The sequence below is a fragment of the Cibotium barometz genome, chromosome 60 (genome assembly GCF_041138505.1).
Source record: "Cibotium barometz isolate CiBa-2024 chromosome 60, ASM4113850v1, whole genome shotgun sequence".
In the NCBI taxonomy this organism is placed as follows: domain Eukaryota; kingdom Viridiplantae; phylum Streptophyta; class Polypodiopsida; order Cyatheales; family Cibotiaceae; genus Cibotium; species Cibotium barometz.
In genome coordinates this window covers 18,046,330-18,190,508 of record NC_141105.1, presented here as the reverse complement: position 1 = coordinate 18,190,508, position 144,179 = coordinate 18,046,330, and the positions used below count along the sequence as shown (strand labels likewise).

At 42.7% G+C, this 144,179-nt stretch overlaps 2 protein-coding genes and 1 long non-coding RNA gene across 3 annotated transcripts; 1 reads left to right on the top strand and 2 right to left on the bottom strand.

Moving 5' to 3' along the window:
* Positions 1-54,853: 54,853 nt before the first annotated feature.
* LOC147605075 (TORTIFOLIA1-like protein 1) lies at positions 54,854-121,360 on the bottom strand. Its single transcript, XM_086794337.1, has 8 exons — positions 121,160-121,360; positions 120,292-121,043; positions 111,204-111,395; positions 110,996-111,092; positions 110,006-110,769; positions 56,278-56,440; positions 55,487-56,202; positions 54,854-55,319 (listed from the first exon to the last, which is right to left on the bottom strand). Exons 2-8 carry the CDS (start codon positions 121,033-121,035, stop codon positions 55,119-55,121), a joined length of 2,877 nt encoding a protein of 958 aa, XP_086650463.1. The 5' UTR covers positions 121,036-121,043; positions 121,160-121,360; the 3' UTR covers positions 54,854-55,118.
* Positions 76,282-84,260, bottom strand: LOC147605076 (uncharacterized). Its single transcript, XM_086793899.1, has 2 exons — positions 82,102-84,260; positions 76,282-76,470 (listed from the first exon to the last, which is right to left on the bottom strand). Exons 1-2 carry the CDS (start codon positions 84,133-84,135, stop codon positions 76,282-76,284), a joined length of 2,223 nt encoding a protein of 740 aa, XP_086650025.1. The 5' UTR covers positions 84,136-84,260.
* A 20,027-nt stretch (positions 121,361-141,387) lies between the features above and the next one.
* On the top strand, positions 141,388-143,683 carry LOC147605074 (uncharacterized). The gene is made up of 2 exons (XR_015265262.1): positions 141,388-143,321; positions 143,380-143,683. It is a non-coding gene; the product is annotated as an uncharacterized LOC147605074 (long non-coding RNA).
* Positions 143,684-144,179: the final 496 nt, after the last annotated feature.

Below are 144,179 nucleotides of genomic sequence, written 5' to 3'. Positions count from 1 at the left end.
GTACTCAAAATTTATGGAATAGGTTGTTTGAGCATGCTAGTGTAGGTGGAATCGTAAAACCAAGCCATTTGTGAAAATTGACCTTCGATCCTTTAACTTTCTTCTCCTCCGAAGCAACTAAAACTTGATGCAAAACATCAAGTTTTGTGGTAAAGTTGATGTTTTGCATCAACTTTGATGCAAAACATCAAGTTTTGTGAAAAAGTTGATATTTTACATCAGCTTGATGCAAAACATCAACGATGCAAAATATCAAGTTTTGTGGAAAAGTTGATGTTTTGGATAGAAAGTTGATGTTTTGCATCAAGTTAATGCAAAACATCAACTCTTAACCAAAAAGTTGATGTTTTACATCAAGTTGATGTAAAACATCAACTTTTAGCTAAAATGTTGTTACTTTGCATTTAGTTGGCGACAAATTTTATAGCTAAAAGATCATTACCATGTGTACTAACCAATAGGATTCGAACCCAAGCGCGTGCCTAATAATTTACAAAAATGTATTTCGAAAAGTATAAACCTTTTTTTCTTAAAGAATATTCCCTCCTTGCAAACTGGTCCCGACAACGGAACCAATATGTAGCCTTTTTGTGCTCCCAAGTGTTTGCACACCAATGGAACATGTATAGGAGGCTTGAGCCCCAAATGTTTGCCTCTCACACAAGCTCTCATGGATACGAATAAAGAGAGAGTGAGGGTTGGAGATAACCTACACTACCTAACACCCTAATCAAGGAAATGATCTAAAGGATAAGAAACCACAAACAATCTCAATCCAAGCAGTATACACATCCCTTGATGCAACCCTCCCTCCAATACCATGAGCAATCCCAAAGATAAGGTTAAGGCTCACTCACACATAGAGTTCTCTCACCATTCCACATGCAAGAAACCTAAGAAAGGATGGTTACACTCACACCATATTCCTCCAAGCAATATGTAAACCCTCAAGCACATAAACCTCTCTCTTTCAACATAACCTCACACCTTCTCACTAGCTACATGGCAAGATGAAGGGACAAGAGATCTTTCACCCTTACAACACACAAGTGGGCAAGGGGAACAAGACGAGACTTTGCATAAGAGCAAGTTTACAATCTCACTCTCAAGAACAAGACACAAGAGTGGATTCCAACTCTAGGGTAGAAGGGAATGAGCTCTCCCTCACCCATGCCTTCATTATATAGAAAATATAATGCCACCTGTCAAGCAATGAGTGAGATTACAACCAATGAGGTGTGGCTAAACCCAATCACCCTCATGCCTAAGGTATAAACCATATAATATGTGTATTAAATGAATAATACAATGTGAAAAAATCATGTGCACGTGCACTTAGAGTGGTCAATGAAGCTCAAGGTTAGCCTATGTGTTCACCCTAAGGGTTGACAACTTGTAACCAAGCTAGCTACCAAAATGAACAAATTTGAGTCTCTTATTGATGAAATTCTGAAACCAGGAAAACCAAATATCCATGAAGGGATATCTTTAAAATTATTATCTTATTGATGCAATTTTGAAACCCATGACTATCCAAGATCTATTAAGAGGTATCCTTTGAATGATTATCTTGAGAAGTATGGCAAGACTTATACCTCTTCGCCAAAATCTAGACCAAATTGTTTAAAACCCCTCCCCTCTTATTTGGGCTTACAAGTGCAATCACTTCAATTACATTTCTTTGGCCATCCTAAAAAGATAGAATGATCTTATGGCTATGAGTGTTATTCTTTATACCCCAATCACACTCACCTTGAGAGAATTCCTAGCAAGAGACCCCAATCTTTGGCTAGAAAACATAAGAGAATGGATGGATGGCAGATTTATTTCGTATCCTCAAAATGAATTCGAAACAAAATCTAAGGAGAGCAGTAAGACAGAGAACCCTAGGAAGGTCTATAAATATGTGCCTGTAAATAGGCTTGGTAAGTATTTTGAGGGTGAAGAGCTCAATTACAACCATGACATTAAGACTACAATGCTAAACATCCACAGTTATCCTGGATGATAGTGCAGGAGTTAGCATAGATCGCCAACCCTTGCCTACACCTAACCTCAAAATTAATTTGGCATAGAAATCTTGCCTATGGGCATGGATAAGATCAACAAAATAGGCTTATGTTGATCATGTCTTTGCTATCATCATAGACTTCAAAACACCTATGACATATGAGGTGATCCTAGGAAGACTATTTATGAGACAACTTAGAATGATCCATGACTGGGGAATTGACCATGTCTATTTTGTGCAAAAATAAAGTGACCTATGAAGGTCAATCTTAAAAAATAGAGTTATCACCAAGTTACAAAGCATCTTATACAAGATGAAGGCTCCATATCACAACTTATAATAGTGAAGAAGAGGAAGCTATAAGTGTGTGTCTTTTCCAACAATCCTAACTTTTCTAATGATATGTCATCTATGGAACTGAGCTTCAATGCTAAAGATCTTTTAGAGCTTAGAGAGGATGAGAATTATCTCCATGTTCTAGCAACAACAATAGATACCCTACCTAAGACTTGTGGTTTTCATTTTTTCGATGCTGAGGGTAAATAAATAACCCTTGTCATGACCATGGAATCTATCTAGAGTCCCAAAACCCTAGTTATACTTTACAGCTTAAGGAATTGTGAGCTTCATTAGGGCCAAAAACGGCTAGAAAAGGGCTGTTTGTTAATCTAAGGATTAAGAAATTGTCCAATTGTGAATTGACACGTATACAAAAGCATGGCATTCTTGTCTCCTCTAAATGTCTTCTTAACGGTCCTATTTTAGTGGGCGAACAGCTAAAACGGCTTAATTTAGACGTTTACGATGGCTAACATTAAAGTTTGGGTCCAAAATAGTGACATCTTGTTCCATTTTATATTTCAAAAAATCAAGCAGGAAGATACGAAATCTTCTCTTTTCAGGCTCTGAAAACAACGCTATTAATGACAAATCACCAAATTTTTTCAAACGTCTACTTTCCACCTTCCCTCCATTTTGGTATGGCTCATTCCCTTTTCCACCTTCCCTCCATTTTGGCATATGGCTTATTTTATTTTCTTTGCATTTTCAAAAGACTCACTATTTTTCTCTCATCTGTGAGCTTCTATGGCGTCCTCACGTCGTCCTTCTCATAATATAACTTCTTGTGATTTTCATAACACCAGAGAGGATGGTGTTTGGAAACCCATGTCTTTTCGTGTGAATGATTGGGTAACAATGCTTCCCTCTTGTAAAGGTGCCCATAGGGTGAAAAGAACCAAGCGAAATGAAGTGAAATCCCATTGGAAAGGTCGTGTTCTTGCCTTCAAAGTGACCGACAATGGCTGGCTTGCAAAAGTTCAACATGTCTACATGGCCAAAGACATGGTGTTGAACTTGGATGAACATCCAATTCTCCATTCTTACTGTAATTTAACAAAACTTTATCTATTTGATACAACACAATATTTCTCCTTCTGATATATTTGTTGTTTGTTTAATTTCAGTTATCTTTCCATCAACAGCTGTGGAGTGGCAGCCTGTTGAGAGCTTAAGTGGCACATTCAAAGCAATTCACAAGGGGATTGCAGATGTAATGTATGCAGACAAACCACCTTCATTTTACAAATCAGTGGATATATTTGTGTATTTTGCAGAATACAGGGTTCCATCAAGAGAAGGTGTTCATGGAGAATTATATGACATATCTATTCCCACATTAATGTCACTCGAATGGGAAGTTCCTGATCCAAATACCATGACAAGCTTCAAATCCAAAATCAAATATAATATTCTTAAAGCTATGTCTCCTAGAAGGATTTCAAGAAGGATAAAAATTCAATGGTTCTTGCCTATACATGTCTTTGTGGCATGTTTCAATACAATGGAATTGGAGAGGACAAGAACGATGTGGCTTAATAGAAGACTATCTACGACTGATCTGGACACTGTACTTGGAGAAGGATGGAGTACCAAGGAAACTTTTCATATTGGCGACAATATCAGTTGTAGAGTAAGCCCAAATTCTATGTCTATCTCATACCAACTATGTCATCAATCCCTAGTTTTGGGCTATGACTATAGGAGATGGAAAAGCAAGCTTGGTAGTTGGGTCCCTTTGGATTCTGAAGAGAATTGTCCAGAGTTTGAATTTAACATCATAGTCCATCCATTCATAGATTCTAGGAACCTTATAGTAACATCAAACTGGAGACTACAACATGTAAGAGAGTCGCTTGAGTTTCTGGACGAAACATCACCTGAATATAGATTCAAAGTAGATGATATTGTTGTCAGTACAAGGATGGAGAGTGTAACCTCATGCATCACATGTCTTCCCCCAAAAAAAGTTGTATTTGGGCCACTTGCAAGGGCAAGTTTGTTAAGCTGAAAAGGATTTCTCCAATAATGTAATCAATATATTATGCTAAATTTCATCTTGACTTCTTCACAAAAATGGTCAACATATTGTTCGCAACACAAAACAAGGTTTAACAGTTGAATATCAAATTGTTGATACTGAATTTAAGTACAAAATATAATCCCAAAAAGGGTGTGTTCATATGGACAAAATGAACAAAACAGAAGCCAATTTGTGGAATCACTCAACAAAATCAACTTTTCTTTTGGCATGGGATGACCTTGGATCTTTAGAGAATCTTTCTCTCTTCTGTTTGCTTTGATAAAATTTGGCTGATTGAGGTTCAAGTTCCGGTGTTTTGATCTCTTGAGGTGTTGGAAAGGAAGACTTTGTAGTGCATTCCTCAACTGGTGGTAAGTTGGGCTCTTCTCTGAGATCTTTAGGTGTTGGCGAGGGAGATTTGGCAGTGGGGTCTGGTTTTGGAGAAGGTTCTTTGGAGGTTGGCTTTGGAGACTTGGCAGTCTTCTTGAGGACATGAAAAAGATATTGAATGGAGAGCCAACATTTGCCCTCTTACTTTCTTTGTTGGATGAAAGACGCTTTTGAATTTTAAATTTCACTGGTGAGTGAAACGGAAGACCTTTAGTAGCACTCTTCTCTTTGACAGGGGTCTTCTCTTTGATTGGGGTTTTCTCTTTGACAGAGGTCTTCTCTTTGATATGAGTCTTCTCTTGAGCTGGTGAAGAGCTCTTCTCTTTAGCAGGAGGGCTAGGGCTCTTCTCTTTAGTAGGAGGGCTAGGGGTTTTCTCTGTAGCCTGAGGGCTCTTCCCTTTAGAATGGGTCTTCTCTTTAGTAGTGCTCTTTTTCCCCTTGGAAGATCTGCTCTTAGTAGGGCTCTTCTTTCTTTCCTTCTTCTCTTTGACAGAGGTCTTTTTCTTTTTGGATGAGCTATCCTTGACATGGCTTTTCTTCTCCTCCTTTTTTCTTTTCTTTGAAGTTGTACCCTTGGCTCCTTTCTTAGGTGGAAAGGGGGAATCAGGATCAACTGGATTGATAGATCTTTCCAAAACCATAGACACTGCCTTCTCCCTTACCCAACTTACCCAAGAATCTGGATATTCATGCAACTAAGGCAAAAGAAAATGATTAAATTTCTTAATATGAGAAAGTCACTAGATGTATTGACCCAATCAATCAATGCTATCATTACATGAACTTACAGTAAGTGTTGTCATTCTAAATCTTGACTCAAGATATCTCCAAGCATTAGTAAGCACCATCCATCCACAAGATGTTGAGTCTTTCTGCAAAGGAACTTTCTGATTGTAGTACTTAAAATCTTCAAGTTTGTAGTCTTCATAGGTGGAACCTAGGAAACTCAAGATAAGTTTGGCAGCACTGCAAGCATAAAATATTGAGGGTCAACCAAACAATTGAAAACTTACAAAATATTGCTCTAGAACATAAACCATGGTAAAGTTGATTCTTACATTTTACTTCTCCCATGAATGGATGCTAAAGAATTCATAAAGATTACATCTCTATCCAATAGTTTGAAGATAATAAGACTCCAATGGCCTCTGTGATAAGATGAATAATGCAATTAGTTGTGAATATTGTAATGATGGACAAAAGATAATTGAGTGTGAGTCTTACACTTCAACATAAGGGTATACAATGTAATTGCATGTCAGCATATCAAAGTTTTTTAAAAAACTTGCAAGATCCCCTTGCCTATTGAAAAGGCACTGTGTAACAAGGGGATCAAGAATGGTCACTTGCATAGCCATTGAGTCAGGAAGATCCCTCATAAGACATCTGGAGACATAAACAAAACATATCAATAAAATATGGAATCTGAGAAATTCATCAAGAAAGCAAAAGAAAATCCACACAAACCTCAGACAGATAAAGAGGACTATGTCACATATCTCAATATTGTGATTCACAAGCATACTTGTGTCTTCAGGGGCAATGTCACAATAAACCTCATCCTCTCCATGCATGGAGACATCTACTACCATTTGACCTGTTACATTCTGATAAAGTTCTGAATTCAGCATGCTGAGAAAGAATGGCATCCTCTGTAATCTTCTCCTGCTCTCTCTCTTTCTCCACTTCTTCTTTAATATCTTGAGATTTTCTTGTACTATAAGTATGCGAAACATCTTCAATAACAACTGATTGTTTGGGTTGTCTTGCTAGAGGAATATTTAGAATTTCAAAAGCCCTCATATCTTGACTTGGAATGGGTTCCAAAGCTTTGTCAAACTTGTATCTAAGTCTGGACACAAGCACAAAATCTTTGCTCATGAGAGTGATCCTATGAGCAAATGCAGCAGCAATGTATCCATCATTCATAAAGTCGATCAAAAAATCCTCAGCAGCCTCTTGAAGACACATAAGGGCCTGTGACTCCCATCGGACTTTATCAAGATATGTGTTTCTCATTTTGCCAATTAACCTTTCTGATATGTCCCTGACAACCCGCATAAATGGTAGTCGCGGGATGAGAAGATTAGTAGATTTCTGTGCCGCTCTGATCTCTCTTAGTGGCTTCACCTGATAGTTTAATCTCTTTCTTGCTGTTGCCCTAGCACGAGGCTTTGGAGGAGGCTTTTCTTGTTTTTCATCGACAACTGGCTTTTTGGAAGATCCTGGTTTGTCTTGAGCTTTTTCAGTCTCCAAAGGGATGTAGACTTTCCTTGCAGTCTGTTTTGTCCTCGCCATTGAAGTTAAAGAAAAAGAAGAGAACCCGATCGGGGTGATTTGTGAGTTGAGAAGAAAAAACTAACAATGGCCCGAACTAAGCGATGGGACGGATCCAAATTGGTTGGATTAGCTCTGTCGCTTGATTCGGGCTATGACTATAGGAGATAGAACTAAGCGATGAATAGCTTCCAAAAATATTGGAATAGCTCAATCGCTTGATTCCGGATATGTCCGGAACAAAGTGAAAATGGAGATCGGCTCTATTGCTTGATTCGGGATATGGCCAAGTGATAGGGGAGGATCCGGAACCAAGCGATGAAGAAGGTCCGATTTGTTTGGACGAGCGTTATCACTTGAATCCGGGACTAAGCGATGAGAAGGATCCAAGATGTTCGGATGAGATCTATCGCTTGATATGAGTGAGAAGGGTAAAAGAAGATTTCAGGAATTTCGGAGGAGCAATTTTGCTTGATACCATGTCGGTGAAAAATAGAAATGTTTTCATGAAAATTAAATTTTTATACCTCGAATCCATCCGTACATAGGACCGTTGGATACACGTGTCATGCAATCATTTTTGCCACGTGGCACGAACGGTCACTATTTAAGGTATTTTTGCCACGCTCCACGTGCTCCATCGGATATTCTCAAAAACTCTCTCTCGTTTTTTTTTCGAACCTTCAAATTGCCAAGGCCCGCACCAGATGATAGAAACATTCCTTAACTTTTGGACCACTTATTTTCGCTTAGTCGGGCTCTATTTTGCAAGCTCTATTTTACAAAAACTCTCTCTTTTTTTTTCGAACCTTCAAATTGCCAAAGCCCGCACCAAGCGATAGAAGCATTCCAAAACTTTTGGACCACTTATTTTCGCTTAGTTCGGGCTCTGCCATATAAAGACTTCCAAGCCTTCTTCAGAATGAGTAAAAGTGTTGAGGGACGACATGAACTTGTTGAAGAAAGCCCAAGTGAAAGACTCTTGAATGCTATTTTGCAAGATGGTCATGACATGAAGGTATACGCAGATGCAGTGGAGATATTCAATCCAAGGTTTGTTCTTTCAGATGTTTTGATGAAGCGTAAGGACATTCTTGAAGAGGAGTACAAACAATTTGAAATGTCAATTGAAGGTCATTGTTTTCATATCGGAGACAATGATTTTTGTCACCTTACCGATTTCACTCAGCTGTCAGTGGAGAAAGCCAAAGTTACAAAGAGGTTCAGTAGATTTTCAAATAGAATCTCTTTCACATGCCCTTCATCCATTTCTTGTCCAATTCATAAAAAGCTTTGTAACCTTGTCCCCAAAGATGTTTCCTTTCTTTTCTTTCTATTTTTGAGAGCAGAAATACAAGATAAAGAGCAAGAATCAGATATTAATGCAGAGAAGGAGGAAGAAAACTTAAATGTCACCAAAGTCTCAAAGCTAGAGAAAAGTGAGATTTTAGAAGCGGAAGAAATTGATGTTCAAGCTGAGGAGAAAGAAATTGCAAATCTTGATGTTGTTGAATTTAGGGCTTTCACTGTTACTGAAGAGCCCTCAAAGGAAGCAAGCATATCTGAATCCTCTGTTACTGTTCCAAGCCTTCCTTTCTTCTATATCAATGAGAAAGATTTTATTCCTTTGTCCTATCTTCAATGTCTCTTCAATATCAGGGAAGACTACTGTATTGCAGCAATTTCATAAGCTTGTGAGGTGACCAAAGGACTTTATTGATATAGAAGTAGAGTCAAAGGAAGAGTTTTTGGCACTTGATTTGCAAACATCTGACCACTCATTTATCCCTCCTGATGCACTTGCCTTGTGCCTTAAAAGAGTGGATGAGGAGAAACATTCCCTTAGAGATGAGGATTTTGAGAACAGGCTTATTGAGTTAGGTGTAGAGTCTTTTGGCAGAGATTTCAAGCTTCAGGTAGATTCTGATAAAGTGGAAAGGGTTGGCTCATGCAACTTGATGAAAGACAAAGTAGTAAGTGAGGATGAGTTGCAGAAGGTAGTTTCCTTTTAATCTTTTGCAAAATGTTATTGTGATTGTAATTTTTTTTAAGTGAGGTTTTTGTCTTGCAGATTGAATTGCTTGATAAGGATGATTTTCTAGGAAGAGCTAAAGGCAGCAGAGTGAAAGCTACAGAGACTAGGTCAAGAAGGCCTTCATCTGCTCTCATGCACTACTTACCTACATTGGATAAGGCTGTGTTCTGTGCATTCCACATGAACTTCTCTGAAGATGCTGAGTTGCCAATATTTGCCTTGAAGGTGTTGTCAAGGTTCATGGGATACACTACCCTTCAAATAAATGCTAACAAGGTCTTGCTTCTAAAGAGAGCTGCTGCTCTTAGAATCTTTGGATATGCTGCAGGTTTCAATGCCTTAAGAGCAGGATGCTTTCTTTGCTACTCTAGCTATGCAGCTGCAGCAGCTGAGGAGTCAGATATCAATCTTCTTGGAGGTTATAGAAGGAGAAAATTTTTGAGATACAGAGGTGACATGCCAAATAGTCCTAAGAGAATCAAAAACTAATGTACACACAATATTTTGCAAGGACTGATTATAATTCAGCAAATATTTTATAAGAGGTACAAATGTGTTAGTAAATCATTAGTCTCTATCTTGAGGTGTTTGTGTAGTTTCAGATTACGGGTTCTTTGATCTCATCCTTTGTAATTGCCTCCTGTAGAACCAATTGAATAATTCTTTAAGTGCATTGCTTCTTCTTTGACCACCTCCTCTTCTGGTACATCTGAAAAAGGAAGTTCTCGCTTGATAGTGAGACTTTTCCATTCCTTGTGTGTTCCATGTTGCAAGGGGTCCTTCTGTAGCAAAATATGGTCCATGCAAGTAAAGAATATGCTACAAAGACAATTCTTTGTTAGTAAATTTAAGAAATTACACTTTAATTTTAACTGTTTTGATAAGTCTGAACACTCACCAAGTAATAAGTTATGTCTTTTTCTCCCCAGGCATCTATGATAGCTTTTATTAAAAGCTTTATTGCTTTTTTGAAATCATCTGCATAAGTATTTGAACCAACTTGTTGTCTTAGGACTTTGAAAAAATTGTCGAGTTTTTTTCAAACTTCCATACATTTGTTGGCTACATCTGGTCTACTTTTGACATTTGTGGTAATGACACATAGATGTTTCCAGTAGTTCCACATTGCATTGACTTGTTTGGTGTCATGGTTGCTCAAAAATCTTCTTGCTTTTGCTCCTCCCATTGAAACATCTTGCAGAACATCACCTGTACCTCTAGAAAGAACAAGATCTTTTTTAAGATGCACTTCGCCACCATGGAAACCCATTTGAGAGAGCAAGGCTTCGCATTTTTCTATGCACTCATCTGCAAGTTTAGTCGGCTTAATAGAATATGCATAGTCCTGATGAAGTCGGAGCAATTTGTCCAAGATTCTTATCTCTACATGCAATGTACATATATGCACATTTTTTAAATGTATTGGTAGAATTGGATCCCAAATTTTAACAGAAGTTGGATAATCGACAACATTCACATTATTTCTGGATGGTGGTTTTCTAATCTCATTTTCTGTAAGCCATTCTCTTGTCCCTGTGCTTGCCATGCAATAAAGACATGGATATTTGGTATTTGCTCCTCCACATACACCAAACATACACTTCAACGCCTTGAGGTCGGCACTCAAATGCCATTCCACAATGAAATCACCTATGTCGTCTACATGAAGGTGTTCACCTGCATTTTGGCTTTGAATAACTGAAGGAATGTCTGTATGTGAAAAGAGCCACTTTAATGTTTCATGACTCTCTAATGGCACATGAGCTGATCCAATCCACCATAGCTCCATTTCTGATTGAGTTTTGTGGTATGGAGAATCAAGCTTACCTTGACTATAGTCCAATGCTTTATTCATTAGGGATATAGATATTCTTTCCATTTTTTGACATTTTTGGATTTGAGCTTCATCTAATTTTATAACAAATACAAGTTTTCCTTCACAATCTATTTCTCGAATGTTGTAATATCTCACCATAAAAGATTGGACTTTTCTAATGTTCATCCAAATATTATTATAAACGTTGTATTCAAAAGACGATTTTTTTTTGTCTCATATGGCATTGTTCCCTCAATATAGAAATACTCTCCGAAATGTTTGGAAATTTCCTCATTTAACAGAGTTCTATATTTTCCAACATTGTGAGGTCTAGGCAACCCAAAAGCTTTGATTTTGTAATACTTAAGGACCCTGAACCCAGGTTTTAGAGATGGCTCTATATCCCTTTCTACTCACTCCCACTGTGTCACAAACTTCTTGCATTTGGGAAGGCTAGACCAATAAGTCCATATCTTTTAGTAGATGTTGAAAGACTAGTTTTTTTGAGTTTGATTTTCAGGAAGTTTCAAAAGTTTCAAGATATCCGACCTATTCATAAGCTCATTCAAAAATCTTACCCTTTCCTGAGCATTAGACATGTCAAATCCTAGAAGGGTAGTAACATGATCTCTTACAAGTTTTAACCTTTTTTTCCTTTGTCCAGATCTCTCTGTCAAGTTAACTACATCCCGCATTCGTTTTACTCGTGCTCTTAACCCTATTGGAGTTTCTTTTAAGGTTTTCAATTGATCATTTTCTTGTTTCAAAGATACTATTTTATTTTCAAGTTCTATAATTTTTGTTGCATTCAAAGATAAAGTATTTTGAAGATATGTAATATATTCTGCATAATTAATATGTGATTGAGATAGTCTTGAACTATAACCAAGTAAGCCATCCACCCCATCACCAACAAATCTAATCAAATCATGTGGTGTGTGAAAAGAAGGATACCTTCCTGTTCTGGGATCCGGTGGATATAGACTTCCATATATCCATAGGTCAATATGCTTCTTTCCTTCGTTGTTGCGAAGATGTTGAGCTTCATTCGCACATGAAAGGGGTCTTTGGTAGACACTCCGTGTAGTTGCATACTCTTGGTTGAGCTTGATATTCAAATGAAACTTACGATTAGATGTATCACTCATTACTAACAGAGCTAAAAATATTAGCAGAGCTATTAGAAGATGAGAGACGCAGAAGAATGAGAATGAGATGTAGCTTGTGAAATTCTTAGAGAAGCAGAGGAGTGAAACTAAGAATAAGCTTGTGAAATTTTTTGGAGAATGGATGAGAGCGCGTTCGGAGGGAATGGTCATTTGCCGCGAAGTCACTAAAAGAGGACAAATTTCGAGACGAGCCATTAAAGAGTAGCATGAAAACGATATATTTTTTTAGATTTTAAAATATGTACTTAGATACGTGTTCAATCACATAGATACGCTTTAAATATCCAAAACGGCCAAATTTGGAGCCGTTTTGACCGTCAACGTTCTACTAATTAGCAAGTTAGCGAATTCCTTACACAGCCCATTTTGAGACGTTTTTGGCCCTAATGGAAAACTCCGTGTAAGGAAGGAACTAGATAATTTGGTTGAGCTTCAAGCATCCTTGAACCCCCTACAGAATTCAAGCATCATTTAAACAAGTATTATTGAACCAAGAAAAGGCTCAAAAAAGAGGAAAAATCAAACCTATAAAATCCTTGCAAAATAGCCCCCTGTGATTGAAAATGACCATGACTAGCTCTATTATCTTGGAGCTATGGAAATCCACAAAGACTGTTGTTGAAGGTGGGAAGTCAATAGAGAGGGGGAGCACAACTAACACAAATGTGTGCCTTCTTATGCAAGGCTGAAGTCTCTCTCCATCCTACTCAACCCCAACAACCAAAAAACTTAGTCATTCAACTGAAGTCCCTTTCCATCCTACTCAACCCTAAGAACCCAAAAAAACTTAGCCGTTTGACTAAGCAAAAATGGAACAAGAAAACGCAGAGAAGCCAAAGCTAGGATGAAAGCTTTAGCAAAGGAAGAAGAGAAAGGAATTTCACAAACTACAACATAAGGCCTATCCTTGAGCATTTTCATAAACTACAACATAGGAGAGAGAGTCGTTTAAAGTTCCAAGAGGCTAAGCAATCCCTTAGGAGAAATCTAGAAGAAGTTTTTGAAGGACTCGATAACACCAAGGAGGTGGATCTAGCTGACCCTGGAGAGGAACCCTAACCTATGTATCTTACTAAAGACCTCTCACTAGAAGTTTTTGAAGGACTCGATAACACCAAGGAGGTGGATCTAGCTGACCCTGGAGAGGAACCCTAACCTATGTAAACCTATGTATATTACTAAAGACCTCTCACTAGATGAAGAGAAATATCTCATCAATATTGTCAAGAAATATCAAGACCTATTTGCATGGGCATACTCTAACATGAAAGAAGTACCCCCCTTTGTATATGATTCCAATTATGGTTGAGTTAGGACCTATGAAGTAACGACCACACAAGATGAATCCAAAATATGCTTAACTCATCAAAGATGAGATCTTGAAACTCTTGCATGTGAGATTTATGTATGAGATTGAACACATATCATGGTTGTCCCGAGAAATGTCCCCAATTGTGTAGTTATTAAAAAAGAACGGTAAACCAAAGGGTCTGTATTGATCTTAAGAAGGTAAACACTACCCACAATTAAAGATAGCTACCACTTCCTTACACAAAACATGTATTAGAAAGAGTAGTAGGGAAAGAGACCAACAACTTTCTCGACGGTTTCGTAGAGTACAATCAAGTCATGATTAATCCCAGAACCAACATAAGATGGCCTTTGCTTCTCAATGGGGTATCTTTTCTTATAAAATTATGCACTTTGGACTTACAAACTCCCCTACCATGTTCTAAAGACTAATGATCACAGCTTTCAAGGATCTCCTCTAAAATTTCTTAGAAGTATTCATGGAAAATATGTGTGTGATTTTCTCCCAAAAAGAACATATAGATTGCCTAAGGATAGTCTTTGAGCTATGTAGGCTATATCAGATTTCTCTTAATCCCAAAAAGTTTTAACTCATACTGCACCATGGTGTAATTCTTGGACACATTGTCTCCAAAAATGGCATATCTGATGACCCCTGGAGATCGAAGCCATTTTTAGCAATTTTTAGGGTTTAAATAAGGTCAATTGTGGTTATTTTAGGTGCATTTCCATGGTATTTGAAAGCATATGTGTGTGGAATGTCATGGTATTTGCATACATCATGATTGTCGATGTTGTCCATTGGTGTAAGCACATTGCATGGGAATGGTGACAATTAACATTGTTTTGTACATAAAGAGGAGGTTGTATGTAAGAGTGAAGAGAGAAGAGAGAGATCGAGGGGAAGAGAACGAGGGTTAGTATGATGAGTTTTGAGCTCAAGCTTTGAGGATGGTTAGGTGGGAACGCAAGTTTGGAGACCTTAATGTGGTTACAAATGAAAAATTTCAAATTAAAAATGGAAGGGTGGGTAGTTTTAGCACCCGTTGGTACCTTAGCCAACCTCTTGAGAGCACATAAGAGAAAGAGAGAGGGAGCATTTCTTTCTCTGGCTAACGCGAAGGACACGAGGAGGAGGAGGAGGAGGTAAGCCTGTTTGTTTGTTGTTGTTAATGAACTCTGTACATAAAGAGAGAGAGAGAGAGAGAGAGTATGGGTGTGTGCGTGTCTTGTATGGAAGTGGGCCGCCTGCGCATCACAAGGAGGCCCTTGCGCTTGAAGTAGCCGGGCTAGTCGCCTACAGACTGGAGCCCGGTGCGCCTAGCAATGGTGAGGTTGGCACCAAGTGCTTGAGGGCCCTTGGCCGGTGCACTACCGGTGCGCCTATGGTTGGCTGGCGGGCTGGAGTGCTCAAGGCTAAGCGCCTAACGGTTGCAGCCGTGAGCATCGTGGGGAGCTAGTGCGTGCACAAGGAGACCCCTTTCCTCCATGTAACGTGGAGGGGCCTCTATGTGTAGGAGGCCACCATGGTCGAGCACGAGGGGCTGCTCTTGGCTGGACAGGTTGGTGGAAGGAGGCCATGCGCTAGCGTGTACACCTTGGTGGCAGTGCTGGTGCGCTTGGAGCTCTATACAACGGTGCCCAACAGTAAGGGGTTGAGAGTCGTGATGGGCGCGATCCCACGGCATGTGTGCCTTACGGTTGGCCGACAATTGGCTGTGCATGGAAGCAGCCATGTGGGCCTTGAGCGCTAAGGCAAAGAGATGGCTGGCCGCTGCATGGAGTTGGTCGCGAGGCCGTGTTGGTCACGCATGGTGGGGCACGGACCATGGAGCAAGCGCATAGCCTTGACGGAGCTGTGTGCGGAGGTGGTCATGGGGTTGGCCACCACAGTGTGCCATGCGCCGCCTCCCATAGAGGGTGGTCAGCTACGTGCTACCATGTAAGGCCGCCGTGTTAGAATGGTTGGCTGGAGTAGTTCAATGAACACGACCGAGGCCGACGAGTGGTCTTAGAGCCGGATGGCACACACATAGGCAAGGTCCATAGTGGCAGGCCTTGGCTGCACCATTAAGGGTATGATCATGGGGAGATTGGACACACAAATAAGAGGCGTCATAGGTGAGCATATAGACAAGTAGAGGGGCGGCTACGTTCAGAGGCTGCGCTTCAGAGAAAGTGGCTACTTCTCCATCAGAGAAGTACCATTGTTGTGAGCAGAAGACGAAAGGAGATAAGACGAGAGAGGGAGGAGCAGACGTATGCTTGTGGGTAGCCTACACGCTGCCGTGTAGAGGGGAAGGCACTTTTGCGCTAAAAGGAGAAGGTAGAGGGCATGGCTTTGCCCTTATGGCAATCAAAAAGGCGAGGGAAGGGCAGCCTGCCATTTTGGACAGGAGATAGCGTAGGCAACCCAACATATGAGAGAGAGGGGATCGTGACCTTACCCACTAACAAGGAGGGAGTAGAGAGCGTGGTTTTTTGCCCTGATGGCAATCAGTAGGAGAGAGAGAGAGAGAGAGAGGCACCTATGGTAGACTGTGTGAGAGAGAAAGAAACGTGTGTGTGCATGTGGGAGGTTTCCATGCTTTCAAGCTAAAATGACGAGAGAGAAGGTGGGGAACCATAGTAAGTAGAGGAGACATTGTGTGTGGGTAGAAGAAGAAGGAAAGAAGAGAGAGGGCAATATGGTTGCGTTATGTGTGTACATGCAAAATAGGAAAGAGAGAGAAAGAGATTTGATCACTTTGACATGGTGCATACTTAAAAGTAAAAGCATGAGAGTGTGAGAGAATGTATTAGATTGTGTGCATTATTCTTGTGTTTGTGTTTCAGGAGGAGGAAGAGAAAGAAAGAAGAAGAAGAAGAGAGTTCACGAGAATAGTGAGTAGAGAGAGAGAAGAAAGAAAGAAAGAGTTTTGAAGTATGAAAGAGAGAGAGTGAAGAGTGGAGTGAAGTGAAGATTAGCCAAATGTTGAATGCAGTGATGCTGTTTTGCAGATTGACTGAAACGTGGAAGTGTTGGAAATATCGGTTCTTTTTCATTAAATTCTTGGAAACAATTTACACAAAACTATTTTGACATTAAATTTCTTTATTTAGTTTAGAATGGTGAAGTTGTGTCTTGATGATCTGTTGGGTCGTAGTAGTTTGTTCTTTTCCATTTGTGTGTCTGTGTGGGTGTGTGTAAATAAAACATTGTAAATTATTTCATACAAAAAGATGTCTTTTCGGTGTGTGTTTCTAGGATTTAGGCTGTGTGTGGTTGTTATTTAGGACGCATTCACTGTTTTAGTGAGTATTTAGTGCGTTGGACTAGAGAGTAGGAAGGCCAATCATTTTTTGGTGCGTTCGCCACCGGGAGATCACTAGCTAGTTCGGGATATCTCGGCGCATATATTTTGCATGTGAGAACCAGGGTTTAGGAGTTCAAAAAAAAAACGGCACGACTCCTAGGTTCAGAAGGACTTAGGAGTGGCCGCGAGGAGTCAAATGAGAGAGGGGCATTGGTAAACACATGTGATTTTTTGGAGAGTTTTGCTAACTGGGTTCCGTACGAAGAAGAACGACAAGAGTGGGAGGACATATTCATTCAAGAATATTACCCACGGTTTCCCAGTGATGTGATACGTAAGATCAAGGCCACATACTGCAAGGATTATCTTAGATCCATAGAGCCCTTTGGTTTGTTCCATGCACCAATCTGGTGGAAGTGGTTTATCAAGGCAATTTTAAGGTCCATCAAGCTAGATAATCCAGAGAATCACGAAGAACCTCAGGAAGTAAGAAGTGCATGAGTGAGTCTACTCAGGGTCGAGCAATTGACCCAAGACAAGCAAGGGAAGAAAGGAGGAAAAGGAGGGCTGAACGAGCTCAAATCCATCTCACTGCGCAATTAGAGTTCGTGAACCTATTGTTGAGAGAGCAAGAACCGAACGTGACACAAGGAAGATCCTTGGATAGCGGTCAATTTCAGGTTAGCGTTCCTTCTAGTCTAAGCGGGGAAGATCTTTCGTGTGATGACCAAACAATAAGGGATTTAGGAGTCAGCAATCGACCTGTACAAGTTGATAGCCCAACAAGAGAAGAAAGAGAGACTATTGCAGGCACTAGCGGTAGTCTGCCTAGAGGACTTAGAAGCTATCTGCGATTACCTAGGGTAAGACCTAGAGCTTGAAATTTCTGGGACGATCCAACTTTTGAGGTATTACCATTTTTCCAAATGGCTGTTCCAGCACAAAGAGCAACAATCCGGTTAGCCGACTTTGTGCAATTTGCGGGACTTTGGGATGAGGATCCTGATGCGCATTTACAAAAGTTTGAGGTGACATGTGTTGCTAACGAGATAATTGATCAAGATCAAAAGCTGCATATCTTTCCGGCAACTTTTAAAGACGAAGCAGCAAGTTGGTTAGGCAACTTGGATGCAGCCTCCAAGCCACGTACCAAAATTTATCAACATCTTTTTTGGCCAAATTTAGAAGGCAAGGTTTTCAAGATAGATTGGCCCAGCAATTAGACTACTTGTTGCAAGGAGTGAACGAGAGCATTGACCATTACATACAACGCATGGAGACCATTGTGAGAGGAAGATGGGAGTAGCAGCCCCTAATGATGACACACAAAAGCGTCATTTGATTGATGGTCTAAGGGATCCAGAGGCTCAGAAGTATGTTGGGCTTCGTCGGCCTGTTGATTTGAACGCAGCCAAACAAGAGGCTAGAAACTGGGAAGAGGTACAGCTGGGACAGCAACGACGGAGGGAATTACTTTATGGCCCTATGGGGACATCACCTATGGTTAGCTCTATGAGACCCCAGGAGGTCTCAACAATTGCCGGTCCCTCACAACCACAAGTGGTTGTTAATACAAATCCAGCATCATACATGCCTCCAAACCCATATATGACTGCACCGGCATACATGCTTCAGACCGGAACACCACCACCACCTTTAGTGAGAGAGGCAAGTGTGGGGGACATTGTGACAAGTGTGTTGGGAAAATTTAAAGAGGAGATCTTAAGTGCTGTGCGAGCTCCAGTAAGGGACGTTATGGCTATAGAGCCACAGCTGCCTACTATGCAAGCCAGTGTGCAAAGTCCACCCCGATCGAATATATGGTGTGGGAAATGTCATGGCTATGGCCACTTGGCTACAGAGTGTCCTATTGTATCTCCAGTCATACCTGATCAACCACGAATCTTGTTTTGTACTTATTGCTTGAAAAACAATCATACAGAGGAAAATTGCTTCATTAAGCAAGCACATGAGAGAAGGCAAGCGCAGGGGATGAACACTAATTTTAATTGCATGGATAAGAATAATATTACTTATGAAATTGGACCTCCACCTCGACCTTTCATGCAAAGAGGAATCCCAGAGCCCAAAAGCAACAATTGCAACAAGGATTACCCGCACAAGCCCGACCTCCATTTCCACGAGGGTGAGGGCAAGGTGGAATGAGGGGACAAAGGCCAGGGTCACCATATCGGCCATATTTTGGCCGGGGTTATCAAGGATATGGAAGTCCTAATACAATTACCCAAGGAACAGTGATTTGTTGGAACTGCCACCAAGAAGGCCACATTGCTGCATATTGCCCGAATGCAAGGGCACACCAAGATTATGTTCCTTTATGCAAGCAATGCAGTGAGGACGGCCACGAGGAGAAAGATTGCCCTAAAAGTAATGCAAAATTAATAGGGGACAAAGGGAAGCAAATTGTAGATGAGGGTCCAAGTACTTCAGCAAATTCAGTGGAAGTAGTCCCTATAGTAGGTGCTAGGAAAGAATCGGCACCAGACAGAAAATCTAGAAAGGTGACATTTTCTCATAATCATCCAATGGTGGGAGTTGTCACTAGATCCCAGGGGAAAGTGCAAAGGACTGCAGAAAGCTTGCCGAAATCAACCCAATTAGAAGGAGGAAAAGTAAGCATGCTTAAGGAGGCAACTTTAGAGGAAGTTGTAAAGAGTCAAGAGCCAGTGATGACGGATGAGCAATCGTCTGATCAACCTCCCATAGCACGCGTAGGAAAAGGCCCTCACTTCCAACTTGGTGTAACACCTTTCCCTGATAGATTAAAAGTACCACGTGCTAAGAAGGTCGGGATAGGTGCTAAAGTTGATCCAAAACCTCAATTTGATTTATGGGATATATTGGAACGGTGTGAGGTGTCTATTAGTCTACCTACATTAGCGGAGATCTCTCCAATATGTCGAAAGCAGATGTATCAACGACTTGCACGTCGACGTTCGCGGGTGAGAAAAGAAGTGACCCCTAAAGAACCTTTGGAAGCAGGAGTGCAAGTAATTGATATGTTTATGGATTCTAAGGCTCCGACTATTACAGTAGAAATTGGACATCATCAGGTCATGGGGGTACAGCTAGATGGAGGAGCTGTGCGGTGAATCTCATGACTGAACACACGATGGAAGAGTTGGGCCTAAAGGGTTTAGAGCCCACAAATATCATGTTGCAAGTAGCAGATCAACGTCGAGTGAAACCCTTAGGTCTGCTTCAAGGAGTAAAGACTATAATAGCTGGATTGGAGTTTTGCGTTACCTATCTAGTAGTGCGACCGCATTCCTATGGTGCAGCGTTTCCAATCTTGGTAGGACGACCTTGGTTAGTACAAGCTCGATGTGTTCAAAAGTGGCATAAAGGGATAATAACCATAGGTCCACGCACGGATAGAGTTCAATTGAGGGTTGTGTCTAAAGAATTCTTGAGGGAGTTCACTAAACCACCTTCTACAACCGAAGAAATGACGGGATATGGAAGTGATACATCCGTTGGTGAGGAAGTAGTCCAAGAACGCTTTGCATTAAATAAAGATAAGTATGCTCGTTTTCTTCAAAATGGGTATCAAATGCAAATGGTTGATACGGATGAGCCTATAATGCAAAAGAGAGAGTGCTCTAACTTTGGATGCCGGTATGGGAGAATATCGAGTGCATTTTTCTTCGGAGAATGACTCTAACAATGACATTACCAATTGGTTGTCATCACCAGAGGAGTGTGTAGTGGATTGCATGGATACAATCAAGCAGAGGAGAGCAGATGATGGGAATAAAGCAAGGCACCAAGAGCTATATGCCCTTATTGAGAAATTGCAAGAGCAGTTAGAGCTAGAACGAGTTTTTTCTAGTGAGTCGTTGGACGCATTATTAAGGAAGGTGAAGCTGCTAGAGGAAGATAAGGGACGAGCTGAGATAAAAATTAGACATTTGCAAGATTTGACCTTGCAACTTGAAGAGTGCCATCATGAAGAAGAAACTTCTTGGGAAGCCTTACTTCGAGAAAAAGATCGTGAGATTGGTCGACAGGAACTCAAATATAACGCGAGGTATACTCAAAAGTTGCTCAGAGAATGTGAGAGATATAAGCAAAAAGATAACAAGAGTGAGGATGGCTCGTCGTTGCAAAAGATGAGTAGAAGGAAAAATAAGTCATTTTCCAGAGAGTTCTTGAAAGCACAATACAATGAAACAATAGGAGGTGATGGAGGAGAGTTCAATGATTGGACTGATTTCAAGATGATTGAGGTAGTGAGGGATGCTTTTATGGTCCAAATTGAGGAGCCTATCAATGATGAAGAGGAAATAGACCCTTTAATGGTGATACCTTATACCCATGAAAGTCTTGTAAGTGCTCATTCTTCGTACGAAGAGGAGGAGGAGTGTAACACCAAGCAAAAGTTTCTAGAAAATGTTTGTTTCAAAGTGAGAGACCATCCACCTATACAAGCTAGATCTCGTCGACGATCAGCCTTTGTTTCTGATGCATTAGAAATTACTCAGTGCTGGGAAGTTGAAGAGGGAAAATGCTTTACATTGGGGAGTCAATTGCAAGAACGAACCTTAACTAGATTGAGAGAGGTTCTACAAACATATAAACATGTCTTTGCTTGGTCCTATAAAGACTTGCAGGGAGTGAAACCTGAGATATGCCAGCATTACATTGATTTAGAGCCAAACGCTAGGCCGGTATGCCAATGTCAAAGGCGCACAAACCCTGTCTATGTAGAGCTTATGAAAGCAGAAATAACAAAGCTGTTAGATGCAGGTTTCATTTATCCTGTGGCATACAGTGAGTGGGTTTCCCCAATTGTAATTGTTCCAAAGAAAAATCGTAAGATTAGAATTTGTGTGGATTATCGAAAGCTAAATGATAAGACTAAGAAGGATCACTTTCCATTGCCTTTCACTGATCAAGTTCTAGACGAGTAGCAGGGCATAAATTGTATTCCTTCTTAGATGGTTTTAGCGGTTATAATCAAATACAAATCCACCCAGATGATCAACCAAAAACCACTTTTACAAACAGAATGGGGAACTTATGCTTATCGAGTGATGCCATTTGGATTATGTAATGCTCCATCTATACTTTCCAACGCGGGTGATGATGGCTTCATTTCAAGAGTTTTTACAAAAGTGGATGGAAATCTTTTTGGATAATTTTTCAGTTCAAGGGGATGAGGAGGATATGCCTGAGAAGTTGGCTAAGGTCTTTGATCATTGTCAGCAAACCGGTATTTCCTTGAATCCAGAGAAATGTGTTTTTGGCATTAAGAAAGGAATCTTGTTAGGTCACGTGATTTCATCTGAGGGCATTACTATGGATGATAGTAAAATTAATAAGATACGTGATTTGCCTGCTCCTACAACCATGAAGCAATTACGAGGGTTTTTGGGACATGCTAATTATTATCGCCGATTCATATTGAATTTTGCTTCGGTGGTAAACCCTTTAACTACTCTTCTTCAGAAGGATGTACCCTTTGAATGGTCACAAGATTGTCAGGAGGCTTTTGATACGATCAAAGATCGATTGATAAAAGCACTAGTTTTGATACCCCCAGATTGGTCTAAACCTTTTCATATTCATGCAGACGCTTCACACACAGCTATAGGAGCAGTTCTTTGTCAAGAAGACGATAAGAAGGTAGACCATCCGATTTATTATGCGAGTCGCAATTTGACAGAGACAGAGAGAAATTACACTACAACGGAGAAGGAATGTTTATCCATGGTATTTGCCGTGAATAAATATCGACATTATTTATTGGGCAAGTTTTTACAATTTATGTGGATCATCAAGCACTAAGATACCTTTTGAACAAGACAGATCTTGCGGGGCAAGTAATTCGATGGATGTTACTTTTTCAAGAGTTTGATTTTGAGGTGGTTACTCGTCCTGGAAAATCTCATGTATTGGCGGATCATCTTTCTCAACTTTTGACTGAGGATATTGAGGAGGGAGTGGATGATGAATTACCTGATGTGGCATTATTTTTGACCGATTGTACACTTCCTTGGTTTGCGGATATTGCAAATTTCTTGAGCACTGCTCATTATCCAGGAGGCGCCAGCAAGTATGAAAAAAAGAAAATTTTATTGCAATCTCACCACTACACCCTCTTTGGTGGTTATTTGTATCGTTATTTTCCTAGGGAGGGGGTGTATCGTCGTCGTGTGTGCGAGAGGATGAGATACCTTCTATCTTACGTGCACTTCATGATGAGCCATGTGGAGGTCATTTTGCGGGGGAATTAACTGCTCGCAAAGTATTGCTAGCAGGGTATTGGTGGCCAGCTGTTTATAAAGACTCTTTTGAGCATTGTAAACATTGTGATAAGTGTCAATGGGTTGGTCGACCCACACCACAATTTGCGACCCCTTTAAATCCAATCTTGGCTTTAAAACCTTTTGAGAAATGGGGAATTGATTTTGTGGGTCCGATTGATCCACCCACTCGTTATCGATCCAATCGATACATTCTTGTGTGCACGGATTATGTGACCAAGTGGGTTGAAGCTAAACCTTTGAAAACGGATAGGGCATTGGATGTCGCCAAATTTTTATATGAAAATATCATTACTCGTTTTGGTTGTCCGTTGGAGTTGGTGAGTGATCATGGTTCTCATTTTTTAAATGAGACCATTACGGAATTAACGAAACTTTACAAAATCAAGCATCGGAAATCCACTCCGTATTATCCTCGAGCTAATGGTCAAGTGGAGGTGACCAATCAAATACTAGGAACGATTTTAACCAAGATAGTATCGGAAAATCAACGCGATTGGGATGAGCGATTGTTTGAGGCTTTGTGGGCATACCGTACCACATTTAAGGTCACGACTCAAAATACACCTTTCACTCTAGTGTATGGTACAGAAGCAATTTTCCCAATAGAGAAGGAAATACCCACATCACGCGTTGCCTTGGAATCTCGACTAGGTGAGAAGGAATCTTTAGAGGCTCGATTACTGGCCTTGGTGAGGTTGGATGAGATACGTTTAACGGCTCTGCAAAATGTTGAGGCGACATAGACATAGACGAAAGGCTTGGCATGATCATCACATTAAGGTGAGGGAGTTTCAAAAGAATGATCAGGTTTTAGTCTATAACAATCGATATTATAAGTTTCCTGGCAAATTACAAATGAGGTGGTTAGGCCCTTTCAAGGTGTTAGAGGCCTTTAATAATGGTTCTTTGATTGTCCAAGACCCTGATGCTGTAATAGCTCCTTTTCGTGTTAATGGTCTTAGGGTGAAACATTATTTTGTTTAAGTTGGTAATTACATGGGTCAAGTTGGTTCATTGTATATTTTTCACATGAGTTTTGCTCTTTATTATTTTGTGTTGTTTTGATGGAATTGGTGGGTTTATCAGGTTTTGGTGCGATCGATTCGATTTTCTTTCATACAGGTGGTATACAGGTGGTATGGAGTTTTCTCTCAATGCTTTGTTTTATTTTCTTCATCCGTATGTGGTTTGGTTTGGGTGGGATGGTATTTTAGCATTAGTTGTAGACCCTGATTGGGTTGATGAGTTGGAATGGTTGTTTCGGTGGCTGGCTGTCGGGGAATCTCTTCCAATTGCCGAGAGCGACTTTGGTTGCATGGTCCAATCTTTGGCCGTTATTGCGCCAGAGATTTTTGGTTTAGGTGTGGACACCTTAACCGATGCGTCCGATGATTCTTCGGATGATTCTTTTCATCCAGAAGATGTTGTGGTAGACTATCTTGATGATGAGGATAAGAATGAGACTATCTTGATGATGAGGATAAGGATGAGGCTATCTTGATGAGGAGGATAAGGATGAGGGTTTGGGCTTTGGCCTTCCTCATGGCTTGTATCGGATACTTCTACCTAGAGAGAGTAGTTTTGTTTCGAGAGCTGTACTTTTGAACAAGACAGAGGGCCATGGGGTGACACCTCAACTTTTGCCTTTTGGTGTAGTGAATGTGCCTGTGAGTTTTCGCACCGTTTTTTCTGAGTCCTATGATGTCAATTAGTTTTGTTTTTCTTGTTATTTATTTCAAAAAAAAACTTTAAAAAGAAACAATTGTTTTGTTTGTGTGATTTGTTACGTGTTTTTGTTGTTTGTTTTGGTTTGCATGTGGATTAGTTTTTTGTGTTTGTTTGTTTTCAATTTTAGGTACATTATGTTTCTTGGAAGTTGTAAGCCAATTGTCTGAATGGTTAGTATGTGCAGATATGGTATTTTCTTTGTATTTTTGCATTGCTAGGTGCAAGGAGATGGGGGAGTAACTTGGGAACAATGATATCATAGTATTGAAGATTGTTTCTGGACATGCAATTTTTGCTACTCAGAGGATATGCAGTGTTCCACAGGTGTATTTTCTCCAGTATATTTGGTTATTTTTTTGGTATCACTTGCATGGTGTGTGTAATAATGGGGATTGTGAGTTGTGTTAATCCAGTTGCAATTGCTTGGTACTTGACTTATATGATTCTTTCTTTTGGAAAGATTTGGGGCTTATTAGTCAAGGATACTAATTCTATGAGTTTCTTGCTAAGCTCTGTAGTAGAAATTGGTCATTACCACATTCATCTTAACTAGGCATGTGCTGCATTGACTATATTTTTTCTCTTTAATGGTAGGTAACAGCTTGGAAGTGCTTAACTCTAGTGGAAGGAACTTTTCTCCCTTATTCCTGGGTTATAATGACCATAATAGTCTCGATTTTCATGATGAGCCTGGGGAGGTTTTTCAAATCATTGCTTTTGAAAAATGATGAAAAAAAAGAGAAGAAAAAAAAAGGAAGGAAGAAAAATAAAAATTCAAATGTATGTATGTGGTATATGTGGTCTATCGCCTTAATGGTTCTTGGTAGGTGAGGAGAGTCATGCTGGCAGGGTTGTCAGTACTCTAAACCGATGCCTTGGGCTGTTTTGGGATAGCCATCGTCATGTGAGCTTGGTAGGTTCTTGGAGTCAACCTAGCCGGGCAAGGTCTGAGAATCGCAGCCTAGTTTCATATGGGGTGGTTGCCATTGTGGTGTGCATTTGGTATAATAATAAAAAAATCAAGCGAAAAAAAAATGAAACGAGAAAGGCATGGTTCTGATATAAGGGAATTACAATCAGGCAATGACTTCCATGGTTAGTTGTGCTACTATTGTCTTTATGAAATATGGAAGTGAGTGGAAGGTAGTTTTCCTAGAGTTTTGTAGTTATGGATGGGTTGTTTCCTATTTGTTAAAGTGGAAATATTATAGACATAGTGAGGATGTTGTGGTAGTTGCTAATTTTTACTGTTTCTTGGGATTTGATGTTTGCTTAATAAACCTTTTTGGTTTATCTATTAGTTAGTGTTATATAAGTTCTTGTAGTGGTGTTTGCAACTTGGATTTTCATTCACTCATTTATGTGTGCTGATGTGAAGGTGTTGAAAGTTTGTTTTTTGTTTTTGTTTGTTTGTTTGGTACGGTATAATTCTAGTGTATGGTTGGTGATTGTTTCAGAGTGATGAAGTGGAGATGTGATGCTAGGCAGTGATGGTGAAGAAGTTAAGTGTGGGGGAAGCTGAGGCCAATTATAGTGTAGCGTCCTTGCATCCCAGTCGATGTTGCACCAATTGTGTCCCATCCAACCTCTTTTTCGAGAAGAATTGTTTAACCCATGGTTCATGCAGGCATCACATAAAACTTCCCTTCTAAGGGATTATTTCAAATGCGGAACAAGATTGTGATTGTGCCACTATTTTGACCGGGACATGAGTCTCTTTCAATGAGGGTTTTCCAAGGGAAAGCCATGTCTCATAAGACATTAAGTTATAATTAGCTTGTGTATCTACAAGAGCTAATTTTTGAGTGAATCTTGTTGGGGTGTTCATTCCTAACTAACCGAGCAGGTTGTATCTCCCAATATTCTTATTCAAGTTTGGCTTTCCTCTCTTTAGTCTCTTGTTGGGTTGCTTGTTTCATTTCTTCGTGCTCGTTTTTTCTTTGTTTTTTATCATGAATGGCCCTGAGAGTGGTTTTAGTTAGTGGGCCATAGTAGCGTTTTAATTTGCTACCATTGAAATATCCCATCATTTCACATCGATGCGCACTGCACCTTGCGAGGTTATCTTAGTAACTAGGAAAGGTCCTAAGCCTTTGAGATTTAGTTTATTTTTATGGGTTTTTGTGCTGAAAAGGAGGACCATGTCACCCTTGTTTATTTACTTGTCCTTCAGCTCATCGAACCATTGTTTATGCCTCAGTTTGTCTATAATCATGCTATATACAACTAGAAGGCATGTTTCGTGAAGCTTTTCAAGCTCGAACAAGCGATAGCCTAGGACATTCCCCATGAGTTTTTCTTGTACATCAATTTGTAAACTTGGGACCAAGAACTCCATTAGCATAACCGCTTCAGTACCATAGGTCAAACTGAAGGGTGTCACATTGGTAGCAGCCTTGTACGACGTTCGATAGGCCCAAAGTGCTACCAAAAACTTTTGTTCCCAATCATTACGGCTAGCCTCAACCGTTTTGTTGAGAATGGCACATAGAACTTTGTTAGTGATTTCTTCTTGGCCATTAGCTTGGGGATAATATGGGGAGGATTTCCTATGAGTGATAAGGAATTCTTGTAAGAGGAATTGGATTACTTCCTTAATAAAGTGTGTTCCATTGTCGCTCAAAATCTCAAGGGAGCATCCGAGGCATGTGATTTACTGACTCATACAAGAATTTTGCAGTAGAGCATGCATCAGCTTTACAGTTTCTTCTACCCATTTCATGCAATAGTCTGTGGCGACTGTAAGATTTCTCCCCAGCCCCTCAAGATGTCCAATTTCTTCCCCTGTAATCAATCCCCTTTTCATAATAATAAAGATCTTGTTTCTTCCTGTTTTGACCTAGAGAGAGAAAATGTTCTAGAGAGGGGTAATTCAGTTTTTAGATATCTTTGGATGGAAAAATATCCCTTCTTATTAAAATAAATTCCCCCGAAACAGAAGTTTAAAAAAAATTCCTAAGGTGCATTAGAAATAAATTATAATGTGCACAAAAGACCATAGCCTAAGGGCCCCTATTTTCAAAAAAAATTGGATTAAGGTCCAAACAAAGGTTTGACACGCCAATGAGATTAATCCAAATGTAGGGAGGAGATAAATTGAAGAATAAAAGAAAAACCTCCCAAAAATGAGTAAATGCTCACATAAGATGAAGAGTGGACTAAGGACCAATGAAAAGAATTAAAAAACTAAATTTTGACACCTCAGTGGTGTGAGGATATCCCCTCATGAAGTAGGTGCCTTTTTCTCATCATTACCCCCAATTTTTAATCAATAAAATGAGATATTTTCATCTCCCCTCTCTCCTGTTTCAAATCTAGATCCAAAAAGTAAGCTGAACTGACCCAAAAATGGTCAAAATTTGACCAAACTGATCTAGAAAATTCTAGAATCAGTTTGCTTGGTTAGAGGCTCACTCTTTCCTATAAATAGAAGCCTCCCCCTTTGTAAAAGCTTAATGGTGTTTATGCACTGTTACTCTACTTCTGTCCTGAGCCATCTACATTGAATTTTTTAATAATTCAATTATTTTTGGCCTAATCCTCTCCAAAGTGAATTGGTGGCCACTATTGCTTCAAACAAGAGTAGAACCCTCAATCCCTCAAGCCAAAGGAGAGCTTACAAGCTCCATATAAGCTAATTTTCTTACTTTGTTTATGAATTTTAATAAAAAATCTATGGTTTTCTTGATTTTTACGTTTTTCAAATGATTGAATTAAATTCAAATGCTATGCCTTTGATGAAAAGGCCACCCCCTTCTCTTCTTTACATTCCAACCTTTCTTAATCCTAGAAAGATTAACTAAGTGATTAATTAAACTCTTCTTATTGTTTACTCTCTTGAATTTAGAAAATTGTGTAGATTAGAGTTCTATAATTCTAAATTGGGTTAATTCAGTTAAGTGAAGAAAGATAAAAATGCGAAATGGTCAGCCATATAAAGGAGGTTATGGCAAAATTTTCCAAAATTTTGTGAAAAAGAAAGTTTGTTTTTATGTTATTCCAAAAGAGTAATTCCCACCATTTTTGCATCTAAAAGAAATATTCTAATTACTCCATGTACATATTCACCTATGAATATGCATGGATATCACTGATATTAATTATCAAATTTGATTTCTATGCATAGAAAGATGCATAAAGGAATTTTGTTTTATTACAAAAGTGTTATTCTTATTAAATTTAATTTTTATGCATAGAAAGATGCATAAAGGATTTTTTTATTATAAAAGCGTTATTCTTATAAAAATTAATTTTTATGCATAAATAGATGCATAAAGAAATTCTTTTTATTTTAAAAGTGTTATTCCTATTAAATTTGATTTTATGCATAAATAGATGCATAAAAGGATTTTTTTTATAAAAGTGTTATCCCCATTGAAGTTGATTTTTATGCATAAATAGATGCATAAAGAATTTTTATATCAAAATTAGAATTCTCTTAAATTCTATGTTTAAATTCTATGAGTATTTGATAAATGAATAATTAAATACTCTAAGAGAGAAATTTCTATCGTTTTATATTCACACGGATTGTAAAAAGAAAATTCAAGAAATCTATTGAGATCGAAATATTCAGATAAATGATTAAATTATTCCTCATTGGAATTCGTAACTAATTTAGAAATCAGTTAAGTGAATATTTAAAGAAAGAAATTCATTAAAATAGTAACTGAATTATCAAATCTTTTCGAGAAAGATAGTTCAAGAAAAATATTATCCGACTCGAACCTTGAATCAGACTATGACCAAGACCAACAAACTCTTTCATCAGTTTCGAGGAAAGAAGGTGTGACCAGTTTAGAAAAATACGCTCAAAACTCCCGCCAAATATGAAACTAAGTTTGAGACCCTTCGAATTGATCTATGGATCAAGGTTATAGAATTTGAGGAATTCTGGTATGAAATTCAGAATTCTGATCAAGAAGTTTTGGGGACACTGGTTCAAGAAATACTCCTTGTATTCAAAAGAAAATTATACTGAAAACTTGCTTAGAAACCCTGTTTTCTTAAAGGACTATCTTACGCCAGAATGCTGGGGAGGGAGCATTTGGTATATGTTTTTCTAAGGGAAGTTCAGTTACAATAGCTGGCGGGAAGTGTTCAAAGGACGGCTCACACAGCAGCAAAGCCTGTTTGACCAGCCTTGGTAGTATGGTTGAAAAATTGTGCACTTCCGGTACGATGGGTGAGGGCCGACGAAGCGGTCCCTGAGTGAAGTGCCAGGACACCTAAGGAGGATCCTGGAGGGTTCTGACCAGGAGATGCACGGGCTCGCAGTGCCTATGACACCCATGCGTATGTCATGGAAGATATGTATGATGGACGAAATGATTATTGTAATCTGTTTTACTGGATCTCATTGCTATAACCAGTTGGTCTCAAAACGGAGAGTCCAAAGTGATACTATTTTTTGAGAAACAAGAGACTGGATGGAATTTTTGAGTTATGACATCTATAACCAATAATTGTTTGTCAATGGATTATTTTATATGTTAAAGTTTTAAAGAGGAGTATGTACGTATCTGTATTCGAAAAAGCAAAAGTTAAGAAAGGCATTCAATTATGGGTGGGTGAGTAATTGTCTGGTTCTACAGATTTCAGTGGTTGGGTGGTGGGTGGGTGGTGGCTAACCCATGGGCCGGATAGGCTGGAATTAGTGGAGTTTTAATAATTAAATTGAAATAATAGGAATACGCTTAGAATTTGAGTAGTTAAATAAAAACCTCAAGACTCTTTCTCAAATGAGTAGATCAATGGCTGTGCGCCTGACTTCGGTTAGGAAAAAAGCGTTGATTTCCTCAAATGATTAGATCAACGGCTGTGCCTGATTTGGGTTAGGAAAAAAGCGTTGATTTCTTCAAACTAAGTCAGTGATAGTTTTCCTTCTATCTGGTTTAATCAGGTGAAGGATAGTTTAGTCTCTTGAACCCGTTAGAAAATTCGTTAAGAAAATCAAAAAGGTGGAATCGTCCCTATTTTTCAGGCAAGGGAAATTTTCCCGGTTTTGGTTTTGGAATGACCACCAGATTAGTCTCATGTCCGAACATTCGTAAAGGGCGAGGCCCTGAGTGGGAAACCCTGCCCCGCGCACAAGAGGAAGCTACTTCCGTTGCTAGCAACCGAGAATCCGGTGCGCAGAGGGGGCAGAGGGGTCTCATAGCAACAATTATATATCTATCTTTAGTGTACCTAGCTACGGGACTAATGGGTCTAATGAAATCAATGCCCCACTTTTTGAATGGGTGGACACAACAGGGTTTAGGGGCATGTTGTCCTTAAAGTGGGAAATTGTTGCTAGTTGGCATTCATTGCACAACTTGATATATTTCGCTGCATTGGCCATTAAGGTGTGCCACCATAACCCAGCTGTGAGGACTTTGCGTGCAATGGCTGCCGCGAAGTGCCCCCTAGCATAGGCAAAGTGAGCCTCTTCTAAAAGAAAGACATATTCGTCTTCGCGGACATAGCATCTGATTATCTTGTCTTTCCCCTGCCTATAGAGTTGGCCTTGCAATTAGTTAGTAGGGGGGCGTATGTTTAATGAGGCATCATGCACGGTCCTTGTTGTTGAGGAGGGGGTCAACTAGTAAGCCATTGGCTAGAAAGTGTATTATCTCCTCTCCCCATTCCGGAACTAAACATAATTGGAACAGGGCAACATTTGGTAAATCATCATCAACTCCCACCGGTGACTCACCATTAGTGACATATGGTCTACCAAGACATGCTGTGAGCCCTTCCGCACTGTGACAGTGAAGTCTAACTCCAACAAGATCAGTAACCATCTGGTGATTTTTCTTGTTGTACAGGGCTTGTTTACTAGATATAGAAGAGCTTGATGGTCTATGAAGAAGATAAATTTGGTTGCTAGAAGATAATGGCGAAACTTCTTAACCATGTAAACAATAGGCAACCCTTCTCTCTTACTTATGGTATAATGTATTTCTGCCTCGTTTAGTTGGCGGGCTGGCAAAGCTAATGGGAAAATACGTCTTGTGTTCACCGGTTTGGGCCAACATGCATCCAACAGAGCAAAGGTAGAGGCCTCGATGTGGACATGAAAGATAATGTCCCACTTGGGGGACCTCAGAATAGGAGCACAAGGCTTTCTTGAGGGTACTATAACCCTGTTGGCATTCATCTGTTCAAAGAGGATCAAGAGTTCGTAAAGAGGTTGAGCTATATCGGCATACATGAAAATGAAACACCGATAATAGCCAACATGTCTCATGAAGCGCTGGACTCATTTAAAATTGGTTGGTGGGGGCAGCTCAAAGATGAGCCGCACCTTGCTATCGTCAATGGAGATTCCTTGTTGGGAGACAATGTGTCCCAAGATAACTCCATGCTTAACCCAGAACTGGCATTTGAGAGGATTCAATGAAATATGGTACAACTTGCACCTTTCTAACACCTTTCGTAAACATTCAAGGTGTGCTTTCCACGTGGAGTTGACACAGAGGTCATCCATAAAGACCTCAAGGAATTTCTGAAGATATTCCTTGTAGACCGCGCACATTATACACTCGAAGGTGCCTGGGGCATTGGTCAACCCAAAAGGCATGACGTGGTATGCGTAAGTTCCCCATTTAGTGGTTGCAAAGGCCATTTTGTGTTGATCCTTGGGGTCAATCAATACCTAATTATAGCTTGAGAATCCATCTCGGAAGCTATAGGCTTCCTTTCCTGCAACTCGTTTGAGCACATGCTCTATGAAGGATGCTCTGTGAAGGGTAAGGGATAGTGATTCCATATAGTAGCGGAATTGACCTTTTTGAGGTCCACTTATACTCATACCTTTCCATTCTTTTTGTGTACTATCACTATGGGTGATACCCATTCTGTGTGCTTAATTTCGTAGATTAATCCAGCGTCAATGAGTCAATCAATTTCTTCTCAAACCATCTTGGAATACTTTGGATTCATAGGGTAAAAGCCCTTTTCTTGACTGGTCTCACTCCATCGACCAACCATCGAAATCGTGTGTTTGACTACTTCAGGAGGTACACCCTTCATATCTGTGTACTTCTAAGCGAAGCAATCTTGGAATTATGTGAGTAGAGCAATAAGTTCAGTCAAGAGTTCATCCCCAATATATATTGGCCTCGGGACTTTGCCTGAGCCTGCCAAGTTAATTTTCTTCACCTTGACTGGACCATCGTATGAGGTCCCTAGCTGTCCGTTGTGGAACCTTTGGGCCAAGTCATATTGCACAAATCTGTCAGCCATCTAGAAGGTTTTAAAGTGTTTAGAAACTTGTTTAGTCTCTTTTGCCCTAGTGCTTTCTTCTTTTATCAGTTTTTTTGCTAGTGCTAACTTCTTATTGTGTGCTTTGTGCGCAGAGCAGGATAACTTTTGGGGTTCGGGTTGGGGGTCAATGGGTTCCATTGGCTAGGGGGTGGTCATGGTGTGAACTAAGAGGGAGTTATTTATGAAGTCATTTTGCTATATTTGGTTGAAGAGTGTTCATGTGTGCTTCAACTGCCCCTATGTATTTTTGCCAGTGGGTGTTTAAATTGATAGGGAAAACATAACATTCTTGCCCAGGGAATTCATCAAGTTTGTGAGTTCTGTGTGAGCGTGTTCCCCGTGATGGTTCTGTGTTATCGCCCTTTTCAAGTTCATGAGGGCGACATCAGGCAAGTATGCAATGCTAGAGAGATGTGATCTCCTTCTCGTCGGCTGTCACAAACCTGGTTCTCGTGCACCTTGGAAGTATGTCCAAGGTAGCAAGGATATGCATCCAATTCTCAGAGTCTTCTGGCTCTCAAAGAGGTTCACATTCCTCACTATCCTTTTCATCATCTATTGTTTTATGGCACGTTTGACACAAGTGGACTGCAACAGATCGGGTAGTTTTGTTACTACTGAGTCCTCTATGAAGGGTCGGCCGCTCATGGGATATACCTTCCACGTACGTAGGTTGATCTTAACTGTCTGATCATTTATTTGAATGTAGATATGGTCAGTATCCCAGTCATGGATCATTTTAGTTTCTCTTATATGAAGGGTCGTCCAAGGATGCAGTCGTGTGAAACTAACTGTCGGCAAAAGTTCATCACCACAAAGGCGGCAAAAGGTGGTTCCAAGGATCTTTATTTTTAAATCCTTCAATAGACCAATGGGTCTAGTGGTGGTGGCTCCATCAGCGAGTTTTACCAATAATGTCATGTCATCCATGGCATATTCCTCCTATTTTTCCCAACATTTCTTGGTGAAAATGCTCTCCTGCTCCCCCATCTAGATTTCAGTGACCTGGAGGCCATCAAAGGTTATTGGCAATGTAGCATTGAGCTCATCGCCTTTAAAATATTATCCGAGTTTATTGACTCGAACTGTGGGGGTGCCAGTGATCTTGTGGGGTTCAATGAGTTCTTCCTCTATCTCATTAGAGCTGTCTAGCTCCGTGGATTCTTGCATGCCTTCCCCGCCGAGGTGCATCCCTCCATCCAATCTTTCAGATCTTTCCATAATCTTGGGCTACCTTGAAGCAAGGGGCCAATGGGGATCTGGATCTGAGAAGAGACAAAGGAAGAGATACCTTGGCTTGTCTCTAGGAGCAAAGGTTGTTCCTTGAGGAAGGTCACCTTGGCTTGTCCTCAAGCTCTTATTTGTATAAGGTATTTGGATTGGGACCTCTATGTCTTTTCTTTTAAGATGGTCATACCCCAGGTTTTTGAGATATTCAACTCCACGGTTTCCTTGGTGGGGAGTAGCAGTTGCAATGGGTGTTGCTGCTTGCATTGGCCTATGAGGGGGTGTCTGTTCTGGGATCTCTCTATCATATACATGAGCCTCTTCAATAGGTCGCATACTGGAGACCGAGGGGCATGGCTCTAGGTAAGTAGTTGGAGGCTCATCTTCTATCTAAGCTTGGCAATCCCTGACTAATTCTTGGGCTACCAAGAGCCTTTTCTTTTCCTCGATAGGATTGGTTATTTGGCTAGCTTTTTAGGGAGCTAGTTAGGGTCAATCGATTCCCTAGCTCGAGTGGCTGAAGGTAGCAGATGTTCCTCTTTTGACAAAGAGGGTTGATGCATGGGTGGTTGTGCCATCTTTCAAACCATTTTTAATAACTACCTGGCTATCTCCTTTGCCAATTTTTGTGGTTTTCTTTCTCGAGCATCTAGTTACTCGCGCTTGTTCTAGGACATTCTTTGAAGATAAAAGCTTTGCATGTCCCTAGTTTTGCAAGGTTAATGCCTCTGCTACAGCATGAGCTCCGGCCCTCTTTCTATTCTGCAATCTGGTCATGGCACTGAGAGAGACTGTATGGATGAAGTCATCTATTACACTCAGCAAGTTAATGTTGGTGGTGCTGGGACTAGCTTCACAAACTTTTCTTGTTGCCCCTGCCTTTAGTGAACAATCCTTATACATGTGTTGTATCCCACACCCAACGCATAAAGGGGTTAATGCAAAAGTGACTATGGAGGTGCTTGCCATTCTTTTTTTGATTGGACACTCAGCCACTCAGTGAGGTCTTGTGCAATGGTAACATTGCATGGGTGGTCGTTTAGCCATAGTATTCATGCCCCGGCCTCGTGGAATCAGGGTGGCTAAGTATACAGGGAACATCTGGTCACCCTCCATCACGTAATGGCTTAAAATCTGGGAGGGTGGATTGTTTGGCTCCATAGGCTCCTAGGTGGGACCTTCAACAACTTCCTCCTCGTCCCCTTCTTCAAAAATTTCTATCAAGGTTAGACGAACAAGTGTGACTCGTGGAAATGAGAGTTGAGGTGGGAGCACCGAGGGTCGTAAGGGCATTTCTGGTACCCTAAGGATTCCTCTTTGGGCCACTTCTTGGCTTGGTTGAGGTACGTTGTGAAGAGCAGGTGCTGGCAAGGCCAGCAGTTGCCTTGGGTTTGTTTTGGTAAGGCTTGAGGTAGGGCTCAGGCTTGAGCAGCCCTTTGTTGATAGCAGTTTGTGATTTCATGATTGCCCCATCTTTGGCAATATGTGCAATAGAGGGTGGGACAGGGTCGCAAATGTGGACACTCCATGCTAGTATGGTTAGCTTGACAAATCGGGCACCATACTAGCTCCCTCTTAGGGTAGAGATGGGGTTGACTAACCCGGTCCTGGCCTCGGCCACGGTTCTCCAATGTTGGGCCATTTGTTGCATTAATGCAGCGACCAACTGCTTGACCAGTTGTCCAAAAGCAGAATCCTTGCTTTTTCCTTAGATCTGGTGTGTTGGTGGTCTTGAATGAGGCTTCTGATGTACCCTCGTGGAGTTCTCGGGAACACGTTCCCTTATAGTTGTCCTCGAAGTCCATAGCGCTCCTGTAACATTGCTCGAAGGAGGTATGGGCCAAGGCATACAAAGAATTATGTAGGGGTACGTCAACTAGGCCTTACAGAAATCTCCCAATTAGCCTTTCATCAGAGAACTTGTCCGTGGCACTACAATACGAGTGGAGATATCTAACCCTGTTGATGTAATCTTGGATGGTTTCACCATCCTTTTATTTAACATTATGTAGCAGCTCAACAGGACTCCATTGGTTCCTTGATGAAAATATCTAACCTTGAAGGCCTCTTTCAAGGCTTGGAAGGTGGCCTTATCTTTTGTTTTCAAAGACCTAAACCGTTGGCCGGCCTTGCCATCTAAGGTGAGGCCAAAGGCACTCACCTTAACTTGGTCATCCACATGGCCGAAGGCTTTGCAACAAATATGGGTAAACATCTCTAAGTGTGGTATGGAGTCTCTAGTCCCATCAAACTTAGTGATTAGTTTAGAGATGTTTGCAGGTTTCTTCCACTCTTGTATGAGTCCTTGTACTAGTTGAGCCAACGCTGGGGGCGTGATGCCAGCAACCACCCCCTACTTCCATGACTATCCTTAACATTCCACGGGTTATCCTCCTTGCCATGGCTGGAGCGGGTGCTGGTTGGGGAACAATAGGTGGAGGAGCTGGGCCAAGTGGATAGTAGACCATCGGGGGTCCTTTTCTCATTATAGTGCCTCATGTGGCGCCATGTGGTGCCCTGGATATGGTCCCAAGGTGGGTATTGTTGGTATACTGGTGTCCTAGGGAGGCTGATATGACGGGGCCGGGTAGGCCCTCTCTCTCTGATAGGATGTTTTGGGCCCTTATTGAGTGGGTTCTGGCCCTGGGTTTAGTATTGGTCTCTGGGCTGGGTATGAGTCGGCGGCCACCCCTAAGGCAGGCATGTCCCTCCAAAATGGTGGATGAGTCTGGATTTGATGGCTCTCACTTTGCCCTATTTTCACTCTAGGATCTAGAGGCGACATGGGCTCTCTTTCTTGTTAGTTTTCCATACCTCTCTCCCTGGGATGTGGCTCATCTGACTGTGTGTTTCCCAGGATAAAATTATGGAGCCTTGAAGCAAGGCTTCTCTATGAATGGGTAGGGGAGGTTGGTTCTTGCTCAGGACAGGTGGTATGTCCACGCATTGAGCCTCTAGTTCTCTTGTCTCAAGGTCAAGAGTAACTCATCCTGTGCTGGGATGATCTTCACTCTCACTGGTGTTGTCAAAGAATAGCACCGTTTGGCTCCAATTTGTGTTGACCAATGGTTCTGACCTTATGAGCGAGGGAGCATCAGTAGGGTTTATATCGTCAAAAAGAGAGTTGTTTCACACCAATTTTCATGAGCGTAGGTGCATGAATGTGTGAAATTGCAATGCTGGACCCCCTTGTGAAAGTCTTTTTTTGGGGAATGGTATGGCCGTACGCTTTCAAGATGGTACTGGCATACGCTTCAGAAGGAACGGGCGTGATAGAGATGGCAAGGGTGTACGCTTTCCAGAAGACATGGACGTGGCTTCAAAGAAGGAACAGACATGTGCTTGTGAAAGATGAAGGTATGGGCTTATGCTTTGTATTAGAAACTAAGGTGGGAATACAAGTGAGGCATTCATGACAAAAAAGGGATATGATTGCATTTATATAAATGAGCTTGTACTACATAGTGCTTATATAGCCATGAGAGGTACACTCTATGTGACTTGATATATTTCTGGATGACATCATTGATGAGGTAGCATAATCACAAGTTGCTAGCATACATTTTATCCTATATGTGATATAGCTTAGGAAAAATGATTGGATTATTTCTAACACCCCCCTTAAGCCAAACATTTCACTCAATACATGGGCTTATACCTAGTAATCCCCCTTAATACAAGAATGAGATAAGAGTCCCCCCTTAATGACATTGTGTGTGTGTACTCTTCTCCATAATATAATCAAGGTCATGGCTTTTTCTTTACTCTTCTTATTTTTGTCTTTAAAATAACATTTGTGTGGTGGATGGTTGGTTTTACCACAATGCACACAAGGGTTATTAATAAAACAATCCTTTGTGAGATGGTTGGTTCTTCCACAAGTAGCACACTTCTTGTTGTTGTTTTGGTGATAGCATATGCTCCTCCCGAAGTGAGATTATTGTTGAAGTTCACCTTCTTCTCCTCCTCCTATATATTGAATTGATTGTACTCTCCAAGGAAGGAATTGGTTCCTTCTCTTGAGCACAGTGACAATGTTGTTGTATTCGATAGGCATTGCTTTAATAAGCAAGATGGCTATAGCATCCTATTCAGGCACAGAGGCTTTTACATACACAAGTTGGGTGATAATGCTTTTCAACTTGTTAACAAAAGATGCAATAGATTCATTATGCTCTTTAGAAAGTCCATATAATTACATTTTTAGACCTGTTTTAGAGTGCTTTTTCCATGATCCAAAGGTTTTCTCTAGAGTGTCCTAAGCTTTAAATACAGTGTCACAATAATTAATGTAATGAATACAATTATCATCTAGTGCAGTGATAATGATGCCTAGGGCTTGTTCATCCCATGCTTGATTTGCGGCTATGACAACTCTAGTGGACACACTAACTTTCCCTTCTGTTGGTTTAACTAATGCCCAAAGATTTTTCTTCTTGAGATGCCCCTTGACTTTGGTTTATCAAGTGTGAAAACCTTGGCCATTGAATTTGTCAGGGGACTTTGCGGTGTTGGTAGCCATGATTAGGGTAGATGCCGTTTAAGGGTGGTCTTGCCACTGAGATAAGAGGCTCAGGGCAGTGTCTATAAACCCTTTACAAGATATGGCACTCAAGCTTCATACACAGGCAGTGTCTATAAACCTTCTTGTGTGTTTAGTACCCATGTGAACTCATCTTATTAAATATACATATATATTTTTAACACCAAAGCAAATACAGATTCTCAACCTTATATCACTATGTCAAACCTTATCCTAGTGTGTCGAGTTGTCTGTTGCTTACAAGGGACACAAGAGCGCAGGCGAACAGGTAAATTAGGGGTGCCGGTGAACACGGTATAGTCAACTTACTCAAGCGGGGTTGTGAATGGATGTGGAGCTCTGAAAGCGACTAAGTGGATCACCAGCATCAAAAAACAAAAGCACGTTACACCCACAATAGTTCAAACTCTTGTATCTGAATACTACCAGTATTTGCACTAGTAAGAGCAAGAGTCTCTCTAAATGCCTCAGCCACATTGTGTATGAAACCAATATCTGGGATATCTGAATGCAAATACTAAAATGACCAGGGTATAGGTGTTCATCTAGTAGGCTATGTTCACCATGCTACAGGACTACATTTACAGGTCTTGGAAATAGCTCTTGACACGTTGTCACACGACCATGCCTGAAATACTGCAAACGGTTGTGTATGAAGACGAAGTATATGTGTGTGGATCAAGAGGAGCTGGCATGTAGCTAGAGGGGTTGTAGTCCACGCCTTTGTTAGAAAAATCCAAGATAGAAAGCTCCAAAGAAATTGAATGGTAAAGATTTTATTATTTTATTTTTTTTAAGGACCTATGCTCTTGATACCATATTAGAAACTAAGGTGGGAATACAAGTGAGGAATTCATGATAAAAAAGGGATATGATTGCATTTATACAAATGATCTTGTACATAGTTCTTATATAGCCATGAGAGGTACACTCTATGTGACGATACATTTTTGGATGACATCATTGATGGGGTAGCATAATCACAAGTGGCTAGCAAGGAGGTGATTCTAATACATTTTATCCTATGTGATATAACTTAGGAGAAATGATTGGATTATTTCTAACATTCAGTTGGTACGATTGTAGCAAAATTACCACGGATATGGCAGAGCAGATGGTATGGGCGTACGCTTTCTGTGGTGGCAGGGAAGATGGAATGGGCGTAGCAAAATAAAGGAAATGAGCATGGTAAAGTTTCCATGGCGTGGCTACAGAGAAGGAACAAATGTGCGCTTTAGATGGTACAGGCGTACGATCTAAATAGTATGGGCGTTCACTTCCAATTTTTAGAGATTTTAATGGTGCAGGTTCTGATTAGCCACCTACAAATATTCCCTAACAGTGCATTTGTACCCCTTGTTTAATGCAATTTATGCTCCATTAATGTAATTTATTCCCTTTTCAATGCCTTCTGCCAAATTAAAGGCTGGAGGTATCAAAAGATATGCATAGGAGAATGGAACAAGCGTGGCAAACTTACCATGGTTGTGGCACTGAGAATGGAATGGGTGTACACTTCTCAGAAACTCATCCAGAATGCAAATTTTGCCTACTCTCCTCCTTTGATTTTTGCATATTCGGGTGTTTCCCAATTGTTTTTTTTTTTAATTTTTTTTTTAATGAGGAGCTAGAGCTAGTCCCTAGCTACCTATCGATACCTAGAATGCATAAGGGAACCTAATTAATTGAGATTAATTACATGATTAAGCTATTTGTGCAAACTTAGCAAAAGTTGAATAAAAATCAGAAATTGTATGAATCTCAAGAACTAAATCAAACACCTACTTGTGTCTCCGCATTTGATGAAGACTTCGACCCTCTAATGCTCAATTGATCTCCATTGCTTCACTGTGAACAAAATTAACAAACAAGCAACAAGCTCATACAACATGCAACAACCGGTGGATTTGCACTCCAACCGGAAAAAATGAAGACTCTAGCAAATGACATGCGTGGAGGACCCTAAGCTAAGTGCTTATCCCCGGCAGCAGTGCCAAAGATGTTAACCTAAACATACTGCCTTGCACAAGAGAGGGAGAGAAGAAGAGAAAAGAACCATGCAAGGGTAGATTCGAAGAACAGCACTTAGCCAACCCTAATGAGGGTTAACTCCCCTATGTTAGGGGCTCACTCCACCACCACTTTGTCACCCAAGTGGAGATTCACAACAAGCTAGGTGAAGAGAAAAGAAGAAGGGAGCTATGGAAAGCTCTACCTTCACTCAATGCCAAAATTCATGCAAAAGGGATCTTGATAGAGAGACAAGAGAAGGGAGAAGAGAAGAGAAGCTATATTAACACCATCCCTACCATGCATACACAACAATCAAGCAAGCAAGCATATATGACACAAGCAAGAAACTATAAGCGAGAGAGAGAGAGAGAGAGAGAGAGAGAGAGAGAGAGACTCAATTGAGACAAATGAGATTGTCCCTTTTCATATTCTATAAAATGTCTTATATACATGAGCTCACTTTTTACAATGGTTGGCTGCCCATTTACAATTGGAGGCCAAAAACTAGCTTTCTAGCTCTATCTACGTGACCACACCTGAAAAATGATGTTAACTGGAGTTGTTAACATCATCAGTAGAAGCGTAACCATGCTTAAAAAATGATGTTAATAGTAAGTTAAGATGCCAAAATGGGACAAGACGTTCCATCTCTCATAGATGCATCATCGGACATGACAATCGAAAGTGTGCTAATGCAGCAAACAGATGAAGGATGGTATAGGCCCATCTACTATGCCCATTACCCATGGTCTTGTCCTCATTTTTAGGCCCATAGCCTATGATTATTATATTTATATGTGTTCGGTCTCCCACATCATTACAAATCATCCCCACCCAAGTATGTTTCATCCTCAAAACATGCATCATCTCAAAGATTATTGTATGAGTAAGGTGTGAGTGAGGTATCAAAGGAAGCTGCCAACACTTAATTGTCCAAGAGAGCATGCTTGAGCATTATGGCTTCAAATCTTCATGTAATGCTCTTCGAAAACCTCCAAAGTATAGTACTTGATAGTACATGTCTTTCATGAAGTGCACCCACCATTTGCATCCATTTTGAGCTTCATTTAGGCCTCATAAACAGTAAATTCCAAGAAATTACAGCAAGCTACTTTTTTACTATTTTGGCTCACAAAACCTCTTCAGATGCATTCAAAATGTGCTCACAAAACCTCTTCAAATGCATTCAAAAGGTGCTCAAAATCTTCCAACATAGACACGGGCTGCTATGTTGCTTCATCTTGAGACAATCCCTTCCACTTGACAAGGTAATCGAGCAAAGAACGGTTGTGAAGTACCTTCTCTCTCTGTCCCAACATTTTTTCGGGATATACTCCACCATACCATCTTCACTCATAGCTGGAAGTTCATCCAAAACTTGCATTGCTAGCCTAACATATGCCTTCAAGTGTGATACATGGAAGAAATTATGTATCTTGGTGGTAGATGGAAGTAGCAATTGACTAACTCTTCTCAATACCTTGTATGGAACATAGAATCAGTGTGCAAGCTTCGTGTTAGTATTGCCCTTGAGAGAACCATACCTAGTTTTAGGTCTCCTCAAGAAGAAAAATACCCTTCTTTGAATTCCAATGGTCTGCAATGTGCATCTTCATAATGCTTCATTTTCGCTTAAGACTTCTTAATGTTCTCTTTGCATGTTTGCAAACGAGAGCTTGCATCCTTTCCACTTCATCCTTTTCATGGGGATTCACATCATCATGCTTGAATGCTACAATCAGCACATGCACCTTATAGCCATACATAGCCTCAAAAGGAAACATTCCAATGCTCACATGATATGTGCTATCGTAGGCAAATCATGCCAAATGCAACCATTCATCCCATGCACATGTTGCGTTTCATAGCAATAATGCCTCAAGTAGGTCTCGAGCTGCTTGTTCACCCTCTCGGTTTGACCATCAATTTCCGGGTGATAGATTGTGCTTGGAGTCAATCTCGTGACCATGCTCTCAAATAATGTACGCCAAAATGTGCCCATGAACTTCACATCTTGATCACTCACTATTTGTTGTGGCATACACCACGCATCGTGAACACATATTCCATGATGTGCAACCATGGATGCCGAATATCTCACTTTTGTTGGCACAAAATGGACATCTTTTGTCAAACGGTCAACCACAAAATAGATGTTATCCCACCCTCTCTTGGTAGGAGGCAAGCCGGTAATGAAATCCATTGCAATGTGTGTTACCATCCGAGATAGGTAAGGGCTGAAGCAAACCACTAGGCTTTTGTGTAGGATCCTTGTTGAGTTGACATGCCATACACTTGGAGACATATTCTTTCAAATCTCTCCATTGGTCATTCCAATGAAAGCTCTTCCTTATGGCCTCGTAGGTTTTGAACAAACCCAAATGTCCCGCCCCATGGGAGAAGAATGCATCTCAACCATAACCTTTTGCTTAAAAGTCAAATGAGGAACAAGATATACCCTCTCCTTATGGTATAAAAGGCCATTATGCAACTCGAAATGAGGTAAATCTTCACAAGTACCGTGTTGTAATTTTTGTACCATTAGTGATGCCTCTTCATCAATCATATACTCCTCTTGGATTTCATCAATCCAATCCTTTTGCACTTCCGTGATGATAGCCAATAATGAGCATGCCAACATTCTAGAAAGTGAATCCCCCACCACATTAGTGATCTCAAAGTCATAATTTTGAAGGGTAGCCAACCACCTTCTTTGCTTAGTTGAGAGATTAGGTTGTGGTGGTAAGAAGTACTTGAGTACTCTATGATCACTTCTCACAAAGAACTTACTTCCATAGAGATAGTGATACCATTTCTTGATTGCATATGCAAGATTGCAATCACCTCTTGGTCATAAACATGCAACTCTATCTCTTTGTCATCAAGCTTGTAACTCTCAAATGCAATCACCCCATGATCTTGGTATGACACGCACCAATACCTCTTTCACATGCATCTACTCTTATAGTGAAAGGCTTGGAGAAATCTGGGCATACCAAAATAGGAGCCGAAGTAAGCATATTTTTTAGCTCTTCAAAGCTCTTATGGACTGTAGCATCCAAAAAAAAAGGCTCTTTCTTCAACTTGTTCATCAATGGAGCCGCTATGTGAGCATATTTCTCAATGAACCTCTGATAGAAAGATGAAATACCCAAGAATCCCCTCAATTGAGTGATATTGGTGGGAGTAGGCCAATTCCTTTCACCTTCCACCTCTTGGTTCTATCCGACACTATATCTGCGGGTAGGCCATATAGCTTGTAGAGATGTTCAATAAAGAGTTTTGCCAACTCTGGCATTTTAACAGTTTCCTTCGTGGCGATAAACTTTGCCATTTTAGTTAACCTGTCCACTACCACCCACACCGAGTCATTCCCTCGACTCGTCTTGGGTAAACCAGTAATAAAATCCATGGAAATGCTTTCCCATTTTCCTTGAGGAATCTCTAGCGGATGGAGTAGTCCTCCAACCTTAACACGTTCATGTTTATGGACCTGGCACTTACTGCATTTCAGCACATAAGTCTGGACGTCCTTAAACAAACTAGGCCAATAAAACTGTCTTTTTACTAGTGCATAGGTCTTCTGAATCCCAGGATGACCCGCACTTGGACTATCATGACTTTCTTTAAGAATTTGGGCCCGAAAGTCACCAATAGTTGTACACATACTCTACCCTTGTAGAGTAAGTACCCGTCACTCATCAATGGAGTAATTAGCATATTTCTCCCCCCGACGAAGTTTATCACTCCCCTTTGAAGCCATGGCAGTCAAAGGTGATGAAGGGCCTACGTCAGAGCTCTCCTGCTCCAAACTATACCCAGAAGACACAGCTAGTCTCTCCGGACTAACTCTCGCTTCCCTTCCCGTTGCACCTTCGGCCAGTCTCTCCGGACTAGCAATACGTGCCAACGAGGGAGGTGGTCGCGTCTGTGAAAAAGTGCGTACGCGTACAGCGCGGCCAGACCTCTGTAAAAGATGGATCATGCTCACATAAACCACGTAGTGACTCCAAGAAATCATTCTTGAAGACTGTGAAACTAAGTTCATTAATTTGTGGCATGCGACTAAGTGCATCTGCCACCACGTTATACTTAGCTTTCTGGTAACGTATCTGAAGGTCAAACTCCTGTAGAATCTCCGCCCACCACCGAGCTTTTCTACCTTTCAGTTCATTTTGACTTGAAAGCCATTTCAGACTTTCATGGTCCGTCCGGACCTCAAAAGTAGCACCATATAAATAGTGTCTCCACTTTTTCAGTACATGAACTATCGCTAGTAACCCTCACTCGTAAGCTGAGTAGTTACGCTGTGCACGATCTAACTTTTTACTCTCAAATGCAATTGGGCGTCCCCTTTGCATAAGTACGGCCCCAATGGCCTCATTGCTAGCGTCTGTTTCCAAAACAAACGGCTCATTTGGATCGACAATAGTCAAAATAGGTGCAGCTGCTACGGTCACCTTGAGCTTATCAAAGCTCTTCTGTTGGGCTTCCCCCCCAACTAATGTTTTTAGTTTTTGACCGTAAACTGGTCAATCAACGGGATTGCGATCTTCGCGTAGTCCTTCACATACTATCGGTAGAACCCCGACATGCCAAGAAAAATCTGCAGTTCCTCGAGATTCTTCGACGCTGGCCATTTAAGAATAGCCTCTACTTTTTCTGGCTCCATCCGCGTACCATCGGCGGATATAATATGACCAAGGTAGTGAATTTTTGTTTCAAAAAATTCACATTTGCTCTTCTTTGCAAATAGTTTGTGCTCTTGCAACAACTCGAACACTAGACGCAAATGCTCTATGTGTTCTTTCTGTGTCTTACTGTACACAAGAATATCATCTAGGAAAACTACTACGAATTTTTCCAGATATGGACGTAAAATGTTGTCCATCAGCGTCATAAACGTCGCTGGAGCATTGGTTAGCCCAACAAATGGCATAACCATAAACTCAAAATGCCCGAAACGGGTTCTAAATGTTGTCTTCGCAACATCTTCTTGTTTAATTCTAACCTGATGATATCCTGATCTCAAGTCTATTTTTGTGAAGTATCTCGATGCATAGAGTTGATCAAACAACTCATTCCATGCGTGGCATCGGATACTTGTTCTTAATTGTTATCTGATTAAGAGCCCTATAGTCTATGCACATCCGCATAGATCCGTCTTTCTTCTTTACCAGAAGAATAGGCGATGCCCATGGACTTCAACTAGGCCAAATAAAGCCTTTGTTCAAATATTCCGTCAATTGTTTTTCCACCTCATGTGCCTCGAAGTGGCTTAATCTATAAGCAGGTTTGCTTATAGGTTTTGATCCTGGCATAACTTCGATGCCATGGTCTACTTCTCTAGATGGTGGTAAGCCATCTTGCAAATCATCAGGAAAAACATCCTGAAATTCCTCTAATAAATTCATTAAAGTATCTACGTACGTTTTCTTCAATGTCTCTTTCACTTTGGATTTTTTCTTGTTTGAATCACATGCATGCCAAACAGGGTTTTCAAACAGTGGGTCTTGTCCAAGGCTATTTTGTTTTCCTTGTTTGTCTACGCAAACACCAATTACAGTTTCATCAACGGAAACAGAATTCAAAAGAGGGTAACAAGCATATACCTCTGCTATCTGGTCTCTGCGGACCGCTGTACACAGCTCCATGGAGGAAATAAGTGGTGTGGCGGGGACAGTACGGTCGCCCTGCAGGGTAATGACTCTACCTCCATGCTCAAAACATAGCGCATTATGTAAGTAATTCCGAGCTAGACTAGGGCCCAAGCCATACAGCCACTCCCTGCCTAGATATACGTTTGCTCTATGTAAGTGCATGACCTGAAAGTCAAGCGGAGCCTCGTAGTCCTGCAAAGATAATGGGACCCCCAATACTACGGTATTCCATACCGTTTTGTCATATCCGTTGGCTAGGCCAACAATATACTCATGATCACTCCGGGTCTCGGTCAACCCCAACTTCTTGACTAACGAGTAGTTCAAGAAGTTGTGGCTAGCTCCATCATCAATAAAAACTGTGACTCTACGGCCACCTATGGTGCCATACATGCGCACCATGTCATGCGGACCTACAGTAGACTGCCACATCGCTGGTGACACTGAACAAGCGTGATGCTCATCACAATGACACACTGTCACCTCTCTAAACTCTGCGGAACTGAGAGGGAGTCTCTGCACTGTATGCAACTGCCTCGAGGATTTACCATCTTTTTTGGGCTCGTTGTCACTCGTGCTAGCTTTAGGCTTTGGACACTCAGCCTTCGTGTGCCCTACATCATTGCAATTAAAGCAGCGATTTTCCTTTCGCGCTTTAATATACTGCTCTTTCTTTTGGATTTCGATGTCTCTTTTCTTCTTGGATAGTCGCGGTATTTTAGACCAATGACCACCCTGTCCTTCTTGGTTCGTCCTATCCCCTTGTTTATCACTGCGGAACCCTTTTCTTTAAAAGCCTGACCTCCTCTTTTTTGACTACCCTCGGCCCTGCTCGAACCACCACGCGCACTACGGCGCTTGATGTCATCGAATATCTGCGCATACTTAATTGCCTCTGCTAAGTCTTTAAGCTGTAAGGGCTCTATGTACTCAAGGTAATCATCTTTGAGGCCTCTTTTAAAGCCTCGCAATGTCTGGAATGCATCGATCCCCTTTATCTTGAGTACTATCTCCCTATAGTCTGAGATGTATTGAGTCAGGGATTTGTTCTCCATCAAGCACTTGTCCCATAACTCCCAGCTTCTCTCCGCCTCATTAACAGGCAAAAACTCTTTTCGAAACATCGTTTCAAACTCCGTCCAAGTGGCAGGACTAGTTGTCAAACTCATCCACCACTTGTACGCTTTGCCGGTTAATGAGAGGCTAGCCTCTACGGGCTGTATCCGGCTAGGCTGCTGTCTCGCAGCGCATGCAAATCTGACCACTTCGCTAGAAACATGTTGACCGAGTCCTTGTTTCTCTCCTTCTCCTCGCCACCAAAGCTAGGCGGCTTTAAGTCTTTTAATAACGACGAAGCTGTCACTACGGACAGCCCCGCAGGCGCATCGGCCTATACTCCTGCAACCACTGGCGACTATACACTCACTCGTGCCGCAGGAGCTCGGCTACCATGAGGAGTCGGAGTACTAGCCGAGGCGGCTATCAGTGCATCTAACCGTGTGGAGATGCTCTGTAGCATCGTGACTAAGTCAGCCTGGACTTTACCCATATTGTTCAGTTTGGCATTAAGATATTTAAAAAGTCCACTAGAGAGCTCCGTCTCTGTCAGGACAACAGCAGGGTCCAATAGGTAACTCATAACAAAAATTAATTTCCTCGGGAAGCTGTGCCTGAAACACCCTGGATTATCCCTCGTCACCGCCGGGATTATCCCTCCAGTGCCGGGAGAGAGGTGTTCGTTTGATTTACAAAAAATAAAAAATAAAAATTTGCAGGCAAATTTTATCCCTCCACTTAAAATAAAATCGTTCGTTTTATTTTATTTCTCAGTGGAAAAGTGTGATAAAATTATTAAAAAAAACCGCCTGTAGGCCGGCCGCTCGTCGCTGGGCAGGCCACCCGTTGGGCCAGGCTGGCCGCCGGCTGTGGCTGGCTGCCGCCTGTGGGCTGGGTAGGCCACCCGCTGGGCAGGCCGGCAGGCCGTCAGGGCTGGCTGCCCGTCAAGGTTGGCCGCCGACGGTGGCTGCGCTCGCCTGGCCGCCTGTAGGGTGGCCGCCACCGGTAGCATACTGCAGTCGTTGCGTGGCCTGGCTGGCCACCTGTGTTCGCCCCGTTAAGAGGTCGTGGGGCTGGTCTTCGCCCCCCTAGCTGCCTCTTCACAGCCATTACAGCCGCTCCTACAGCCGCCTCTTCATAGCCATTACACCAGCTCCTACAGCCGTAATGTCTCTTCATGGCCGGCCTGGTTGCCATGGGCTGGCCGCCCGCCGGTGCGCATTACAGCCCCAGATGGCGACCTTCAGCCATAGCTCCAGACAACGCCGCTTTTTACTACTAGCGCCGAGGCCACACTTTGACAAGCTCAGCCGCCTCTCTCTTTACAGCCATTCTCTCTCTACATTTTTTCGCAGACAAGCTTCAACGCCAAAAAAAGAAAAAAGAAAAATGCTTACCTGCAGATTCGCTTTGGTGTGTGCTATCGAGAGAGAGAGAGAGAGAGAGAGAGAGAGAGAGAGAGAGAGAGAGAGAGAGAGAGAGAGAGAGAGAGAGAGAATTCTTCCTTTCAATTCTGGCCGCCTCCCTCCACACAGTCCATTGTGGAGATAAGGATAAAATTTTGAATGGTTGAAAACCATTGAGTGGGCTCCGGTCCCCCGATCACGCACGGACCCAATCGAAACTCACGCTCTGATACCAGTGTTAGATTGTTGTAACACCGCTACGGGCGCTACCATAGGAGGGGACGGCCTCTGGTTCACCACCCAGCCATAGAGGAAGAATGAGGATTGCCCCTCATCCCCCAAGCTATATAGTGTGTGGCCTGCCGTCCACACTAGCCTGGCCACCCATGACTCCGCATGGGCGTCCTCTCCCACTGAACCCCGGATGGCCACGTCCTTGGCCATCCGGTCTGCCGCCGTCGGTCACAGGCGTTACAGCCTATGTGACAGGATTGGATACCTATTCTTGATAGTGATCTTATTCACATCACGATAGTCGATGCACATGTGAAAGGTACCATCCTTCTTCATTACTAGAATCGTGAATAAACCATCATCTTTGTCACAAAGGTTTCCATAGAGAACCACTCAGATCAAATGGAAACTCACTATCCGGCTCTATGTCATTGTCAGCATCCACATATTCAAAGAAATCATCAAATGATTCCACATCCTTGCCATTTTCCTCATCCATCACTTCCAAGAACACCATGTTGATAGTGACATTACATGCCTTGCATGATTTGACAAGGTCCTTGTGCCACTTCTTACCATATTTATAATATAGGCCTTTGTTCCTCAATCTTGATATGGTCCTTGTTCACAAATTTGATCTTGTTAGCCCTATTGTTGTAAGACTTTCCATCCCCTTGTGAAGCCTTATGAGAAGTGTTGCCAAACATGAAATTTTGTTTGTCACCATTACCATACACGAGCGAAAACTTGGGCACACTCAGAGTGATGTGTGAGTATCCCTTACTTGCCTTGCGGTGGAAGCATTTGAGCCAAATTCTTGCCATCTATTTGACCATGCATTAGCATATTTTTCTTCATAAATCTTGACTAAGATCATGGCTTCTTTGAGAGTAGTGGTCAGCCGTTGAGCTTTGACATCTGCTCCAATAGTGTTCTTCAAGCCCTTGATATACTTCACGATTTTGAAATCTTCACTAAACTTTTTCACATGAAGCATAAGCTTAAGGAACTTGTGAGTGTACACCTTGACACTTGAATATCTTTGTTAAACATCATCCCACTCACAAACAAGCTTTTCCTCATGCAACTTAGAAGTGAATGCATCTCTCATGTCCTCCTTGAAAGCATCCCATGTTTTGATTTTGTACTCTTATGAATGAAGATGCCTCCACCAAACATGAGCATACCCTTCCAAGTGCAAGGTAGCATAATAGATCTTAGCCCTTTCACTTCGAGGATTCATCTTGAAGTAGAGGTCCATCTTGTTGATCCACTCTTCAAAATCTTTGTTAGAGGTAGCTTCGCCATCGAACTTGGAAAGCACAATTTTTTCTTTCACTACTCTAAATTCTTTTAGAATCCATGTTGATCCCTATGAGCATGAACATTGTCATATTCACATCTTTCGTAATGATCTTCATACCCATGAAACCTTAAAGTGAAACCTTGACGATGACCATGACCTTTTTTAGGTATACAAGCATCATTTTGAGAGATTGATATGCATGTCCTTGGCCCTTTGTATCACTTGGTGTGGACACATACATCGGATTGTGCATGGCTCCAACGGAAGAATGCAAATTTGGACTGTTACCAAATGCAACTTGACCCATGTCCCTAAACACCATGCATGTCACTTGCCTTGACACTTCGACGTTGTTTGATCAACTATGTTATCCACCCAAGTCATGAGAGGTTCTTTCCACAAAGGAATCACGCATTGGAGTAGATCCATGAATGGGTTGCCACACATGATCTTGACTTATGGGTTGTGACAACTCACTCTTCAAATCATTGCAAAGCCCTTTGATTTCTTCTACCATTGTCTTCATGATTGTTTCCATCATTCCACGCATTAGCATCATCTTTTATGCCATGTCACCATTCATAGAGCGAGTGCTGCATTTGCTTTACGTTCCCCACCATGATTCGGTGCATTGACAACATTGGCATAGTTTACACATGATATGCCCTTTGATTCTCATTTTTATTTGAGCTCCTGACCTTGGGATTAGTGTCCCCATCCTCAATCATGTCCACATGTTCCATGTTCTCCGTGTTTTTTAGCTCTTGCACTACCAAGGCTTGTTTGGGCGGTCACCCTTTTGGCATGACAGGCTGAAATGAACCATGAAGCGTGAAAAACACAAACCTTGTCGGATTTTGAAGATTTTTTGTTCTACGAAATATCAAGATGCGTACTATCCAAATATGTAAAAACAGTAAGAATCATATGTGCCCTACTATTCTCTGTTTTAGGGTTTGCGTGCATTGATGTGATCACATAAACGTTGATATGTTATTAACGTTTGTTAATAACATTTTTCAAATCCATTATTGACATTAATTCACATATTAATATTGATATTATTCATTTTTCACCACTTTAAATATTGCGCTAGTCTCACCCATCAAGCTTTGGTTCTTACTATTGGACCAAATGCATTCTAATCATCAAGATGCTTGACATTGAATTTATGAATTTGTGATGTTGGACAATGTGCTATAAGCAAAAATGTTTGCTGTTAATATAGCCTATTAATGTTGTGATCACGTTAACATGTTACTAACATTTATTAATAACAAAAAATTTGTATGATCACGAAAATATTAAATCCATGTTTGCGTGTCACTGTTAAAATTTAAAATTTTATCCTAAAACCTTGAAGAGTTCAAAATCTTGACGTCTTTAGCTTTTTGAAAAACCTATTTAATAGTGTAATATCACCCCTCCGCCGAGCCGTTTCACTTCAGTCCAAACCTAAGTACTCTCTATTTTGACTTTTAATCAAACTCAATTGACTATGTAGAGTTGAGCTAGTGGCCGATGTCGGAATCAAGTGGTTCCTGGCTCAAATGAAAGCCCTAAGGGATGCTTTGAAGTCGTGTACAAGATCTTGAATGTGCCCAGCCTAAATTAGGGTTTTGTATTTTCTTTAAAAAACCCTAATTTAGCCACTCTTTGGAAGTCCGATCAAGGATGTCTTTAGCTCTTCTTGAAGCTTGAATTGAGTTCTTTCCAATGATGTATAGCTTTCAATCGACCTCTAAAACACTTGTGATTGAATTTAGATTTTTGGTTGTAACCATGCATGATTGAATTTAGATTTTTGGTTGTAACCATGCATGATTTTGGAGAAATTTCGATATCTCCTTTGGAATTTGTACCAAATCTCAAATATCTAAATGCATCAAATAAGTGTGCAAACAATGGTTGAACCGTGCCACAATGCTAGTGAACCAAATCACATCGAACAGCATCCATATTCATTACATAATGCCAATGTTATACCCTTGCATTTGCCAATGGAATAGAATGCTAGGGCCCCATTGCCCGAATGCAACCAAATGAAATCAATTCCGATTGAGTCGATGATGCACTTTGATGCTTATCGATCTCCTAGCCAAGCCTTCCTACCCTCTTACCGAGTAGTACGTAATCCTCCACGATTGCTTTCCCACGGCAATCACGAAAGGCAGATTCATGATGCACTCCCCCTTGGCCTCTTCTCCACATGTCAAGGGTACTCCCATTCTAGATTCCAGTAATCAAAACAAAGTTGATTACAATGTAGATTTCCAATAAAAATTACTTCCAACTATGTGAGGAAGCCACTTACAAGTTTGGCATGAACGCATGCTAATAGCATCATATCATGTATCACCTAGCATGGGCTCATGCTCTTTTACATCACCATATAGCTTCCAAGCATCAAAACAATATCCCACAAGCATGTGAATGGCAACTAGGACATCAAAATGATATGAATGGCTCAAATAACATGCCAATGTCATAAAAAATGATCAATAGTCTCCAATGGTAAGAAATTACTGTTTTATGAGTCAAACCCTAAATCTCCATGAGAGCTTGCAAGAAATCACTCATTAATGCCCCAATGAGGAAGAGCAACTCACCAATGGTACTTAGAAAGCTCCAATGCTTAAAGAAAGTGAAGATTCAAGCCTCGTATGAGGAAAAACATAACGCCTTATTTGCAACTTTGTAGGTTCCATTGATGTTCATTGAAGTTTCTAATCATGTGAGTATGAAGGCATATCAAGCAAGAAAGAGGCCTTATCTTGGTGTATACAACTTCCCACATATGGTTATCTTCGAAACATATTATGTGAGTTTTTCAAAAATAATTGTGTTTTTCTAAGGTTTAATTTTAGTATGTAATGATCAATGCTTAAAAAATCAAAGAAATTCTTTAAAAAGTCAAAAAAAAATGATGACCTTCCTTGCCTTTTCTATTTTCATGCATTCACCCATGTCCTTTCTATTTAAGGTCTCACGATTCTCTATAAAAGGCTCAAGGACTCATTCTCTACGAGTAGAGGGAGTAGGAGGAGGGGACTCTGGAGGAGAGGGGCTCATGTACTAAGTATCTATTAATTAAATGCTATTGGTGAAGAACAAGTATCACACTAGAAAGCATAAGATTTGCCTACATATCAATACGTAACCTTTTTTATCATTAGCTTAAGTAAAACTAGTCAAGCGAGACGAACATAGAATCATCTGATAGAAACCCCACTATATGAGAAATTGTGGGGTATCTGAGTAAAATGGCGTAGAATATCTAGTAGAGTGGCAAGGTTCAGATTTGGCTCCCTCTCTTGTCATCCTCCCTCTACCCATGGCCTCGCTGTGCCCGCCTACACCGCACCAAACCGACTGCTGGGCGCCGCTGCAGAGAGAGAGCCAAACACACACACTCCTGTCTCTGCACACGCCCTTCTTTCCTACCCTCCTCCCTCCACCGCATCTCAGGCGTCACACGAGTCCATGATCCGTCCCCAGAGAGAGAGACAGAGAGAGAGAGAGAGAGAGAGAGAGAGAGAGAGAGAGATGGAAACAGAATTAGGGTCTCGGCTCCCTCTTTTTGTGTGCAGACAGAAAGCGCCCGTGATGCGAGAGAGAGAGAGAGAGAGCTGTGAATAAGGTAAGGAGTTCACTCTCCTCCTCCTCTCCCCGTACCTGTGAGCGAATGGAAGGCCGCTATGATGCAAGAGACGAGATATCTTCTGCACACCACCAACAGATGGAATCTCTACCTCGTGGGCTGCAATGCTGTAAGAAATTGATAAGCATCCAAAGAACATTTGTTTGATGAAATGAACGTTGAAGTACAACCTTAGAAAGTAAAAATCAAAGATTTGTTAGATGTATTACCAAAAATCAACATTTAATCACAACCTTTTGAAAGCAAATACCAAGGCTAAAAGTATGTTGGACTCTTTATCTGAAACGCTAGAAAAACGTTTTGGTGTCCTGTTCATATTCATTATTTGGCTCCATCTATGTTCATTTAATTGAGCTTGCCAAGGCCCGCTTGATTGATCTGAAGTCTAAAGTTGCTTGATTGAGCTGAAAGTCCACACTAGAAACCTGTCGAGTTAAACTCGTCAAAAGTGGGATTTGAATACAAGCCATATATGTACATAAACCAACTACTATGTTATATATCTCTCATTGTGAATAATGAAAACACCCCCTCTTCTCTCTCTGTTCTTTTCCTCTCCCTGTCCCTCGTGGACCCTGCGGGATTTTGTAGAAAATAATAGAGACATCTCTCTCTCTCTCTCTGTCTCTCATTGAGAAATGGCTTTCAACTCTAGTGTTTTAATATCTTGAATGGTTTATAGCAGGAACGTGCAAGCTTGGAGTTAATACCTTCACGCAAAACTTACTACTTTTATTTGACCCTAGTGGCAGGAAATCCCCTTTTTCAGATTGCTTCCAGTTTTCAAAAAGGAAAATAGACAAAGCATGCCAGAGCAACTAATCCTTTATTTTAGGAAGCAGACTGAATTTTCATTGGCGTACTCCAAAGAAAGACTCCTCTTGAAAGATGATCAGTAGGCAGCCTGGCATTCCTGGAGGGGACCTATAGACCAAGGGCATGGATAGTATACCTCACCCTCCCACAAAAATCACTAAATAGGAGATGGAGCTATCACTCAGTTCCGAACCGTAGATTCAGCATAACAAATATCACCTGTTTATAATGTATAACCCTCTTGACACATGGGGTGCATTACAAATCTGTTCCAAAATGCTCAATATCAATGGACCAAGCATTCGCAAGAAGTTGCAGAAGCTGCTCAACACTACTGCCTGAGCAGTCTCCTGGCACACTCATGCTGATCGATTCTTGCAAAGACAGTAGAAGCTCCTTTTTTGCATCCAGAGGAAGTTCTAGACAATCTGCTCCACTGTTTATAACCGTATCTGCAACCTGCAGTAACAATTCAACCCTCTGTTAGGGACATTAAGTGACCGCAACTACATACTTGTAAAAGCATACTAAATGAAACTTTGCAGGCTCTTGAGAGAACTCACAGAGAATAAATTTTCTCCATAATACCTTCTATTCGAGCTTCTAGACAAAAGAATATACAATACCTGCTGGATCCAAGCAACACAACAGTCAACGTAGTTCTGCTGTTGGAGAAGCTGCCCAACAGCATGCAGCACTTCACTTGCTGTGGTGATGGTTAGTTGATCCAAAACTGGTCCAGTTCTACTCATCAATCTTACAAGCATCAGCTCATCTTCAGCACACAGCACTTCAGTATATGCTGACTCCATGTCTCCAGCGTGGACAAACTCCAAGGCAGAACCCCACAAACTCCACTGGCCCTTGTCCTGTCCACCATTTTTGTGTAATGTGCTCTCAGAACCAGATTCTGGGTTGGCAAGTCTAGGAACTCCACTGGAACGAGTCTCCACCTCCGAAACCCCTGCATCTTCACCAGCTACACGTATTGCTGCCAGTGTAGCTTCATCTTTTGATGCCTGCCAAACACTTCTTGCAGAAGGACCTTCCCCACGTCTCGCAGGTCCAGGATGAGGTACTTTATCCCAAACTCTTCTCATTACAACTTGATCAGTTCCTGAATCTTCGCTATCAGTCCTTGACCGCTCACCTGCTCCCCCATTATTGCTTCGTTGAGATCCAAGTAGGCCATCCACCAAGTAGGTTCCTGCTGACCTGCCTCTAGAATTTCCAAATGTATAATCATCCCAATCTTCAGGAGCCCGATCAGAAGACTTCTTGTAGGCATTGTGTCGCACCGCTTTCATGCCTGCACTCATGCTTTCAGGTGCAGGCTCCCTATCTGGAAATGGATGACCAATATCAACACTTTTGCCGAACCTAGCATTCATGTATTCAGACCGTAAAAGATATTTACCAGAAGGCCTGATGCCACTGTTTTCATATCCTCCAACAGCCCCATGAATTCTCCTCCTAGCAGGAAAGTCCAAATCACAAGTCATCTCCTCTACCATCTTCTCTAACCCCCGAACTCTTGCTTGCAATGCAAACATGGTTTCCTGGGAGCTGACCAAAAAATCCTGCAGATCAATAAACCATGACGAACATATAAGAGCCTGCATTTTACAAAGAATTCACAAAAGTCCCCCTCAATTTATGTTTAACCACCTTTTATTGCCCAAAAAAATAAACTTCAAGTAATTATAATGTAACATACAAAAAAGAAGTCCTGTTTGAAAGGATTAACCGTCAAAAATAATAATATCTTCAAACAAAACCAAGCACCATCTTTGACAAGACAGGACTGTCCCACCAAATACACACAAAATCCCGGAGGAATCTCCTCTCTTTTCCACTAAGTAATCTTTCACCCAGAATTTCATCAAAATGCCCATAATTTACAAAGAGATGAGGCCAATATATTAGAACTCCCAGGCTGTCACATAGTGCTAGATACAAATACGGTATAGCAACATGCTGACCTTCACATAGATATATACATCGTTACTAAATCTGTACGCCGCATACACCACTTCTACAAATTTCCACAAAGATGCTATTCTCAACTATCTAAGGTCTTAAAATACTATGGTTTATATCGCAAAGGTTACTATGGTAATTTCAAACCTATGCTAATGCTAGCACACCTAGGCTTAACCACATTTACTTTTCAGCACTCCCACTTGATCAAGCATCCATACCACGCAAGGTGTGCTTAACTAAGTAAGCACAAAGTATATTACACAAAGTCTCCTATTTAGTCACACAAACGCTAGAAAACTGTTTTAAATTCACAAAGATTAAATCTAGCATAACATCGATGAAACAGAGACACCACCAATCACCACATATGTTTTGTTTTCCCGGAAAGAAGATCTTTTTATTAGTTAATATTCAAACAGCCATAGGCTACACATACATGCTCAGAACCCTCAAAAGAGGTGGAGATAATCTGGGGAAAGGTACATGCACATGCGATCTGAATCTCCCTGGAGCTTCCCTCACTCGCCACAAGAGGGTGTGAATGATGTCAGTCCAAGTAGTGCTGATGAACTCAGCTCTGTGGGAAAGCCGCCGAGGGGGGTCCGGTTTGAGGGTGCCCTCGATGACCTTGCTGCAACGGGCCCGCCATTATCCATATATGCCATGCTGCTGCTGCTGATCTTCCATCTCTGACGTGTGCCTGGAGACCATATCTCGGACGACAGGTCGCAAAATGTGTCAATCCTGCAGTGTGATAGACGGAGACCCTACCCTCCTTCTGCCTCCTCATAGTGGAGGGCCAGGCACGCCACTGTCACCTATGGATCTCATGGTCGTGTAGAGATGAAGAATCCTCCACCATACATGTTACACTTTGGGGCAATCCAAAAGGCAGTGCCGCCTACAACTCTAGGAGGTGGCTACACCGCTGGCCTACCACGGATAGTCAACCAACTGCCGATAGCAAGGCTGCGGTGGGCTAACTACCAAAGCAAGAGTGTGACCTTCCTTGGCCGAAAGTTGTTCCACAGCCGCTTCCAGAAATCTCCTGGAATGGGGGTAAAATGCCCTAGAAGGCCGAATGGTCAGCTGCTGTCGGGGTGCCATCTATCTCATGCATCTGTATCGTGCACCCCATCCTCTCTGTTTAATGGAAGAAAGGGGTGGTCCAGCTTTCCAAGAAGAAGGGGTCCCACCACTCCCACTTGCCAGGTCCCATTGAACAGGCATCAATGGTCGTTTCTCCCAAAGCCAAAGCTGCCAAGAACTGTCACGGACCACCTTGGCTAGAATCCTAGATGTAGGTTGATGTGCCACTAACGAGCATGAAAACCAAGAATCCCCACACAATGAAGTAAGCCGCTGTAAGCCGCCGCTGAAATCCTCCATGGCAAGAAAGGGTCAATCAACCTTGAGGACCAACAACTGAAAAGATGAGCACTCGTCCCCCATCTAAACCAAGACTGCTATGGGGATATCATGGTCAGTGAAGGCTCTGACATGGCTGAATCTCGTCTCTTTCCTGATCCCCACAAGTCGTACCAAAAACTAGCCCACTCTCCCAAAGACTAAGTGTCACCAGCCTGGACATTTCCCAGTCTGAAAGGAGTCTAGTGGACTCCAGGATGTTTAAATATTTGGAAAGTACAAGCTTTGGGAATGGGGGATTATCCTAGAATACAAAGGACCACACTCCTAAAATTTAGGAGAGTTGCTATTTTTGGCCCGACTCCGATGGAAATTCTGTTCGCGTCATTACATCTGGAATTGAGCAGATACCAAGAGTTGGCAAAGTGCCTATGACAGAATGTCTACCAGTTGGGATATTTTTAGAGGTAAAGATTATGGAAGGACCCATCTCTTAGATTGGGACATGTGGCAAGAAAGTGTACCAAAGAGAGACAAATGGCCTGACACTTGTTAGAAAAAGGATCAAAGTGAGACAAGTGGCCTCACACTTGTCACTTCAGCTATTGTGTGGCTCTCCACTTGTCATCGTAACCTTCTCTTGCCATTTTAGCTCATGGGAGGCCCAAATCTATAAATTGGAGCCCTCTCTCTTCATTAATAGAGGCTCTCTTGCTCCACACTAGCCTCTACCACCGTTACAGGTTGCCCTAATGATGGCTACTCTCTTTCTCTCTCACTTGAAGGCTGCCCATGAAGAATACCGGCTGTTGGGGACTGTTTTGGAGGCTTCCATCGAGAAGAAATACTGAAGGCAAGGGTATTTAATCATTTATTATGATTTCTAGCCATTGTACTTGTTGTACCAGCATTTGTACTTGTTGTACAAGCTGTACCAGCCCTTGTACTGGCTGTACCAGCTTCTGTACTTGCTATACCACCCATTGTACCGACTGTACCAGCTTCTGTACTTGCTGTATCGGCTGTACCAGCCACCGTACCGGCTGTACCAGCCCTTGTACTGGCTGTACCAGCTTTTGTACTTGCTGTACCACCCATTGTACCGGCTGTACCAGCTTCTGTACTTGTTGTACTTGCTGTACCTGTTGTACCAACCCCACCGTACCGGCTGTACCAACCACTGTACCTGCTGTACCGGCTGAATGGAGAGTTGTACTTGCTGTACCCTCTCTATTGCATGAAGACCCGTGGTTTTTGGGGAAGAATCAGTACCCACACGGAGGTATATGGGTTATATTGTTGGCTCGGCATTTCTACAGCCTATGTTCCGGCTTGGTAGCCTTGTGTTGGGCTGTGTTATGGCAATTGTATAGGGATAATCCGGCATCTCCCGTGGGGAGAGTAAGGCCCCTCAAAGCTTGTACATGATATTATTCTCCTTGGGTAATAAAATACTCCAAGGGGGGGGTCGGCCCATTCCGGCCTCTATGCGGTGGACTTATGGGACTAATTTGTCTCGCCCATTTACTTGGGACATGGATTATGATATCTGGACTTATGGGACTGTTTTGTCTCGCCCATTTACTTGGGACATGGATTATGATATATGGACTTATGGGACTGATTTGTCTCGCCCATTTACTTAGGACATGATTATGATATCTGGACTTATGAGACTGTTTTTGTCTCGCCCATGTATTTTGGGACATGATTTTGATATTGGTATTATGGAGACTTATTTAGTCTCGCCCATTTCTTTGAGACATGGATTCTTCAGTTATATTGGATTTTGGAGACTGTCTCGTCTCTCCCAATCGATGGGACATGATTATATCTTGAATATATGGCTTGAAGCTCAAAGTTGCGGACAACTTTTAAGAAGCTGGGGAGGATGTCACCAGCCTGGACATTTCCCAGACTGAAAGGAGTCTGGTGGACTCCAGGATGTTTAAATATTTGGAAAGTACAAGCTTTGGGAATGGGGGATTATCCTAGAATACAAAGGACCACACTCCTAAAATTTAGGAGAGTTGCTATTTTTGGCCCGACTCCGATGGAAATTCTGTTCGTGTCATTACATCTGGAATTGAGCAGATACCAAGAGTTGGCAAAGTGCCTATGACAGAATGTCTACCAGTTGGGATATTTTTAGAGGTAAAGATTATGGAAGGACCCATCTCTTAGATTGGGACATGTGGCAAGAAAGTGGACCAAAGAGAGACAAATGGCCTGACACTTGTTAGAAAAAGGATCAAAGTGAGACAAGTGGCCTCACACTTGTCACTTCAGCTATTGTGTAGCTCTCCACTTGTCATCGTAACCTTCTCTTGCCATTTTAGCTCATGGGAGGCCCAAATCTATAAATTGGAGCCCTCTCTCTTCATTAATAGAGGCTCTCTTGCTCCACACTAGCCTCTACCACCGTTACAGGTTGCCCTAATGATGGCTACTCTCTTTCTCTCTCACTTGAAGGCTGCCCATGAAGAATACCGGCTGTTGGGGACTGTTTTGGAGGCTTCCATCGAGAAGAAATACTGAAGGCAAGGGTATTTAATCATTTATTATGATTTCTAGCCATTGTACTTGTTGTACCAGCATTTGTACTTGTTGTACAAGCTGTACCAGCCCTTGTACTGGCTATACCAGCTTCTGTACTTGCTATACCACCCATTGTACCGACTGTACCGGCTTCTGTACTTGCTGTACCGGCTGTACCAGCCACCGTACCGGCTGTACCAGTCACCGTACCGGCTGTACCAGCCCTTGTACTGGCTGTACCAGCTTTTGTACTTGCTGTACCACCCATTGTACCGGCTGTACCAGCTTCTGTACTTGTTGTACTTGCTGTGAGTGTGAGAGACGGTGTGGAGCACACGAAGAAACAGAACAAAACGTGTGGAGGCAAGGAGCAAAACGATGGAGCTCAAAATAATGAAGATTAGTTTGTTACAAAACTTAGGGCATATAATAACCCTAACTGGTGCCCGTTTCACATAACGGTAAGTTGGGTGCCTTATTGGGCGCGGGGAAAAAACCTCACTTAAAGTGAGTAAAAAGTGCCCGGCCGGTCCTAATACATTGGCCATTGCCCATAATAATGTCAGGACATTATTTCTAACACCCCCCTGCAGTGCCAATGTGGGTACAAGGCATGATGTCAATCACCAAAAGGAAGTAAGCCTAAAGCTTTGCGGAAAGCTTCAAACTTTTCTCGAGGTAAAGCTTTGGTGAAAATGTCTGCGACATTGTCATGTGTTGGACAATAGATCATGCTGATCTCCCCTGCATGAAGTCTTTCTCTGACATAATGATAATGTATCTCTATGTGTTTCGTTCGTGCATGAAACACAGGATTCCGTGCTACTGCAATAGCACTCTGACTGTCAGTGAGAATCGGAGTAGGCTTCTCCAATAAAGGATGAAGATCTGCCAAGAGTCTGCGTAGCCAAACACATTCCACTGTCGTTGTGAAAGCTGCCCTGTACTCAGCCTCACAAGACGAGGTAGCTACTGTAGATTGTTTCTTGCTCAACCATGAAATGCATGAGTGTCCCAAAAAGAAACAATTACCACTGGTAGACTGCCTTGTGTCGAAGTCACCAGCCCAATCTGAATCACTGTATGCATGTAAATGCAAGTCACCCCCCCTGGGATACATCAAGCCATAAGACTTGGTGCCTTGCAAGTAACGAAACACACGCTTTACAGCTTGCCAATGAAGCATCCGTGGGCTGTGCATATATCTGCTCACCTGGGATACTGCATACTGAATATCCGGTCTGGTGTTGCACAAGTAAATCAGGCACCCAACAGCCTGACAATAGAGAATAGCATCAAAAGATTCACTGCCATCATGTACTGTAAGTTTCAGCCCTGGTTCCATAGGAGTGGAAATAGGCTTACAATCTTGAAATTTGAATCTTTCCAACAGTCTCTGTACATACTTCGACTGTAACATAAAGATACCCTTCTCACTTTGTATGAACTGTATGCCCAAGTAATAGTGCAACATACCCATATCTGACATCTCAAAAGCAGATTTGAGTTCGGACTTAAAATCTGAAATTTTATCCGCATCAGTACCTGTGAGCAGCATATCATCTACATAAAGAATGATTATCAAAATATCCCCCCCATCTTTCTTGATAGAGGGTGCTTTCAATTGGACTGTTGGTGAACCCCTGGCTAGTCAAAAATGCATCAATCTTTGCATACCAGGCACGCGGTGCTTGTTTTAAGCCATACAAAGCTTTCCTCAACTTGCACACCTTGTGCTCTTGACCAGACATAGCAAAACCAAGAGGTTGTATCACATAAACCTCTTCCTCAAGATCACCATTCAAAAAGGCTGTTTTTATGTCCAACTGATGTACAAACCAGCCATAATGTGCAGCCATAGCAACAACAACACGGATGGTGGTCATCCGAGAAGTGGGGGCAAAAGTTCTATGCCCTTTTTCTGAGCATAGCCCTTAGCAACCAGCCTTGCTTTGTACCTGTCAATGGTACCATCTGGTTTGCGTTTAACCTTATAAACCCACTTTGTACCAATTGCCTTCTTGCCAGGAGGCAAATCCACCAAATCCCATGTATGATTCTTAACAATAGAATCCAATTCAGCTTGCATGGCCTGCATCCAATGCTGATTTTCACTTGCATCTTCAAAACTCTCAGGTTCCTCTTCATCCATAATAGAACTCACCCAAGCTGACTCTGAAAAATGAGAGCTTTCAGCCTCACGTGTACTCCTACGTGTCCTACCTGGTAATGGAGCAGCAAGTCTACTCTCTTGAAGAGTCTGTATAGCCCAACGAGGAATGGTTCTAGCTTCTTGCAAAGCTGTCCTCTCTTGTACAACAATATCCTCTTCTGCTTGCTGTATGTTAGGCTCAGCCTGGGGCTGATTTAAAGCATCAAACACACGAGGTGGTGGCTGCAAATTCTGAAATTCAGCCGGTATATCAGCTGTGGTTCCTATGCCAATGGGTATCAACCCTTCAAATACATCAAAAGACTCCTGAGGTTGCTGAAATTTAAATTCAGCAATGGGTTGTGCTGAATTCTCCGCAAAAACAACATCTCTGCTCACAAAAATCCTGCGTGTGACAGAATTATAGAGACGGTACCCTTTACTTTGACTGCTGTAGCCAACAAATATGCACTTTATGGCTTTATCATCAAGCTTCCCACGAAGCTCCTGTGGTACATGTGCATAAGCCAAGCAACCAAACACACGAAAATAATCAACACTAGGTTTCCGATCAAACCAAGCTTCATAGGGTGTAACAGATCTGAGTGCCTTTGTAGGGCACCTGTTCAACACATGAGTGGCACACATAAGAGCTTCCACCCAAAACTTATGTGGCAATCCCTTTGCTTTCAGCATACACCTGGCCATCTCCATGAGTGACCTATTCTTTCGTTCGGCCACACCATTCTGCTGAGGTGTATATGGTGTAGTACACTGGTGTACTATGCCCTTCTCTAAACAAAAAGCATCAAATACTTTAGATAAGTATTCCCCCCCTCTGTCAGTTCTGAGAGTCTGCACTTTTTGTCCTGTTGCATTTTCAACCATGTTGACATAATGTCGGAAATGCATAAAGACATCAGATTTGTTCTTCAAAGCATACACCCAGGCATATCTGGAAAAGTCATCAATAAAAGTAACAAAATACCAATGACCTCCCAAGGATTGTGTCCTCATTGGACCACATACATCACTGTGAATGAGCTGCAATTTGCGGACAGCTCTAACAACTCTATCCTTTTTGAAAGCCTGACGATGCATCTTTCCCAAAATACATCCCTCACACACATGTCTGGGAGGAGTCTCTAAATTAGGTAGGGCATCTACCATTTTCAGCTTCTGAAGTGCCATGAGACTGCCATAATTTACATGCCCAAACCTGGCATGCCACAACTCTGCATCCTGCATAGCAGATGTAAAGGTAGAAACAACACATGCACTGTGCCTCTCATAAGGATCAAGACGGTACAAACCGCGACATAAGGTCCCTGTAGCAACCAAAGCAAAGTCACTTTCCCTGTCACGGACCATACATTTAGTATCCTCAAAGGAAACAACCAGCCCTCTCTTTGCAAAAGAAGACACTGAGAGAAGATTCTTCTTTATCCCAGGCACATACAATACATCCTGAAGGAGAAATTCTGAGCCATTAATGGCTGTAAGCATAACATCCCCTGTGCCCTGAACTGGATAAGAAGCATTATTTGCACACGTAACCTTTCTGCCACATGAAGAAGGTACCATCTTGCCAAACAAATCCTTTCTGGACGTGATGTGCCTTGAGGCACCACTGTCAAAGAACCATACATCACCACTTTCACTCACATTGAGTGAATGAACCTCATTTAAGGGATCATAGCTGCAAGTAAAGAAGCACCAATCCTCTTCCACAAGATTGACTGTGGCATCATCTTTCTTGTTATCCACATCTGAAGAGTCTTCAACTGAATTACCAGACTCTTTCTTCTTTTCCTTGGCTATCCTCTTAGGACATTCATGAATATAGTGACCTGTTTTCTTGCAGTAATGGCACTTACCCTTCTTTTTAGGTTTCTGTGCATCATCCTTCTCTTTACTAGATGGCTGTCCTGATTCTGACTTAGGCTTATATGCACCAGATTTTCCTTTGCCCTTGTTCTTAGCAAAGAGTGCTTGCTCACCACTTCTTTGCATGACATTTTTCCGAGTCTGCTCTTCCTTCAGCAAAAGTCCAACCAAATCCTGAAAGGATAGAGGGACTGGATTACCCCTCATGGACAAGTGAAGAGATGTATGAAAACCCAAATAAGAGCTCGGTAAAGAGTTAAGTGTAGTGGTGACCATCTCAGCATCAGAGATGATTTCATCAATATTCAAGAGCTGTTCTCTCAAATCCTGAATCTTCGTAAGATGATCCTGCATAGAATCACCCTCATCCATGCACAAGTGTGATAGTTCCCGCTTCAAAAAGGCAACTCTAGCCTCATTGCGAGCCTGATACATGTGCTCCAAAGTATCCCATGCAGCCTGAGATGTCCTGCATGAACGGATATGCGGAATAATGGACCTCTTAACTGAAAGTGCAATCAAAGAGAGTGCCTGAGCATCCCTGGAATCCCACCTAGTTTGTTCCTGTGTAGGTGCCTGAGGAGCTGGTAGTACAACCTGCTGCCTGCCATGTTGTGGAGGGGTAGCTGGGGCCACATGCATAGGCCTTGCCTCAGCTCCACTTACATAATTCCACAAATTCTTTGCAACTAGCAGATTCCTGAACATAAAGCTCCACAGGGAATAGTTGGTTCCATCCAACTTATCTTCCTGGGCTAAAAACCCAAACACATCAGCAGTGTTCTGTGCCATGAGAGCAAACTGTAACCTGCAAAAGAGACTGACTGCACAAGAGTCCACAAATATTGCTCGAGACTGTCTGTTTCACACAGATAGACATCACAGCAACAAAAGCCCCAAATTTCTGGTGGCTCAAATTTCTCTGATTCCCACAAAACACCTGTGGGAGCTGTCACAGATTGTGCAGCAACATAAAAACAGCAAAAGCCCCAAATTTCGGACTTGATTTGCTGACAAAATTCACAGTTAAGCTCCAAAATACAGCAGGTAGACTCACCCGAGTTGCTGCTGCCGATTGCTGAGTACGAACTGATGCAGAAGACGGTACAATGCTGTACGGAAGGCTGTACAGTCAGCAAACAGCAAACAGCAACCAGCAGGTGCTGTACAGAACTGTACGGACAGAAAACAGCAGATAGAGCTGTACGACAGCTGTACGGCTGCTGTACGATCAGAAAACAGCACCAAAACTGGTCGTACAGACCTGTACGAACAGAAAAACAGCAACCAGCAGCCACACGTGCTGCACAGATGCTGTACGGCCTGTAGAAAAACGACCAACACTGCTTTTTGCACCAGAACAATGCCCGAGACACACAGAAAGCAGTCGCCCAGGTCTGTAGAAGGAGGGCAACCTGTTTTTCAGCACCAGAAGCAGGCGACCAGCACAATAGAGGTGTTTCTTCGCGACGAAAGTGCTTCACCAGCAGTAGGGAAGGCGGGAGCAGGAACAACAACCTGCTCTGATACCAATTGTGAGTGTGAGAGACGGTGTGGAGCACACGAAGAAACAGAACAAAACGTGTGGAGGCAAGGAGCAAAACGATGGAGCTCAAAATAATGAAGATTAGTTTGTTACAAAACTTAGGGCATATAATAACCCTAACTGGTGCCCGTTTCACATAACGGTAAGTTGGGCGCCTTATTGGGCGCGGGGAAAAAACCTCACTTAAAGTGAGTAAAAAGTGCCCGGCCGGTCCTAATACATTGGCCACTGCCCATAATAATGTCAGGACATTATTTCTAACACTTGCTGTACCTGCTGTACCAACCACCGTACCGGCTGTACCAGCCACTGTACCTGCTGTACCGGCTGAATGGAGAGTTGTACTTGCTGTACCCTCTCTATTGCATGAAGACCCGTGGTTTTTGGGGAAGAATCAGTACCCACACGGAGGTATATGGGTTATATTGTTGGCTCGGCATTTCTACAGCCTATGTTCCGGCTTGGTAGCCTTGTGTTGGGCTGTGTTATGGCAATTGTATAGGGATAATCCGGCATCTCCCGTGGGGAGAGTAAGGCCCTCAAAGCTTGTACATGATATTATTCTCCTTGGGTAATAAAATACTCCAAGGGGGGGGTCGGCCCATTCCGGCCTCTATGCGGTGTCACACGTGCAAGCTCCATTTTCAGCATTTGTGGATGTTTTGTCCAGCTTTATGTTTTATGCAAAGTGATGATGGATATGTGTTAAGGCTGTGGCCATGTTTAAATGTTTTAATATGCATTGATGGTATCAACAAGTGTGTCAAAGGCCCTAGTCCCCCGGGCACCCGCCGCGAGTTACACTAAGCAGGATACGTGCAGAGGGGACCCTAGGCGATGTGAGATCGAGCACCTAGGGGGTGGCCACTGAGAAAATTGAATAGGGGGTTCCATATCAAGGACTGGTGGAGTCTCTCCTTATCTATAGTAGAGGGTAACTTGGAGAGGGCAGGCTTGACGTGGCCCCAAGCTCTAATCAAACTGGCAGCATGTGAGGTACCTTGGTTATGTAAGCTACTTGGAGATTTGGGGTTGCATGTGGATAGGTTGTCATCTATTGCGACAACCTTAGTAGCATAGGCCAGGAACCCACTGTTTCATGCACGGACCAAACACATAGAGGTCCATTATCACTTCATCAGAGAGGTCGTCTTGGTAGGAGATGTTGAGCTCGTGTACACCATGTGACATGCGGGAGATTGATCGTAGTAAAACAACCTTAGCTAAACTTCACTTAACGATACTTAAGAGATAGACAATGGTGTCAATGCAATGCAATGCAATGCAACTATATTAAATGGATGAGTTACAATGAAGATCTATAAATAGATCTATGATGTCCCTAAATGAGTATGAGAGAGATGCTGAATGCTTGTGGATGATGACCTGCCCTATTGCACCTTTGGATAGGATGTACTGCAAGCTGCTGATGATCTACTGACTCCCTTGGCTCCTTAGGAAGGAAACGATGTGGAGAATGCAAGATGATTAAATGATGCGCTTAGCTTATATATGATGTTCTGATGCTGGTCGGGCTGCTGACTGCTGTCAGCCAGCGATTTGATACCTCACGACTCATTAAATGAAGGAATACTACTGCCGGCTGGTACTGTGTTGCTATCGGCTGGTAATAACAGGTCTGGACATTATGCTTGAGTGCCCTAAATGCTCATGAATGTCTGATATACCTGTTGTAGGTGCTGTAAAGCTGCAAACACATGCTCATGTTGTGCTATATGCTGCAAATGACCTAGATAATACTAGATGATCATGAATGCTACCTGATTAATGCTTATGGATGCCATGTCACTAGTACACCTAATGGGTGTGCACGTGACATTCCCCTCTGCTAAACTATTGCTGGGTGGTACACTTGGCAACCTTTCAACTCCTCTATTGATCCTCCTCCCACTGAAACCACTGCCCCCTTCTGACTTCTTCTGCCGCGACTGAGGTGTGAGGACAAAAGGACGAAAGGACCAGATGTACGAGAGATCAGAGCAAAACAACATAGCATGAAATATGTGAGTTTGTCTATATATAATGGTGAGTGAACATATATACAGAGTCCTCTGATGTGAGGTGACTCTGAGTAGAAGAAGACCAGTACAGAAGCAAAGACGATGTCGGAGCCGAAGCACGATCGATGACGAAGGCTCGCGTTGATGTGAGGCAAAGCACTCCGAGGGGTGGTCGTGTCGAAGGCTCGCGTCGGTGGATGCAAAGGCACTCCGAGGTGGTAGTGGCAACGGAAGATGAGGTGATGCAGGCTCTGGTGACAAGGATGCTACTGTACCTGTGCCCGGAGTGGTGGTGGTGATGGTGCAAGCTCTGATGTCAAGGGTGCTACAAGACCTGAAGGTGCAGGCTTTGATGACAAGGGTGCTACGTACCTGAGGGGTGCAAGCTCTGGTGACAAGGGTGCTGCGTACCTGAGAGGTGCAAGCTCTGGTGACAAGGGTGTTGCGTACCTGAGGGGTGGTGAGGAGCAGAGAGGGCTGCCGTCCCAAGTGGTGCAAGCTCTAGTGACACAGGTGCTACGTACCTGAAGTGGTAAGGAGCGGAGAGGGCTGCCTTCCCAAGTGGTGCAAGCTCTGGTGACATGGGTGCTGCGTAACTGATGTGGTGTCGATGGTGAAGATAAGCAGAGAGTGCGCTGTTGTCCTGATGGTGTGATGTAGTAGAGAGTGGGCTGTTGTCCCGATGGTGAGAGCTGAGGAAAAACGCTGATAGTAGAGAGGGCTACTGTCCCATGAGCTATGGTAAAATGCTGATGTGAATGTTGATGTAAATGCTGACGATGTGCTGATGTGAATGCTGGTGTAAACGCTTCTGTAAGCGTTGATGATATGCTGATGTAAACGCTGATGTAAGTGCTAAATGTAGCAGAGAGGGCCGCTGTCCCACGGTGTGGCCTGTAGCGGAGAGTGGGCTGTTGTCCCATAATGTGGCCAGATGAGAAAACGATGAGGTGCTGTCCTGTCAGGCGAGGATGATGAAGCTATGTGGTGTAGAGCCCGGCAAAAGCACCAACAGCCTATGAAGTGGTACCGGATGTGATCAATGATATGGTACACCATGATGAATGATAATGCAAAGCTATATATACTAAGGGGGAGTGCTGGTCGGCCAGCCTAAAGGCTGTCGGCCAGCAGCAAAGACAAAAAACCCCAAATAAAAGGGAGATTACAAGAGTGTTAATGGGCTGATTTATGAAGAAGAAAACCAGAAAGTTTGTGATGTTTTTGGCTTAGGTAGAAAGAGAATGGCTTATAAGAGTGCAACAATCCTTAATCAAGCCAAGGATGTTGCATTAAAGGAGATTAAGTTGATGAAGCTTATGGTTTAGCACTTAGGGTGTGTGCCCAACCACAAATTCTGTGGAGATCAGCTTCATTAGTGTCAAAGAAACACTTTCTTTGGTGATTACGATCACCATTAGTGTTTAGCAACACTATTAGTGCTTGAGAGCACATTTTTTAGTGTCAAATGACACTTGCATTGGTGATTAGATGCACCATTAGTGTTTAAGAACACTCTTAGTGCTTAGAAGCACTCCGTAATGTCAAGAGGCTCCCCTTTGCTAATGGCTATGCCCACCAATGGTGTTTAGCAACACCTTTAGTGCTTATAAGCACACTTTGGAACCTTGTACACTTGATGAAGCTAGTGGGCTTGATGACAATGAGGCTTATGAACACCTCATGGTGTATGCCCACCACTTCAGAGGATCTGGAACAAAAGCACTTACAAAGAGCACTTAAGTGATTAAGATCAATTAAACAAGGATTAGTGTTAAAAAAACACTATTTTGAAGCTTTTATTGAAGCTTCCATGGCTTCCTCACAAGGCAGCCCTGGTTTTGTGGCTCTTGCGCGCGCTTCAGGCTGCCATTAGGACTGAGACTTAAGAGAGTAAGCCCTTAGGTCATGGGCTTTAAAAGCCCTAAACTCACATTGCCCCTAATCACCTAGGGACGGCGAATGGGCTGTACGACATCAGTGCTGCAGAAAAACGTGCGCCGGCCTGCTCAGAGCTCAATGCGACGGCCTCCTGAGGGTAAACCTAGCAATTGATGGTACGAATCTGAGCGCACGGAGGTCCTCTTGAACTTCCTAGTTGAGAGCAAGCCAAGATACGGCCTCCAAAAGCTGCTGGAAGGCCTCCACTGGCTGGGGGTTCAGCTCCACAAAAAGTGAGATGTAGGATAACCTAGTCTACACCACAAAAAGTGTGACCTAATCTACCCAAGCTCTAGATACCATGTTGAGAGAACGTGGTGCTTATGCTAGATCAAGATGAGTGGAGGAGAGAGACCCAAAAATACAAGAACAAATCTTGTTTATTAAGTTGCGCAACTTAGCCTTTACACTCTACCAAATGCCTTCTAGCTTTGCCTTTAAATAGGTGAGCTAGTGGACCATAAATCCATTCACACACACACCCTTCTCCTACCCTTTTACATGACCTTAGTCTTTTAATAATATAGCTGAGGGAGACTGAAACCGGCCTGTACTACTGACTGGGCGGTAGATCTTCTTCAATACACACGGCTTTCACGAGTTTATGTCGTCACTTAATACCTTAGCTTAAACACAGAGCAAAAACAACAAAATCCTGTGAACTAGAATGTCCCCAGGAGCTGACACCGACACCAGATAGGCCCCAAAGCTTGGCGCCCCTTTCGGTATTTATTTATTCTTTAGAAAAAGAGATTTTTACAAGGTATTGAGTTTGCTGAATTTTCTGCACATTCCTGAAAATTTCGCCAGCATAACTGTCCCAAAACTGACCCAAAATATGTCAGAATCATTCCAAACCACTTCTGACCTCTTCAGTACGTCGAAACCCTCTCAACAGAGCATAAAAACCAGTAATTCAGCTTGCTGTAATTTCTGCACAGCACTGAAATTTACTCTGTTTTGCACACATATGGCCCTCTGTTCACTCTGGAATCCATCTGGCTTGACCTTATTGCAATCCGGTACCTTCTCGGGCTCCGAAACAGCCCAAAAACAGTCATAAACAGCAACAATAAATTGCTGAATTTGACACCTGCTTTGTGGGGTTATGACCCCCACAGGTACCTGCTATGGTACGGTGGTTAACCGCGCCTGTTCCTATCAAAGGAGGCGCTTGCCTCAGCCAGGAAGCATGAATTCCTCACAGCTGCACATACACATAAGAAAGCCTCTTGCAAGCATAATCATTCTGAGAGAGTAGAGGAGTGGTTTACAGCCACGTATGGCTCACTGCATCAAGGCAAAGGGAGTAGGCAGCTCTCAATAGCCCTTAACCTGCTTCAATCCACCTGCAAACTCACCAAAATGAGCTCCCACAGAGAGAAAACGAGTGCTCAGCCTCCCACGAGTGGAAAGTTTTTTTTTTAAAATGTGACAAATGGCACATTAATAAGCAATTTCCTGCTTTGGACTTCCAGCCTAAAAATATCCTGGCCAGCTCATCAGCTCACTGCAGGTCTTTGGGGACTATTGTTCCCCATTTAATTGCCCTCCTTTTGACGCGAACACATTTCAATTCCGACATAGGCCAAAAATAGCAGGTTCCCCTAAAATTTAGGAGATGTCAGAATCGCGTCCCTCTGATCTTCTGGATGCTCTTCTATCTCTAGAGCACTGACAAATTCCAAGTGCACTGCCCTCTTAGCAGAGATATTTATCTGTCTTCTTCTTCTTTCGACCCACCCTTCTCTTAGCCTTAATCTAATGTCAATATTCAGTGCCTGTAAACCTTAGGCCATCCAAACTTAGACTCTCTCACTGAACTTTAATGCTGTCCACTCCGACTGAGCAATGCAGACATTTTGGATTCCAAAAGGGGTTTCTAAACAGGAAACCAATCCGATAAAGAAAGCAAAAACAAAGTTAGTCATTGCCACAGGCTCGTGACATACCCCCCTCTTGAAATTGCAAATGTCCTCATTTGCATGCGTCGTATACATGTTTCCAGTTAACGAGATGAACCAACATCAAGTTAAGACATGTATACTACAAGCATGGTCATTGCTCTGTCGATGAACCCAACACTAACAGTGACATTCAGTCACACTGCAATATAGTTCACGTAGAGTCTAAATTCAGAAATACATGTTGACAAAACCAAAACCATAGTACTGAAACATATGCCAAAATTGGTGACTACATGTATCTATTAACTGAATAATCCACAAGACAAAAGATAGACTAGCTGTACATGATCGATGGAGCAATTGTATTATAACAATCTATACAGCTCCTCAATCAATGGGTCAAGGTAGGCTGCAGACTAAATGCCTCAAGGTAAAGTCCCAATACATTAGGTGACTCAGCGAGTTCACCCTCTTCCATCCACTTAGCATCCAAAGATGGATAGTTTCTGAACTTCACCAAATAGCGTCTAGCAGCCTTGCCTTTTACTTTCCGTTCCTTATGTGCCAAGATCTGTTCTGGAACAAGAATTTCATCAAGTTCTTCAACTTCAGGTTGATCTTGAGGTGGCATATCCACTGGCACATCACCCACAAAGGGTCTGAGAAGACTCACATGGAACGCATTGTGAATCTTCCACTGCTCAGGCAATTTCAGCCGATAGCATACATCGCTGATCTTCTCTGTTACTTGAAAAGGCCCATAATACCGCATACTCAGCTTAGTAAACAGGCTTTCCTTGCCCTTACGTTTCTTAAGCCGTGCCTTTTCAAAGCGTAACAAGACCCAATCATGCTCTTTAAACATGAGCTCTCGGCGATGCATATCTGCTGCTCTTTTCTGCTTAGCCTGAGTCTTCTCAAGGGCATGCTTAATCTTCTTGTATGTCTCATCCATATTCTGCACAAACTGATCTGCCTCAAAAATCTTATCTTTTGTATGCAAAATGGGGGGCACTTTCTTGCCACCTTCTACAATCTCAAAAGGTGCTTTGCCAGTTGAAGAGTGCACTGTATTATTATATGCATACTCAACCAATGGCAAATACTGCTCCCACTTTGCTTTCTGCTCTGATACATAACACTTTAGCAGATCAAGGACAGTAGAATTTGCCTCTTCAGACTGCCCATCAGTTTGCGGATGAAACGAAGAAGAAAACTTCAACGTGCTGCCCATGTTCTCAAATATGCCTCTCCAGAAAAGACTAGTCATTCGTGGATCACGGTCACTAATCACAGACTGTGGCATCCCATGGTACTTGAAAATGTTGCACATAAACAATCGTGCCATCTGCTCTGGCTTAATCTTCTTTCGAACAGGAATGAAATGAGCCTGCTTACTGAACCTACATATAATGGTCCATATTCCATCATTCCCTGTCTGTGTCCTAGGAAGATCAAACACAAAGTCCATTGCTATGCTTTCCCATGGCTTCTCTGGAATAGGCAATGGCTGTAACAGCCCTGGTGCTTTTTGCCTGTCAAACTTGACCTTCTGGCAAATCACACACTGCCGTACATAATCTTCAACATCTCTTCTCAAAGTAGGCCAGTAAAAGAAAGTCTCAACCGCCTTAACTGTAGCATCTATACCACGATGTCCAGCATACGGAGGAGAATGACTCTCTGTGATCACTTTCACTCTCAGTGGCCTAGTGACACACAGTCTCCCATGCATCAACATATAACCCTCTTTGAGAAGATAGTGGTCATGAGGTTGTCCATTCACAATGTGATCATAGACTCGGGCAAAATCCTCATCAACAGCATACTGCTCCTTCATGTCATCTAACTCATGATGATAAGGAATAGACACTGCTGAAATCTGTGGCTTCCTTGATAAAGCATCTGCCACAACATTCTTCTTGCCTTCCACATGCACAATCTGAAAGTGGAACATAGACAAAAAGTTTGCCCATCTCATATGCTTCTCCGACAATTTTGTCTGAGTCAGAAAATAGCGTAAAGTCTGATGATCTGTCTGAACAACAAAATCAGCACCTAAAAGGTAGTGTTTCCAACTTTCTAGAGCATGAACTACAGCCAGCAGTTCTTTCTCATAGACCTGCATAGTCTTCTCTGGCCCTTGTAATATTCTGCTTTCATATGCCACTACCCTTCCTTCTTGCATTAAGACAGCACCAACACTGCTGCCACATGCATCACACTGGACAACAAATGACTTCCTGAGGTCTGGCAATATAATCACTGGACTAGAAGTCATCTTTTCTTTCAGTAGCTCAAAAGCTGAAATCTCTTTCTGTGTCCATCTGAAAGAGACGTCTTTCTTTTGCAGAGCATGCAACGGTGAAGCAATCTCAGCAAAATTTCTGATAAATCTCCTGTAGTAAGAGCATAAACCAAGAAAACTTCTGACATCATGCACAGTCTTCAAGGCTGGCCATGTCTTGATTGCCTCAACCTTAGCAGGATCCATTCTGACCCCATCCTTAGACACAATGTGCCCCAAGAACTGAATCTGTTCCAAGAAGAACTTACTCTTCTTGCCATTCACAAGCAGTCTATGACTACGTAATTCATTGAACACCTCTGACAAGTGGTCTCTATGCTCCTCTTCCGACTTTGAAAAGACAATCATGTCATCAAAGAAGGTGCCAACAAACTGTCTAAACGGTCGGAATATCCGATCCATCATCCGATTAAATGTGGCAGGAGCATTCGTCAGACCAAATGGCATCACAAGGAATTCATACAGGCCAAAGGTCGTCCTGAACACAGTCTTATGCACATCTTCAGTTCTAATCCTGATCTGATGGTAGCCACTTTTCAGATCTATCTTGCTAAACATAGACGCGCCTTCCAAGCGGTCTAAGATGTCATCAATCCTTGGAATAGGGAACCTGTTCTTTATGGTGGCCTTATTCAAAGCGCGGTAATCTATACACATGCGCCATGAGCCATCCTTCTTCTGCACTAAGAGCACAGGAGAGCAAAAGGGAGATGAACTTGGCTGTATCAACCCTTTTTCCAGCAGCTCATTCACCTGGCTCATAATCTCTTTCTGCTGCGCTGCACTAACCCTGTACGGAGGTCGATTCGGTGGACTACTGCCTGGAATCAGATCTATACCATGATCCTCTGACCTCTCTGGTGGTAACTCAGACGGTAATGAGTCAGAAAAGACATCACTAAATTGTGACAAAAATTCAGATCTGTCTTTCTCAAGTACTGACAAATTTGACTCACTTACTTCATTCAAATCACGTGCAAATATCAAATACGCAGAAAGATGATTCTTTATTACCGAGGTAATAGCAGAAGCTGAAATTATAGGTACAGACTCTCCTTTGAGCTTAACATCTAGCACATGAGTCTTCCCTCTACTTTCCAAGGTCACAGTCTTCTTGAAGGAATCCAAGATGCCATGCACTCTGTACAACCACGGCATACCAAGCTGTTGGGGTAAAGGCGTTATGCCCACCCTTATAGTGTGTACAAGCCCATAAGTTATAGTACATAGTACACTTAGTACTTTTAATGTACTAAGTGCACTATGTGTACTAGTGCAATATACATGTGTGATAGGGGAGTCACACACTCATGCCTTTCATGAGTTGACTTATCCCCACAACTCTCTCTCTCTCTCTCTCCCTTGCTTCTCTGTGTATGTCTCCCATGAATGAACTCTAAACCCTAATTGCAGTTTCACCCCATCAACTGGTATCAGAGCTGGTGCCCATTTGAATCTCTCTGCTGTCGTACCCCATCACTTGTCTTAAGCAGTGCTGCTCTCCCAGGCGCAGGTGGAGAAGAAGGCGATTGCTAGACAGTCGTAGGCCTTTTTCCATACTCAGGCGTAGCCAGGCGCCTACAGCAGCCACAAAGTGTGTAGCACTACACGGCGTATACAAGTAAGCTGGAGGCGACGAGCTCGTAAGCGGGTGTGTAAAAGACACCACGGGCAGGTGTGAAGCGCAGGCAGGTGAGCCGAAACAGGAGGTACTGCTGTAGCTCGAAGCTAAGCTACGCAGGCGTACCAGGCGTAACTGGCTGCGAACCATCAAGCGAAGGCAACTGAGCGTGTAGCGCTGGCCACCACGCATGCGGATAGGCGAAGGTCCTTCAGCGTGGAGCGAAGACTAACGCCTACGAGCCAGCCTCTATAGCCGCCAGCTTCAGTGAGAGCAAACTCCTGGTGCGGTGAGCGTGGCTTCTTCAGCCCGTTGCTTTTCGTGCGCCTGCCTGCAACCTGCAAAACCAAAAGAGCAGCCATCAAATCTGCAGCAAAAGTGCCCCCCTTCTCACCTGCAACAAAAATTCAGCCTCCAAATTGGATTGAAATCAAAGGTATTTTGCTTCAATTTTGGATTTTCCTTGTCAAATCAATCAATTGAGCAGGTACAGGTGCCCAATTGCTCAATTTTTTGAGCAAAATTGGCAAAATTGGGTGACATTGGTCACAATCAGGATCAATTTGCAGGAAATTGGTCAAATCAGGATCAATTTGCAGGAAATTGGATGTCGAAATTTGGGGCTTTTGATGTAATTGTGCAATTAAGCACTCATACATGCTGTATGATGTGAAAAATTGCACATTTGGGCAAAATTGCAGCAAATTGCAGTGCAAATCAAGGGGCTTTTGTGCCGATTTGGTCGATTTGCATGCAGGCGATCGCATTTGATGCTGTGGTTAATGTGCTGATGCCTTACAAGCACTCAATGTGCCTGTAAATCAAGGGGCTTTCATGTATTTGATGTATATGTGGCCAGGGGGAAGGATCGTGAACACTCTGGATGCCTTTATGTGCGTCAATGTACCATGTATGATCAAAAATTGATCTTAAATCAAGGGGCTTTTCAAGTTTGTATGCTTGTTGAGCTTGGCAAAGCAGCAGGCAAGACATTTATGCCTTGAATCTTCAGAAATCAGCTTGCAGTCAAGGGGCTTTTGCCCAATTTCTGTTCGGGACTGTTTTATGCAGTGTTCGTGACTGTAAAAATCTGATTTTCACTCATTTGGACAGCCAGGAGAGCATTTATTGCTATTGTACCTGCTGGTACAGATTTGGCACAGCTTTGTGCATGTTTTGGCATGGCTGTACACTGTTTTGAGTGACCAAAAGGTTCAAATTCAGCTGCTGAATTTGCCGGTACAGGTTTGGTACATCATTGGTGAGCGCTTAGTACTGCTGTACAGTACTTTGGAAGGGCAAAAGAGCACATTTAAGGTGCTGTCCAAAATCTGCAGCAACCAGATTTTGGTGTTTTCATCACAAAAAGTGGGAGAAAAGTTGCATTCTTGCTTCCGCAGTGAAAGATAAAGCTTGGGAGAACATTTGTAAGCACTTTGTGTGCTTAGGGTGCAGTGTTTGCACATTTGCAGGGAGTCAGGCATTACAGGTTGCATTTTGCTATGGCAACCACAGGTGAGAGCTCTTCATTGCTTCACATCAAGAAGCTTGAAGGCTCGCATAATTATGATATTTGGCAAACCCAGTGCTACAATGTGTTGCTTCAGAAAAAGCAACATAAGCCTATCAAAGAAAGGGGTGTGATGCCCGCTTCTCTTACAGCTGAAGAGTGGGAAGATATGGATGAGCTGGCAAGATCTACTATCATGTTGTCTGTGTCAGACTCATTACTTTTCAGCATTCGTGAAGAGAAGACAGCTTGGGGAATGTGGCAGAGATTGCAGGACTTGTATGCCCAACAAAGTGCCTCAAGCAAAGTGTATTGGTTGAAGAAACTCATAGGCCTTCAGATGAAGGAAGGGGCATCTATGACAGCCCATCTCAATGAGTTTAATGGTATTGTCAGCCAGGTCATCAATCAAAAGTTGGCAATGGACGATGAGTTCAAAGCCACTTTTTTGTTATGCACTTTGCCAGAGAGTTGGGACACATTCAGGACAGCCACTAGCAATTCGCATGCTATGCTGTCATATGCAGATGTTGAGGGTGCTCTTCTTCAAGAAGAGATGAACAGGAAAAACAACTCTGTTGGCAAGTCTAATGCAATGAATGCACGTGGGAGATCCCAGCAAAGGGGGAAAAGCCAAGAAAGGGGAAGGAGCAAGTCTCGCTCCAAAAAGGATTTGGAATGCCATTATTGTGGCAAGAAGGGACACATCAAAAAGCAATGCTACAAATGGAAAAATGATCAAAAGGAAAAGGGAAAAGGCAAAGACAAAGAGAAGGATGAAGCCAAAGATGTAAAGCCAAAGGGCAAAAGTGGAGTCAAGATCGAAGAAATCAATGTGTCACATGCAGGTGGCAGTGAGGATGAGGTCCTCTTTACGTCTTCACTTGATGCCCATTCACTTCTTACAGGTGGTCATGGTATGCACTCATGGATCATTGATTCAGGTGCCTCCTTTCATGTCACAGGTTGCAGAGACTTGTTTGTCAGGTACACTGCTGGCAATGAAGGAGTGGTTTATTTGGGTGATAACCATGCATGCAAAATTCTTGGCAGAGGTGATGTGAGGCTTGTATTTTCAGATGGCTCACAGCTTATGCTCCATGATGTCAGGCATGTGCCTGAGATCAAGAAGAATCTGCTTTCTACTGGACAGCTTGATGATGCTGATTATGTTACCACATTTGGTAGTGGAAAGTGGAAAATTAGTAAGGGCTCACTGGTTGTTGCCAGAGGCTCTAAGGTGGACACTCTTTACTTTATGCATGCAGGTGTTTGTCACCATGCTAATGTAAATGCAACCGAGCTGCCGGAAATTTCTATGTGGCATAGCCGGTTGGGACACATGAGTGTCAAGGGAATGGAGCAATTGTCTCGTTTGGGTTACTTGCCTTCTCTAAAGTTTTCAAGTTTTCAGTTTTGTGAGCATTGTATATATGGTAGGCAACTACAGTGCCCCCACAAGAAAGCTCTTGGACAGAAAGATGCTCAGTTAGAGCTTGTGCATACAGATGTATGTGAGATGCCTCAGCTTTCTTTGGGAGGGGCAAAATACTTTGTGTCTTTCATTGATGATGCCACACGCAAGGTGTGGGTTTATCCTCTTCGTTTGAAGAGTGATACATTCTCAGTGTTTGAGAAGTTTGTTGCTCTTGTTGAGAATCAAACTGGCAAAACACTGAAGGCTTTGCGTTCCGACAATGGTGGAGAGTATACGTCCAAACAGTTTCAGGACTTTTGTGATGCTAAAGGCATCAAGAGGGAGCTCTCTACTCCTTATGATCCTCCACAAAACGGGACAGCAGAGAGGATGAACAGGACCATACAGGAGAAGGTCCGTTCTATGTTGTCACATGCTGCATTACCTCATGGTTTTTGGGCTGAAGCTGTTATGACAGCCGTTCACCTTATAAACAGGTCACCTAACACGAGGCTTGGTGGGAAAGTGCCAGAAGAAGTATGGACAAAGAAGCCTCCGTCATACAAGCACTTGAGAGTGTTTGGTTGCGTTGCGTACGTGCACATACACAGGGAAATGCGCACCAAACTTGATCCTAAGTCTCACAAATGCATATTCCTAGGATATGGTGACAGAGGTGAAATGGGGTATAGACTTTGGGATCCCATAAATAGAAAGATCATACGCAGCAATGATGTCATTTTTGATGAAACATGCATGTATAAGGAGCCTGCAAGGCAACAGGAGCCTGGCAGAGTCATCTTTGATGATGATGGACATCATGGACAACAACAAAGGGCTGTAAATCAGCCATTACAGCAGGAAAACCAGCCCTTAAATGGTGCTGAAAATGGTCCAAATGGACAGCCAGATATGGCAGAAAATATCCCTATGGATATACCACAGTTGGAGGATATACCGGGCATGATATTTCAGCCTTATGGCATGGAACAGGAGCCACCAATGGGTGATATGCAGGCTGGACAGCAACCTGCAAATGATGGTCATTGGGTACGGAGGTCCACTAGACCCTCCAGAGCCCCTGACAGGTTTGTTCCAGGGGTTGACTATTTGATGCTCACTGACTGTGGGGAGCCCTCATGTTACAAAGAGGCTTTACAGAGGGCAGACAAAGCTCTATGGGAGCGTGCTATGAAGTCAGAGATGGATTCTCTGCATAAAAATGGAACATGGAAGTTGGTGTCTTTGCCTGCAGGCAAAAAGGTTTTGCCATGCAAGTGGGTATACAGGCTCAAAGTTGCACCAGATGCAAAGCCAAGATACAAAGCCAGATTAGTGGCTAAGGGCTTCAAGCAGGAATATGGTGTGGACTTTGATGAGATCTTCTCTCCAGTGGTCAAAATGACCACACTTAGAGCTGTGTTGGCTTTGGTTGCGCATGATGATCTGGACTTGATTCAGATGGATGTGAAGACTGCTTTTCTTCACGGTGATCTCCATGAGGAGATATATATGCAGCAGCCAGAGGGTTATGCAGTGAGTGGAAAGGAGAAGCTTGTATGCAAGCTGAAAAAGAGTCTTTATGGGCTCAAACAGGCACCACGAGAATGGTATCATAAATTTGATACATTCATGAAATCTCAGAAATTCAGGAGAAGTGACATAGATCACTGCTTGTACACCAAGAAAGCTTTGGATGGCAGTCTATTGATTCTCATTTTGTATGTTGATGATATGTTGATTGCCGGGAAATCTCGTAAAGAGATGGATGCTTTGAAGAAGAGGCTGCATGAAACCTTTGATATGAAGGATTTGGGTGATGCTAATCACATCTTGGGTATGCGGATACTTCGGGACAGAAATCAGCATGTGTTGTATTTGTCTCAGAAGGAATACATTGGCAAAGTCTTGCAGAGGTTCAATATGGACGGGGGGAAGAAAGCTAGTACTCCTTTGCCTCCATATGTGAAACTCAGTGCTATGGACAGCCCACAGTCGGATAGAGACAGGGCTGATATGGCCAAGATTCCGTATGCTTCAGCTTGTGGCAGTCTCATGTATGCCATGGTTGCTACTAGGCCGGACATTGCATTTGCAGTGGGAGTGGTTTCTAGATACATGGCCAACCCTGGCAAGAAGCATTGGGAAGCAGTGAAAGGTGTCATGAGATACCTGAAGGGCACACAGGATTTGTGCATTTGCTTTGGCAAACAGGATGCATTAGTGCATGGTTACACGGATTCGGATTATGCCGGTCATCCAGATAACCGGAAGTCTACTACCGGTTATGTATTTACATTCACAGGAGGTGCTGTGTCATGGATATCCAGGATGCAGAAGTGCACAGCCTTATCTACTACAGAGGCCGAGTATATTGCAGCCACAGAGGCTTGCAAGGAGGCATTATGGCTATCTCGGTTAGTGGTTGATTTGGGTTATACAGGGGATATTCCATTGTTGCATTGTGACAGTCAGAGTGCCATCCAGTTGGCAAAGAACCCTGTCTTTCATGCAAAGACGAAGCATGTGGATGTGAAGTATCACTTCATCAGAGAGGTGATAGAGAACAAGCAAATTCAGCTTGTTAAGATTCATACGGATGACAACCCGGCTGATCTGTTGACAAAGAGTTTGCCTCCGGAGCGGTTTGCTCATTGCAGACACTTGATGGGCATTGGATGAGGCCATTTTCAGCCTTGATATGGCCTTGTATTTTATCATGTACATGCTGATTTTTTCTTTTCCTTTACTTAAGGGCACTTTGCCTTTAAGTGGGAGGTTGTTGGGGTAAAGGCGTTATGCCCACCCTTATAGTGTGTACAAGCCCATAAGTTATAGTACATAGTACACTTAGTACTTTTAATGTACTAAGTGCACTATGTGTACTAGTGCAATATACATGTGTGATAGGGGAGTCACACACTCATGCCTTTCATGAGTTGACTTATCCCCACAACTCTCTCTCTCTCTCTCTCCCTTGCTTCTCTGTGTATGTCTCCCATGAATGAACTCTAAACCCTAATTGCAGTTTCTCCCCATCACAAGCAATACATCGCATCCCTCAAGCGGCATGATATAAAAGTCTTCTGCATCCACATAAGACTGTATATGCAGACGTAACTTTCCAAGGATGGGTGTCACAGACTCTGAATGGCCAGGACATGCCAAACCTGCCTCAGCTGTGTATCCCATCTCATCAGCTCTGATGCCCAACTGTGCAGCCAACTGTGGGGAAATGAAGTTTGCCTTTGCCCCAGGGTCAAAGAAAATGAGAACATGCTGATCTCTGACCTTTCCCCAGGCTCTACACAACTCACTGGCATCTGTCTGAGGTCTATCCCCTAGCATATCTGGCACTAAACCTGCCGAAGGGGTGACCTTCTTTCCTTTCTTGTCTTCTTTTTCTTCTGAGTTAGCTGGCCTTTTCTTGTCAGGACAAAACCTTGATATGTGACCAGCTTTCTCACAGATAAAGCATTTACCCTCAGTCCTTAAAGCCTGTGTTTCCTCTTCAGTTCTCTGCTTAAACTGAGGCTTGCTGCTCTTCGACTGACGCCAAAAAGCCTTGGCTAATTTCTTCTTTGCTGATCCAGCTTTACCTGTCTTCTGAGGGCCCTGCTCATCAACCTTTTCAACCTGTTTGGCTGCTGAAATTCTGGCTGATTTGCCCTCTTTGCTGCTGCCCCCAAAACCACTAGTCTGACCCAGCAACAGTGCATTCCCTGTGTTTGCATTCTCAATCAGCTGAGTCAATGTGGTAACCTTGGTCTTTGTGCAATAATTGCGCAATTCTTTTGGCAGGCCACAACAGTACTTCTCTATCTGCTCAGTTAACGGCACAATTCTATAAGAAGTGACTGGCAACAAAGCTTTCCAGAACTTCTTATTATAATCCTCGAGATCCTTACACTTTGAGGCATCCAAACTGTGCCAGGCTGACATCACATCAACCTCAAACTCATTGGTTAACCAAGCTGCAGCAAACACTTGCTTAAAGCCAACCCAAGTGGACGGTGCCTGACCTTGCATCAACAAAGTGGTCCACCATTGGCTAGCATTGCCTTTCAGAAAAGTGGCAGCCTTTCTCACTTTAGAAACTTCTGTGAAGTTCCCTCCAGCAAAGGCAGCATCAAACTGCTGTATGAAGGAAAGTGCTTTAGTCCTGTCTTCAAAGCCTCTAAAAGTGTCAAACTGTACAGCTGCTCCACCTTCTTTGTATGGCTTCGGTTTATCAACAGTAGGTGCTGGCATCATTAGGACACTATCCGATGGCATCATCATCCCTCTGTCACCCACAAACGGGTTTGACTGTACAAGAGGTGGTGGCTGATTTTGAAAAGCAGCCATGCCAAAAGTGCCCTGTGGCATTCCAAAACTGCTCTGAACACCCTGAAAACCTGGCTGCATGCCAATATTGCCATACATGGGGTTTGGCATAAAACTCTGTGAACCCCCAAACACAGTTCTCTGCTGGTAATCCACTGTTCCTGGCGCATAACCAGCCATGCTCTGAAACACAGAACCGCCTCCAAAATAGCCTGGATGCAAGGTAGGTGGTGGAAATACCTGCGGCGGTGCCTGGAACTGACTTCCCTGTCCAAACTGGCCAACTAATGGCTGCTGTAAGGTGGCGGGCTGCTCAACAAAAGCCGGCACAACTGGCGTTTCAGCCACCTGTTCGTGAACAGAAGGAAGTACTGGTGCTCTTTCCACTGACCCCACAAGCTGCCTTGCCCTTTCTAATGAGTCGGCAGGATGTACACTGAGTGTCTGAACCTCAACAGGTTCTTGCACTAACTCTGTAGCCCCAATGGGCTGAGTAGATTGAGGAGGTTGCAGAAACTCCAAGAAACGTGGATTCTGCATGACCTGGGAAAACATACCCACTGCTGCTAGCAACTGAGCTCTGAAAGCAGCATCCTCATCTGCTCTGGCTCCCTGTGGTATAGGCATGACAGGAGGTGGCACTGCATGAGACGGCCTAGACGGCTCTCCAGCCTCTGAAACCACTAGAACCTCTCTTCTTTCCTGGGAGGAAGAGAACTCCTCTCTAGCTTCTTCACGTCGGTCAGCCATCAGTGCTCTGTGCTTCTACCCAGCAGGCCCAGGCTCACTTCAATAAAACAAAGTGATGTTTGTCCCGGCAACGGAACCATGAAACCGGCCTGTACTACTGACTGGGCGGTAGATCTTCTTCAATACACACGGCTTTCACGAGTTTATGTCGTCACTTAATACCTTAGCTTAAACACAGAGCAAAAACAACAAAATCCTGTGAACTAGAATGTCCCCAGGAGCTGACACCGACACCAGATAGGCCCCAAAGCTTGGCGCCCCTTTCGGTATTTATTTATTCTTTAGAAAAAGAGATTTTTACAAGGTATTGAGTTTGCTGAATTTTCTGCACATTCCTGAAAATTTCGCCAGCATAACTGTCCCAAAACTGACCCAAAATATGTCAGAATCATTCCAAACCACTTCTGACCTCTTCAGTACGTCGAAACCCTCTCAACAGAGCATAAAAACCAGTAATTCAGCTTGCTGTAATTTCTGCACAGCACTGAAATTTACTCTGTTTTGCACACATATGGCCCTCTGTTCACTCTGGAATCCATCTGGCTTGACCTTATTGCAATCCGGTACCTTCTCGGGCTCCGAAACAGCCCAAAAACAGTCATAAACAGCAACAATAAATTGCTGAATTTGACACCTGCTTTGTGGGGTTATGACCCCCACAGGTACCTGCTATGGTACGGTGGTTAACCGCGCCTGTTCCTATCAAAGGAGGCGCTTGCCTCAGCCAGGAAGCATGAATTCCTCACAGCTGCACATACACATAAGAAAGCCTCTTGCAAGCATAATCATTCTGAGAGAGTAGAGGAGTGGTTTACAGCCACGTATGGCTCACTGCATCAAGGCAAAGGGAGTAGGCAGCTCTCAATAGCCCTTAACCTGCTTCAATCCACCTGCAAACTCACCAAAATGAGCTCCCACAGAGAGAAAACGAGTGCTCAGCCTCCCACGAGTGGAAAGTTTTTTTTTTAAAATGTGACAAATGGCACATTAATAAGCAATTTCCTGCTTTGGACTTCCAGCCTAAAAATATCCTGGCCAGCTCATCAGCTCACTGCAGGTCTTTGGGGACTATTGTTCCCCATTTAATTGCCCTCCTTTTGACGCGAACACATTTCAATTCCGACATAGGCCAAAAATAGCAGGTTCCCCTAAAATTTAGGAGATGTCAGAATCGCGTCCCTCTGATCTTCTGGATGCTCTTCTATCTCTAGAGCACTGACAAATTCCAAGTGCACTGCCCTCTTAGCAGAGATATTTATCTGTCTTCTTCTTCTTTCGACCCACCCTTCTCTTAGCCTTAATCTAATGTCAATATTCAGTGCCTGTAAACCTTAGGCCATCCAAACTTAGACTCTCTCACTGAACTTTAATGCTGTCCACTCCGACTGAGCAATGCAGACATTTTGGATTCCAAAAGGGGTTTCTAAACAGGAAACCAATCCGATAAAGAAAGCAAAAACAAAGTTAGTCATTGCCACAGGCTCGTGACAGAGACCTCTCGGCTATACTCGTCAGCCCCATGCTTGACATTTTGTAAAGTGGTATACCATCTACTCGGAGCTGATGTTGCTCCCATGTTTTTATGTTCTTAGTATTCCATGATGAGTTTCCATGGACAGTTTTGTATCACCCCAGTGAGATAGCTATATTTATGTTTTCATTCTATTTTATTTTCCATTCCATGATGAGATATGCCATGGACATTATTGTATCACTTTGGTCTCATAGGCCCATTGGGTCTTTAGTAGACGCTTAATCTCTCTCTCTCTCTCTCTCTCTCTCTCTCTCTCTCTCTCTCTCTCTACCTACCTACCGCACATCTCTTTCTTTCTCTCTCTACACTTTTTTATTTTTGCTCTGTTCAATTAGAAAGGAGACACAATTTCTGATTTGCCTCTTCAATTTTTGAGTTTTAAAATTTTTTATTTTTCTTCTTTCTCTTAGCATTAATCAAAAATTGAAGAGAGAAAAATTAAATTGAAGCCGCATTTGTGCTTGATCCAAAGTTCCAAGGATCTCGGCAAGAGGCAGATAATGAGGTAACAGAGGGATGGGAGAGAGTGTTGGGGAGGTTGGTTCCAGATGCACGAGAGAGAAGGACCATGAAGAACCAACTTTCTATGTACAAAAGCAGGTAGGGTAGATTTAGCTCAATTAATGCACAAAGAGCTAGACTCGAGATGGGTGCCGCTCTTTGGTAGGAAGATTATGGTGCCAATACACCTAAGCTTCAACAGTTGGGAGTACGCATTTTGAGTCAGGGATGCTCATCCTCTCCTCTTGAGCAATTGTGGAGCACCCTTGGCCACATTGCATCAAAGAAGAGAAATCGACTAGACACACAAAAAGCCAATGATCTTATTTTTGTGAGTGCAAACTTGCGCCTTCTTGGCCAAAGAGCATATTCTATGTCAGAGACATTTGTTGAGTTACATTCTTCTTTCTCCGAGCCAAAGTGTGATGATCATGGACTTAAAGTGGATAGTGGATCTACAATCAGAAGGTGCATTAGAAATTAAGTATAATCTGTTCAAGAGGCATTATCTTGGGGGTGAAGATTTTTTCAAAATTTTAAATTAAGGTTCCTATGGACCAATAAGATTCATCCAAATGTAGGGAGGAGATAAATAGAAGAATAAAAGAAAAATCTCCCAAAAATAAGTAAATACTCACATAAGATGAAGAGTTGACTAAGGACAAGGTTAATAGTTAAAAAAGAGATATATTTAGGTGAAATGATACATTTTTGACACCTCTGCATGGGGGAATTCCCCTCATGAAGGAGGCGCCTATTTCACATGCTTGAATGAGTTTTAAACTCCCAAATAATGGGATATTTTTATCTCTCCTCTCTCCTGTTTCAACTAGATCCAAAAAGTGAGCAAAACTGACCTAAAAATGGTCAAAAATTGACCAAACTGATCTAAAAAATTCTAGAATCAGTTTGCTTGGTTAGAAGCTCACTTTTTCCTATAAATAGAAACCCTCCCCTTTGTTGAAACTTAATAGTGTTTTTGCACTGCTACCCTCTCTCTCCCAAGTGCCAAAAACAGTGAATTGCTAGTCTTGAGTCTTGAGTCGACTCTTGATATTTCTCATTTAGCTCTTCGTACTTTCATTGAGAATTGTACCTTGAACTTCTTTTCGGTTGCTATATATTGATATTAAACATATACGGGCTGATTTCTAGCCATAGATACCCAATACTTGGAATGTGTGTATCATATTGTAAGAGGCCTCCATGCCTATCCAACCAAGGTCTCCTAAACACACACCAACAAAAGATTAGAGAAAACCAAATAAAGGGGTGCAGATTAGAGAAAACCAAATAAAGGGGTGCAAGCAAGCTCACCACCCAACTGTAGAGTCAGTACTTCAATCGAACCAAGCGCTAAGGTTCCACTCCACAGATACATGCCAATCAACACTAACATCCCACACCACCAATGCATTCCACAAGGCCCTTGGCAAGACTATCTGTGATCTGCTATGTTCACGACAAGAGTAGAAACTTTGGTTCAGGCATAGACCCATCAAAAGTGCATCGCACAACTAACTCACAAATAATAACCCAAGGTGTCACCATTTGGCCACCCAATTGATCCACCCATGTTTTCTGACTATCTATGAACATTGGACTGACGTCCATGGTAGCTGCATATGCCAGGGATTGACGCCACTCATGTGATTCTGTGGACTTGGCTTTCCGCTGGGACTTGTGCATGTGTGTACATGCCCAGAAATGCCTGGAGGATTGGTGTTCCATTGGGTCTGGTACCTCGTGTACTTACCTGGAGCACGTCTATCTTGGTATAATCTCATGAACGCGGATTGTCCATACCAATGTTGCATTGCATTGCATAGCATCTTTATGTGCTTGCTTGCAATTGAAATTACATGTTGTTTTCATGATTGCCTGACCAGTGTTTAGTTCTGGGTATGGGGACGCCCGTCCGTGAACCATGCGTGTAACTGTCTGCTGACATGGTTATGTGGCATGTGACAGGTGGTAAGTATTGGTCATAAACCTAGCCTTAGGAATTAGCACTAATTTATAAGTGAGTGTGTACACACTTCATTAAGTTCTAGGCGACCAAAACTCACTTATAAGTTATGACCAACCCTGTGTTTGCACACATTGATGTCCCTATTGGCATACATGCTATGACTTATGCCACTTATGATATGAGTAGTGCCACATGTGAACATGGGCTAACCAAGGACACTTTTCTCCCTTACGGTTTTTCCCCTTGGATATTAGGTGTGACAGGACACCACACTTATTATGTGTATTTTTATATTGTGGAGTCAACTCACTTGTGAAGGCCTATGCACTGTTAGGGTTAGGGTTTGGAGATGCTACAAACACAGGCGTGGAGAGCAATAGAGAGAGAACACGACTGCTTGTATTCAGATGATTAAAAATGTGAAGTACAATAGCCACATAATAAGTGACCTAAAGAGATGTGTTCACATGTCCGGCCATAAAATGTGCCGGGTGGACCAAAACACTTATAAACTGCTTATAAGTGAAACTAAGCTAAACTGGGGAAAAAAACCTCCACTAACTGAAGTAAAAAGTGCCCCAGTAATCTACTGATGATCACTAGCACTCCTCTGGGTGCATACACAGCATAAAACCCAACAAACCCCCCTGGAGTGATATGTGATCACTGTACATCATCCACCAAAAGGAAACAAATTCAAAGCAGTGCGGAATGCTTCGATTTTCGGACGTGATAATGCCTTGGTGAAGATGTCTGCCACATTCTGATCTGTAGGACAGTAGATCAAACTGATATCTCCTGCCTGGAGTCTCTCCCGAACAAAATGATAGTGAATCTCAATGTGTTTCGTGCGAGCATGAAACACAGGATTCCTGGCCACAGCAATGGCACTCTGACTATCAGTATAGATAGGTGTAGGCTCCTCCACTGAAATATCCATATCAGTCATGAGACGACGCAGCCAAACACACTCAACAGTAGTAGTGTAGGCTGCTCTGTACTCTGCCTCACAAGACGAAGTGGCCACTGTGGTCTGTTTCTTGCTTAGCCAAGAAATGCATGAAGAGCCAAGAAAGAAACAATTTCCACTAGTGGAATGTCTGGTATCATAATCACCAGCCTAATCTCAATCACTGTAAGCGTATAACTGCATGTCACCCCCCTCAGGATAAAGCAATCCAAGAGACAAGGTACCCTGCAAATAACGGAATACACGCTTCACAGCTTGCCAATGTGACAACCGCGCGCTGTGCATGAATCTGCTCGACTGAGAAACTGCATACTGAATATCTGGCCGTGTAGTACACAAGTAAATAAGGCACCCAACTGCCTGAGCATATGTAGTGGCATCAAAGGAAATACTGTCATCTTGTAGTGACAGTTTCATCCCAGGCTCCATAGGAGTACTAATAGGCTTGCAATCCTGAAATTTCTCCAGAAGTTTAGCAACATAACAAGATTGCAACAACCCAGTGCCTCTGTTATCCTGCACAAACTGTATGCCCAAATAGTAGTGTACAAGCCCCAAGTCAGACATGTCAAATGTCTGTTGCAGTATCTCTTTAAAAGCTGCAATTTTGTCATCATTTGATCCCATGAGCAAGAGATCATCTACATAAAGACTGATGACCGGCAGATCTGTCTCTTCTTTCTTTACATACAGAGTGGCTTCTGATGGACTGTTCACAAATCCCTGAGTGAGTAGGAAAGCATCTATTTTTGCATACCAAGCTCGTGGAGCTTGTTTCAAACCATACAAGGCCTTTTTCAGCCTGCATACTTTTCCTTCATGACCATGTTCTGCAAAACCCATGGGCTGATATACATAAACTTCCTCCTCGAGGTCCCCATGTAGGAATGCAGTCTTTATGTCCACCTGGTGAACAACCCAACCACGATGTGCAGCCAATGCAATGACACACCTAAGTGTCGACATACGGGATGTAGGAGCAAATGTCTCCTCATAATCAATGCCCTTCTTCTGTGCATAGCCCTTTGCAACTAGACGGGCTTTGTACCTGTCAATGGATCCATCTGCATGTCTTTTCAACTTATAGACCCATTTAGTACCAATTGCTTTCTTGCCTTTGGGCAGATCAACCAAATCCCATGTTTGATTCCTTTTAATAGAATCAAGCTTATCCTGCATGGCTTTGTTCCAATGCACATTATCTCGTGCATCCACAAATGTATCAGGCTCATCATCATCCTGTAAACTGGCTACCATAACCAGATTCAGATCCATGATGTGTGCATGCTCATTGGTCCGTGTCTCCCTACGAGTACGACCAGCAAGAGGACCCTCTAAATGGCTGTCCTGTAATGTCCTCAAATACCATCTAGGTATGTGTCTGACCTGTGGTGCCTGCTGCCCCATATTTGGTTCAGCTTCTGGCTCAATTTGCTGCTGAATTTCTGCACCACCTTCATCATTTGCTGGCTGTCCTGTACCCTCATGAGTTGGATCACCAACTGTGGAATGAAACTCCATAGGTAGTAGACCTTCAAACACATCATTTTCAGCCTGATTTGCATCATAACCAGCCATGGATATTTCTGATTTTTCATCAAAAATCACATCCCGACTAGTGAATATCTTCCTGGATAGTGGGTCATATAACCGGTAGCCCTTGCTCTCACGGCTATACCCAACAAAAATGCATTTTGTGGCTTTATCATCCAACTTCCTCCTTAACTTTTTGGGTATGTGTGCATATGCAAGACACCCAAAGATACGAAAATGTGATACAGAAGGCTTACGGCCATGCCAAGCCTCAAAAGGAGTAATGGAAACCAATGCCTTTGTGGGACATCGATTCAAAATATGACAAGCACACATGACAACTTCCACCCAAAAGATATGTGGTAGCCTTTTTGCCTTTAGCATACATCTCGCCATCTCCATGAGTGACCGATTCTTCCTTTCTGCAACCCCATTCTGCTGTGGAGTATAAGGAGTAGTATACTGATGTTTTATATCTCTACTCCCAAGAAAGGAATTCAGCATGTGTGACATATATTCCCCCCCGCGGTCAGAACGGAGAGTTTTAACCTTGCATCCTGACTCTGTCTCAGCAAGTGCTACAAAGGCCAAAAATGCATCATATACCTGTGATTTCTGTGTCAAAGGATAGACCCAGCATATACGAGAGAAGTCATCAATAAATGTTGCAAAATAGAAGCAACCACCTAATGACTTCGTCTCCATGGGACCACAAAGATCACTGTGTATAAGCTGCAACTTTGCAGTTGCTCATAGAGCCTGATCACGAGGGAAGGAAAACCTATGCATTTTTCCCAAAATACATCCTTCACAAATGTGATCTGGAGGCTTCTCCATGAGAGGTAGATCTGTAAACATGTTATGTCGCTGCATAAGCATAAGACTACCAAAATTTGCATGCCCCATGCGAGCATGCCATAACTCCGCATCAACCATAGCTGGAGTAAGAGTGAATGCATTATAAGCAGACTCATCCACTGGCTGAATGCATCCAACTGATAAAGTCCATGACATAATGTACCAGTAAGCATCAAGGTCAAAGCATTAGCTTTGTCTCTGACCATGCATTTATCATCATCAAAGTGGACTTGCATACCACAATGTGCTAAAGAAGAAATGGACAACAAATTCTTCTTTATCCCTGGTACATATAAGGCATCTGTAAGGCGGAGAATAGAGCCATCAATGGCTGTGAGCTGAATCTCCCCAATGCCACGAACTGGATATGAAGCATTGTTGGCACACTGAACAGTTTTGCCAACAGGGGCAGGGCTAACATGACAAAACAAATCCCTGCGAGATGTGATATGCTTTGAGGCACCACTATCAAAATACCAAGTACATGCATGCTCTGTCATACTGAGTGCCTGTGAAGACCAAGAGGCATCATAGCTGCATGTATAGAAACAGTAATCCCTGTCCTCAACAAAAGAAGCAGTCTCTGGAGGAGCTTTAGAGGCATCATTTACAGACATCCCAGCTTCCTTTGCCTTCTCTTTGGCAATCCTCTTCCTACATTCTGTGATGTAGTGACCTGGTTTCTTACAGTAATGACATTTGCCCTTCTTCTTGGGCTGTCCATCACCTTTCTTGGTATCCTGAGATGAACCACCATCACCTGAATTCTGATTTGAACTCTTTGGCTGAGTTTTTCCTTTCCCCTTTTGACCTGTAGTAAATGCGTGTTCAGCACTTGTGTTCATATTCATATTCTTCCTCATTTGCTCTTCTTGTAGCAAGAGAGCAACAAGTTCCTGATACTTAAGGGGTTCAACAGCATTCCTCATGCTGAGGTTCAAAGAGGTATGAAAAGCCAAGTAAGATCTTGGCAAAGAGTGCAAGATGGTGGACACAAGCTGTGTCTCAGGAATAATCTCATCCACATTGATGAGTTGCTCTCTCAAATCCTGCAGCTTGTTTAAGTGGCTAGACATATCATCTCCTTCATTCATTTTCTAATTTTCCAGCTCTCTTTTCAAAAATGAGATCCGAGCCTCATTACGAGCAGCATACATCTGCTCCAAAGTCACCCATGCATTCTGTGAAGAGCCAGCTGAACGAATATGAGGTATAATAGACCTCTGTACTGACAATGCAATGAGTGACAAAGCTTGTGCATCCCTGGCATCCCATGTCTTCTGAGCATTTGTTCTTTGAACAGGCAATGGCTGCCTTGGAGCCTGTACCTGTTGTCCTCGTCCACGAGCACCCCCTTGGGGAGGAGTCTCTGGAGCAATGGACCTGGACGTGGTTCATCACCACTAACAAAATCCCAAAGACCTTTTGCCACAAGCACATTTTTCAGCATAAAACTCCACAAGGAGTAGTTCGTGCCATCCAATTTGTCTTCCTTAGACAAATACGTGAATACATCACTCTGCTGTTGATTTGCCATTATGCCTACGCACAATGTTGTACCTGTGTATCAAAAAACCCAATAGCAAGAACCCTGAAAACAACTGTACTCCACTGAATACAGTTCACCCAAATATGCCTGCACTCTCAATCCTCTGAATGTGCAGTTCAATGCACCAATGACTGAGTAGAGCAGCAAAGAATGGCTTACACAGTGCCAAAATACCCCAAAAATATCCAAAATTATTGCACCCAAAACCTTGCAAGAAACCTGTGGATTTCTTTGCAAGAAAGTCTGCCTGTAGTGCCTGTAGATTTTCATAGAGAAAATAAAAATACCCAGTATTCAAAACTTGTAATGCTTACCACAGTGTGATGTTCTGAGTAGGTTGTGGTAGTTGTAGTGCAAAGTACAGTTGATTGTACTGTGCAGGTACAATCCACCAAATGAACAAGTGCAGGTACAGTCCACCAAATGAACAAGTACAGGTACAGTCGACTGATACTGTACGGAAGTTGTACTTAAGCAGGTACTGTACGGAACAGAAGGCAACTGCAGACAGATATTCGTATAGCAGGTACTGTGCAGGTACGTTTACTGTACTGAGCACAGTACGGAGCAGGTCGACCAGGTACAGCTGGTACACTTCGTATGTTGGTGCAGTCGACTGTATGCAGGCAGGCAGTTACAGTACGAAGGGCGCTGACAGATGCAATCGGCGCTGACAGCTGACAGGTGCAGTCGGCGCTGACACGTGCTGTAGACGACGCAAACAGTGTACGGGAAGGTACAGTACGATACCAGATGAAGGCGGCGCTGACAGGTACGGAAGATGCAGTACGGTACTGATGGCTGCTACCGGCGAACTGGTACGGACAGGTACTGATGTACGGGCTGGACAGCACTTGAAGGCGGCAGTGTACGGGCAGGGCAAGAGCAGGCCTACAATGCTCTGATACCAAATGAAGGCCTATGCACTGTTAGGGTTAGGGTTTGGAGATGCTACAAACACAGGCGTGGAGAGCAACAGAGAGAGAATACGACTGCTTGTATTCAGATGATTAAAAATGTGAAGTACAATAGCCACATAATAAGTGACCTAAAGAGATGTGTTCACATGTCCGGCCATAAAATGTGCCGGGTGGACCAAAACACTTATAAATGCTTATAAGTGAAACTAAGCTAAACTGGGGGAAAAAACCTCCACTAACTGAAGTAAAAAGTGCCCCAGTAATCTACTGATGATCACTAGCACTCCTCTGGGTGCATACACAGCATAAAACCCAACAACTTGCTCCAAATCTTTATATCCTATCTTTGAGGAGCTATCACCATCTCTCTCACTCTCTTGAGAGCTTGCTGCTATGTACGTCTCTGTATGTGTGTGTTCTCTGTTTCTCTGAAACCCTAACCCCCCAACATGGTATCAGAGCTTGGTTGCAGCCCGTGGGGTTCCCAGCTTCCTACGACCACACTCCGTCTCACAGTCCCGTCGTCGCAGTCACCTTTCCGTCCGGACCCTATTTGTCTACCGCCGCCCATTTCAACCTCCAGAAGGGACGAAGCTAGTGGTGAGGGCTCCACCACCGTCCCGCCTGTCGGTGGAGCTCGCACCTCCTGAGACGGCCTAGGGCGGAGCTCAGCCCCACCTTGGGCTTACGTGGCAAAGGCCACTTCTAGTAGAAAACTCAAGTCTTCTTTCCGTCGCCGTGCTAGATCTGACCGTCAACAACCGTCACCGTGACAGCCACCCGCCATCTTTCGTCGTCGTTGCCGGCACCTACTCCTTCGCCGGTAGCACCTTGTCACCATCAAGGTTAGCAGCCCGTCAAGGTCAGCGCCTGCTCCCGTCATCGGTAGCACCTGGTCGCCGTCAAGGTTGCCAGCCCGTCTCCAAGCATCTGAAGCCAAGGTCGCCAACAATGTCTCTGAGCAGCTGGCAGCCCGTCATTGTTAGAGCAAGGTTACAACACCCAGTTGTGACTGCCGCTCCGTACACATCAAAGGGGTGCCCCACGACGCTCTCTGTTGCTCTCGCCATCATTGTCATATGCAATAGCCAAACTCCATCGACGGAAAGTACCTGCCCAACTCATCACAGTAACCCTTCAAAATCAGGTAACTGATTTTTGTTTCAAATCAAGGGACTTTTGTGAATTTATTGCTTCATTGCAAGATTCAAGTGTAGGCAACAGGGCAAGGCAACGTTTGGCTACAAAATTCAGGAAAAATTTGGGAAGATTTTTCAGAATTTGCACAATTGCATTTACAGGACACACAGAAAATTGGGGCTTTTGTGAAATCGTTGCTTAATTGCAAAATTGAAGCTCATTGGTACACAAATTTTTGGGGCTTTTGTCAATTATGTGCAATTGACACATAAATTAGTCCATTGGTGCTCAGAAATTAGGGGATTTTCAGCATTGCAGCCTGAAATTTGGGGCAAAACATTTGTACAGGACATTGTGGTTGCCTAGCATTGCACTCGGGTGCATTTTGGATTTTGCCTTTAGGTGCTTTTTACAGCATATTTGGTTGCACGTGTTTACATATCTCTTCGTGAAGAGATTTGAGCAAATGGCTGGAAATACGACCGATATATTCAGGATTTTGTCCCAAGAGGACAAATTGGATGGCAGTAATTACTCCCTCTGGAGTTTCATGGTCCGAAACCTTCTTGTGGCCAAAGGATTATGGGGTTATGTGTCAAGTGAAGATGTACACCCTATTGACATAGCACCTAACACGCCTGGTCGTGGTGCTCAACAAGCAGCAGTACCCACTTCTCCCTCACAGGAACAGAAAAGATGGATACTCGAGATGCCCAAGCGATGGCTTTGATTGCTTTGTCAGTAAAGCGATCAATCATACCGCATATTCAATCTTGCAGCACCTCACGGCGAGCTTGGGATGTACTTGAAACCATGTATCAAGCAAAGAATGAGGCTAGGGTTGCATTTCTCAAGAAAGAACTTGAGAACTTGGACATGAATGAAGGTCATAGTATGGCTGATCATCTTACGAAGATCCAAGATCTTCGGGAGCAGCTGCATAACACTGCATAACACTGATAAGGTCAACTTTGAGAACAACAAATACACAATGAAAGACCGTGAAGGTGGCTATGCATTGGTCACTTCCGGCACATTTTGTACCATGGGTTATATCAGCTTGACAGGTTTGACAGGAGACAACATGATGCTCATGTGGTAACCACTCTTACACCTGCCATGCACGAGGCAGAATTGTGGCATGCCAGGTTTGGGCATGTGAATTATGGCAATTTGATGCTATTGCAAAGACATGATATGGTACAGGATATGCCTCATGTAGAGCTGCCACCAAAACATGTATGTGAAGGGTGCATATTGGGTAAGATGCGCAGAAATGCATTCCCAAAAGATGGAACAACAAGGGCTGTCCAGAAATTACAGCTTGTGCACAATGATGTGTGGTCCTATGCGGACACCATCTTTTGGAAAGCATCTATACTTCGTAACCTTTATCGATGACTACTCCAGATTTGCATGTGTGTATCCCTTTGAGGCCAAATCTGATGTATTTGCATGTTTTCAACATTTTGTGGCACAAGCTGAAAATAAAACAAATTGCGAAGTGCAAACCCTCCGTACAGATCGAGGGGGGGAATACATGTCCATTGCTTTCAAAGCATTTATGGCAGAAAAAGGCATAAAGCATCAATGCATGATGCCATATTCTCCTCAACAAAATGGTGTTGCTGAGAGAAAGAACAGGTCTTTGATGGAAATGGCTAGATGCATGGTTGAAGGCAAAGGATTGCCTCACAAATTCTGGATGGAAGCAATAATGTGTGCTACACGTGTTGAATAGATGCCCTACCAAAGCATTGAAAACCATCACGCCATATGAGCCCTAGCACAAAAGGAAACCTAAAGTTGATCACTTTAGAGTTTTTGGATGTATAGTATATACACATGTACCTCAGCAGTTGAGAGGTAAGCTTGATGAGTAACAAAGCAACTAAGTGCATATTTGTGGGTTATAGCAATGGCAGTAAAGGCTACCGTCTCTTTAATCGTTCCACACAAAGGATTTTGGACAACAAAGATGTTATATTTGCTGAAAATTCAGACCAGCCATTGGCTGAATTTTTTGGACAGCCACCTTTGGGCCCACATAACATGTTTGAAGGACTTCTCCCCTTGGGAATTGATGGCTCAACAAATCAGCCATCAACTTTGCCCAATGGACAGCGTTTGGGTGCTCAAAATCAGTCCATGAATGAGCTCATTACACCTCAAAATGTGGAGGAAGTAGCAAGAGCGGACAGCAACGGAGGAGGCTAGAGTTGTGCCTCGTTGGCTGCTCCGTACTTTACAGGAGAGCAAACTTTCAGCTCCACTTGGTAGCAGGACACGGGCTGGTTCACGTAATGCAAGAGAACATGCAAATGTTGCTTGCATGAGTACACTTTGTGATGCAAATGAGCCATATTCATTTGAAGAGGCTCGTGAGGATGGGCATTGGATGCAAGCCATGCAAAATGAGATGGATTCTATCCATAAAAACAACACTTCGGATTTGGTAGACTTGCCAACTGGCAAGAAGCCCATTGGCACAAAGTGGGTTTACAAGTTAAACAGAAAGTCTGATGGTACCATTGACAAGTACAAGGCCAGGCTAGTGGCCAAAGGATATGCCCAACAAAAAGGCATTGATTACGATGAGACTTTCGCACCTACTTCTCGTATGGCCACAATTAGATGTGTTGTTGCATTGGCTGCCCGTCTCATGGATAAAAAGTACATCAGTTGGACATAAAATCAGCTTTTCTCAATGGGAATTTGCGAGAGAAGAAGTGTATGTAAATCAGCCCATTGGTTTTGTGATGCATGGTCATGAAAACAAAGTATGCAAGCTTCGAAAAGCACTTCATGGTCTCAAACAATCTCCTCGAGCTTGGTATGAGAAGATACATACTTATTTGACCACGCAGGGATTTTACAATAGCCAACGGAGAGCACCCTCTATGTAAAGCAGAATCATGGCACTTTGATTATGCTCATTCTTTATGTGGATGACATGTTGCTAATTGGGAATGATATGGATAAATTTCAACATTCAAAGCTGAATTGCAATCGTCATTTGAGATGACAAATTTGGGATTGTTCCATTATTATTTGGGCATACATTTCGTGCAGACAGATGTAGGGATTTATGTACACCAATCAAAGTACATTCAAAAGCTGTGGCACAAATTTGGCTTTCAAGATTGTAAGCCCATCTCTACTCCGATGGAGCCAAGGCTGAAATTGAGCATGTATGATGTTGGAGAGCCTTTTGATATGAGTGTTTACAGCCAAGCAGTGGGCTGTCTCATATATTTATGCGACACACGCCCAAATATTCAGTTTGGGGTTTCCCAGTGTAGCAAATTTATGCATAGCCTAGGTACAAAGCATTGGCAAGCAGTGAAGCGGATCTTCCGCTATTTTCAAGGCTCCTTGGATCTTGCGTTGGTATATCCCAGGGGGGCAGGTTGCAGTTACATGCTTACAGTGATCTAGGTGGGCTAGTTACTATGATACATAGCACTCCACCAGTGGGAATTGTTTCTTTTTGGGCTATTCATGCATATCATGGCTCAGTACAAAGCATCCCACTATTGCCACATCTACTTGTGAGGCTGAGTATAGGGCAGCCTTTACAGCCACAGTAGATTGTGTATGGCTGAGGAGATTGATGACTGATCTTCGTAAGTGTTAGCAGACACCCACCACCATACTCACTAACAGTCACAGTGCTATAGCCGTGGCACGAAACCCAATGTTTCATGCACGTACTACGCACATAGAGATTCATTATCACTATGTCATGGAGAGGATTCGTGTAGGGGAGATCTCATTATCTTACTGCTCTACACAGGACAATGTTGCAGATCTGTTTACGAAGGTGTTGCCTTGAGAGAAGTTTGAAGCTTTCCACAAAGCTTTAGGCTTACTCTCCTTCAGAAAGTGATCTGCTCAGACCTTCTTGTACAGGTTCACATTGCCACTACAAGGGAGATTTATTGACATATATGCTATGACTTATGCCACTTATGATATGAGTAGTGCCACATTGAACATGGGCTAACCAAGGGCACTTTTCTCCCTTTGGGTTTTTCCCCTTGGATATTAGGTGTGAAAGGACACCACACTTACTATGTGTATTTTTATATTGTGGAGTCAACTCACTTGCTCCACATCTTTATATCCTATCTTCTTTGAGTAGCTATCACCATCTCTCACTCTCTTGAGGGCTTGCTACTGTGTACATCTCTGTATGTGTGTGTTCTCTATTTGTCTGAAACCCTAACCCCCCAACAGTCCCGAGGTGTACAAACCCAATGCCCACCGCCCAGACCTTATCCCCTTTGTACAAAGGGAGCAACCAGCCATGTGTCCGTTCAAGCTTGCACCACAAGGCACTTGTCCTCTCTACCTGACACCTAGAGTGGACAACTCACCATCTCTCTCTAGAAGTAGGTGCCCCCTTAAAAACCTACGACGCAAACTTTGGCCTTCAACCATAATCATGTCATCTTCATGAGAGACCTATTCTTTCTTTCCGATACACCATTCTACTGAGGTGTATATGGCACAATATATTGGTGTCGAATGCCGCTCTCAAACAAGTATGTATTGAATTCTTTGGACATGTCCCTCCCACCCCCCACCCCTCCCTCCCTCTCTATGTGTACGTAGAGTTTGCACTTTGCATCCTCACACATTTTCAGCCATGTGATGAGAGTGCCTGAAACACATAAACACCTTGGATTTTTTCTTCATAGCATAGACCCAGCTGAATTTGGAAAGGTCATGAATGAACGTGACAAAATAGGGGTAATCACCAATAGACGGTGTCCGCATCGGACCACATACATCACTATGTACGAGCTGAATTTCTGAGCAGCCCTCACTGAACCATCTTCAGGGGAAGATGTCCAATGCATTTTGCCCAATATGCAACCCTCACATAAATGCTTGATGGGTGCATCAAGTGGTGGAAAAGTGGATACTCATGCCTTTGAAGGCGTAGCAAACTACCAAAGTACAAATGACCAAACCGAGCATGCCATAGCTCAACATCTTGTTAGCAATCATCTCCTGTCTGTATATTTACACCAAGGCCTCTGTTGTGGGTGTGCCCGACCGATTTAGGTGTTTTCTCATTTTTCCCCACTCTACATATTTTTTCCCTATTTTTACCAGGTGTGGGAGGCTGTCCTGTGGTTCTGGGATTGATCCAGGTGATAGCCGACTGGTCCTGCTGCTCCTTGTCTCTCTCTGTAGCTGGCGGACTTCACACGTGCTGGTTGACTGATAGGAGCTGGCCGACTGGGATTTCTTCAAGTCAGGTGTCATTCAAGTGCTGTCGGCTATCCTTGCTACAGGCCGACTAGATCATTTTAAATGGCCCCTTGCCCCCACACATGTAGTATTCAGTTACCGGGATTTTCTTGTGTTTATATAGCAGAGTTACACGCCTCCCTCTCTCCTTCTCTATTGCTGTATTTTTCTACAGTGCACTTGCTCTTGAGTTTTCAGATTTTGTCTTCATCTCCGTTGCATACTCTGACATGGTATCAGAGCTCTAGCCTGTTGATAAATCTTGGGAACTGTGTAAGCAAGGGGGGGGGGGGGGGGGGCTGTTGTGTTGCTCATTGGTGGACTGTTTTGGACCGTCCGGGAAGAGGAGAAGCAAGAGGAAGGCGGGCTGATTTGCTGGATAGCCACTTGCAGATTTAAGTTCTTCTTTTTTCCCACCCACCCACCCTTTTCAGTAACACCCCCGCAATGGCAGATTTACTTGAGATGGCTAAGAGGCATGTGAAGATCCCGACACTCCCCACGTTCCCAGTGGACCGTCAGTTGGACGGGAACAACTACGGCATATGGAAGGTAATGATGGAATCTGTGTTGGAGTCTTACGACGTTGATAATTTCATTGTTGTTGGGGTTCTACGGCCGGAGTTAGAGGAATGGGAGTTACCCTCGATTCGGAAGGAACGTAGTTATGGGATCGTGTCAATGCCAAGGTCCGTTCCTTCATTTTCATGAATTGCACACCGCAGGTAATCAATCATATCAAGCATATGACGCTGGCCAAAGGTATATGGCAACATTTGGCTTCTGTCTATAAAAGGGTATCACCCATGAAGAGGATCTCCTTGGAAGTCCAGATGCGGGTGTTGAATTCAGCAAAGTCATCACCGATGCGGGAGCACATCAACAAGCTGCAGGCTCTTCAACAGGAAGTTCTTCAGGCTGGGAAAGAGATATCATCGGAGGATATGGCCATCACGTTGCTATCGCATTTGCCCTCTCAGTACTCAGCATTTTACTCTTCTTTGATTACCGGTGGCAAGCCCAGCACCATCACGTGGGAGGAGCTTGTGTCCATGGTCTTGGACCACGAAGAAAGATTCACGAACCCTCCACAAGGCGGAGGTTCGGAGGCCTTAACTGGCCAACGGTCGAAAGGCCGTAACAACAAGGACAAAGGGAAGGCTTCATCGGAGAAGTCTTCTGAGAAGATGTCTGACTCTGACCACGAGAAACTCAAGGCAAAGAGGACCTATAATGATTGTGGCGAGAAAGGCCACTATTGGAGGCAGTGTCCCAAGCGGAGCATCGAGAAGGGTGCCGAATCCTCAGCAGCAACCGTGAAGACTCCAACTTTTGTGCACATGGAGGTTATGGACACGGATGTTTCATTTTCTTCGTGCAGGGAGGAGGTTGGAGGACTCTCCATACGGATACTCGGGAGTGGATTCTAGACAGTGGTGCTTCCAAGCACATGACTCCTTCCCGTTCAGATTTACAGCATCTTTGCAGGTATTCTTGTCACATTCTTACTGGGGATACATCCACTATCCCAGTTCACAGTGAGAGCAGGCTGGAGATTGTTCCCGATGGCAGAGGGAGGAAGCATTCCTTCCAGGTGTTGTATGTTCCATCACTTAGTTTTCATCTGTTGTTAGTGCATCAGGTTTGCAAGACTGGCATACGGGTGGAGTTTGATGAGCATTTTGTTGCTCTCCGGGACAAGGCAACAAGCCAAGTAGTTTGGGAAGGGGGAGTGGAGAATGGAGTTTACAAACTTTCAACACTCTCCCAGGTCCTCAGTTTTGTGACGAGTGGCAGTCTGGTAATGGCCACTTAAGTGTGGATACGCTGCAGGTGCAGACTTTCCCGGACCAAATGGTGGATAGCTTGCCAGTTGATGGCAGCAGTTAGCAGGAACTTTCCAGTACAGATGTTGGTAGTTCTTGTGTTCGTCAATCAGAGGAAACTTTACAGGTAAACTATGCCCTGATGTCTCATGGCATCAGGGACAAAGAAATTCATGTAGTTGAGGAAGCTCTTTCCACGGAGACCTATTGGAAAGCCAGGTAAGTGACAGTTGATTACTTGCAGAAGGAGGTGGATGTTGTACATTCTCCAGGCTTTGTGGTTCCGGAATCAGAGGGGGTGGTTTACAGGTTTACGAAGGCCTTGAGTGGTCTTCAGCACGTTTTCAAGACTTGGCATCCCACCGTAACAGTTGTTGATCCTTGTGAGAAGTATGGTGCCTCTCTGACTTGGAAGCAGAATGGTTCATTGATTTGGTTGATGATTACCAGATTGGACGGGAGCTTCCTGATGAGGCTGTTGAGCTCATGTTTGCAGAGGACTCTTTGGGAGACAGGATTGCATATCTTGTGGTTTCTGCAACATGCGAAGGATCTTGGACTCTTTTACACAGGAGGGGGATTGATGGATGGAGTCAGACTCCAAGGATGGAGTGACTCAGATTGGGGAGGAGATCCACATCAGGCTACAGTTTTACCCTCGGCTCAGGAGTGGTTTCATGGAGCACTAAGAGGCAGCCAACTATTGCCTTCTCATCGACAGAGGCAAAGTACCGGGCTGCTTATGGTGCTACTTGCGAGGTTGTGTGGCTGCGAAGGTTGCTTGGCGAGATTGGGTTTCCACAGAAGGAGCCCACAGTCATCCAGTCACCAATGCGATAACCAAAGCTGTATAGCTATTGCTCGGAACCCAGTCTTCCATGCTCGGACCAAGCACATAGAGATACAATATCACTTTGTACGTGAGAAGATCTTGGCTGGTGACACCTTCCTTCTTTATTGTTCGACGGAGAACAATGTGGCGGACCTCTTCACGAAGTCTCTGCCTCAGGCTATGCTCCGGCGGCGGCACTCCGGATTGGTTCCACATCAAGGAGCTGAGAGGGGGTGTTAGCAGTCATCTCCTGCCTGTATATTTACACCAGGGCCTCTGTTGTGGGTGTGCCCGCCCGATTTAGGTGTTTTCTCATTTTTCCCCACTCTCCATATTTTTTTCCCTATTTTTACCAGGTGTGGGAGGCTGTCCTGTGGTTCTGGGATTGATCCTGGTGATAGCCGACTAGTCCTGCTGCTCCCTGTCTCTCTCTGTAGCTGGCCAACTTCACACATGTGCTGGCCAACTAACAAGAGCTGGCCGACTGGGATTTCTTCAGGTCGGGTGTCATTCAGGTGCTGTCGGCTGTCCTTGCTATAGGCCGACTGGATCATAGGGGCCATTTAAAATGGCCCCTTGCCCCCACACATGTAGTATTCAGTTACCCGGTTTTCTTGTGTATATGTAGCAGAGTTACACGCCTCTCTCTCTCCTTCTCTATTGCTGTATTTTTCTACAGTGCACTTGCTCTTGAGTTTTCAGATTTTGTCTACAATGTCATCAACAAAACAACCCACTAGGCCAGACCGGGCAATGGCCGAAAGTTCTTGGAGATTTTTCTTAATTCGTGGCACATACAATGCATTAGAGAGTGATTGTCCCACCATTGGCGGCAGTGATCACCTTTTGGCTTATAGCCACTGGAACAAGACACTTCGCCTTTCCTTTGCCTTTGCCCTTGCCTTGGTAAACAAAAGCATGAACCCCAATCCTCATGCCTGGCTATTTGTCCTGGAATGCTCCTCTTGCATGTTGGTGTTGGACTCACACACTCACACACACAAACCTGCAAATTAGGGTTAGGTGCAAGATGGAGAAGCTCACACAGAGAAATGAGAGAGAGAGAGAGAGAGAGAGAGAGCCAAGAGTGTGGTAACTACAAAATGCAAGTCAACCCTTGCATGTGTGCCACATCCATATAATATAGAAGTACAAAATATTATATGTAGAGTGTCCTTTCACACTTGATATCCAAGGGAAAAAACCACATGGGAAAAAGTGCCCTTGGTTAAGCCCTGTTCACACATAGCACTACCATAAGTGAGCATATGCCTACAAATCCCCCCTGTAGTGGAAGTGTGAACCTGTACAAGGTAGCAGATCACTCTCTGTATGAGAGTAAGCCCAAAGCTTTGCGGAAAGCTTCAAACTTTTCTCGAGGTAAAGCCTTTGTGAATAGATCTGCAACATTATCCTGTGTAGGGCAGTAAGATAAACTGATCTCCCCTGCATGTAACCTTTCTCTGACATCGTGATAATGAATCTCAATGTGCTTGGTACGTACATGAAATACTGGATTTCGTGCCACGGCCATAGCACTCTGGCTATCAGTGAGAATGGTGGTGGGTGTCTGCTGACACTCACGAAGATCAGCCAAAAATCTCCTCAACCATACACAATCTACTGTAGCTGTGAAGACTGCCTTGTACTCAGCCTCACAAGTAGATGTGGCAACAATGGGTTGCTTTTTACTCAACCAAGATATGCATAAACTGCCAAGAAAAAAACAATTCCCACTGGTGGATTGCCTAGTATCATAATCACCAGCCCAATCTGAATCACTGTATGCATAAAGCTGCAAGCTGTCCCCCCTGGGATAGAACAAACCAAGATCCAGGATACCCTGAAGATAACGAAAAATGCGTTTGACTGCTTGCCAATGCTTTGTGCCTGGGCTGTGCATGAATTTGCTCAACAAAGACACCCCAAAAGATATGTCTGGCCTCGTGTTACACAAGTAAATGAGACATCCCATTGCTTGGCTGTAAATGCCGGCCTCAAAAGGCTCTCCAATATCATGCATAGTAAGCCGTACACCTGGTTCTACCGGAGTAGAAATGGGCTTACATTCATCCATGTGAAACCTTTTTAGCAAACTTTTTATGTACTTAGTTTGCTGCATAACAATGCCATCATCTGTATGCATAAACTGTATGCCGAGATAGTAGTGTAAAGGCCCCAAATCTGACATATCAAATTCAGCTTTCAAATCAGCTTTGAAATCTGAAATTTGTGCTTTGCTAGTACCTGTAATGAGCATGTCATCTACATACAAGATGAGTATGAGAATATTGGCACCGGTTTTCTTCACATATAATGTGCTTTCAGTTGGACTATTCACATAACCTTGGCTGGTTAGATGAGCATGTATTTTATCATACCAAGCTCTTGGAGCTTGCTTTAACCCATACAATGCTTTGTGTAACCTGCATACTTTATGTTCCTGACCAGAAACTACAAAACCAATGGGTTGATTTACATATACTTCCTCCTGTAAATCCCCATTTAAGAATGCAGTTTTGATGTCCAATTGATGCACTTTCCATCCTTTATGTGTAGCCAATGCAATCACTGATCTTATTGTGGTCAACTTTGAAATCTGAAATTTGTGCTTTGCTAGTACCTGTAATGAGCATGTCATCTACATACAAGATGACTATGAGAATATCGGCACCAGTTTTCTTCACATATAATGTGCTTTCAGCTGGACTATTCACATAACCTTGGCTGGTTAGATGAGCATGTATTTTATCATACCAAGCTCTTGGAGCTTGCTTTAACCCATACAATGCTTTGTGTAACCTGCATACTTTATGTTCCTGACCAGGAACTACAAAACCAATGGGTTGATTTACATATACTTCCTCCTGTAAATCCCCATTTAAGAATGCAGTTTTGATGTCCAATTGATGCACTTTCCATCCTTTATGTGTAGCCAATGCAATCACTGATCTTATTGTGGTCATTCTCGAAGTAGGAGCAAAAGTCTCTTCATAATCTATTCCCTTTTTCTGGGAGTAGCCTTTAGCCACAAGTCTTGCTTTGTACCTGTCAATAGTGCCATCAGACTTTCTTTTGACTTTGTACACCCACTTTGTTCCAATGACATGCTTGCCTTTAGGCAATTCCACAAGATCCCAAGTATTGTTCTTCATGATAGAAGAGATTTCAGCTTGCATAGCTTGCACCCCATGTGCTTCTTCATAAGAAGAAGGCTCTTCTGAATCAAAGAGACCACCCATGGCTAATGCAAACTCCCCACGATGTATATTCAATGCATGGCTGGAACTAGCCCTTGTTCTACCTGTGAGTGGAGCTGCAAGTTTGCTTTCTTGCAAAGTTTTCAGCAACCATCTTGGCACTGACTTGGCTGTGTCTATGGCTGTTTGCTCTTCCCTGACAAGATCTTCCACTTCTTCCATAGAAGGGGGCTGAATGGCTGGCTGTTCCACATGTTCTACATGAGGATTTTCTTGTGTAGGGGCTGGCTGATCTCAATCCCCCCTAATTGCAATGGGTAATAGTCCATCAAACATGTCCTGTATGCCTGTATCATTACTTTTATACAAGCTGTACATGGGCTGTTCTGAATTTTCAGCAAATACCACATCTCTACTGACAAAAATCCTTCGTGTAGTTGGATTATAAAGACGGTATCCTTTGCTCTCATTGCTGTAGCCCACAAAAATGCATTTCATTGCTTTGTCATCTAGCTTTGTTCGGAGTTGTTCTGGCACGTGCATATGCCAAACACCCAAATGTACGCATATAATCCACTGTTGGCTTTCGGCTATACCAAGCTTCAAATGGTGTTATGGTTTTCAAAGCTTTTGTTGGACACCTGTTCAACACATGAGTTGCACACATTATAGCTTCCATCCAAAAATTGTGAGGCAGCTTTTGTGCTTTCACCATGCATCTTGCCATCTCCATGAGAGATCTATTTTTCCTTTCAGCTACACCATTCTGCTGCGGTGTGCAGTACATTGGTGTTTGATGCCCTTTTGAAGCATATAATCCTTGAATGCATTTGACATGTATTCTCCACCTCTATCTGAGCGGAGTGTTTGGACTTTACATCCACACATATTTTCAGCCATTGCTACAAAGTGTCGAAAGCATGCAAACACCTCTGCTTTCGCTTTCAAAGAGTAAACCCAAGCAAACCTGGAGTAGTCATCAATAAATGTGACGAAGTAAAGATGCCCCCCTATGGATGGTGTCCGCATTGGACCACATACATCACTATGTATGAGTTGTAATTTACTTTCAGCTCTACCAGCTCCATCTTTGGGGAATGGTTTTCGTTGCATCTTTTCCAAAATACACCCCTCACATACATGTCTTGGTGGAGACTCAAGAGGCGGCATATTATCAACCATATGATGCTTCTGCAAAAGCATCAAACTCTGAAATTAACATGCCCAAAACGAGCATGCCATAGCTCTGCATCATGCATAGCAGGAGTGTGGGCAGCCACTGTATTTGCATCATAAGTACGCTTGTCATAGCTATCCAGCTTATACAAGCCTTTGTATCGTGTTCCAAAAGTGACTATTTCATAACCCTTTGATGGGTCTTTTACCAAACACTTCCCATCTTCAAATTCAACCTTTAAACCTTGGTCGTTTATCGCTGAGACGGAGAGCAGATTTTTCTTTATCCCTGGAACATACAATACATTTTTCATACATATATTGGCACCATTGGCTGCAATAAGTATGACATTGCCAATTCCCTTTACTGGATATGTGGTATGATCTGCACATGATACAGTGCGGCCATTTGAAGCATAAACCAAGTGCTGAAATACATCTTTGCATGAAGTGATGTAGCTCGAAGCACCACTATCAAAATACCATGATACATCCTGTCTGTCAGATGCAATGCAAGACATATCATTGTCTGAAGCATTTGGTGTGTCACTAGTGCATGTGACCAAAAAAGTGTACTCTTCCTGAATTGCATTAGCTGATTGCTGTGCTTTGTCATCAAAAGAGTCTGCTACTGCATTGCCTGCTTCTTTCCTTTTCTCTTTTGCAATCCGCTTCCTACATTCACTAATGTAGTGTCCAGGCTTATGACAGTAGTGACATTTTCCCTTCTTTTTGGGCTTGTTTACATCCCCTTTGTTAGACTTTTCACCACCAGAAGAGGACTGTAGACTGTTGTCCCCCATGCTTAAAGCTCTTTGCTTTACCCTTGTCCTTGGCTATAAATGCCTTGTCTCCACCACGGTTGCTCGATAAGTTTGCTCTTGTTTGCTCTTCCTGCAAGAGTAAACCCACCAGCTCTTCAAAAGTGACGGGATCACCACCTCCTCTCATTGAGAGGTTGAGAGAGGTGTGAAAGCCCAAGTAGGAAGGTGGTAAAGAATGAAGAGTGTTGGTGACCAGTTGTCTGTCTGGGATAACCTCATCAATGTTGAGCAATTGTTCCTGCAAATCTTTCACTTTGGTGAGATGATATGCCATGGAATCACCCTCCTCCATAGAAAGAAGATCCAACTCCCTCTTCAAGTAGGCAACTCTTGCCTCCTTGCGTACCTGATACATTGCTTCCAATGTGTCCCATGCAAGCTTCGATGTCTTGCAAGAACGAATGTGCGGAATAATAATCCTTTTCAATCACTGAAAGGGCTATCAATGACATGGCCTGTGCATCCCTAGAGTCCCATCTCTTCTACTCTTGTGTGGGAGCACGTTCTACTTCAGGAGCTCTTTGAGCACCTCCCCTTTGAGGCATGGCTGGCTATATGGTAAGTGGGCGTGTGTCATCACCACACACGATGCCCCAAAGCCCTTTGGCTACCAGCAAATTACGGATCAAAGGGGAAAAACCACATGGGAAAAAGTGCCCTTGGTTAAGCCCTGTTCACACATAGCACTACCATAAGTGAGCATATGCCTACATTGCAGGAGCAAGGGGATAAGCTCATCAAAAGAAAAGGCATTTGCATTGCCTTTCATGAGCAACCTGAGAGTGATAGCAAAGCCTTGATATGAGTTAGGCAATGCATTGAGGATTGTCGTGACAAGAGAACTATCCTGTATGATCTCATCAATATTAGCAAGCTTTAGACCAAAGGTACGGAGATAACAAAAAAAACCCAAAGAACACTACCACGGAAACCCCAAAAAATTTTGGCCGGAGGAGGGTGGAAACAAGGACTGCCTAGGTACACCCAAAAGTGGCTAAGCTCGGCCAGGAATGGCGACGAGAAGGGGTGGTGCCGCCCAAATTCTTGCCCCCCAAGGGGCTGGGCTGGGCTGGGCAGCAGTGGAGCTCCGTGCACTAGTGCCGCTGGCTGGAGCTGGGCGGCGGTAGTGCCTTGATCACTAGTGCCGCCAGGAACAGGCAGCGCAAAGGGGGCGCTAAAGGCAAGAGCTTGGTGGCTACACACAGAGGGAAGGCTTCATCCCACACAAAGGCAAGGGGTGGAACCGAACCAAAGCTCTGGCGACTGCCTGCAAGATGGCAACCAAAGCTCTGATACCACATGTTGGGATGAGGGTTAGGTTATGCAGCAATGCACACAAACACAATGAGGCAGTCGTGAGCAAGGAAGCACAATACTCGATGTTCATTGAGTGTATCCACAATGCAAGTACAAATGATAAGTGAGAGTAACCTAAAGTACAAAAGTCACTTCACACACAGTCCCAAAAGTGAGATACAGTGTTACGGGGAAAAACCCTCCTAGTGAGGAAAAAAATTCCCCGGCTGGTCCTAGAGTGTTCTGCCCATGACATAGATGCCTACAGTCCCCAAGCATCTGATTGGAAGCAGTGGTGCATGAGACAATGAATCAGCAAACTAGGCTGCTATGTAGGTTTGAAAACCGGTATGAAGCGTAGGGGGTTGAAAGCCACAAAATTAAACCAACTCAATCCTCATGCACGTACCACATGAGATAATTTATTCCAAGGAAGTCAAGCCAAGAAAAAAAATAATGAGAGAATTTTCATGGTACCTGAACCATCTGCACAAGGCTTGACTGCTGCTGCTCAAGTTGAGAAAGTTGTTTACAAACAAAATGCCAATTGGATCTTTCATTTAGAGCTTTGTTTTCCTCTAATGCACCACTACTCGATGACCCTCTTACATGACCATGTGCTTCCCAAGCCTGATCATCCATATCACTTTGGATCAGATGCTTGTCTAACTTTTTTTCACCCTCTTTCTGCCCCATTTTGAACTTCTGTAACCCCTGATTCCTGAACACTGGACTTCCATCACTAAGCAAGGCATCACTATGTAAGCTATTTCCAGCTTCTCCTTCATCATCAGACACCAAGCAACTATCATTACTGTATTTTTCAACGCCTTGGAAAAGCTGCCCTTCAAACGATATACTCCTTTCTGTACACATCTGAACGTCATCCAATTTGGTATCCACACCTTTAACGTCCACCTTTGGTGCTCCCAACATTGTTGATGGGCTCGTGCAAGGAACAGCTACTTCAATCTCCCAATCATCCATATTTCTTGCAGAAAGCTTCTGAAAGAAGTTGGGATTTAGTTTCTTATCAGTAAGAGCCGGAACCCTCTTCTTTATAACCGCCAGAGGCTTGTCCAATGAGAGTTTAGGCAGGCAATTTGGACTACTATTGGCCATTGTTTCAGGTGTTTTTCCATTTCCAGGGCTTCCACCTGCTATAAGACTTGTCTCCCTCGAAGTTGGACTAGGGGTTTGCAGCACAAGTTTCTGCATTGCAACAGCCAATTCAGGCCCATCTGTGACAACCATATATAAAAACACAACACCACCAGTTCCAAAGATTCAGTTACAAATTCTGAGACCAGGATTGAAATTACCAAGAAAAGCATGAAATTTTAGTAGGAACGCTTTGTTACAGGCACAGAACACAAGACAAACCACCCAACCCCCTTCTAATTCCATCCTTAGACCTTAGGGAAAAAATTAGAACATTTTAGCTTTGGATACAACGCAAAAAACTACCATTTTTTTTGGCCGATCCTGGAGATTCTGCATCTGTCCCAGGAAGGGACTTCCACAGCTGTGTAGCATCATGTACACTATCTCTTACCGGTTTCACCTGAGAAAAGTGCAAGTTTTTCAAAAAGCTTCAATAATAATAGAAAGCACGCCAATTAGATGAGAGGAGATGAGCAAAAGCAGAAAGAACTTCTGTCATTAGCAGCCTGACCTTGTCAAACCGACATGATTCCAGCATGCGAAGAGTCGACGACCTGAAGCTAGCCAATGCATGCCCAAGATTGGAGCAAATACGACTGAGTGTTTCAGCTGCTGCCTTTCTAGTAGCCCAGTCACTATTCTCCAAGGCTTCATGGACACATGGCATCAGCATGGCTAGCTGTGGTTGCCCGAGGGCTCCAACCTACAACCTCACATGCATTAAAAATTTATTAGTAGAGACACAACACACAATTAGAATGCATCTATGGAAAAGTATGGAGCATAAACAAGTCAGTATGAGCTAGTCAAGATAAACAATAAGTTTTTTTTTTCCAGGAAAAAGATCCTTCTATTAGTCACCAAGAAAACAGCCAAAATGGTACATACAACCTCGTCCTCAAATGGGAAACGAGAGTCAAGATGCATAAAGGGGAGGATGCTCTTCTCCTCCAGCTGCCCGCTCTAGGAGGAGAAGGTTATCTCATACAATGGGGGGAGGAGAAAACAACCACGCAGGTGGTCTGTAATGCCAAGTGGGCTCCCACCGCTATTAGTGAGAAAGGGACCGTGATGCCAGATCCTCAGGAAGGCCTCTCCGTGCTTCCACATACAGTCTAAGCCACCCTGAAGCTGCCCCACTGACCACGGAGGGTATGAATGGTATCAAGCCAGATGCTCCAGATGGACTCCGTTGGCGGGGTGAGGGTCCCTTCGATGGTTTCGCTGCATCAAGCTCTCCATAGCTATACTGCTACAAATCTCCCATCTTTGACAAGAACATGGTGACCAGCGACCTATGGATGGAGTTGGGACTAGAGCTATAGAAATGCGAAGGTGAGAGACCTGAAGGGCTGGTCTCCCACCTTCCTCCTCATATGGCGTGATGACCACGGTCTCAGTGGCCCAAGCAATTGTGCCCAACGTAATAATACAGACGGGGCCCCGAACCACAGTGAAAATGCGTCGGATCTGTAACAGCGCAGGCACTCAAGGAGTAATACCAATTCACTTGAAAACCAATGAGAAACCTCTCTCAACACATCATTGGGGCCGGAATGGGCCGCTTTGGTACAAGTATGAGGGTGCTCTTACTACAGATTTCCAGTACATGCATGAGAACAATAACAAATAAAATAAGAGAAGCTTTATCCAAGCTATACAGAAGGGTAATATTAGATTCATCTAGAAACCCTTCTTGAAAGTTCTTTACTGATCCCTTCCAACCCTCCAAGAAAACCTTGTGTGAGAAGTCTATCTTCCTCTTTGAACTTTGCACAAAATTGGCGAAGACGTCATCCAGAACCATGCTTCCAACGATGTAGAAGGATCTGCTCTGGCTCTATCACCTCTGCTTCATCAACCATTTCTCACTGTTGTTCTTCTGGAACATTCTGCAATGAAGGTCCAATATAAGGCTTTAACCAAGAGACGTGGAAGACGACGTGAATCGTCCAACTGTCTAGCAATCTGAGTTGCATGGTGACATCGCTTATCTTCTTGATGATGGGAAAAGAACCAAAACTTCTAAATGACAACTTTAGACAGCGCTTGCCCACTTGTTTGAGTCTTTGCTTTATGATCCTTAAATATAATTCACCTTCTTTGAAATTGACGTCTCTTGTTTGCATGTCTAGTGTATGCCTCCTGAGCTTTGGTAAGACGCTCTTGGACGGACTCAATGATGGCTGAAAAAGTTTGTCATCTTGTTGGCTTCCAAGGAAGGAGATATCATTCTCGTGAGAAGGGATGAAAATCTTCAACCAAAGGCTGCCTCATACGGAGTTTTGCCAACACTGGATGCATGAGTGTCATTGAGAATCACCTATACCAACGGGAGATGAAGTTCCCACTTCGACTGCTAATCATGGCAGTACGCTTTAAGCACGTCGAAAGCCAACCGATTGTAAATCTCAGTTTGGTCATCTGTCTAGGGATGGAATGCATTGGACAATTGCAATTTGGTACCAAAGTTGTCGAGCAGAGCTCACCAGAAGTGAGATGTAAGCTTTGGGTCCCGATCTGAAGTAATGGTCTGTGGCAAACCACAAATTGGATACCAATGTAGGAGAAAAAGCCGAGATATATCTTTTGTTGTGGCCGTCTTCTTGCATGGTATAAGCATACAAAATTTACTGAATCTGTCAACTATCGTCATACACTGTTCCGAGATCTAGTAGATTCGGGAAGGGGTCCAGCAAAATCCATCGAAATGTCGTGAAACGAACCCTCAAGAACAGGCAATGGCTGAAGCAACCCTGCCTGTTTGGTATATGAGGTACTTTCACTTTTTGACAAATGGAACATTGTGAAACATAGTTGTACACATCCCTGTGCATCTTCGACCAATAAAATGATCTTTCTAGCTTCTCCAAGGTACTATTGACCTTCGATAACCACCACCAAGTGAATCTGGGCTGCTTGGAGGAGTGCCGGTCTTTTCTCCCTGAGAATGCATAGTTGACCCTTGTAAAAGAGCTAACCGTCCTGAATGGTATAATGACCCGCTTCTGAATAAAGGGCCATATTGTAAGCAGTTTCAAATTCTAGACAATCTGTATACTATGTCTTCATAGTGTCTAAATCTTTTCCTTGTATCTCCAACATAGTGAACTCCTATACTCATAGTCACAGGGGACGGAGGCTTGGAACGCCGGGACGGCGAATCGGGACGACGCAGGGACGGGGACGGACGGGGACGGATGGACGTCCCCCACGAAACGTTTCTCACAGGGGACGGCGACGGGGACGGGGACGGCGGTCGGGGACGGCGGTCGGGGACGTTGCACCTGCCGTTTTTGGCCGTTGCGCCTGCCCGTTTCTAGCCGTTTATGGCTGTTGGCTCTTTGAGGCTTGGCCCTCTCTCTCTCTCTTGCCCTTGAGACTTTCCTCTCTCTCTCTTGCCTATCTATATAAGAACAAGCCTCTACAAGGCTACAAGCACACACAAGTTCACAACTCTCAAGGCTCAAGCTTTCAAGGCTCAAGCTTCTTCTCTCTTCCAAGCTCTAGGGCCTAGGCTCTCACCTCTCCCTCAAGCCTCTTGAGTCTTGACTCTTCCAACTTCCAAGCCTCTGGGCTCTCTCTCTCTCTCTCTCTCTCTCTCATTCCTCAAGGCTCTCTCTCTCTCTCTCTCTCTCTCTCTCTCTCTCTCTCATTCCTCAAGGCTCAAGAGTCAAGCCATCTTCAACCATGGCATCCTCCTCATGTGCCGGGGCTTCTCGTAGAAGGACAACGTTATGGACATGGTGGGAGGAGGTTAACTACACCACATCCGTTCATGGAGACGGTTCTCGGCCATGGGTATGCAAGCTTTGCCCGTACTGGCGAACGGGTGGCGCCGACAAAGTGCGAGCCCACCTCTTGCATGAGAGTGGGCATGAGGTGAGGTTTTGCACGAATGTCACGCCCAAGAAGAGACGGGAACTTCTTGACAAGCTTAGCATCTACGAAACGGTCGAAGCGACAAGAAGGACACCACGAGTGGCCGTGGATCCCGCGACGATGGGGAGAGGAACTCAAGCCTCTACAATGGAGTCATGTCGGGATCATGCACACCATCACCTTCACCATCAAGTCGGAATGTTACTCCATCCACGACACCCGCACCCTCCATCTCCACGGCCTCTCAATCATTACGTGGCCCACGGCGACAATCTACACTTGGGGAGAATTGGAATCCCAAGTTGAAGGAGGTGGATATGGCGGTGGCCCGCTTCTTCTTCCACGACCACATTGCCTTTCAAGCGGCTAGGTAAGTGCAATCGATCATTGCCAATTCATCATTCATGTTTTCATCATCCTAGTCCCCTTCTCATTAGTAAATTACTTTCTTGAATAGGTCGGAATACTTCAAGGTCATGGTTAAGAAGATTGGGGAGTATGGCTCAACCTATACGCCCCCCTCATCCGAGAGCTTGCGCACTACATTGCTCGAGAAGGAGAAGCGCATTGTAGAGCAAGCGCCGAAAACACAAAGCGGCAATGGGAGAGGAACTGAGTCTCCCTCATTGTGGATGGATGGAGTGACACCCGCAAGAGGAGTATTCACGGCATGGTTGCATATTCCCGCGGAGAGATGTACTTCATCTCATCTCATGATGCATCCGGCACTGGGAAGAGCGCGGATGTGCTTGCGGCGGAGTGGGCTACCACCATGGAGATCGTTGGCCCCGAGCATGTAGTGGGCTTTGTTGCGGATGGGGAGCCTTCCAATAGGGCGGCGGGAGCTATTCTTCAAGGTATGTATGGACATGTCACGGTGTCCTTTTGTATGGCTCATTGCCCAAACAACCTCCTCAAGGACATCGGGGCATTACCAAGGATCAGCCCGCTCATTGAGGAGGCCAACACCATGGTCTCCTTTGTCCTCAACCACCAAAGACTTCGGCATGAGTTCAACAAGAGGTCCTGTCTCTCTCTCCTCAAATATTCCGACACCCGGTTTGCCTACAACTTTCTCATGTTGGGCCGGTTGAAGGATTGTGGCGGTGCTTTGAGGGGGCTTTTCCTTAGCGACAAGTTTGTCGCCATGCAAGAGTCCCATACAAACACTGGCCAAGAGTGTAGGCTACAGGCAGATGACGCCTCTTGGTGGGAAAGTGTGAAGATCACAGATGCTATGGTGAGGCCCATAGTCCACCTATTGAGGATTGTAGACACTATGCAACCATGCATAGGCAAGGTCTATGAGGCCATGAATCGCATGATAGAGAAGTTGAAAGACTTCGTGCCTGACGAAACAGATACGAGGAGATCCATGCCTTGTGTCTAGGAAGGTGGAATTCCTACTACTCTCCATTGCATGCAGCAGCTTATGCGGTGGACCCAGAATTCCAAGGCAACAAGCAGGAGAGCGACCGGGAGGTGAGCGCTGGATGGAGGAGCATCTTGGATCGTCTTGTGCCTGATGCATCGGTTAGGCGCAAGATCACGGACCAGCTTTCGATGTACACGTCATTTCATGGCTCCTATGGCTGTCATGATGCACAGGTTGACCGCTCCAAAGTTGGTGCTGCTCTATGGTGGGAGGACTTTGGTTCAGATGGACCGGAGCTGCAGCAGCTTGCCATCCGCATACTTAGCCAGGCCGTCAGCTCCTCTTGCTTGGAGCAACTTTGGAGTACCTACAGCCACATTGCCTCTAGGAAGAGGAACCGACTCGGGGTAGAGCGTGCCAATGACCTTGTCTTCGTCAGCGCGAACTTGCGAATGCTTTGCAAGAGCGTGACCAAGAAGGCAGATTCCTTCACCGAGTGGGAGATGAGTCAACAAGAAGAGCAACAAGAGGATGAGGTGCAGGAGCAGCATGCCAATGAGGATGAGACTGAGGATGAGCTTGATGCTTCTTTGGCACAAGCTACCCATGACCATGAGGCGAGCACTTCACGTGGATGATCATTCATAGATCATGATTTATGGGCCTTACTACTTAGCTCTAGCCTCTAGCCTCTAGTCTTCAGCACTTTTTTGTCATTGACTCATTTGAGTCCGTCCATGTATTCTGCCTCCTTAAGGCTTAGTCCTGACTCCTGAGTCCTGACTCTTGAGTCATGACTCGTTTTGTATCTACTTAATTATTAATATGACTCAAAAGCTTACCATTTTAGTGTAAATTTGTGCTCATTTTGATGTACTTCCACAGTAGAATAAGTGTAGAGTAGAAAAATTTTAAAAAAAAGTATTTTTTGAGTGCCGTTCCCTCCCTCGTCCCCGTTCCCTACTTATGGCCGTCCCCCATCCCGTCCCGTCCCGTCCCCGTCCCCGTCCCCGTCCCCCGTCCCTTGTGACTATGCCTGTATTGTCTAAATACTACCTTTGCAACTCAGAGCAAACCTTAGCAATTGTGCTGGTTGCGTCTCCAACTCAGCTTCCAACGCCTTGGAAAGACGATACGGAAACTTACTAAGTGACTCAGCTCCAAGTACCAAATCTATACGATTGTCTTCAAGACGAGAGGGTGGGGGTCTTGGTGGAAGATCATCCCTCAACATGATGTCCTACAATTGCTACAGGGTTTGCAGCAAGTACAACAAGTACAGAGGGTTGTATAATAGAGCTTCCAGCAAGTACAGCAAGTACATAAGGATTTCCAACAGGTCTTAGGTTCACTTTAGCACATCGTATCCAAGCTAGAGGGAGAAAGAGAGAGTGCAGTCGGGTCCTTGCTGTAACACCTTTGAAGAGAGAGAAAGAGGAGTCTGCTACTTTTATTTCAACATGCCAAGTAGAGGGAGTCGGGGTGTTTTCCATACACCGATGAGAAGGAGAAAAAGAGTCGGGTTTGCTACTTCACACCGATAGCATGGAAGAGAGAGAGTGAGCAATCGGGCCCCTTCTGAGAGAGAGAGAGAGAGAGAGAGAGAGAGAGAGAGAGAGAGCATCGGGTTGGCAACATTTCTCACCTCCACGTACTCCATCCATCGTATTCTCCTTATGGCAAATACATAACTTACTTCAAATAGGTTTTGGGCACCCACACTTATTATTGCCCAAGGCCGATAACATTATGATATAAAGGTTAGAATAACAACATTTACAATAAATGAATATGCCAAACTTACCACCTGTTCACATGCAATAAAACATGTCAGAAGACAGGGCAAGCTTCACAGCTCACTGGCAGGCGTCCCCGCTCAGTAAGTGGCAAATCATGGCAGGCAGCTACACAAATACAAGTCACGTAAAAACAGTTTCAAACATGCAAAAATGGATGCATGTGCACATTTACTCGACAAAATCCCCCTTTCATGAAATTTGTACAAAATATTCTAGTCGGGCACAAAATTGGCGCGACAGAATGTGAAAACCCTAGCCTTCCTATGGAGTGACAGTCCCAAAGACAAGACGTAGTTCAAACACGGGTCCTTCCATGGAGTGACAGTACCATAGACAAAACATCGTCTTGGCCATACACAGGTGGCACGATACAGGCTCCTATCCATATGACATGATCCTAGTCACACAGGTGGCACGAAACTGACTCCCGTCCATGTGACACAAAGTAACTAGCCCCTTTCACACGAGACACCGGCCTAGCCTCATGTGAACATGGCACAAATCTAGCCGCTTTGGAGTGACAATCCCATAGGAGTGGCACCAAAAATGGAGATGGACCAAATGGTGACAGCTCATAACACAATTCAAGTGAGAAAGGGTCAAAAGGAAAAGGCATAGAATTAATCAATCTCAAAATCGAACTTTTTCCATTGCGAACCGTGGTTATTATTGGATCCAAGCATGGTAAGCTGTCTAGTCCATGTTCACTTAATTTATCCTCCCCATGACAAAGGAGATAGAAGTGCTTAGCTTTCCTTGGGTAGACAGCTGAAATTCATGTTGGATGGTTTGCCGGCTCTAAACATCAAAAGAAACATGTAACGTAGTTGTTCCCGTGCCAAGGGTAGTAAAAGACGAGGCACTTGAACACTGTTCTTCCATTAGGGCAGGAGACAAACCAATCATACCAGCCGTCCTTGCTCCTTTACCTGTACTCAGAAGGTCATGTGGAAAAAGTGCGTAGATGCAAGCATAAAGAGAATCCTTCATTTAGCTGCCATTGTTTTCCTTGTAAAAGTATAGGGTGGATAGTGTTCACATGGTTTACCTTTGGAGTTTGGCATCCGAGGCATTGGAGGAGCTCTCCAAGGCTTAAGAGCAGTCTTGGCTGAGTGTGAACCACTCTTCACCAGCAAGCTCCCTTCACAATTGCCCAAAAACCATCGAATCACCCTTAAACCAGGTGCCAAGCTTCCTACAAGGGCTGCCTACAGGATAAGCAGGCCTGAGATTGTGGAGCTCAACTCAAGCGTTTGGAATGTTAGCCAACGTTTGGCTCACTCCACAGAAGAGGACTGTACACGGAATGAGTTTTCAGCTTTGTCTAATCAACATAAAATTGTGCCCCTTTCCTTGACAGGGAACAAGTGAGCAGGTCGCATTGATCTTCATGCCACTGATATTTTTTTATCATCTGGCAGGAGGACCAAACTTCCAAACATTCCTTAAGCCATTCCACCTAGATCTTCTCAAGTCAAATTCATCCAGACAATTTTTTGCCAGGCTTTACCTTAACTCTCAATCGAATCCACTTCAGCAGCCCCTTGCAAATACCCTGTATGTTAGTTTATCTACACTCTTATACACAAAAAACCTCAGATTTGTACTGGATCTTGCACGGAAAATCCCTCACCATCTAGATCCGCCATTTTCTCCATGCATAAAAAACCCGCACTATGCACCCATGTGTTACATATGCACTAAATGGTGAAACCCCCTCAGATATCCCCTCTTCCATTTCAACCTCCCTGCTCTCTGTTTTATCTCCTAAATAACACCCCGTCGCCTTCACCTTTTCTCTTCCTCCTCCCCATCGCACTAGCATTCTTCAATAGACCTTCTTGCAATCCCAAGTCAAAACAGCCAGGTTCCACACAATTGATCTGAACATTTCTTTGCGCTGACAGAATGGTGTGTTGTTTGGGTTGCAGCCAGGGTTCAAAACATGTTACATGCTGATCAGCGTTCCAGCACAAAACCACTCAGGCTAGAGCTCCTTATCCAAACATTGCCACTCACATTACATTTAAGCTTGGTGTCTTTGCTCCCTGCTGTTACCTGCAGAACCATTGCGAGGACCAACATTATGTCCTTGCTTTCTGGAAGATGGAATCATAACCATCAATTTTCTTCATCAAAAGATGCATATGCTAAAAATATGGCATAGCGCCTATTTGGAGCAAGAGAAGCTCTCCTCTAGCATTGAAGATTGCAAAGCAAGCAGATCTGCGTGCTAAGACTAAGATCCTTAAGACAGGAATAAGCAGACGGCCTTCAGATTTGTGTCAACCTGAAATGATTGGCATTCAAATTTAAATAAGATTATAAAGAAATGAACTTCAAACAAGCTAGTTGTCTCCACGGCAATTCAAGAGGCCAAATCAGGAGCACCTACATTGGTCCATTTTGATATACAAATAAGCAGAGAGAGATACTTGAGACATTGATTTCAATCTATGCACCATTTTAATTCGTATTACAATCAAATACAAAACATAGCAAGCAAGAAAGGAAGAGGGAAAAGTGAAGAGATCTGAGCTGACCTGAGAAAGGCTTCCAATAACTGCAAGCAAAGCTGGCCTTGCAACAAAGTTAGGGTTACTCATGAACTTGCAGATTCGAGGGCAGAGGCGAGCCATGGCACCGAGGGGAGGGTTGTTGGCACTCTCAATGACACGTGCAAGGCACATTGCAGCACCCGTCTGCACACTCTTGTTCTGCTCACTGAGGGCATCAAACAAGGGCTTGGAGAAGGTGGCCAATGTCAAAGCCAGAGAAGAAGAAGAGGAAGAAGTGGCCTGTACACCATTCTCTTGACCTGTTGACGACGACGATGATGATGAAAATGAAGAGAGCATGCGAGAAGAAAGGATGCCCATCGCATCCACGCATGCATCCCTCACGCTGCTGTCAGGGTCCCTAAGGCGCCGCATGATGCTTCCAATGACCTTTGGAAGATGTGGGACGATCAGATCGCCATGGATGGATGCCAGGGATCCGAAGAGCCTTACGCACTCCTTCTTCACCACGCTCTTCTGCTGCATGTCTGAATCGTAGAGGCAAGACAAGCAGACGGACACACAGTCTGCAGAGATGGTCTCCACGATCTTGTCGAGCTCCTCCACTGCGATCTGCTGCGTGTCACGATCTGCGAGCTTGCCCAGGGCAGCCAGAATACGGTGCTTGAGCTCCATCAAAGCATGCTGCGAGGTAGGGTTTGAAGCTTTCATAGCGCCTGTGCGAGGCTTTGAAGGACGGGGCAACGCAGGCGGAGCTTGCTGTGTCATTGGTGATCCTGAGAAGACAAGTACGGGATCGACCAGGGTTAAGGATGAGCAGATTTAGGGTTAGGGGTTGGAAATAAAAGAATTGCGGTAGCAAGGGCTACATGGTTGTGACGAAGAAGCGCACATGGACCAATGGATGTGGCGATGGCGGAGCTACGTTTCTGACAAAATGATAAACCTGCGGGAACCGCCATATGCACAGCTAAGCTCCTGCATTTGCCAACGCCGTTACGCCAGAGCTTCAAGAGCTCGAAAGCGAAGTAGCAACAAGAGACGAGGACAGCCGCAACAGGCACAGACGATGTCTGTCTGGTTTACTGAAATTAATTTAAAGACAGAGATACTGAAATTAATTTAAAGAGAGAGATATAGTAATTAAATGCTATGGCTAACGTGCTGTGTATGATACTGACCTAATTCAAAATCAATTTAGCATTTCAATTTTCCACGTACCAACCAGGTGCATTTCCTAAGTGGAAATGCTTTACATGGATGATCACACTGGACACACTAGGCCAAGCCCACTTGGAAACTTCTTCCAAAAAGCATGGATCTGACCTCGGATTTGCACTTCTCAAATATGGCAAGTTAAAATCCCTTACCCAAGCGTGAAAATGATGAAAATGTTTTCCTTAATTGAATCTCTTGATATTTGACTTGAGCTTTGTTTGAAGGATAGAATTTTGTATAATATAGCTACAAATCATCCTTCTAGGAGAAATTTGACAAGACCTACACTTCCAATGTAAGAATTCAAAGATAAATGGTATGAAGAAAGATTTTCACAATGGCCTTCTCCTCTTTGCCCCAAAAACTTGTAGGTGGAGGTGGTGGAGTGGAAAAAAATGCTACTCACAAAGATTATGTCCTTTCAAGCCTACCTTTGGTTTTTCAAGGCTATGATAAGCCAAGTAACAAGATAATCTAGGTCAAGGAGGAGGAGAAAGGAAAAAGGAGGCTAGTTAATCATATCCGAAACTGATCTTAGCATTGATGCTCGCTTTTAAAGGGTTGATTCAAGCATTGAATCTTGTTGAAGAATGATACTATGCTCATGAGTAATGCGCCCTCTAAAAATTGATAAGGTTAAAGACCATTCAATTCACCATTCACCTTTATATATATATATATTTGGCCTATTCATGTCTACTATGTCCTCAATTGTGTCTCATGCTCGGCATAATAGTAATCCTTCAAACCTCAAACCCCCCCTCTCTCTTGCTACGCTTGTGTCTCATGCTTGGCATAATAGTAATCCTTCAAACCTGAAACCACCACCCCCCCTCTCTTGCAATGCTTGCCTTGTCACCTCCCTCCCTTATCCATTGTAAAGCCCATGTGAACCCCCTCCTCCCACCATTGCAATCGCTTATCATTCAAAGACGGCTCTTTAATTGTATGAATGAAAGGAGCTCCAAGGCTCATAGACCCCTATGTTCCACTAGTGCCCTCTTTGTGCTCCACCCATGAGCGTAATCTCATCCGGCCCTATAAGCACACACCTAGGCTCTCTTAGCTACCTCCCGCATTAATCTGCCATGTTGGCCCACCATTTACCTCACCTTGATGTGCCTTGTTTGCCAACCCTCCACCTATAAAAGTCTTATCTACCACTTGTACATCCCTCCAATCATCCTTCACACATACAACATTCTAAGAGAGAGAGAGAGAGAGAGAGAGAGAATCAAAATGTATGTAAAGGGCACTTTCATATGTTTTGTTACCCCGCACACATAGTGCACATGCTCGTGCGTGCGTGCGTGCGTGCGTGCGTGCGTGTGTGTGTGTGTGTGTGAGAGAGAGAGAGAGAGAGAGAGAGAGAGAGAGAGAGAGAGAGAGAGAGAGAGAAAGAGAGAGATAGACAGATAGACAGACAGAGACAGAGAGACGCTACATATCCATTGTTGCACAGGGAGCAAGAGCTATGAGATTAAATTTAGAGATTCTTTTCAGAAAATAAAAGATCAGGTTAGAGAAAAAAAACCTTCGACAACTTTAGTAGGGCAAGAATATAATATCGCTTATTATTGCCTTCTGTTTTATTAGAAACGTCAACAAGGGAGGCCTACATATAGTATCACTTTAAGTTGTCCTAAATAGTGAGGAATAGTGAGGATAGAGGGTTGTCTTCAATTTATATTGTGGAATGAATATTTTTCCTCAAAGCATTGTGTTGCACACTTAAACTCCTTCGACCATAATCCTCATGGATTGAGCAAGTGTGTAAACGAGCTAAATGAAGTATTATATCTTAGAAGCACCTACCCCATAGCAAGGGACAAGAGAAGAAGGATTATATCTTCGAATCACCTACCCCATAGCAAGGGACAAGAGAAGAAGGATTATATCTTAGAATCACCTACCCCATAGCAAGGAACAAGAAGAAGGGTGCTATTCATCTATTTCTCTTAAATGAGGCATGCTTCAATGGACAATTTTAATTATCTACTTTCTTCAATGAATAGATGCCTTGATATTAATTTCAATTTTTGTCATATCCTTTGGCAATCACCATTCTTTGCACTAAGAGAAGATCACATGCTTTGAGACATGGTGAGAACCATGCTTGATGAGGGTAATGCTTCCATAACATTTTAAAGTTTAAGTTCTTTTCAAACTATGGTGAAAAAGGCTTCCATGTCCCTCTTCAAGCTCGACAAGTTGGAGGCATTCGCTTTTGCTTATAGTGATAAATTTTTTGTAGTTGTTGGCTACAAGCCAAAGACTACATGTGATCACGGTCTAAAAAGAACCATGCATATTCTTTGTGCTCATTGGTTGATTAACTTGTATTTGTGGCTGCAAGCCAAAGACTACATGTGATCACAGTCTAAAAAGAACCATGCATATTCTTTGTGCTCATTGGTTGATTAACTTGTATTTGATCATCATGGTTGATGAGGTCTTGCACATCATTCTCTTGCCTTTTTCTATGTCTAAGGGCTTTTGGTCTTCTTAGTTGATGAGCCTTCCCATCCTTCGCCTATCTCTATTATCTATGGGCAAGTTATCTAGTTGGCCTATTGCCTTCATGGCCTCTACTAATGTTGTCACCCTTTGATGCACAAAATATATTGCTTTGCCCAAGGTTGAAGTCTTTCAACAAACAAGCATTAGTGGTTATCCAACATCAAGATGAGTTTCTTTGAATGCACTCATGGTGGTGGATGGTGCCCATGCGCCACAACTCATCCAAATCCTCTTTGGCCTTGAGTGTAGTGATAGAAGGAAGGAATTGGCTGCACAAGGCCACCCTAGTTTGCTCAAATTTTCCAATGACTCCTTTTTAGTTGTGTCACGAATCTTAACATGAAGCACCTACTCATAGGAGAAATTCTTTGAAGTTTTTATAATTTGCATCCCATCATAACTCTCAAGTTGATTTGGCTTTACGCATAGTGTTAAATATCACTTGGCTCATTGTCATGGGAGTGAGATTTTTGAAATATTTTATTATCCAATTTTTGTAAAAAGAAAGCTTGTAGAGCAAGCTTGGGCTAAAAATAGCCATGTAATCTATTTTTAATGGAATAAACTACTATAAAAATACTCAAGCGAGGATGCTTTTGGCACACGCTTGGGGGACAGTTGGGACCCAATCTGGTGTTCTCTCATGTCTGTGTTTTTCTGTTGGTACGTTTCCCGAGGCCCTGCGTGTTTTCCCGTTGTTTCAGTGGTATCTAAGCGTGTATGGTCTGTCCGTAAAAATTTATGTGTGAGACACTCATACGGTCGGAGACCAACAGATCCATGTGTTCAAGTATGCAGAGCGGCATTGGCACGACATTCGAGGATCCGCCTCACGTGAACATCAAACCAAGCATCAGCCCGCGGGCACAAGTCCCGACCAAGGGACACTGGTCAGAGCACACAACCCTCCGACGACGACGGCACAACGGACATACTGTCCACCGACAACAACAGCAACCACCTCAACAAGCCAGCAACAGACTAACCCACCGACTATTGGATGGCAATGACAATGGCTTACCAAACGACGACACAGTCATTAGGTGATCCGCGGCATGGGCACACCACCAATGTCTCTTGAAGAGACAAGAGCAAGGAGTACCTCATTTGTTCCTTATACCCTTGTGCTAGGCATCAAAAAACGCTGTGGGATAATCTGAGGCTGCGTGGCAGCTTCTAGCGAGCTGTGGGAGAAGGAGAAGAAGAGAAGGAGAAGAAGAGAAGAAGATGATGAAGAGGAGGAGGAGGAGGAGAGAGAGAGAGAGAGAAGAAAGAGAAAGAAGAGAGAATTAGAAGAAAAAAGAAGAGGAGAGAGAAGAGGAGGAGAAGAAGAAGAAAAGAGAGAAGAAGAAGAAGAAAGAAGAAAGAGAAGAAAAAGAAAGAAGAGGGAGAAGAAGAAGAAGAAAAGAGAGAACAAGAAGAAGAAGAAAAATAACAAGAGAGACAAGAAGGAAAAGAAGAAGAAAGAGAGAGAGAAAGAAGGAATTATTTTAACGATTAGTGCTATACTTTCATTGTTTAAACGTTGACTATAGATGTGTTAATAGATATGTGGATCACTCTAGTGGTGTCATGTGACAAGATCAATTCGAGCGTTATTGTTAAACGGTTATGATCATTGTTATATGTTTTTGACCAATCATTCGATTCCACGCTTTTTGTCATTTTCTCAACTCCGTAGAGACTCGTGATTAGGGTAGACTTTTAGATTAAACGCCTACCCTGAACTAACATTATTCTAGGCTATGTGATTATTACTTAAGCAGTTTATGTCATAATCATGAAAACAATAGTCTTGAGTTATGCATGAGTGTAGGCATGTTGTTATGGGTGGTGCAAGCATGATGTGAAGGTTATACCAATGATCTCTACCATGGAGTTTCCAACAATTTTCATCTCGACTTACACACGATAAGTCCTCATCTTTACCAAATAATTACTTTTTCAGCTATTCACAAATTATTTTAAATTCTCTATTTCTCTTAACCTTTTCATTTTGTATCCAACAATGCATCAAGATAAGACTCTCTTACTTTTGGATTTTATTTTTACATCATCAAGTTTTATTTAATATTTATTATTTCACTTGGACTCGATGATGAGATGAAGAACAAGACTACCACGACGACTACTCCGACTCTTAGGGTAAGGTAACATATTCATTTGTTTATCTTTACAATAAATTTATTTAAGACTTTTGCAAATTTCAAGCATAGTTCTTATGCATCAAAAAGTAGAACTTCTCGGAGGAACTAGCCCTTCCAACTTTATGAATTTTTTACTATGAATTAGTCTTGTGGTATGGGACACGAGATTAATCCTGTGTGAAGTATTCTGATACATACTTATCTCTAGATTAGTGTGGGATAATTTCTGATGGTATGGGACACTATAATTTATTACACATAGAAGTCCTTGATACAATGCCTCTTTTACATGTCTATGATGAATGCTTGGTGATATTTATCTGTGACATATAACTTATCACAAATTGAGTATTGGTTGTGAGTGAATCCAATCAACTGTAGCATGTGTGACGCATGTAAGGAATGTGTGAGTTTGATTGTGAGTGAATCTGATTAACTCTTCTGAATTAATTCTTGATGAGGGTAACCCAGTGTGGTATAAGAATCAAGAGTGAATCTAATTCCTTAGTAGAGGGTGACCCTAGTTGGTTGTGAGTGAATCCGACCAGCTGCCGTGACATGTGTGAGACGTGTGGTATACTCTGTGGTGAAAACATATGACGCATATGAAAACATTGTGAGTGAATCCAATGTAGGAGTTTGATTGTGAGTGAACCTGATCAACTGTAAGATGTGTGTGACACATGCAAAGGTTCTGTGAGTTTGATTATGAGTGAATCCGATCAACTCTAAGCATGTGTGAGGACGTTGTGAGTGAATCCAATGTAGGAGTTTGATTGTGAGTGAACCTGATCAACTGTAAGATGTGTGTGTGACACATGCAAAGCTTCTGTGAGTTTGATTATGAGTGAATCTGATCAACTCTAAGTCACATGCAGCATGTGTGAGGACATTGGGAGTGAATCCACTTAAATATGTAATGACATTTGTGAGTGAATGTGGGAACAATTAATGTGCTGTAGCATGTGTGACACATGTAAGGAATGTGTGAGTTTGATTGTGAGTGAATCTGATTAACTCTTCTGAATTAATTCTTGATGAGGGTAACCCAGTGTGGTATAAGAATCAAGAGTGAATCTAATTCCTTAGTAGAGGGTGACCCTAGTTGGTTGCGAGTGAATCCAACCAACTGCCGTGACGTGTGAGACGTGTGGTATAATCTGTGAAAACATGTGACGCGTATGAAAACATTGTGAGTGAATCCAATGTAGGAGTTTGATTGTGAGTGAACTTGATCAACTGTAAGATGTGTGTGACACATGCAAAGGTTCTGTGAGTTTGATTATGAGTGAATCCGATCAACTCTAAGTCACATGCAACATGTGTGAGGACATTGGGAGTGAATCCACGTAAATATGTAATGACATTGTGAGTGAATGTGGGAACAATTAATGTGTTTGATCACTCGCGTGTGCTGATAGTTTTACAACCGAGGATAGTTTTCTCCTAAACCAGAAGGATTGTCACGAGAGTGAGATTTTTGAAATATTTTATTATCCAATTTTTGTAAAAAGAAAGCTTGTAGAGCAAGCTTGGGCTAAAAATAGCCATGTAATCTATTTTTGATGGAATAAAATACTATAAAAATACTCAAGCGGGGATGCTTTTGGCACATGCTTGGGGAGGGCAATTGGGACCCAATTTGGTGTTCTCTCGCGTCTATGTTTTTCTGTTGGCATGCTTCCCGAGGCCTCGTTTCACTCATTCCAAAATCTTCTAGCATGACTCTACGTACATCTAAAGATCTGAAGTGATTTTTAGAAGTTGAGTGATTCCTCTTAAATTGACACGTGAAAATCCATCATGGTCTTCTCAATCTTTGTTCCCTCATGGTGGTGATCCCTAATCAATGAATACTCGAGGTAAATCTCTCCCACACTTTCATCATCATTGTCACTCCACTCATATGGAACATGCTTTTTTGGCGAGCGAGTGATTCCCAAAAGTGGCGCGAGCAATTCAGTTTCCCAAATTTATATTTGCTCTCTCTCTCTCTCTCTCTCTCTCTCTCTCTCTCACACACACACACACACACACACACACACACACACACACACACACCACTTCATTAATAGCTTTAATGTGCACACATTAACCTTTTACATTTTTAAAGCAATCTAAACATATATCATTAATTGTACAATATTCTATTGTTGTTTGTACATGCACACGACATTAATGATTGTGTTATTAATAATATTATAATTAATACTATCTATTTTTAGGATGTAAATATTAAAATAGATTAGTGTAAATCCTATATAAAATTATATATTTAAGTATTGTATCCATTGTCTCTTTGTGTGTGTGTGTGTGTGAGAGAGAGAGAGAGAGAGAGAGAGAGAGAGTGAGTGAGGGAGAGAGGGAGGGAGGGAGAGTTTTTGTGTGAGTATGTGTATTCTAGGTTACCCACTATGTTTAGAACATAACAAGCAACACACTACATTCAAGGAACATATGGGTTTTATAACATTGAAAACATTACATCTTTCCATGGCTTAAAGCCCAATCATAAAAGCAAACTACCAAAATGCTTTTAAGTTTGAATTTCACCATTTAGAATATAGAGAAAAGCTTCTACATAGCACACAGTGTTGGGACTATTATATTGAATCAGCCTGCACAATCTGAGTAGAAAAAGCTCGTGCATGCCCCACAATCCAAAAACAAACCAAGTTAGTATATAATGTTTATAGTTGGGAAGGCACACATCAACACCATGCCCCACTTGTTATTGTGATTGCACATGTGCGATCAGATAACATTGCCAACACTTAGTGGTTGTGACATCTAGGAAATACCATTAAGACTAATATCCAAATAAAAAAAGATGCTTAGATACACTTCTACAATAATCCAAGTGTTCCGATTAATACAACATAAGTCTTGAAATATGATTTCTTGACAACCCTCCACTAAGACTGTATTCATGAGACTAAGCTCATGTTCTTCTAGTTGTTCAGGTGTATTATTTGTTGTCTCTAGATTTTTCTTTTATTAACTGACAAGCATTGGAGAAGCCATGAAGCTTAAAAATAAAATAAACAAAGCAATTTAATGTTATAAGATATTTGCTTAAATTGATAAGGGTTGTGTAAAACACAAACATACGTTTAAAATAAGTTGTGTATTCAATTAAAAAACCAATTTAGATTCTAGAATCCAAGTTTGAGCCAAATTAGATTCCAGAATTGGCCAAGAAGGATTCTAGAATCCAAGTGAGCATGCACTTCGATTCTAAAATCCAAATTTGAAACCTTGAACTTTTTGTTAGACAAAGCCATGGAAACTACTATTAAGGAAAATGGATTCTAGAATCCTAACCCCACAAGCTCTTTCTTTGTAAAAAACCATAGAAACTAAAAAATATATAGAAGACCAATCAAGTAAAAGGATTTGAAAAAAAAACACTTGGTTTCATGGTAGGATATTTATGGTAGAATGAGGGATGGTGTAGTAAAAGAATGTTGTCACCATTCACATAGAACTATTGCTAATGGTCCCAACCCCCCGATTAGCGGGGGTTTAGGGGCCCCAAAGGCCCCCAGCTTCTAACAGGGGTTTGGGGGGTGCATCATAGTATGCCTTATATGTGTTTTGGGGGTAAGTTTGTATATCAAACCTTTATTGGTTGAGGTGCCACCACTGCCTTCTTCTCGTCCTCCGTTCTTCCATTCTCCATCTCCTTCTCCCATCCACCTCTTCTTTTGCCCTATGTAATGTCGCCATCTCCTCCCCCTTATGAGCTAGCCATTCGCCCCTCCTAACCCCTTGTCCCATCCTTTATCCATCCTCACCTCTTCTCCCACTCTCCACACCTCCTTCTCCCATAAACCTCTTCTTTTGGCCTGCGTAACAACATCACCATCACCTTTTTGACCTTTTGACCTAGCTGTTTGCCCCCTCCTACCCCCTTCACCCATCCTCCCCTCTTCTCCCACTCTCCACACCTCCTCCCCTTCTTCCACCCTGCAACTACATTGTCTCCTCTCCTTTCCCTTCCTCCGCCCTTCCTAAAGCAACCGCCATTGCCTCCACCGTTTTGATCGCCTACCCCCTTCTCAACGAGCCATGCCTCCTCCTCCCCCTATGAGGAAGAAGAAGACATAACAATATTAAGGGAAATATAAAAACAAGAGGAAGAAGAAAAATTACACTGACATCATGTGCCCACTTAGCTGCGTATAAGAAGACACACGAAGACAAGGGAGAGAAATAGAAATATATTACAAAAGCACTAAAAAAGCATGCAGCACAAAAAAGAGGAAGAAAAAGCATGCAACGCATACAAAAAAGAAGGAAAAATAACAAAGATAATGGGATTCTAGAATCTAATTGGGAGTTCCCAAGTTGGATTTTGGAATCCAAGTTTGTATTCACTTAGATGCTAGAATTCACCCAGGTGGATTTTGGGATCTAAGTCCAAGCTCACTTGGACTCTAGAATCTACCAAGATAGATTTTGGAATCAGAGAAAAGGTGTACTTGGATTTAAGAACCCAAGTGAGCTTGCACATAAACTTAAGAATCTAAGTGAGCTCGCCATTGGATTCAAGATTTGCCAAGGTGGATTCCGAAATCTAAGGGAGTGTACACTTGGATTGTAATAAGAACCACCAAGGCGAATTCTAGAATCCAAGCTAGCCATTAATTGGATCCAACTACTTTTAATATTTGTTTTTTAAATTAAATATATTATTTAACAAGTAATTTTTTTACCAGTAATAAAAATATTATTTTTCAAGTGTTAAAAAATGTTAATATTTTAGTTTTGAAGTTTTTGAAATCTGAATTTTAATACAATTAATAGTCTATTATTCCAAAAAAATAACTTCAAATTTTATTTTATTTTTTGAAAAATTTTGATTTTTAAAAATTTAATGATTTTTTTCATTACTAAAATGGTTTTAGTACATTAAAAAAATCTTTTACTATTTCTCTTAATTCACTTGAATTAAAACACAAAACAAAAGTAAAATTCTTGAAAAGGCTAAAAATGCTTGAAATAGACTAGATGACCTTGCACAAGCTCTAAAGTGCTCAAGAGTTCAATACTCCACTTGAGAGTGATGAAAATGAAGCCATGTCCTTACTTTTAAAGCATAAAAAATATTTATTATAATTTGAAGTGTTAAGTTTTAGAGAATTGAATGAATTAAATTTTAAGAAAAACCTAGACTACAATTACTCATTTTGTCTCTTTTATTTACAATATTTCAAAATCGATTCCATTGTGAAGATCTCTGACATCAAGACTTGTAGGTAGTCAGAGTAAGACGATGTTAAGTTCAATCCCTAAGCACACTCTTCAAGGTGGTATGGCATGGTTGGAATTTAGTAGTGATAGATTCTAATGTAGATTGTTCTTACATTTCATTTAGTTCATTCTCATCCTTAGACTTAAAAGTCCTAAAGTCAGTTAGGTTCTCTCCATCAAAGTCAATAAGGTTTTCTCCATCAAATTCACCTAACAAGAAGAAGATTAAGTCTAAACAAACTTCTCACAAGAAGAATTATCAAGGTATGAGGATTTATGATCTAACACGAAGTGAATGACGGTACAAAAAAAAAAGTTTTCACTTACCAAGTAGCTCCATGGGTCCTTTCAAAATATTTGCAAAGTACATAGTTGGCACGTGTGAGTCTTACCAAACACCGAGCAACCTTTTCCGAGCAAGGTGAAAATTGGAGCGAAACTTGGTACCAGACCCCAAAAAATTGGAATTAACTTGACAAACTTTTAAAACAAAAATGTACCTAGGAAATAATGCAACATTGTTCGCCAATCAAATGAGCACAAGACATAAGCAGTTACATTATTTTCCATTCACGTGTAGGATAATCTTGATACATAGTGTTTCTTAGTAGTGCACCCCTCGAGAAAGATGAGTAGAAGGGCACTCTTCCTGTACAACCAATACTTGCTTTCTATATTAACAAATTCATGTTAAAAATGCAACCTTTAGTGCCTCTTTTGAGGGTTTAGGTGTGTGATAAAGCAAGGTCTACCTTCTCTTACTTTTGGACTTGCATCCTTTACCCTAAAGAGGAATAATAGTCTTTCTTAATCTTGGTATCTTACTTTTGGACTTGCATCCTTTACCCTAAAGAGGAATAATAGTCTTTCTTAATCTTGGTATCTCTAAAGCAGTCATTAAAGTGAATGCTATGGCCTACTTAGCATAAGGCCAAATTGGTAACAACTTAAAAAATATATTTCTCTCTCTCTCTCTCTCTCTCTCTCTCTCTCTCTCTCTCTCTCTCTCTCTCCATGCCAGAATGTGCAGCCTGGTATTGCTTGCCCTACAAGTATTATTTTGAGCCTCTAAATTAATATTGGGTGTATTGATAAGAGATGCTGCAAGGTGGTATACATTTAGTCTACAAGAGAGAGAAGCTCTTCTAGATCTAAAGAGAGTTGTGGCACAACATGTAAGAAGGAGAAATACACAATTCAAGACATGGGAAGAGTGTTGTGAGTTACAAAGTGTCACCTACAATAAGGCATCCGACAGGGTCATGGCTCTCCAACTTCCTATGTGTCTAGACAAAGAAGACTATACTGATGTATGCAACCCCTTACCTTCTTACCTTGCTAGTATATAAACCCAAAAAACGGTCAAATCTAAGACAATGTTGCAAGTTTGCATTCAACATAGAGAACCAATCACAACAATGGCAACACCACATCTATCCAAAAGCCCCCACTCTCATAGTAACCATAGGGAGAGTGATGTATGACAACAATCTGCTGCCATATCTCTAGATCTTATATAAGGCGAAATAATTGGTAATATATTGCATAACAACAAGATATAAAACAAAATAGTGAAAGCAAGTAGTCCAAGCTTTTGGGATTACCTCCCATGGATGCCATAATCCAAAACTAACCTAAATTTGAGAGTGATAATACGACCAATGAAACTCGGTAGGGGAAACACTCAATATCAACAAAGGTATTTAGATCTCTAGCAAAAACTAGAAGAAGTAGGTGATGACAAAATGGTGAAACATATAGAAAAGAAAAAATCTTCAACAAATTAACCAAATTTGGTAAAATTGGCATTGCATATTGCATCAACCAATTACTCACATTCAATCATGAACACATCTAATCACATCCACATTGCGGTACAAACTGCTCAATATATATACCTGTAAAAATCCCCCACACTGTAATGTCAAATCTTACTTATACATTCATTGGTTCATGTCAACAAGCATTCAACCTGATTCTTGCATCAACAAATTACTCACATTCATTCATTAAGACATGCAATCACATCCACAATTTCAATGGCATTTATTAAATTTTCTAGCCTTTGCTCAAGTTCACTACATACATTCCATTAAGTCTGAATTTCTTCTTTGTAAACCTATAAATAAACTAGTTTCCAACTTGATTTTGATCTAGTAGTTGAGATTTCGACTCCCCCCCTAAACCTCCGATTGTTACTCGTTGGGTCCCAAAGCATGTTCTTAAAGCACAAGGCTATTATGAGGGTGCAACAGCACTTTGGCTTCCCAAGTGCCATGGTTTGCTAGGGATAAAAGAGTGTATCAATAAGATTCCAAAAGCCACCCTTGGTTTTCCATATCAGTGGGTACAGAAGAAATCAACACAACCTCTTCAAGGTTGTGATAGCACCTACAAATCTTCTTGTGTTGACCTTCCCAAAACATGTATTGAATCACCAGTTGCCCCAATTTCTCCTTGTTACACATTTCCATCATCAACTTGTGTACCTAAGACAAATCAAACTTTACATGAGTCTCCTTTGAGCATAGATTCTAGCACTTCAATGCCTAAATCCTCTTATCTTGCTCAAATTCCTCGACAATTGCTAACCTTCCCACATCTTAAGAAGGACATACCCAAAACCAAAGATAAGGCATTAACACTACAATTGAAGCTCTTTGGTAGATCAATGTTTGAATAGTGTGGTTCCTTATGCCTTTAGAGGATTGTGTTCTTTTTGAGATGATCTCCACTACCAGTACAAGGGTAAGCTTATCGACTTCACAATAAGATCAACAAGCCAGGGCACTTTTCTCTCACTGGGTTTTTTCCCTCGGCTATATTCAGCTATATTCGGTGACTGGCACCAATAACAAATTTTATTCCTTTCTTTTCTTTTCTTGTTTGTTAATAAACATTTTGAAGAGATCTCAGCTAAACAAGAGCATGAACTACGCCCCAATAGTCCACCTACCGTGCAAACAAATTAGGAAGGGGAGAGACATGCAATGCCTACAAAGAGCAAAGAGAAGCAATCTGCACAACATCAGCAATGCATCAATGCAAACGCACAACATCAACGAGCACTACAACAGGTGTATTCAAATCATAATCTTTTGTTCTTTATGTGCTTTTAACTTTTGGATACATTGTTTGCATGTTCACACACAGTTGGCTGTTTTAAGTTTTATTTTAGTTGTTAAAATGTGGTGAGTAATTTCTAGATTCTTAGAGGACTTAGTAGAAGGTATTTCTATTTGAAGACAGTGTAGGATATATACCAACGGAGTATGCCAAGTTCTTATGCTTTCGAAGTGTATTAGTTATCCCTAGTGGTAGATACCTCTTAGGTATGGGCTAGGTGCTAGGATTAATAAATTTTTTTACAAAATCATGTCCTAGAAAATATATACAAGTGAATCGGGACAAGTGTCTACAGCCATGTGGAATGCTTGGTAGGACCTGGGGTTGTCTTAGCACCTTGGGGCCGATGCCTTGGTTTCCATGGGGTGAACACTGACATCTAAAGGATTCAGAAAAAGACCTTCAAGGACTCTATCGCCTTGATAGATGTTGGTAGGACGCTGGGGTACATTATGGGCCCTCGAGACTGATGCCCTCATCTTCATGGGGTACTCCTTATGACAAAAAGAAAGAAAAGGGTCTATCACCCTTGAGATACTTAGCGGCCTTTAGATTCTCTTGGCGGAGGTCTCTTGGCCATTGCTTGGGTCTCATTGGGATGGAACCTTCCTCTTTATTCATCTTTTACACACACACACACACACACACACAAGAAAAAAAAAGGAGATAAGAAGAAGAGGTCCAATCACCATTGCTCATATTTAGGAGTAGGTTTGCCACTTAGGAATAACTTAAATACTTGTAGGACATTGAGACTGCGGTCATAACCTGTGGTGTGCAAGTACACTTGCCTTTGCATAGCACTATCTACCACTTAGTCTCACTTTGACTAGTCTTTACTCACCTCTTTTAGCACTCTTTAAAACTCTAATCAACCTTTCACTTATATGCTCACGTGTGAGATTGTCATTGCTGGTTTTTTTTTTCAATAAAAGGCTTTACTTGTATCCATTATTTTTTGCAGCTTTTGCTTCTACCGCGCTCGAGGACGTGCGCGAAATAGGAAGGGGGGAGTGTTGCGTGACGAGTGGACGAGTGAAGATCAATGATGCAAGGATGCAACAAAAAGATGCTTAGGGCTCTTGTAAAGAGTTCCAAGTTGTAGATGAGTGTGGGAGTGGGCTTGACAATAATCCCACATGGGAACTTTTGGGAGTTTTAGAGTTTTTGTATAAAAAGTGGCTCATTTGAGAGCTTATGGACACATTGGGCTAAACTCATGTTGGAACTCTCTTGAGACTAGCTCTCCCTCTTTTTCCATAGAGGTGCAAGCTCTTCTCTCTCCCCATCTACATTATTGTAAGTTCTTTTTTTTGTTAATTCAATGCAATGAGTGATGTTTATCTCTCTTCTCATGTCTATTCTCTAGTGTGCATGTTTTTTGGTTGATAGCTTCAAGGTTTGTGTGCAGGCTAGAAGAGCTTGAGAATGAAGGATGCTTTGAGCTTGTGTATGCATTAGCTTAGCTTTCTTCTTGTTTTGGATGCATGAATGAGTGGGATGATGAGTGAGTGAGCAATAGCAAGATTGAGCTTGTGTGTGTGTTAAGTCTATGTCAATAGTAGTAGTATTCTTAACATTCTCTCCATGTGTGGATAAGCTTTTGTGCACCGGTTTTACGGGTTGAATCCCTAGCTCCGAAAGGGATGCAAATCCCATTGGATTGAGCTACATGTGGATCATACTACTCTTGCTACAAGTGAGAGAGTTTTCCGTCTCTCCATATCCCCCTTTGCACACATGCACACAAGTCCACATATAAACACTTGTAAAGTTTAGTCACCCCATCAGAGTACATTTGGTTATAATGTGTGTGCGCCAAATGCTTACTTCTTAATGTGTCATGGCCTTAGAGAGCACTCTCAAAATTTGGCCTTAGAGAGCACTCTCAAAATTTGGCCTTTGGCCCGTACTTGCCACCAAATGTGCTCAGATGGTGACCAAAATTTGTAAGAGTGAGGGTGGGATTCACATATACACACTTACAAAGTTTGGTCACCCATCGCAACACATTTTTTTATAATGTGCATGTCATTTGCCTAGTTTTCAATGTGTCGTGGCCTTAGAGAGCCCTCTCAAAATTGGACCTTCAGCCCGCACATTGCATTCAAGAGTGTTCTGATGGTGAGAACAAACTTTGCAAGAGTGAGGCTGGAGTCCACACATACATACTTGCAATGTTTGGTCACCATCGGAGCACATTTGATTGCAATGTGCATTCCATTTACCTAGTTTCCAATGTGTCGTGACCTTTGAGAGTCCTCTCGAAATTGGGCCTTTGTCCCACACTTTGTAATTAAATGTGCTACGATGGTGACTAAACTTTACAAGAGTGAGGGTGACTTCCACATATACACACTTGCAAAGTCAACCATCAGAGCACATTTGGTTATAATCTTTGTGCCATTTGCCTAGTTTTCAATGTATTGTGGCCTTAAAGATCCCCCTCAAAATTGGACCTTTGGCATTTGGGCTGCACAATTACATTCAAATTTGCTTTGATGGTGACCAAACTTTGCAATAGTGAGAGTGGGGTCCACATGTACACACTTGCAAAGTTAAGTCACCATCAAAGCACACTTGGTTGCAATGTGCGTTCTATTTGTTTGGTTTCCAATGTGTTGTGATCATAGAGAGGCCCCTTGAAATTGGGCCTTTGGCTTGCGCATTGCAACAAAATGTGCTCCAATGAATGGTGAACAAAATTTACAAAAGTGAGGGTGGGTCCACATCATATACACACTTGCAAAGTTTGGTCACCATCGGAGCATATTTGGTTACAATGTGTAAACTATTTGTTTGGTTTTCAATGTGTCATGGCCTTAGAGAGTCCTCTCGAAATCAGGAATTTGTCTCGCACTTTATAACTAAATGTGCTCCGATGGTGAGATGACCAAAATTCACAAGAGTGAGGGTGGGATCCACACATAAACACTCGTAAAGTTTGGTCACCACCATTGGAGAACATTTTGTTACAATGTCTATGCCATTTGCCTGGTTTTCTATGCCATTTGCCTGGTTTTCAACGTGTCATGGTCTTAGAGAGCCCCCCTCAAAATTGGGCTTTTGGCCTACACATTGCATTAAAATGTGCTCCAATGGTGACCAGACTTTGCAAGAGTGAGGGTGGAGTCCACATATACACACTTACAAAGTTTGTTCACCATCAAAGCACAATGTGTGATCCATTTTCCTAGTTTCCAATGTGTCGTAACCTTAGAGAGCCTCCTCAAAATTGGGCCTTTAGGCTGCATTTGGTATTTGAATGTTTCCAATGGTGATCAAAATTGGGCCTTTGGGCTGCATTTTGTATTTGAATGTTTCCAATGGTGATCAAAATTTAAAAGAGTGAGGGTGGGGTATACATATACACACTTGCAATGTTTGGTCACCCATCATAGCACATTTGATTGCAATGTGCTTTCCATTTGGTTAGTTTCCAATGTGTCGTGACCTTAGAGAGCTCCCTCAAAATTGGACCTTTGGCATGTACTTTGTAACTAAATGTGCTTCGATGGTCATCAAACTTTGCCAGAGTGAGGTTGGGGTCCACATTTACACACTTGCAAAGTTTGTTCACCATCGAAGTACATTTGGTTACAATTTGCTCTGATGATCAATCAAACTTTACAAGAATGAGGTTGGGTCCACATTTACACACTTGCAAAGTTTAGTCACCATCCGAGTACATTTGGTTGCAATACGTGTGCCATTTGTCCGGTTTTGAATGTGTCATGATGTTAGATAGCCCCCTCAGAATTGGAACTTTGGCCCGCACATTATATGCAAATATGCTCCAATGGTGACCAAACTTTGAAAGAGTGATGGTGGGGTCCATATATACACACTTGCAAAGTTTGGTCACCATCATAACACATTTGGTTGCAATGCGCATTTTATTTGCCTAGTTTTCTAATGTGTTATGACCTTAGAGAGCTCCTCAAAATTCAGCCTTTGGCCTACAGTTTGCCAATGAACTATGCTCCAATGGTGATCAAAATTTGCAAGAGTAAGGATGGGGTCCACATATTTACACTTGCAAAGTTTTTTCACCATTAAAGCACATTTGGTTGTAATAATGTGCGACCCATTTACCCAGTTTTCAGTGTGTTAGTGTCATAGAGAGAGTCCCCTCGAAATTGGGTCTTTGGCCTGCACATTGCATTCAAATGTGCTCCGATAGGTGACCAAACTTTGTAATAGTGAGGGTGGGTTCCACATATACACACTTGTAAAGTTAGGTCACCATCAGAGCACATTTGGTCTTAATGTGCGTTCTCATTGCATGGTTTTCAATGTGTTGCGGCCTTAGAGAGCCCCCTCAAAATTAGGCCTTCGGCTCACATATTGTAACCAAATGTGCTCCAATGGTGACAAAAATTTACAAGAGTGAGGGTGGGTCCACATATAGACACTTGCAAAGTTCGATCACCCATCGAAGCACATTTGGTTGTAATGTGTGAACCATTTGCCTAGTTTTCAATGTGTGAATCATTTGCCATGTTTTCAATGTGTTATGGCCTTAGAGAGCCCCCTTGAAATTGGGCCTTTGCCCCGCACATTGCATTCAAATGTGCTCCGATGGTGACCAAACTTTATAATAGTGAGAGTGGGTCCACATTTACACACTTGTAAAGTTAGATCACCATCAGAGCATATTAAGTCTTGATGTGTGTTCTGATTGCCTGGTTTCCAATGTGTCATAGCCTTAGAGAGCCCCCTCGAAATTGAGCCTTCAGCTCGCATATTGGAACCAAATGTGCTCCAATGGTGACCATACTTTTCAAGACAGAGGGTGGGTCCATATATACACACTTGTAAAGTTTGATCACCATCGGAGTACATTTGGTTGCAATGTGTGAACCATTTGCTCGATTTTCAATGTGTGGTGGCCTTAGAGAGCCCCCTCGAAATTGGGCCTTTGGCTTAGCATATTTGGTTGCAATGTGCATGCCATTTGCTCGATTTTTAATATGTCGTGGCTTTCTTAGGCCTTTGTCCTACACATTGCATTCAAATGTGCCATGATGGTGACCAAACTTTGTAAGAGAGAGGGTGGGGTCCACATATACACACTTGCACAGTATGGCCAGCAGAGCACATTTGATTGCAAAGTGTGTTCTATTTTCCTAGTTTCCAATGTGTCATGACCTTAGAGAGCCCCCTTGAAATTGGGCCTTTAGGCCACACTTTGCATTAAAATGTATCCAATGGTGACCAAAATTTGGAAGAGTGAGGATGGGAAAAATTAGGCCTTGGCTCCACTTTGCAACTAAGTGTGCTCCAAAGGTGATCAAAATTTGTGAAAGAGAGGATGGGATCCACATATACATACTTGCAAAGTTTGGTCACTATCAAAGTACATTTAATTGCAATGTGTGACCCATTTGCCTAGTTTTCAATGTGTCATGGCCTTAGAAAGCCCCCTTGAAATCGGGCCTTTGGCCCACAAATTGCATTCAAATGTGCTTTAATGGTGACCAAACTTGCAAGTGTGAGGGTGGCATCCACACATACATACTTACAAAGTTGGGTCACCATTGGAGCACATTTGGTTGTAAAGTCTATGCCATTTGCTTGGTTTTCATTTTGTTGTGGCCTTAGAGAATCCCCTCGAAATTGGTCCTTTGGCTTGCACATTACATTCAAATGTGCTTTGATGGTGACCAAACTTTGCAAGAGTAAAGGTTGCATCCACATATACACACTTGCATAGTTTAGTCACCATCAGAGCACATTCGATTGCAATGTGCATTCCATTTTCCTAGTTTCCAATGTGTCTCGTGACCTTAGAGAGAGTGAGGGTGGGTCCACATATACACACTTGCAAAGTTTGGTCACCCCATCGGAGCACATTTGGTTGCAATGTGTGAATCATTTGCCCAGTTTTCAATATGTCGTGGCCTTAGAGAGCCCCCTTGAAATTGGGACTTTGGCTCGCACTTTATAATGGTGACTAAATTTTGTAAGAGTGAGGGTGTTTGGTCACCATCAGAGTACATTTGGTTCCAATGTACGTGTCATTTGCCTAGTTTTCAATGTGTCGTGGCCTTATTGGGCCTTTGGCTCACACATTGCATTCAAATGTGCTCCGATGTGGTGACAAAACTTTGCAAGAGAAAGGGTGGGGTCCACATATACACACTTGGAAAGTATGGTCACCATCAGAGCACATTTGGTTGCAATGTCTGTTCTATTTCCCTAGTTTCCAATGTGTCATAACCTAAGAGAGCTCCCTTTAAATTGGCCCTTTGGGCTGCACTTTTGCATTTAAATGTGTCCAATGGTGACCAAAATTTGAAAGAGTGAGGATGGGATCTACATATACACACTTGCAAAGTTTGGTCACCATAGTAGCACATTTGATTGTAATGTGTTTTTCATTTGCCTTGTTTTCAATGTAACATGACCTTAGAAATTGAGCTTTTGGCCTGCACTTTACAACTAAATCTACTCCAATGATCATTAAATTTATAAAGAGTGAGGTTGGGTTCTACGTTTACACACTTGCAAAGTTTGGTCACCATCGGAATACATTTGGTTACATATCATTCGTCCGATTTTTAATGTGTCGTGGCATTAGAGATGTTGAAATGTGCAATGTAAAATGTGTGAGAGTGAATCTTGGGCTTGAGAATGTGAAAGCACCCTAGAAGTGCTAGATATTATCTTGAGTGTGCGGATGGATAAGAATGCCACATAAGATGTGTGAATGTTGAGAGCCACATAAAAGAATGTAGAAAAGGGAGTCCCACATGGCATGATGATGTGTAAAGTTGGATAAGGCTAGAAGGCCTATATCATTGTATGGTTTATAACATATTGCAATAGAGCTATTGTTGAGTGTGCAATCTCTCTCTCTCTCTCTCTCTCTCTCTCTCTCTCTCTAGTTACTGAGTTTCTTGTGTGGTTTATTCCACCTTAATCTTGTGTCTATCACCATGATCAATCCCTTATTAGGATTGTCAACCTGGTATCAGAGCTAGGATGGGCTCTTGATCATGGTGCTTATGTATGTGTATTAGTTTATGTGTTTATTTTATTAAGCATATTATCTATTTTAGCATTTCTATTATGAGAAAATTATACACTCATCATTATGGATTGCATTTGGAGTATTGGAAGCTGCTCATGGGAGATTTAGAGATTATAGTGCTTCCAATGGACGTTGAAATTGAAGATTTCAGCAATATGAATACTATGAAGTCTTCATCAACATCAAAGAAGCCACCAAGAGAGTTGCAAATGGGAGTTTTGCAACATGGAGAGCGTGCTCATCATCAAAGAAGCTCAAATAAGGATTTTTAGCGAGTATGAAAGCTAAGGAATCTTCGGTGTCAACAGGGAAGTTGCCAAGAAGAAGATTACCAAAGAAGGTATTTTGTAATTATTTGCTTCATTAATTTTGTAATTATTTGCTTCATTAATTTTTTGTTTGAGAATGTAAGAATGATCAATGTAAAGAAGGCTTTTTGATTTATGGGATGAGAGGATCCCATGGTTCTTTGCATTTAGGTGCAATGCTTACCTAAGAAGGGACAAGCGGTTATGGGTTTGGGAAAATTCCATGATTGAGCACATTGGAAATAGTGATGCTCATGGCTTTGCTCATGGAAGATGGTTAGGTGGAAACCTTTGGAGCTTTCACATTGGTTTGCACCTTGGTTTCTTAAGAGAAACCAATATAGGTTGAAGCACCCTTACATGCATGCTTATAGAGAAACAAGGCATGCTTGGATTGGAGCTTGAGAAGAGAAAACCTCATTCAAAATGAGGTTTTTGAAGGTATGGAAGACTTGGACAAAGCTAGCAGAGAGCCATAGTAGCCAAGTTCTTCAAGGAGAGGTAAAAAGATTGCAGAAAGAAGGGGTTGCAAAGTAAGCATCTACAAAAAGGGTAGATGTGAACCACTATGTCAAGCTAGCACACAAGCCAAAGAGGGACAAGTAAGTCTATATGAGAAGCAACATATTTTAGTTTGCAAAAAAGCTACTGGAAGTAGCTAAGATTGAAGCATAGCTATGGAAGATCTGCGTGCAACAGCATGGATGCAAGAGAGTACGCGTTGGACAGAGTTCTAAAAGAAGCTATGAGAGAGTAAAAGCTTGGAATGGCATTATCAAGGCACTTGAAGAGGAAGGCGGCTTGCACACAGAGTTTGCTAGCAGCATGAGTTACAAGCTGAGAGCAAATACAAGGTGCAAGAGAGTGGTCATAGAAGAAAAGGACCATCAGAAGGTTGTTGCAGAACCTTCGCATGATAGCGTATAGGAGAGGAATCAGTTGTCCTCAGCATCGTGAAGTAAGAGAAGAAGAGCAAGCGAGCTCTTCTATGACAGCGCAAGCAAGTGAGATCAAGCTTAGAGAAAAAGCGCAGTAGAGCAGCAAACCCCTACAGTAGTCGAACAGCACCAGAGAGCGAGGGGGTAAGTGCAGCATAGAAGCTCTGAGGAAGATCTAGCAGCCATGGCAATTTCAAGGGTAAAGCAGCCAAAGGAGATTGTAGAAGAAGTAGAAGCAGCAGCATGAAATGGAGGTGAGACGCTGAAATCGAAGGTTGCCATGGAAGCTCAGAGCATGACCAATGGCTATTGTGAACACAGACACAGACTACATGCATTGTGAAGAAGATGACTAGTCTAGGGTCCCATGTGCAAATGAAGGTGGGTTCTCTGTCGTAGAATTTTTGCAGGTGTAGTTAACGCTCAGTTCAAAAGCTACACAAGCATGGGTCAGGTGGTTGGTACACATTCATGTTAAGTGATTTTTTCTTTCTTTCTTTAGAAGGTACAAGGTGGTTGGTACACATTCATGTTAAGTGATTTTTTCTTTCTTTCTTTAGAAGGTACAGGAAATTTTAGAAAAACACACACCCAGCCTCTGTGAGGTGGAGGTGGTCCCACCGGGATGAGGGTTGGCAAACCCATCGTACATGCTTATAATTAACCCGTCGAGAATAGGTACCTCTAACAAGGCCCCCAAGACTTGAACCCAAGACCTTGGGAGTAGAGACCGACACTCTACCAAATGAGCTAGCACTCTAAGCGATTTCTTGCATAAAAGAGATTTGTTTTATGAGGTGAATTCACACACACCTTATCGTTAGTTTTGAAAGGACTTGTTCATATGTTACTTAATTTGAGTTGTAATTCTCGTGTTCATCAACATACATCACACACACAAAGGTTGTATTGCCTTGAAACAACGAGCAAATATCGGCTTTACAAATAGAAAGCTGGGATTATTTTCTCACATCGGGCTCGTTGCCTAGCTTTGGCCAAAATGTTTGTATTTTTTTCTCACCCGAAATTATGAAGGTCCTCTGCCCGAGCATGGGGAGCTCAAAAGGAATGTAATTGTGGTGTGTATTGAGTTGTGCACGCATAGGCATCGCACTTCATGGGTTGGTTCCCACCCAAACATTTATGTTCCAATTGGACTCAGTGGTTCCGCTGTGAGCAAGTGGGCGACTATAAAGTCCAATAATTGGTCGAGGGTCTAATCACCACGTCCAATCGCCCAAAATCGAGCAAGCATGGACTATAAAGTCCAATCACTAGCAAATTCTGGTCTACATAGCTATAAATGTCATACCATACTTGGACAACATATCCAAGCCATACTGTCTCTGCAGTAATCCAATAC

Excerpts from the sequence above, each read along its gene's own strand:
- LOC147605076 (XM_086793899.1), bottom strand. The coding sequence starts at position 84,135 with ATGGCTGACCGACGTGAAGAAGCTAGAGAGGAGTTCTCTTCCTCCCAG. Across the intron at positions 76,471-82,101 it reads AGGGATGCGATGTATTGCTT|GTTGCAGGCAGGCGCACGAA; the intron begins GTGATGGGGAGA and ends TTGGTTTTGCAG.
- LOC147605075 (XM_086794337.1), bottom strand. The coding sequence starts at position 121,035 with ATGACACAGCAAGCTCCGCCTGCGTTGCCCCGTCCTTCAAAGCCTCGC. Across the intron at positions 111,093-111,203 it reads AATCATGTCGGTTTGACAAG|GTGAAACCGGTAAGAGATAG; the intron begins GTCAGGCTGCTA and ends CACTTTTCTCAG. Across the intron at positions 56,441-110,005 it reads GCCTTGTGCAGATGGTTCAG|GATTTTTTGGTCAGCTCCCA; the intron begins GTACCATGAAAA and ends ATTGATCTGCAG.